The following is a 138,399-nucleotide window of genomic DNA, read 5'->3' as shown; positions in this document are numbered from 1 at the left end:
TAAAATATATGTTAGATTTGTTGCAACATACTGTACATCTGGTCTAAAATATAGTCTATATGGTGATAAAAGTTTGAGGTTATGAAGATCTATTCAGAGTAACAAAACCTAACATGACGATTTACACATAAGTTATTATATCTTTGCCAAATATTCAATACCAAATTTCTAGAGAATTTAAATAAGTGGTAACATTAGTTTGATAAAAAGGTATTTGATAAATAAGATATATATTCTATACTGAAATGACTGATCCCTAAGAGGGTCCTTTTCCCAGAGTTGGGTACTTGGGCAGAGGGCCCCAGGCCTGTCAAGGGCAGTACTGGCCTCTGTGCTCCCTCAGTCCCTGCTCATGGGCCACACCCCAACTCACAAGACCTCTTTTCTCCTGTTTCCTTTGACCCTGATAATCTCTCCCTTGTTGCTTTTCCTTACCTTCTCAGGAGAGAGTCTTAGTTTGGTACAAACTTGTTTTTACTGACAGAATGGCTATTTTGGCATCTTTTCTGAGTCCATTATCTGTGATTAAAAAGTTGAAGCTCTTTTAGTGTCAAAATAATGATACTAAAAGAGCTTCAATTCAAAATCATTATTTTTAAGGTTAACCTGACAGGAATGTGATGTATAGTCCTATATTATGGGGGTGCAGACCTATTATACTCTGTAAGGAATACAAGTTCATGGCCGTCTTATAAAAGAGCAAGTTGTTTAATTGCAGTCATTCTAAGTACTGATGAAATTAGTTACAGAGATAAAACCTACCTAGTCCCCTATATACTTTCAGAGTTAAGCTTAAAACAAGTTAATTAGAAACAAAGTTCATCTATTGAGATATACATAATAGATAGTATTCAAATGCTCAGAGGTCTGAGAACATAGCATTTAAAATGTTTAATTAAAAAGCTTTTCATAATAGAGAGATGTGTCAGCTCCTGGCAGGACCCTTATTTCAGCCAAAGAAAATAGATGGAAAGAGAAGAGCCTTCACCCAGAACTTGCTTCACAAGTGGCAGCACTAACCACTGACCAAAAACCACCTTTCACCTCAATTGCTGCTAAGACCTCTTCAGACCGTGGACAAAACAGGACACTGGGGAATCGCATACCTCGAGTTGCCTAGACAAACGTAGGCTAGTCTTCCCACGAGTTCCTCCTCCACTGGATCTTTTGAGGCCTGGCAGTCCTACACCTTCCAGTCAAAGGCTTGCCCTGAGACCTCTGCCCTCATGATCGTGGATGACCCTGGGGAGTAGCTTTATTTTTTTTTAAGATTTATTTATTTATTGTGTATACAGTATTCTGCCTACATGCATGCCTGCAGGGCAGAAGAAGGTACCAGATCTCATTACAGATTGTTGTGAGCCACCACGTGGTTGCTGGGAATTAATTGAACTCAGGACCTTTAGACGAGCAGACGGTGCTCTTAACCACTGAGCCATCTCTCCAGCCTGTCTCTGTCATTTTTAATCACTAACTCAGGTAAAATTTGTCCTTCTCAGAACTCTGATGCTGTTTGATGGCTAGGCTAGAGGTAGCTTTATGAATTTAATAGCGACAACCAAGGCTCCAGCTGCCTTCTCAGTTCTCTGTACAAAATTAAAGTCACAGGCCTCATGCTCCTAAAGCTAATACTAAGACTAAGCACAATTTACCTCGTTACCAGACTCAGAAGGGAGATAAACTCACAAAACAGATTTCGGTATAATTTCTTACCATTCCTTTGTTTAAAGGAACTAACTTTACAGTGACCGCTCTTAGTGGTCAGCCACCTGGCGAATTAGATATAAAGATGGAAATATTCAAGTGATAATAAAGAGAAAGTGATCTGAGCTGCATAAAAGAATAAAATGTTTCAGATTTCTTTCCCTTGCTATGCTACTATTGTATTCAGACTCCACAAGATCACAGTCTCAACAGTAATCAATGAAATTCTGATAAATTATTAGTTTATCTCTGGCAAAGTACTAAACACCATGCTATCACTATATGATCTTAGTTCCCTCTGGTTGTTTTCTAAATATAGACTTAAAAGGTGTTTCTCGTTGTGCTAAAAACATCTGCCACAGTTTTCCTGACAGAAAAAAAAAGAATATTATTGCTTTCAATCATAATCATTTTTTGGTCCCCCAATGACTCAACGGCATGAGTTTCGACAATGTGGATTTCGGTACAGATCATAAACAGTGGAAATGCTAATGTGTTTAAAACTTAACTTTTCACAAACTCAAAGAATTCTTGTAAGCTCCAGGGAGCTGACTTGGACTCCCCTCAAACAGGTCAGATGTACCCCCTCAATAAAGTACAGTCGATGTCCCTGGTCTTGACACTCCCCATTCTCAATTACCAGGACCTAAAACTTTTTTCCTTAAACTTAACTTTGTCCTCTGCTCTGCCAGCATCATGTCAGGTACAAGGGGCACCAGATGGCCCCACAGAGCCTGGATAACAGTAAAACAGCCAGATATTCCTGGACATGGCCAGCACCCCAGCAATCTCAGGTCCAACCAAGATATTAATGCCCCAAATCAGCAGGAAGCAGTCTCGAGAACTCAGCGGCACCCTCACTCCCCTAACTTGCCACCCCTAACTCCTCACCTTGTGATAATAAATGAAAGGGAGTAACGGTAGCATTCAGGCATTATGCTGGCCTGCCCCCCATCACCTGGCAGGATGTGCTTGCGAGTAATCAGGCAGTACTCTGAGCTGCTCAGGGTCCTGAGAGTATCATCAGCTACACTGGTACAGAAACACCCTCCTTTAAAAAATGGAGCTCTGCTGTCTGCCTTCTCTCCTTCTCTCTGCTTCTCTATCTCTCTGTCTGTATCTCTGCCTCTCTATCTCAGCATTTCTGTATATATCTCTCTCTTCCCATGAGGCTGGTCTGTGTTCCCTTTTTCTCTCTCCCCTCTCTCCTCCCACCCCCAATTAAACTCTCCACATGAGTGCTGTCTGTATAGATGTCTCTCTCGCCCACTGTGGAACACCTTGGCTCCAACCAACCAAGGTCTCCTGCGTGCACTTTATAACACCTATTCCTCCAGCAGTACAATGCTCAGAGAGCCCACCCTCCCCTCTGCCCTTCTGTGTAAATGATCTGCCACACTTCTGCTTTGGACTTTCTATACTGTCCTTCCTGTTCAATTACCTTCCTAAATAAAACTTAACGTTTGCAATGTACATCACAAGGGTGAATTGTCAGGTGCTGAGGGAGCCCACTGAGAAGGTGACTTAGGAAACAAGATTGTACCCTTCCCCCATTGTAAACTCAAGTACATTTGTCTCCAAATGTCCCCCAAAGCATCTTTTCTAAGGATGATTTTGCCCCTTGAACCCAGTGACTAGGCAGATATTACCACAAAACAGACCGGGAGTCATCACACCGTCCTTGGGAACAGCTAGAAGATGAACCATGTCTAACATAAACTAAAATTGTTCATCTTATAATGTAAAATGGGAACAAGAAGTCAGAAGTTCAACCCTGGGAGCTCAGTCATGGAAAGAAAACTCAAATAGGAGCTATGGCCAACTGCTGGACTTCCACAGACAGTTTCTGCTGACTGCCGTGAGCATCCAATTTGATGATGTTGTCTCTCTGTTGCTGTTTATTCTTCAACCTGGAAGCCTCACCAAATGCTAACTCTGGTCTGCCCTGGACTCCACTGGGAACTCCAGACCCCACCCCCACCACCTCTACAGACATCCCCAGTCAGTTCCCCCTGGATATTCCAAGTACATGATGAGCAATGTTCTGTTGTTTTTCTCTTTACTCTTTTACTTTGGCTTATTACATACTTAATAAACTCATTCAAAACTCAAAGTATGGCGATCATTGTTGTTTCTCAGGATTGAGCAGAACATGATGAGGTGGGTCAACAGTCTCCACAAGATGCTATTTCTATGTAAAAGTCGTGACTCCCATAAAAAGTGAAAGAGAATAGGAGCAGACAATGGATGGACTGAGGATTCCTCCCACAGGCACCTGGCCTCTGGTCGGGATGGTAGAATAAGGGATCAAATGTCATCTATGTCTAAAACTGCGGTTCACAGGGGGAGCATGTCAGGAATGGAGCACTCCAGGTACTTTCTACTTTCTCCTCTGCTTTTTCTTTACAAAGAGTGCTCACTGCTCAAAGTCATTGATAGCTGCTAGTGTGTGTATATAGATATTTGTATACATATACATATATGTGTGTGTATATATATCTACAACTATACATAGTTGTATATATGTATGATATATGTGTATATAATATACACTGTTCGTATATATAATTGTAGATGTATACATATTTATATATATGTATGTATTATGTCTATATGTATTACACATCTATCTATATACACACATACATACATACATACATATATATATATATATATATATATATATATATATATATATATAGTTGTAGATCCAAGGGTCCAAAACAACCTAAGCAGACACAAGAGGTCACACAAAGCAAGATTTTATTAATGGGAACCACAGCAGAAGACAAGAAGCCTAGTCAGGGACAACAGTAGAGACTGGAAAGCTGACTGTATCCCCAAACATTCATGTCATCAAGTGTTTAAGCACAAAACCCACAAACATCTGTATTAGGTTACAGTTATATTTTCCCACCAACCAGGCTTCAAAGATTAGGGACTATCCTAGGAGCATTCAAAGAAAGGTTCTCATTGGCTGGTTCACTCAAGTGTGACAGGGCAGCTTGCCCACCATTCATGCCTCAGCTTGTCAACCAGGGTGTCAGTTACCCAGGGAGGTTTGGGAACCTAAACTTTGTTTCTGAATAAAACCCAATTCTACTTTATTATCTGTTTATACTTCTTTGATTCTTTGAACAACATGCATGGAAACACCTGAACCTGACAGAGATTCCCAGCAATATCACTTTGTAGCCCAGGATAGCCTTCTGCCTCATCCTCATAGTATTCACAAATACATTCAGCTAAGGAACATTCAGGACATTCCAAGAACTCCATACAAAGAATGGGGATAAAGGTCAAACATACTTTTATTATGCTTTGGATAGGTATGGTTATGTGAAAGGGAAAAATCAAAATAAAACTTGTAAGTACCCCATTTTGACTCTGAAGTCAGCCCATGAGGATGGAAACCCAGGTTGAGCACTGGGAAAGTGGCTGGTAAGTGAGCACTCTTTATTTGGTCTCTCATTGTTTTTCCTGTCACTGTTCTTTTCCATGTGTTCCTATCTCTGGGAAGGTCTAGATAACAACCTGGAGGCCCTAGTGTGCCATGTGGATGACACTCATGCCACGTGGGTTGAGAGGTATTTCTGTTCCTTTTCAAGCCCGATCGGGTTTTACGTGGCGTTAGTTAACCACGCTGGGCTACCAATCCTGATGGCATTAACAGCTGAGCTACTGTCGGTGTAGCAGCAACAGACAACCAGATTCCCCCCCAAGGTTGCAGTTACCTTGTTAGTTCATTGATCGATACATTAATTAATTAAAGCTACTATGTCTCTTGATAAGAAAAGGCAAACAGATCTGCCTTACTCACAAACTGAATATTAAGGGGTAAACAGGTTTCAAATGTGATTTAAAATGACTAGTCCCAATAATAACTGTTTATGTCTCTGAGAATGATTAGGTAAGAAAAAATATAAAAGTCTAAATAAGTTTTGAGTATCTAAAAAAATGTTCTAAACTATGAAAATTTAAATAAGTCATGAGGGTTTAAATAAATGATTTATAGGTCTGAGAATGTAATTTAACACATAAAGTCTATGTAAAGCCCGAGAACATTAGAGTCTCTGAAATATATAAAGTTCTGAGGATATAAAAATATAAATAAGTTCTGAGTTTCTCTGAAAATGATTTAAGATATACATAGATGATTTAAGCTATGAAAAATGCTTCAAATTTCTTTCTCTTCCTATAATATTGTTATACAAGGGTTTCAAAAGTTCAGAATTTAACATTAATAGGATTCTGATAACGTGATAGAGCAAAAACTACTAACTGTTTAAGTCACAAGCTCAAGATTTTATATTTCTTTTGATTGTCTTCTAAATATAGATTGAAAGATTTTTCGCATCAGGCTAAAGACATTTCTTTCCAACCTATATCTGCCTTTATGGACAGAGGAAAATGTATGTGCTTTTGAACCCAAATCTATAACTTTTGCTAGGACTCAAAACTATGAGTCTCCTCCTGCTGTTATGCAGACACCTGTTACCTGTTTTTCTGCAATAGATATTTCAGTTCAGATTGATAATACTAATGTATCTAAAACTTTTATGTCTTTTTTATAAAAATGAAAAATCATATAAACTTCAGAGAATGGATAGTATCATAAAATTTGGGTCCATTTCTCATGGGTCAAAGGACTCCAGATCAATACAGCCTGAGTTTCCCCACCTGACTATTCCTGAGGATGGTATTTCTTCTCTCTCCTGGTCTTGGGTCTTCTCTCCCCCCCCAATTGCTTAGGACTATGGGCCTAAAAGTTCCAAATGCAATATTTTTCTTTAAGTTCATAAATTTTAACTTCTGTTCCTAGTCCACATTTGTCTCGACAGGCTTCCACATGGCTGGCAGATACATCCAAACTTGAATTGCTGACTACAACATGCTCCAAATGACTGTGAGCCCTGGACTTGCTAAAGACTGGTATGGACCAATCCAGCTGATGTAAATGCTGTCTCTTCAGCTGGCCAATGAACCAGATGCTTCTAATTTCCCTCCTTGCCTTTGACTAACATTCTAGCCTTCCAGGGCCCTAACAACAACATCCTACTTTCAGCAGGAAGTAATTACAGAAGAGAATGCATTGTCCCTTGTCTCCTCCTGGAATGTTAGATCAAATGGAATTTCTTGTCTTACAGGACCTGAGGTAAAATAATGACTGCTCCCCATTCTCATTTCCAAATCCTTTCTGTAGAAGGAGCAGCGGGCAGGCCTGCTTTTCGTCCTGCCCAGCTCCACATGGCTAGCTTAGCCCCGGAAATAATAACACAGTAACTGTATTCTTTTAAACACTGCCTAGTCCATTATCTCCAGCCTCTTACTGGCTAACTCTCACATCTTGACTAACCCATTTCTAATAATCTGTGTAACACCACAAAGTGGTGGCTTACCGGGAAAGATTCAGCATGTCTGACCTGGCAGCTGGTTCCATGGTGGCTGCTTCACTGCCTTCTACCCAGCATCCTGTTCTGCCTACTCCACCTACCTAATTTTCTGTCCTATAAAAGGGCCAAAGCAGTTTCTTTATTAACCAATGAAAGTAACACATAGACAGATGACCCTCCTCCATCATCTTCTAGATAAGAAACTTTGTCGACCATCACAGGACTTTTGGACCCTCTGCTTCTGCTGAATGCTACTGGCTCTTGCATCATTGAAGCCTCAAATAAATGATATTTCCTGAGGATAAGCAAGTTTGGGACTGGCAAAAGTCTTACTGGCAGATAAGAGCTGGGGGCCTGATGGGCAGAGGGAATACAGACTATCCCAAATAGTCAACGGGCACTACTCCTTAAGAAGGGATTATTGTGCTTATTGCAAAGAAAGGGGTCATTGGAAAATGGAATGCCCACAAAGGAAGAGGGGACAAAGAGTCCTGGGATTAGTGAAACCAGATGATTAAAAAGGACAGGGTTCGAAGCCTCTGCTTGAACCTTGGGTAATCCTAAAAGTTGAGGAGCAACCTGTTGATTTCCTAGTGGACACTGGTGCACACCATTCAGTGTTAAAGACTCCACTGTGGCCTCTGTCAGACAAACAAATGTGGGTTCAAGGGGATACAAGGACAACTCTGCAACCATGGACCACAAAACAGACTGTGAGATTGGGAAGAAAAAAAGTTATGCATTCTTTCATAGTAATCCTTGAATGTCTTACTCCCTCCTGGAAAGAGACTTATTGGCTAAGATAAAAGCCCAAATATATTTCACTGGGAAGGGGTGACGATCTCCCCATGGCCTAAAGTCTATGCCTTATGCCTACATCTGAAAGAATACAGGCTTTTCTAAGAGACTCTCACTTTAGAGGCATCTCCTCTAATAGCGGAACTCCAGCGCTCCATCCCAGGAGTGTGAGCAGAAACTAATCCACCAGGATTAGCGATTCAGGAGCCCCCAGTTGTAGTTACCTTAAAAGCCAATGCCCAGCAGGTGAAGGTGAGGCACCCATGACCTCAGAGGTCAAGTTGGGCATTACTAAATATATGAATCAGTTCCTAAAACACGGAATCTTGATGCCTTGCCAGTCTCTGTAGGACACCCTGCTTCTACCAGTTAAAAAGCCAGGGACCAACGACTTTCCACCTGTGCAAAAGCTTAGGGAGATTAACAAACGGGTTGAAGACATTCATGCTACAGTCCCCAACCCTATAATCTTCTAAGCTCCCTGTCCCTGGAGCTTCAAGTGTACTCAGTTCTAGATCTTAAGGACACCTTCTTCAGCCTAACTCTTAAAGTCAAGAGTTAGCTGCTTTTTGCTTTCAAATGGCACAACCAAGATCGGGGCTTTGGTGGTCAGCTCACCTGAATTTGCCTGCCACAAGAATTCAAAAATTTCCCAGCTCTCTTAGACAAAGCCCTATAGTGAGACTTAAAGGATTATCAGTCCTTATACCTGGAGGTTCCTCTGAGCCTCAGACCCTTTCAGATCCTGTTCTCTCACTTCCAGGATTTCAGAAATCTAACAGTAGAATCTTTCCAGCCTTCCCTGCCCCTTTCTGCCCCAGGAGTCCAAGCTTCAGCAGGCTCCTTCCTGTCTGTGCTAGCACTGCTGACAACCAGGGAGAGGATCGCCCCTCCCCCACAGGTACTGCCGTCTCAGACTCGAATGCCGAGGAGGAGCCAGGAGGACAGAGGGAAGCAGAGACAACTACAAGGCCAGGTCCCAAGGATGGCCACTGTCAGATGCTTCTCCTGAACGATAATTGGTTTTGGTCTCACAAAATGACTCCTGCTCCAAAGCCACACAGTGAAAACACCAGAGCAGAGTGGGCCCATCAGGAAGTACAAATGGCCTGCAGCCCCTCCCCCGCCTAAAAATTCAGCTGGAAAAAGTAAGAAAAGTTCTGTCTGGTTTAAATGCATAAACATGGCCACTAACTGCTCATTTCTAATGTATGAGTTAACTCTGTTCAATGTGTACTGGCTGTAGCCCTTACTGACTGCCCAAGCTTAAAATTTACCTCTAAATGTTCTGGTTATTGTCTGATATAATCGCTTTTCCTTGCCATCTTAGGAGACAGTCTCAATGTGATATAAACTTGTTCTGCTCTTACCCAAAAATGGTTATCCCAATTTCTTTACTAAACTCATCATCTATGATTAAAAGGTTTAATTTTGATACTAAAAGAGTTTCAATTCAAAATCAATATTCTTGACTATATCTGACAAAAATGTAATGTAAAGTAATAGTCTTATAAAAGCTGCTAACATTTTATATAGACTGTTAAGAAATAAAAGTCAAGAGTCAACTTATAAATGACAAGCTGTTGGTCATAGTCATGCTAAGTACTGATATAATTAATTACTGAGATAAGCCTTACCTAGTCCCCTGTGTGTTTAGGGCAAATAGCTGATGGCAAGGGTTGTTTGCTCAGATATAGCTAATAAACAGACAGTCCTCAAATGCTCAGAGATCTGCAGAAAATGGCATCTAAATGTTTTACTAAAAAGTTTTCTATAATAGAGAGGCATGCCAGCTCCAGACAGCTCCTCTATCTCCTCCAAAGAAGACAGATGGACACAGAAGAAGATCTACTCAAAACTGGCTCAAAGTTGGCAGCACTAGCCACTGGGAAAACCTGCCTTTCACCTCAACTACTGCAAAGACTCTCTTCAGATGGTGGAGAAAACAGGACACTGGGAAATTGACAGCTTCCAGTTGCCTAAGGCAAAAGGTAGTCTGGTCCTCCCATGAGTCCTTACTCCACAGAAGCCAATGGGATGTTCTGGGACTTTGCCAGCCTGAAGAGGGATGTTACCCTCTCATCTGCCCTGAATGACCATGGAGGACCCCGGGGTAGCTGTCTAGGCAGCCAGCAAGAAAGTCTCTGTCATTTTTTAAAAATCAATACCTCAGGTATAATTTATTCCTCTCAGAACTCAGATGCTGTTTGATGACTAATAGCTTTGCCAGCTTAAAAGCAACAACCAAGGCTTCAGCTGCCTTCTCAGCTCTCTATAAGATTCAGGTCACAGATCTCACTCTCTTTGAACCAATATAAAGTCTAGACACAGTTCACCTTGCTACCAGACTCAAAGAGTCAGAGGGAAAGACAGAGAGATAGAGAGAGAGAGACAGAGAGATAGAGACAGAAAGAGAAAAAGACAGAGAGATGGAGAGAGAGACAGGGGAAAAGACAAAAAGAGAAACAAAGAGATAGAGAGAGAGAAAGAGAAAAAGACAGAGAGATAGAGAGAAACAGAGGGAAAGACAGATAGAAAAAGGCAAAGAGACACAGAGAGAGACAAAAACAAGACAGAGAGAGAGAGGGAGAGAGAAAGAGGGAAAGACAAAGAGATAGGAAGAGAGAGACGGGGGAAAGACAGAGAGAGACAAAGAGATAGAGAGAGAAAGAGAAAAAGACAGAGAGATAGAGAGAGACAGAGGGAAGGACAGAGAGATAGAGAGACAGAGAAAAAGACACACAGAGAGACACAGAGAGAGAGAGACAAAAAAGACAGAGAGAAAGACAGAGAGAGAGTAACTCACAAACAGATTTTAGTATAACTTCTTATCATTCCTTTGTTTAAAAGAACTTTACAATGACTGATCTCAGTGGTCAGCGACCTGCATCTACTGGAAAGTAAATAAAAATGTTTCAGAGTACAAAAAAGGGACTTTAAATGTGTGTAAATGCAAGTTATAAAGGTCTGAGAATAAAAGGGCTTAAATGTTAATAAAAAAACATTTAGAGATGGTTAAAAATAACATGTTTCAGATTTCTCTCATTATGCTGCTATTATATTTAGGACTCCAAAATTTTGTAGTCTTAATATTAATTGACAAAAATTCTAATAAGCTATTAATCGAGCTCTACAAAAAATCTGTCACAGATTTCTGGATAAAAAATATTAACGTTTTCAACCAGATTAATTTCTGACATGAGTAGACTGCCATTCTGCAATGTAAATATTAGTACAGATCATAAACAAGGAGATGTTAATATGTCTAAGACTTCATCAACTAGCAGGTATAGACCCAGCAGAGATTATAGTGCCTTTTACTATTGATGAAATGGAAAACTTATGGGAAGACAGTGAACCCTGGCAAAGAGGTTGTGCTAATTTTGGGGAGAGATTAATAGAAATTATCCTAAAAGTGATAGAATTAACCTTATAAAGAGAACTACTTGGATCCTTCCCCCCATTGTACATGACACATCAATAACTGAAGCCCATATATTCTATACTGATGCAAATAAATCAGGAAAGCCAGGTTACAAATCAGAAGATCTAAGTAAGGTGGAACAAAACCCTTATAAGTCTGTCCAAAAGGCAGAGTTATATGCTATTTTCATGATACTAAGGAATTTTAAAGAACCTCTCAATATAGTTACAGATTCGTAATGTGCAGAAAGAGTTGCCTTACATATTGAAACCACTGAATTTATACCAGATGATACAAAGTTGACTTCATTATTCATTCATCTTCAAGATATAATCAGGAATAGACTTTGTCCCATATACATAAGACACATTTGATCCATTCTGGTCTGCCAGGTCCTCTATCACAAGGTAATTTAGAAATTGATCATTATTGATTGGAAGTGTGCTGAAGGTCTCAGAATTTCGTGAAAGGCATCATGCCAATTGCAAAGGTTTAAAGAAAGAGTTTTATTTTACATGGCAACAAGCTAAGGAGATTATAAGGAGATGTCCTATTTGCTCTTTCTATAACCAAATACTGCTACCTGCAGGCAATAATGCAAAGGGTACTCAAAGGAATGAAATCTGGCAGATGGATGTGTTCCACTTTACAGAATTTAGAAAATTAAAATATGTCATCACACCACTCACACTCAGGTTTTCAATAGGCAACTGTCTTGAGCACAGAAAAGGCTGATTCAGTAATCACACATTTATTAGCAATTGTGGCCATCATGGGTATACCTGCACAAATAAGGACAGATAATGGCCTAGCATATATCTCTAAAAGAAGAAACAGTTTTTGTTTATTATAATATAAAGCATATTACATGTATCACAAACAATCCTATAGGCCAGGTAGTTATAGAAAGACCAAGTTGAACTACAAATGATATATTAAACAAGCAGAAATTGATAGAAAATAATGCAAGAAATAGACTGTATAAAGCTTTATTAACCTTGAATTTTCTTAATGCTAATGAAAAAGAAACAATAGCAGAGAGATACTGGATAATAGAAAAAGCTTCTGAATTAAATTAGTCACTGAATTAAATCAGTTCAAGGATGTGTTGACCTCAGAATGGAAAACAGAAGATGTGCTATGTTGGGGAAGGGGTTTTTGCTCTTGTTTCCACAGGAGAAGTAAAGCTATGGATACCATCAAAATTAATAAAGATTTAATTTGAAAAGGAGAAATCTCTTGAGAAATAGAAATGATAGCTTATCCACAGAGGTGCCAATCGTAGAGATGGTAAGAAAGCCTCATAAGGGTTGGTGTAAGGTCTAGTTCTTGTCTTTGCAGGAAAATACACCTTCAAAAAGTCAAGCGATCATGGACATTTGAATGTCTAAAAAGGAAGGATCACCGAACAAAGAGGAATATGGTTTATGAGGACAGGACATCTGCAGAGCAAAATTTCATTCCCTGTGCATATATATTTATGTCTACAAACCAGTAGAATAATAGAGTCACTTAAAAATCAAAGTTGGCTTTGGAGTTGCACAATGTCTTTTTCTAAATCCAAGCATGTTGTTAAAAGAAAATTTCAGAGTTTCTGTCTCATGTCAGGAACCATCTGGAATGGGATAGAAAGAATAAAAACATTAGGAAAATTTTACTTTTCTCCATACCTATTTTTATCTATATTATACCTTTTGTTGAATATGTGCCTATATAAATAATGTTTACGTTTTCCACAATGAACAATAGATTTTTCTGTAGTAATCTTTGAAGTTTCTAGGAAGAAGATGGGGCCCCACAACAACGACTCCACCTGGTTGATATGACATCATGATGCTGATAGAATTATTTTAAGACCAGTTTTGAATACCAGCTGCTTAAGATAGTTCCAACTTGGTTAGCTGGAATGGTGCACATTCTTAATATGTTCTGGCCAGAATACAAATAAAAACTTCAGAAAGACCCTATAGACTACTCAGAGACTATTTGCATGCAATTATACCAGACAATAACCTTGAAACATAACCATCATTTTACTTCTGTAGAATCCCATAGAAAGAACAGTGCCCCCATGACAGCTGGAAGTAATGTTAGAAGACGATGGCCCTTCTCCCAACAAAGTTTGTCCTCAGATTTAAGGACATTGATTAGGGGTTAAATATAACTGGTATAGGGTTGGGGGTTGGAGTGGAAATTTTGTAGGCTCAGGGTTCTCTCTAAAAAATGAAATTGAATACGATAATAGGTAGATTAGTGTTAGCTTACACTAATAATAATATAGTGAGCAATAGAGTGAATACTTGTGAGTTATTATTTATAGACCATTACATTGGTATAGATTCTTGTATATTGATCTCAATCAAATTATATTTCTTATATTGAATCTGCTCCTATTTCTGTCTACAATATTTGTATACACATAGGCAAAGTTATTTTGTCATATTGTATGCATGCATGTTTCTACCTCTGTTTAAGACATTTTGTATATTGATACAATTTTAGAATGTATCTATCATATTGCATTATACATTTCTACCTCTGATCAAGATACTTACACATTGTTTATAGTTTGAGGTCATTGTCTTCATTTGCTGCACAGTTGTTTAAAGATTGTTTAATATTATAATAGGAAGTCTTAGTCTGTAAGTTATATAAGTATTTAGTATTATAGGTCAATAGTTATCCATGTTTATTATGTTAGACTAGTCAGGTTCTTTAGATGCATAGAGATTGTATACAACACAGATAGGTAATCTTCAACTGCTTCAAAAAACTGTAGAAAATACATTTAAATAACTTAGGGTTCTGTGGATGTGAGACATGATTGCTCTTGGTAGCACCCATCTATTCCCGAGAGAAAGTTGAGCACTGAAGACACACCACTTGGAGCTTGATTTCTTCTTGGCACAACTGGTCTTTGGGCAAGGAACTTCACATGCCTTGACCACTGACAAAATCCATGGTGTCTGGACAGGACAAGCAGGATACAGGAAAAAATACTGCCAAATCTTGCCAATACAGGGTAAGATGATTTTGAAAACTATCCTACCTCTGAAAATGGTCTGTCAGTTACTCTAGGTCTTAGCTAAAATTGGTTGCTCCAACGTTGCAAAGGAAACTTTGGGTAATTGCCCAGGTAGTTAGTTGTCTGTGTCATTTACTGCACATTTTAGCAGCTGCTTGATTGTACTTCCTGCCTGTTCAAGTAATATTATCTCCCTTCTCAGGCCTTTGATGGGGTTGAAGATGAGATAGTTGTAGTTACTTTCCTCTTATGACTTAGCCAATTCATTTCTAATACAAAACTTAGACTTTTTAGGGTAAAATAATTATTGAAACACTTAGCATATGTTTCTTTCTTAATATTGTTTATGCTGATTGTAATTCTAAGTTTTATAATGATATCTGTTATGTTATATATACCATATATTGGGTTTGGAATTTTCTTATTTAGGCAAAAGGGGGAGGTTGATGGGGAACCTCCTTCAGCCAATGGCCTTTGAGAGGCTGGACCAGGTTGCCCATGCACTTGGGTACCAAAAATATGCAGAACCTGCCTGCTCTCTCTCTTTCTCCTGCTCAGTACACCTTGATTTTGGATTCCGTTCCTGTTCCCCATTGTGATCTGTGAGTTCCCCTTTAATGAAGAACTCCTTATTATGCCATATTCAGACCTAGATGGTATTGCGTTATTTGTGTTCCCCACCAACAAGCATATTCCCTTTCAAAGGATGGTATGAACTCCCATTTAACTGGTCACCATAGTTAACTACACTTCCATCAACCTTAGCTGCATCCTTAGTCTTCTTACTGTTGACTCTAACCCGTAGACCATGTCGGGTTTATCAAAGAATATCCATGGTGAAACTGATTGTTTTAAGATAACAATATAAGCCTGTAAACCAAGAAGAAGCATCTCCAGGATTTGAGATGATGCACTAGTCAAGGGGAGAATGAGAAGCCAGATAAATACCATGGTAGGCTCCTAATAACTCAGTTAAGAACTAGGCCTCAGTCCCTGCCATTTGAAACTGAAGTAGTTTCTGAAGAAGTCATGAACAAAAGGCAATCAATCACCATTGCCCTTGCCAACAAGGGTGAGGAAGATAGCATGTACCAGGCCTGAACCAGCCCCCACTATGTCAAGGCAATAGCCAAATGTGGACAGAACCTGGGACTTATCCAGGCTAGACCCCAAATGGAAAAACTGTAGCCCTAGCCAGCCCCTGCTAGCCCTAACCAATTAGCTAAAATGGTTGCCACTCACATAAGCCTGTCCTAGACAGGATGATCTAACTGCTTCTGGAATTCCTTCAGCTGTGTATGAAAGGAGCCTGTGAGCTTCTCTCAGGGTCACCATTTAGTTTTTGTGACAGATGGGTGGCCGGCCCCAGCATGTTGGAACTCTTACTCTCCAGATAATAAATGCTCTTGCTAATTGTTTACACAGATTTGGGTTTTTTTTTTTTGTGTGGGACTTCTTTAGAACCCTAACAATGGCTGTAACCTGAATCCCTTGGAAAGTGAAGCCTGCTTAGTAAGTGTCTACAAGGACCAGACTGATGCTATCACTCCATCTCCTTCAGCAAAGAGAAGGAATTCTCAGGCTTTGCAGAACATCTATTTCAATTTTGTAAAGATGACCTATACTCACTCCAACTGAAAGTCTAGAACCCTTTATGAGTATTCCACAGGCATGTTATTTACTTTCCTGAAAGTGGCTCAATTCTGTGAACATGTAAGCAGAAAGGCGTGTGGTTCTAAACTGAGTCCTCTTTAAGGAACGCTTCATGTCTGCTGCTGCAGGACAGGGTACATATGTCCCCTGAGTGAGTAAGGGAGCTCAGAGAACTTTGTCTGGTCCAGGTATGCCCCCAGAACCAGTCTGGGTATCAGTATGATTCATAACTCTCATGCTGTAATTCAGTGAGGAACAAGGAAGTTTGGTTTCTTGTTCCTGAAGAAGCACTTGAGACTGGGCTGTTACTTGGGTAGTGATTTTGGATGCTATGCAAAGACCCACACAGCCTGAGGTCTCAGCAGAGGGAAGAACTCAGACTGGATTTGGGAGAGCAGACTGCACTTGTGACACACTGCTGGATCAGAATCAACCCCTTGCTTCCTATAGCCTGACCTTAAGTGAAGCCACAGTCTTGTCCAGGGAGACTAAACAGCTAGGAGACTTCCTGGTGGGTAAAGTCATGGAAAAACAGAAAGCATAAAACAAACAAACAAAACCCAGAACAACCAGGATTTCTGGAGAGTGAAGAGGAAATTTCAGAAAGAGAAAGTCAAGTGCCTGGCTGATAGCCAGGTAAACAGAACTCTGTCCAAACTGAGAACTCAACAAGCCTTGTCCTTCATGCCCAGGCTGCTTGACCTTTGAGCCAATATAATCACTTACACCCTCTGCTGTAACAAAAGCCTTCTAGTTCTGGCTTGAACAGGAGTTGGTAGGTACCTGCCAAATCAATCAGTCTTGACCCGGAATGGGCCCTCAGAGCCCTTTTATCTACCCAGTACATGCCAGGTCTTACCATGGTTCTTCTATTGAGATCTCCTGATTGGCAGTGTCCCACCTGACATGAGTCCTCTTCCAGGATTGCCGTAACTTGGAGGTTCCTCTCCTAAAACCTTTACCCCAAATTCTCTCTAAGAACCACTGCATGTTGAAAGAGGTGATCACTGGTTTGGTCAAGTGTGAGAGACAAGTTTATGTTTTCAGCTTTAATTTAGTGTGCCAAAGAGATCCATGGAACAAAAAGGCCTCTAACCCTTGCCCAAGGCCAGATACTTCCTGAAATGCCAGAGGGTATTGTGTATGGGAGGTAACAAACTATGTGGTATCAATTCCCACACAAGTTGTTTGACCCAGCAGCACCCGATGTGCTTTATCATGTGTGGGCTGGAGGTATGTAGGCAACACATCAGGATGTATGCTTGTCCATGATCAGATGTGATGGGAAATATGGTGACCTCATGGGGTGGTCTTTTTAAAACCCTGTAATACATGACTCATTGCCATTTTCTGGGAAAAGGAATGGACCTGCCCAGAGCCCGTTATCCTGGCCCATATTAAGTTAAAGCTTGCTTCAAATTTTGCTCAAAATTATGGTGGTGTCTTATTCTTTCCTGGGTGGACTAACACAATGCCAGCGTATCCTAGATTCCTGGACCAACAATCCTGCACATAGCTCAGACAGAAACTGGGGTATGAAGTATTCAAGGAAGGGGGTGACCCTTTCATGGCATCCATCCAGAGCTACCTGGTGGGGCATGGGCTCAGGCTGCTGCCTGTCAGACCCATTCCAGCCCCATACCTGCCTATCCTGATTAATTAGCTCCTATTTAAGCTAAGAGATGAGAATCAAGCCCTGTCTGCACAGGCAAGAAATCTGCTGGGAGACCTGACAGGACACAGGCTCACCCAGTCCACTAGTTCCTCAGAGAAAGTCTTCTCAGAAGGAGTAAGAGAAGAACCTAATACATCCTGATGATCCCTGAGGGGCTTCCGAGAAGAACTCCCTGGAGGTGTCTGCCCATCTCTCTCCAGGTTCACATCTCAGAAGGGTGGACAAGTTCTTCATCCTTATGCCCTGGTGGTCACTGTGGCAGCTTCCTCCCATCCCTGAGCTCTGGGTTGGGATGACAACTTCTCAGAGATAATGCTCTGACCCAAAGTGACTATCGAGCTGCGGGATCTCTCCACCCTCCACCCCTACTTCCCTTAACGTCTGAGGGAAAGCTTCTCTTGGTCAGGATGCATCTCTGAGTTCTCCTGCTAGCCTGAGAGACAACTTCAAAGTGTTTGTTCTTCCTTCCCTGTCTCTCTCCCCCTCAAGCTACTAGAGTCCAAGAATAAGAATATAAAAGTGTCTCAGAAGCCTAAGGATTAAGTATGAACAATGGGTTACTTTGCAAACTGAGGGTCAGCTTTTGATAGATCTCTGGCCACTCAAGACCAGCAAGTGATGTGAATTGCATTAACTTTAAATGATGGGATGTATGTGACATCTTGGTTGTGCATTGTTCCTTACCCTTCCTTGCTATGCAAAACTGGCAGTGTCAGGGAAGAGCAGAGCTTCAGTAAACACCGCCAGAAAGTGCCAGAGAGAAACAATGGGCTAAATACAAACAAGAGTTTAACTGGGAAACTCTGTTAATGAAAATTGTTAAAAAAAAAAAAAAAGTTATTTGTATCTGATTTTTACCTCGAGATTGTAAAACTTTCTTTACTTATGCTTGTTTATTGCTATAGAAAGGGGAGTTTGGAGACCACGCATTGCCACAGCTACAAAAGTCCAATCCCTGCTGTGGACACAGTTAGAGCTGAGAAGCTTTGTGTGCCCCAATGGAGATTTTTGTTCATTTTCTGGAATAAAGTTTGCTTCTGGTATAGAAGACTTTGGTGATCTATTCCCCCTCCCCCCAATTATAATACAACTGCAACTCTGGAACCCAACATTTTTGGTGCTGAATCCATGGAATTCACACAATCCTGGTACTGGTGGGGTTGGAGGGGGGGGCACCTCAGTTTCTGGCAGCTTTTATTCTACTGGTTTTGGCCAACTGGTAAGCGTTCTCTGTTTGGTTTCTGGTGCCTGGAAAATGGAAGATTCACACATCAAAGTCCTCTGAGCTGGAAGAGACCAAGGATGCTTTGACCCCTCCTCTGGCCATTGGATTGCTCTTCTGCCGCCTTTCAGGACTGTTTCGGGATTCCTGGCTCCCTGCATGTAGCGTGTGCCTCATCAATTGTGTTTAACAGTTGTGTTGTCTACTGACAGTCTCTTTGTGGTGATTGTTAGTAAACTAATGTCTACCCTGGGCTAAGGTTCCTCTGAGCCTCAAGCCTTTTCAGAACCTATTCTCACACTTCCAGGATTTCAGGAATGGAACAGCAGACTTTTCCAGCCTTCCCTGTCCCTCTCGGCCTCAGGACTCCAGGCTTCAGTGGGCTCCTCTCTGTGCAAGCAGTACTGGCAGCCAAGGAGAGGACTGCCCCTCCCCTGCAGATACTGCAGGCCCAGGACCAAATGCCAATGGTGAGCCAGGGGGACAGAGGCAAGCAGAGGCGACTGCAAGGCCAGGCACTGAGGATGGCCATCATCAGCCACTTCTAGATGATAATTTTGTAGATCTCACAAAGTAACACATGCTCCAAAGCTGCATAGTAAGGAACACCAGGGCCCATTAACAGTGGGAGCAGCCCCATCAGGAAAGTACAAATGGCCTTAGCCCTCTTCCAACCCCAAAATTCAGCTGGAAAAAAAAGTTTTGTCTGGTTTAAATACATAAACATAGCCACTAAATGTTTATTTGAAAATGTATAAGTTGATTTGTTCAATGTGTCCTGGCTGCAACCCTTACTGACTGCCCAACCTTAAAATTTACCTCTGTGTGTTCTGGTTATTGAGTCTGATATCATAAGGATAAAACAGTAACAATAATAATATCTTTAAATAGTACTATAAGTTCTTATCTCAAGACTTACAGATCGTTCATGAGGTATGTGTTAAAATCTATATGATTTGTAACAAAATTTGGTATATAAAAAGGGCTGATAATTAAAACTTCAATATATAGGTGCATATATATGGTTCAACACCCATTTAGGATATATATATATACACATATATGATTTAATTTAACCCAAGTATGAGCTGAATTTAATGTATATATGTGCTTATAATTTACATCCAACTATTATTTTAAAATTAAAGTTATATGTTATGTAATATTTCATAGTCTTAATGAGCTCTCTGTTGTAGTAGGAGCTGTGGGCTGCATTCCCGCCCAGCTCCCTCACGGCTAGCTTAGCCCCAGAAATAACAACACACAAATTGTATTCTTTTAAACACTGCTTGGTCAATTAGCTCTAGCCTTTTACTGGGTAATTCTCACATCTTGATTAACCCATTTCTAATAATCTGTGTAGCACCACGAGGTGGTGGCTTACCGGGAAGGATCTTAACCTGCGTCCATCTTGGAGAGGAGAGCTATAGCGTCTGCCTCACTGCCTTCTTCCTCCCAGCATTCTGTTCTGTCTTCCCCACCTACCCATGTTCTAACCTATCAGGCTAAGCAGTTTTCTTTATTAATTAACCAATGAAAGCAACAGATGGATAGTAGACCCACCAGCATAACTCTGTGAGAGTGATAGCTTATGAGCTATCTCCTTCTATGCTAAGGAAGCAACAAGTCTCAAGTGTTTTAGATTGATATGGACTTTTACATGATGATAAAAATTTAAGATTATAAAGATCTATTCAGAGTAACAAAGGCTAACTTACAGATTTACACCTAAGGACTTATGTCTTTACCAAGTATTTAACTTCAAGTCTTTAGAAAATTTAAATCAATGACAGCATATGTTTGATAAATAAGGTATTTGGTAAATAAGATATATATTCTTAATAAAATACTAGGGAATGCTGGCCTCTGTGTTTCCTCAGTTTCTGCTCAGGGCCCACACCCCAACTCACAATCCTCTTTCTCCTGCTCCTCTTTGTCACTGGGATCTTTCCCTTATTACTTTATCTTCCCCCTCATGAGACAGTCTTAGTTTGGTACAAACTTATTCTGCTTTTACCCATAGAATGGCTCTCTTGGTTTCTTTACTGAACTCATCTACTATTAAAGAGTTTTATTTTGATACTAAAAGATCTTTAATTAAAATCATTATTTTAAGACTAAACCTGGCAGGAATGTAATATAAAGTCCTAGTTATGAAAGCTGCTAACACATTGTAGATTGCTAAGAAATACAAGAGTCATCTTATAAATTACCAAGCTCTTTGGTTATAGTCATGCTAAGCACTGATGTGGTTATTGCAGGGAGAAGCCCTACCTATTGCTCTATGTGCTTAGGGGAAATAACTGGTGGCAAGAGTTGTCTGCTGAGATCTCCCTAATGGACAGATGGTCCTCCCATGCTCAGAGATCTGCAGAAGATAGCAATTAAATGTTTTATTTAAAAGCTTTGTGTAATAGAGAGCCAGGCCAGTTCCAGACAGCTCCCCTATTTCCTGAAAGAAGATAAATGGGAGCAGAAGAATCTCTACCCAAAACTGGCCTCAAAATTGGCAGAACTAGCCACTGAGCGAACCTGCCTTTCACCTCAAGCTGCAAAGACCCATTTTAGATGGTGGATAAAACAGGACATGGAGAATAATTTACTATGTTGAATTGCCTAAGGCAAAAGGTAGACTGGTCCTCTAATGAATCCTCACTCCAGGGAAGCTCGTGGGATCTTCAGGGAACTTGCAAGCTGACCTCTTCCAGCCGGAAGACAGATGTTGCCCTATGACCTGCCCTTAACGACCATGGAGGACCTTGGGGTAGCTGTCTGGGCAGCCAACAAGTAATTCTCTGTCAATTTTTAATCAATAATTCAGGTAAAGTTTATTCCTTTCAGAACTCTGACACAGTTTGACAACTAATACCTTTGCCAACTTAAAAGCAGCAACCAGGGCTTCAGCCGCCTTCCCAGTTCTTCATAAGATTCAAGTCACAGGCCTCACACTCTTAGACACAATACTAAGTTCAGACACAGCTCACCTCGTTACCAGACTCAAAAAACCATAAACTCACAAAAGAGATTTCAGTATAACTTCTTACCATTCCTTTTTTTACAGGAACTTACTTTACAGTGACTGCACTCAGTGGTCAGCTACTTGGACCTAATGGCAAATTAGATAAAAGTTCTTTTAAAATACAAAACTTAAGATGTAAGGGCCTAAGAATGTTTGAGGGTCTAAGAAAGTGTTTTAAGATGAGTAATACAAGTTATGAAGGCCTGAGGATAAGAATGTTTCAGGGTACAAAAAAAGTTACAAAAGTCTGAGAAAAAAAAAAGGCTTAAGTGCTGAATAAGCGAAAAAGATTTGGGATGTTTAAAAGAATAAAATGTGTTCCAGATTTCTCTTTAATTACGCTACTGTTATGTTAAGACTCCAAAATTTCGTAGTCTTAGCATGAATTGACAAAATTTTGATAAGCTATTAATCTAGCTCTGGCAGAATACTACCACAGTCACCATAGCCACAAGCTCAAGATTTCAACTTCCCTTTGCTTGTTTCCTAATTATAGATCTCAAAGATGCTTTGTATTGTACAGAAAACACCTGTCACAGTTTTCTGGATAAATAAACAATGTTTATACTTTCAACCAGACCATACATGGTACAAGTATATTGCCATTTCTACAGTATAAACTTCAGGACAGATTATAAACAGTTAATATGTCTAAAACTTACATGTTTTCACAAACTTAAAAAAAAAAATCATGTAACCTTCAGAGAACCGAGGAAATCCCAAGACTTAGATCCACTTCTCACAGATCAAAAGGACTACAGATAAGTACAACCTAAAATAGCCTACCTGTCTATTCCAAAGGATGATGTCTCTCTCCCTCTTCTGTCTCTGAGTTTTACCTCAGTATTGTAAAAATTCTTTTGTTCATGCCTAATGCTTGCTTCTTGCTGTAAAAAAAAAGTTCAGAAAGCACCATTGAAATAGCTACAGAAATCTGATCTCTGGCTGTGGTCATGTTATAGCTAATAAACTTTGCATGCCCCATGGTGGCTTTTTTCTTCCTTTTCTAGAGTAAAGTTCACTTCGGGTTTAATAGGCTTTGGTGGACTATCCCCCATCATTGTCTGACCCCTGGACCCAACACTACTTCAGTCAGGGACAAGATGAAAAAGGGATTGCAATCAACCCCAGGGAAACTCTATTCCTTAGACACAGGTGTAACTGAGAACAATTTGGGTTTTTGGAGAGATTTTTTGTTGTTGTTGTTGCTTTGGGTTGTTGTTTTTTCCATATTTGCATAAATAAGGCACTTCCTTGGTACTGGCCCTGCTTGTCACTAATGTGCCCCTTTGCAATCTAGGTCCTCCTTTCTCCTCCTCCCTGCCACCAGATTTCAGGAAAAAATGAAGGGACAGTATCTTGTAGCAGCACATTTGAGATTAGAGAATTATTTTCCTTTATCTTGGTTATGACCCTAATTTTTAGCTTTTTAAGTCCAAATATTAACAATATGAAACATTTTATAAGCACAAATGTCACACAGCCTTACAAATTTAAATATTTTAAAAACTATTCTTAAAAAAATGAGTATGATTTAAAATCTGTAACAAGCAGACAATGAGGGCTGCTGAGAACTCAAAAACAGTGGCACTGGGTTTTGATCCTACTGCACGTACTGGCTTTGTGGGAGCCTAGGCTGTTTGGATGCTCACCTTACTAGACCTGGAAGGAGGTGGGAGATCCTTGGACTTCCCACAAGACAGGGAACCCTGACTGCTCTTCAGGCTGATGAGGGAGGGGGAGTTGGTTGGGGGAGGGGGAGGGAAATGGGAGGCAGTGGCGGGGAGGAGGCAGAAATCTTAAATAAATAAATAATAAATAAATAAATAAATAAATAGGACAGAAAAAAGTATTAGAATTGAGATCAATAAATAAATAAATAAATAAAATCTGTAATAAAGTTATCTTAAAACTGGAAACTCCAGCTGGGTGGGCGTGGCTCACGCCATTCAAGGCCAGTCCAGAAAGAGCTAATTCCAGTACAAGCTCCAAAGCAGTTTCAAACACCAAAACCAAGCAAACAAACAAACTGGTAACTCCAGATTAAAACTGCTCCGGAAAACACCGTGTGGTTTGCCATCATCGTACAGCACCTCACATGGGCAGTCACCGTCATGGCTAAGGTTGAAGAGAGAGGTCATAGGACTTCACTGCCGTCTTAGATGGAGGTGACCATGTGGAGATGGGTCCATCAGGAGACAGCAGGTCACCAGGTTACTGTGGATACGGATAGATTTCTGTGTGATCATTCCTGTCCTGTCCTGAAACCAAGGTTTATAGAAGATAGAATTTAAAACAAGGCCAGTTTAATGAGGTATTAAAGCTGCACATCCATGCGTTCATGTACAGGCGTGTACATTACTCAAAACCAGACTTTATGGCATAAGAATATTCCCTTATTATTGATTGAAAAACACTGAATTGTTTACAATGTTAACTTGCCTTTGCATTATGTTTATAACTTAGGACCACAGCTGAAAACTAGAGACCTGTAGGGCCCAGCCATGACAGACTCAATAGAGACCAGCAAGCACTAGCACCCAAGGGGAAAGTACCTAATGGTCCAAAGAAAATGCCTAACATTCCAACCATTGCAGATAGAATCCCCTGATGTCACTAAACCAGGACCCAAAACAAATGTCAGCCAATCAGGAGTCCTGAACCTTAAAAATCCCTCACCCCAATCTCTGCTATGATAAAAAAACAAAACAAAAACAAAAAAAAAAAAACGTTCTAGCTGCACTCAAGGCTCTCTGCTGTGTTCCTGTGTTTTGAACACAGTCCTCTGGAAGAGTAGTTATTGTTCCTAACCACTGAGCCCTCGTCACTATCAGAGAGCAGTAGCCACTTTCTGGGCAGAGTAGATTCTAGCTAGATCTACACCACTTCCTAGGGGTTATTGCAAGTAGTAGTCTCCTTAGACCTGGATACTACTGCCATTGGAGGGAACCAAAAATCCTTTTCAAGAGCTGGGGAAACACTTGGGACTGCCAGTAGAAGCTTCGAGTAATAACATAACCATAATATTTGACAATCCATGAGCATAAATGAGTTTTTGACCTATGCAGAAATACTTGGCTCAAATTGTCAGGGAGATACTGTGGATCTAGCTCATCCACACCTTCTGGAAAAGCCCATCTTTCTTTCCAAAGAGCTACATTTGGTTTGTGAGCACCAGGGAGACCCTATTTCACTGGAGGTCAAGATAGGTGAGACCCTATGTCACCCTGAAGTCTTATGGGGTGACATGGAGTTTACTCCAATCACATAGTCCTCACTGAATGATGATTTAAAACACTTCAGAGGATTTAACAGTTTCAGAAATAGATATGGTGACATTTGAAGAGAAGAAATTAGGTTGAAAGAATTGTTTCATGTGAGATCATCAGAAAATCCCCTGAAACTCTTACTGAATTCACCCAAGTCTCCCTTAGGGTCATCTTTACCAACTTCTATATTTGTGTTCCCTTGAGTCCACACAATTTTCTCCAAAGAGAATGGAAATCCCCTGGGTTCCCTAGACATTTTATCTCTAGCCTATGATTCCCTCATCCATGAACCTCCTAAAGGATGCTCACACCATGAAGTGTGAAACCATGCTGAATGAAGGGCCCTGGGTACCCATGGTAGCTTCCAGGCCAAGCTATAGTGACAACTGCAGTATCTTTTAACCTGGCCTGCAAGAATCAAGAACTGGAAGTTTGGTCCTTACCAGTTGAGGTTATTTGTTAGGCATAGGCTGAATTCACCACATGTCACTCAGATAATGGTATAGGGTGAGAGTCTAGGAATAATTTTTATATTTCCCCAATAAACACAAAAGAAAATCAGAGACTTTAAGATAATCACAATGAGTCTAAGGTTTGGTTCTGGTTATACCTCAGGAGGGTATAAAGAGTCCAAGAATAAGAATATGTATATTTTTGTATTCTTCTTATATTCATTGTATGTTCTTATATATATGCTATATTTATTCATATTCTCATTACATATACATGAATATAATAAGAGTGTAAAACTGTAGGTTCCAGAAAAAGGAATGTGGAAATAAAGAAATATAAAGTTGTAAGCCTAGGGAAATGAGAACATTGTCAGCAGTTTTCTCAGCATCTTAAGGATTGACTGTTAACAGCGGTTACTTTGCATTAAAATCCATCTGCAAGTCTGAAGCAGCTCTCTACAAAAAGCATCACATTTTAGATGACCCCCAGGTCGCTCATGACCAGCAAGTGATGTGAGCTGAGTTAACCTTTAAGTGAAGGGATGTATGTGACTTTTTTGGTTTTGCATTGTCCTCTACCTTTCCCTGCTGAAGAAAACTGGCAGTATCAGGAAAGTGCAGAGCTTCCGGAAACACCATCAGAATGTGCCAGAGAGAAACAATGAACTAAACACAAACACTGGTTTAACTGAAAAAGAAAAATCACAAAAAAATGATGTGAATGAAAGTAGTTAAAAAAGCTGTTGTGTCTGAGTTTTATCTCGAGATTGTAAAAATTCTTTTGTTAATGCCTAATGCTTGCTTCTTACTATAAAAAAAAAGGAGGGGTGATTGTTCACAACCCCTGAACAAAATCTCCTTCAGCCCCAGGGACAAGACCAAAAAAGGATTACAGTCAGCCCCAGGTAAATTCTACTCCCTAGACACAGGGGTAACTGAAAACAGTTTGAGTTTGAGGAGAGTTTTGTTTTTGTTATTGCTTTGGGTTTCTTTTTCCCCATCATTGCATAAGGAAGGCACTACTGGGAACTGGCACTGCTTGACGCATATGTGCCCCTTTGCAACCCACTAGTTCCCCTTTCTCTTCCTACATGCCACCAGATTTCAGGAAAGAAGGAAGAGAGAGTATCTCACGGCCACAAATTTGAGAGTAGAGAAGTATTTTGCTACCGAATTCAAGAACACATTAGGAAAATTATTCATTATGATCAAGTAGGCTTCATCCCAGAGATGCAGGGCTGGTTCAACATACGCAAATCTATCAGTGTAATCCATCATATAAATAAACTGAAAGAAAAAAACCATATGATCATTTCATTAGATGCTGAAAAAGCATTTGACAAAATTCAACACCCCCTTTATGATAAAGGTCTTGGAGAGATTAGGGATACAAGGGTCATACCTAAATATAATAAAAGCTGTTTACAGCAAGCCGACAGCTATCATCAAATTAAATGGAGAGAAACTCAAAGCCATCCCACTAAAATCAGGAAAACGACAAGGCTGTCAACTCTCTCCATAACTCTTCAATATAGTGCTTGAAGTTCTAGCAATAGCAATAAGACAACATAAGGGGATCAAGGGGATTCGAATTGGAAAGGAAGAATTTAAACTTTCGTTATTTGCAGATGATATGATAGTATACATAAATGACCCCCAAAACCCAAAGAACTCCTACAGTTGATAAACACCTTTAGTAATGTGGCAGGATACAAGATCAACTCCAAAAAATCAGTTGCCCTCCTATACACCAAGGATAAGGATGCAGAGAGGGAAATCAGAGAAGCATCACCTTTCACGATAGCCACAAATAGCATAAAATATCTTGGGGTAACTCTGACCAAGGAAGTGAAAGATCTATTTGACAAGAACTTTAAGTCTTTGAAGAAAGAAACTGAAGAGGATACCAGAAAAATGGAAGGATCTCCCTTGCTCTTGGATTGGGAGGATCAACATAGTAAAAATGGCAATTCTCCCAAAAGCAATCTATAGATTCAATTCAATCCCCATCAAGGTCCCATCAAAATTCTTCACAGATCTTGAGAGGACAATAATCAACTTTATATGGAAAAACAAAAAACCCAGGATAGCCAAAACAATCTTATACAATAAAGGATTGTCTGGGGGCATTGCCATCCCTGACTTCAAACTCTATTACAGAGCTACAGTATTGAAAATGGCTTGGTATTGGCATAAAAACAGAGAAGTAGATCAATGGAATCGAGTAGAAGACCCGGATTTTAACCCACAAACCTATGAACACCTGATTTTTAATAAAGGAGCTAAAAGTATACAATGGAAGAAAGAGAGCATCTTTAACAAATGGTGCTGGCAGAACCGGTTGTCAACCTGTAGAAGAATGAAAATAGATCCATATCTACAACCATGTACAAAATTCAAGTCAAATGGATTAAAAACCTCAATATCAGTCTGAACACACTGAACCTGATAGAAGAGAAAGTGGGAAGTACTCTACAACATATGGGCACAGGAGACCACTTCCTACATATAACCCCAGTAGCACAGACATTAAGGGCAACATTGAATAAATGGGACCTCCTGAAACTGAGTAGCTTCTGTAAAGCAAAGGACACTGTCACTAAGACAAAAAGGCAACCCACTGACTGGGAGAAGATCTTGACCAACCCCGCAACTGACAAAGATCTGATCTCCAAAGTATATAAATAACTCAAGAAACTAGACCGTAAAAGGCTAATTAACCAAATAAAAAAATGGGGCACTGAACTGAACAGAGAATTCTCAACAGAAGAAGTTCAAATGGCCAAAAGACACTTAAGGTCATGCTCAATCTCCTTAGCGATCAGGAAAATGCAAATCAAAACAACTTTGAGATACCATCTTATACCTGTCAGAATAGCTAAAATCAAAAACACCAATGATAGCCTTTGCTGGAGAGGATGTGGAGTAAGGGGAACACTCATCCATTGCTGATGGGAATGCAAACTTGTGCAACCGCTATGGAAAGCAGTGTGGTGGTTTCTCAGGTATTTGGGGATCAACCTACCCCAGGATCCAGCAATACCACTCTTAGAATTATACCCAAGAGATGCTCACTCATACTACAAAAGTATTTGTTCAACTATGTTTATAGAAGCATTATTTGTAATAACCAGAACCTGGAAACAACCTAGATGCCCTTCCATGGAAGAATGGATGAAGAAAGTATGGAATATATACATATTAGAGAACTACTCAGCAGTAAAAAACAATGACTTCTTGAATTTTGCATGCAAATGGATGGAAATAGAAAACACTATCCTGAGTGAGGTAACCCAGACCCAAAAAGATGAACATGGGATGTACTCACTCATAATTGGTTTTTAGCCATAAATAATGGACATTGAGTCTATAATTCGCGATCCTAGAGAAGCTAAATAAGAAGGTGAACCCAAAGAAAAATGTAGTTATCCTTCTGGATATTGGAAGTAGACAAGATTGCTGGGCAAAAATTGGGAACTGGGGGGTGGGGTGAGAGGGGGGAAAGGGGAGATGGGGAGAGACAAGTGAGAAGGGGAGGATAGGGAGAGCTTGGGGGAATGGAATGGTTGGGATAAGGGAAGGATGGATATGGGAGCAGGGAAGTATATATCTTAATTAAGGGAGCCATTTTAGGGTTTTCAGGCGTCCAGAAAGATGTCCCCAACTAGGTCCTTGGGTAGCTGAGGAGAGAGAACCTGAAATGACCCAATCCTATAGCCATACTAATGAATATCTTGCATATCACCATAGAACCTTCATCTAGCGATGGATGGAGATAGAGACAGAGACCCACATTGGAGCAATGGACTGAGCTCCCAAGGTCCAAATGAGAAACAGGAGGGAGAACATGAGCAAGGAAGTCAAGACTGTGAGGGGGGCACCCACCCACTGAGATGGTGGGACTGATCTATTGGGAGCTCACCAAGGCCAGCTGGACTGGGATTGAAAAAGCATGGGATAAAACCAGACTCTCTGAATATGGTTGACAATGAGGGCTGATGAGAAGCCAAGGACAATGGCACTGGGTTTTGATCCTACTGCATGTACTGGCTTTGTGGGAGCCTAGCCTGTTTGGATGCTCACCTTCCTAGTCCTGGATGGAGGGGGGGAGGACCGTGGACTGCCCAGAGGGCAGGGAACCCTGACTGCTCTTTGGACTGGAGAGGGAGGGGGAGGGGAGTAGAAGGAGGGGGAGGGGAGGGGGGAGAGGGGAAGGGAAAAGGGAGGCGGGGAGGAGGCAGAAATTTTAATAATAAAATAAAATAAAAAGAAGTATTTTGCTTTCTCTTTCCCCACTTTTGCGTTTCATTTCCCCATTAGGGCGGAGCCCTCCCTGGAGAGTTAGATATAAGGTTGACTTCAGCACTCAGCTGTGGGCCACAACACACAGTCTGGAAGCCTGTGAGGAGATCAATGGATCAGAGCTCACCCTCCGAGGCCCCTGGCACGAGTTGGGAGATGGAAGGTAGTAGCTTCAACAACAGGTGCGTCTTTCTTCTTCTATAGTTTTGCCCTCTGACAACATCGATGATTTCATGTCTTGATTAAGTGGCTACAGCTTCAATCAGTCCACACTCCTGAATGTGAAGAAGTTCCGCATTGTAGTTAGAGAGAAGAGAAAGAGAGAGGTAGGACAGAGAGAGAGAGAGAGAGAGAGAGAGAGTCAAAGAGTGACAAAGATAGATAGAGACACAGAGAGATACAGAGAGACGGAGAGAGAACACCACTGGCAAGGCCAGATTGGTACAATGCGCACAGTCATAACGTTCTCACTTGCAGCACTGTCAGCTGTCAGGAGGCTATGGTCACAGCTGTGAGGCACTCCTGGTGACCTCTGTGACATGATTCTGTTGTTATCTCATGAAATCTGAGTGTTCTCAGTCCCTCTGCCTCTCTCTGCTTTCACTAAGTCACCCAGGGAAGAAATTCAAATAGCAGAGTCTCAGGGTCAGCAGCTGGGTCCCCTCTGTCCTGGTCTCCTACCTGTCTGGCAGGACTTGTCACCTAGGAAGCTGTCCCAGGCTCACTCCCGGTTTGAGCTCTCACTGTCAGATTTTGATCCAAGGAAGAAAAAAAGGCAAGAAAGGCCCTGGCTAGCAGCGGCCACGGCAAGCTGCATGTTTTTATTTCCACTTCAGTGTCCTGTCCTAGGAGGGTGATTCCTCTGACAAGGAAATGGCTGACCTCTGTCTGCTCCACAGTGGTGATCAGATGTGCTCCTCAGAAACAGTGCCAGTCAGGGTGTTTGCTACTGCACAGGAAGTGAAACATTTCCAGTACTGCTGTTGAACCCAGGGCCTGGAGTATGCTTGACTACATATATAAATGTCTTCAGCTGTGATATCCAGAAGATCTGACAGATTTTCCCAGGGGGTAGGAATTTGGGAAGATTGACCCACCTTAATGTGGCAACAGGGGACAACTGATCCCCTAGTGTACTATTGTGCAGTCTGGGCAGGATCTTGGCACTGGTTTGAAGTGCAAAGCAGCTCCTTCTTTGTGGCAGGCTTTGCCACATTCAATGGAAGCTTCCAGGTGCAAGTTCTTTCCCATTCCTTGAGGAGGTAGAGTATGCTGCTAGGAGCTGGCATGTCTCTACTATGAGGAACTATTTTATTAAATGACCATATTCTCAGATCCCTGAAGCATTGACAATCAGGGCATAGTTGTCTGTTAGATATATCTGAATTAGACAAATGTTGTTTAAGTAATGAGGTAAATCTGCATGTATGGTTTTAAACTAGTTACAGCTAACCAACGTTGGAAAAAGGAAGAAGATTATGTCTTGTTACGCCCAGATCATGAAGTCTCCCCAAAACCAACAAGGAAACCAATTCCATATGTAAAAGCAAAGGGCTTTTATTCAAGTTTGAACTTGGACTCTCTGTGTCCAGCTCATTGGCACAATCAGAGAACCTTGAGCTCGGTTGTGGTGGGGTTTTATCATAGCAGAGGTTAGGGTGAGGGCCTTTATGGTTCAGGACCCCTGACTGGCTGATCTTTGTCTAGGGTCCTAGTGAAAGGGATGGGTATGCTGGGCGAAGGGATATCAGATGATCCTATCTACAATGATTGGAATATTAGGTATTTCCAATGAAATGTTAAGTACTTTCCTCTTGAATGGTCCATTCCTAGGTGTGCCTGGGTGGTCTCTGCTGATCCTGCTATGACCTAACCCTACATTCCCCCTTTATAAGTACCAATGACAGGACCTGATCATGGGTCGTGCTTTCCCAGGGATTTAAGAGAATGGCATTAGGACCTAAGAACCATTAGCTAACTGATTTTTCTAGGGCAGTGACCATCCTCTGCTACCAGGCCCTGTAGCTCTGATCCTTGAGCACAACCAAATTATAATCCTGATGTCCTCTTTCGTTCTGTGGTCCTGCATAAAGAACCAAAGTGTCTTATCTTATTGTAGAACTACTGTAGCTAATACGTTCATTAACTGACAACTCTGGATCAATTTTCCTTGTATGTCAAAGGGCATTATAGGTAGTCATTTGTCCCCCATGCCAGGGAGTCCCCTTGTCTCAGCATTTCAACTTATTTTGGGCAGGGAATAGAGGAAGACATTTTCTTTTCTGTAACTACTTTGAGCTGACATTTGGGCATTGTGTTCAGGGCCCAAGAAGTCTGAAAAGCTAGTCAAATGTAAGGAGGGAATACAAGCAATGGACACTTATCAGAAGCATCTGATTCACTGACTGAACTGAAGAGACAGGGAGCATTCACACAGGCTGGACTGGTCCATATCATCTTTCAGCAAGTCCAGGACTTGCAGTCATTTTGAGTGGGTTGCAGTCAGCAACTGATGCTTGGGTGTGTCTGCCAGCCAAGTAGAAACCTGTTGAGACAAGTTTGAACTAGAATAGATGTTAAAATTTATGAACATAAAGGAAAATATTGCATTTGAAACTTTCAGTTTCAGAGTCTTAGTAAGTGGGAAGGAGAAGAGTTCGAAGACCATGGGAATGAAAAATATCATCCTCAGGAATGTGATGGGGAAAACTTAGGCTGTACTTATCTTGAATCCCTTTGACCTGTGAGAAGTGAATCCAGGCTTTTCCTGAAGCCTATATCAATTTTTATTTTACAAATGGACGTAAATTCTTTTTACATATTAGTATCATTAATCTACACTGAAATCCATATTGTAGAAATATCAGGTAATGGGTATTTGTAAAATAGCAGTTTAGACTCATACATTTGAGTCCTAGAAACACTACAAATTTGGGTCAGAACCGTGTACATTTTTTTCTCTTGTCCTGAGAACCAGGTATAGATTGAACAGAGATATCCTTGGCCTGATGAGAAGTACTTTCAATTTTATCTTTAGATGACAACCAAAATAAATCCAAAATCTTGAACTTGTGACTGAGCAGTAAGTAGTCACTGCTTACCAGCTTATTAGACCTTTATTAAATATTTAACTTTGAACTTTTATACCATAGAAGGGGGAAAATCTGAAAAAATTTATATCTTAAATTATCTATTTATATTTTTATAACTTCTGCTTACATCTCAAATCATTTTCTTAGACCCTTAAAGCTTATAAGTTTTATAATCTCTTTTTAAGACCCACACCAAGGCTTGATTTTTATATATAAAATCAACTAACAAGTAGGCTATATCCTTGAGGGAGAACCTGGTTGCCTGTTGCTAAACTGACAAGGTACTAGCTGCCCAACCATCAATACAATCAGAGATTCAAGAAAAATAAATTATAACTAAGTGTAGACCAAGCAGCTTCTGAATCTATTCAGCTTCTGAATCCATACCTAGTTAGCCATACCCAGGTCTCCATAGCAATGGAGGCAGAAGTATCAGAGCAGCAGTCTTCACCAAACCCATAAGGTGAGAGTCTTTTCTCTGGAGGAACATGGGTAAAAATGACCTTATTTTTGTCTAGGCAAAAGGAGTACAATCTAGTCTTCAGTGTGCTACTGCTTTCCACAGTCTGGGCCAGGTTCCGGTAACAGTTGTTGTATTGGTCAACTTGCCCAGTGGTCAGCACTGTGAAATTCAAGTGGAGGCATCATGGTACCCCATATTCTTCTTGGAAGACCTTGGGCCATTGTCAGTATCTGGGAGACTCTTTCTGATAAAATAAGTTTTTTAATCAACATTTTAAATGTCATATTCTGCAGACCTCTGAAGTAGTTGAGGGCTGCCCTGGTATTATATCTAAATAGGTAACTTTGTTTCTAGTTACTTCTTTTAGCTTAACTTTTGGGGGGACTAAGTAAGATTTATCCCTGTAATTAATTATATTGATAGTACTTAACATGGCTAAAATTAATGAAGTTGATCATTTATTTATAAGGATGGCTATTAACTTGTATTTCTTAATATTCTAAGTAGGTTAGCAGCTTTCATAAGACTAAGACTGTCAGGTTATTTTAAAAATAATGATTTTTGAATTGAAGTTCTTTTTAGTGAAACATAAAACTTTTCTATGACTCAATTTATTAAGATATTTGACTTAAGCTTAGCAAATTTAGCAAAGATAAGGAGTCTAGACATACATTTTTAAGCCTGAATAGACCTTGTGTAAGGAGAGACAGTTTCTAAGCCAAGGGTTCTGAGCTCTCACAATGTTTTGACTTTTTAAATACAGTTCCCCCATGTTGTGGTGACCCTCCCATCACAAAATTTTTCCTGTTACTATTTCTTAACTGCAGTTGGTCATTGTTAGGAGTCTAAATGCAAACATCTGAGAGGCAGGTAGTCCTAGGCAACCCTGTAAAAACTTTTTGTTTTGTTTTGTTTTATTTTGTTTTGCTTTTTTAACCCTAAAGGTTTAGACTCAATGAGCTGAGAAACTGTTCCAAGCCCTTTGTCAGACTGCTTAGGTCATTGTCTTGCTGCATCACAAGAAATGAACATCTCGGTTTCTGGCTAGCATTTGATGATTATGACTGTGACCCTAATTTTTAGCCTTTAAGTCCAAGTATTAACAATATAAAATATTTTATAAGCACAAATGTCCCATAGTCTTACGAATTTAAGTATTGTAAAAACTATTCTCAAAATTTTTTTAAATCTTTCAAATGCCTTCCTGCAAGATCAAAATTAAGTTCCTCCTTTTTTTAAGAAGCCTAGATTATCTCTTTGGCCCCACCCTCGACACCTATACATAACCTGCATTTTAGATCTCAGCCTGCCCCATTTCACGGTAGCTGCTGCTTCTGTGATGATCACCTGGCACTGGTAATTCTAAAACTGCTACTGTTTATCCTTGTAACTGACTCTCTTTGGGACTCCAGTCCTGCCATACATTTGCAGATGTGTTCCCTCCTTTCCACAACCTCTCCAGCATAAGTTATCATCAGTTCTTACAGGTGTAGAGTTTGAAGTCAGGGATTGTGAGGCCTCCAGAAGTTCTGCTTTTGTACAGGATTGTTTTGGCTATCCTGGGTTTTTTTTTTTTTTTTTTTTTTTTTTGCTTTTCCATATGAAGTTGAGTATGGTCCTTTCAAGGTCTGTGAAGAATTTTGCTGAGATTTTGATGGGATTGCATTGAATCTGTAGATTGCTTTTGCTAAGATTGCCATTTTTACTGTTAATTCTGCCTACCCAAGAGCATGAGAGATCTTTTTACTTTCTGGTGTCTTCTTCAATTTTTTTCTTCAAAGATTTAAAGTTTTTGTCATACAAGTATTCCACTTGTTTGGTTAGTGTTACTCTGAGATATTTTATGTTATTTGTAACTATTGTGAAGGGTGTTGTTTCTCTGATTTCTTCCCCAGCCTTTTTATCATCTGTGTACAGGAGAGCTACTGATTTTTTTTTGAGTTAATCTTGTATCCTGCTACATTACTGAAAGTGTTTATGAGTAATAGAAGTTCCTTGGTAGAATTTTTGGGATCACTTATGTAAACTATCATATCATCAGCAGTGATAGTTTGACTTCTTTTCCCATTAGTTTCCCATTGATCTCCTTTTGGTGTCTTATTGCTCTAGCTAAGATCTCAAGAATTATATTGAAAAGATATGGAAAGCATGGACAATCTTCTCTTGTTTCTGATTTCAGTGGAATAGCTGGGAGTTTCTCTCCATTTAGTTTGATTTTGGCTGTTGGCTTGTTGTATATTGCCTTTGTTATGTTTAGGTATGTTCCTTGTATCCCTGCTTTCTCCAAGGCCTTTATCATGAAGGGATGTTGTACTTTGTCAAAAGCTATTTTGGCATCCAATGAGATGATCGTGTTTTTCTATTTTTCAGTTTGTTTATATGGTAGATTATGTTGACAGATTTTTGTATGTTGAACCATCCCTGCATCTCTGGGATGAAGCCAAGTTAATCATGGTGGATGATGGTTCTGATGTGTTTTTAGATTCTATTTGCCAGTATTTTTATTTAGTATTTTTGCATCAATGTTCATGAGTGAGATTGGGTCTGTAATTATTTTTCTGTGGTTTGGGTATCAGGGTAATTGTAGCCTCATAAAAATAATTTGGCATTGTTCCTTCTGTTTCTACTGTGTGGAATAATTTGAGGAGTATTGGTATTAGTTCTTCTTTGAAAGTCTTGTAGAATTCTGGTCCTGGGCTTTTTTTTTGGGGGGGGGGGGGGGGCGAACTTTGATGACTGTTTCTATTTCTTCAGATGTTATAGGTCTATTTAATTTGGTCTTGATTTAATTTTGGTATGTTATATTTATCCAGGAAGATATCCATTTCCTTTAAGTTTTCCAATTTTGTGGAGTACAGGTTTTCAAACTATGACCTGATGATCTTCTGTATTTCTTCTGTGTCTGTTGTTATGTCCCCCTTTTCATTTCTGATTTTGTTAATTTGGGGCTGGGAGAAGCCACTCTGCACTGGAACCCATGTGAGAAACTGCGAGAACCCACTGCCGCTTAGTTCACGGCAGCTGGCAGCTGTCTCTGTCTCTTGGGCAGCTGTTGAATGACACGTCTCTGCATTGCAGCTGGCCAGAGACTATGTGACTAGAAAGCTGCATCTGGTTCCATTTTTGTGCGTTTAGAACATTTTTTGTTCAAGCCTTTTTAGGTCTTATGAGGATCTATGTACCATATGGGCACCATTTGATGGCAGAGATTTTTATCTGGCAACTGTACTCAAATAATTACTTAGAGGTTTAATATTAATTACAACTGCTTGGCCAATGTCTCAGGCTTATTACTACCTAATTGTTACATTTAAATTGACTCATATTTCTTACCTATGCTTTGCCATGTGACTCATGGCTTGTTAGTTCCTTTTCTATATATCCTGCTATCTCTGTGGTTCACTGGCATCTCTTGTAACTCCACCTTTCTTCTTCCCATAATTCTCTTAGGTTGATTGTCCCCCTCCCCTATAATTCCTGCCTGATTACAAGACACTTAACATTTTTTAAACCAATCCAAGCGACAAATCTTGACAGCGTACAAAAGAATTGTTTCACAAGTCAGTAGTTACCTGTTTCTCCATCTCTGTGTGTGTCTCTCTCACATATACAAACTTTTCTCTTTCATGAAAAAGGAATTCTTTTCATTTCTTTTCCATATGTATTATTTTATATGTTGACTTTTGAACTGTAACTTTACTAAATTTATTAATTAGTACTAATCTGTGTCTATAATCTATATAGTTACTTTCAAACAGTTTTACTTATTTCCATCCTTCCTCCTTTCCTCTTTTCCTTCATTCCTTCCCTCTAGTACAGTATAAAGAGAGAATGCTAAGAGTGAACACACTTTCATTGTCCCTGACCTCAAAGGGAAAAGCTCTAAACTTGTTCTTCTTGAGAATAATATTATGGCTTTCTCCTATGTGATCATTATTATACTAAAGTATAGTTCTTCTAGGCTAAATTTTGAGAGGTTATTTTTATCACGAAAGCATGCTGAGTTTGTGCAATACCTTTTCTGCCCCTGTTGGTGAGACATGATTTACATTTTCCCTTCTATTAATGTGATGCAGCCGATTTACCTATCTGCCAATATTGAAGCATTTTGTTTGCTTCATCAACGTGGGGTGACATGAAATGCCTGACATTTGTGGAAAGGTTGGCTTCCTCTCCATGAATTGTATGACCTCGGCTCAGAGACCAGACTAGTCAGCAGTTTAGGTTCCTTAGCCATGACTACAAAAAGCTAAACTCTACGGGTAGGAAAGTGTTGGTTTCGTTACCCATTTTGTGTGGGATCCTTGGTCTGTCAGTACTAGAGGGTATATACTCTAAAGTTAGGCAGGCTGCCAGCTTGGCTGTTGGCCTAGGTGAAGCCATAGGCTAGGCTTTGACCCAGATGGGGTGACTTGCTGTTTGTCTCCTTGGATGGGTGGAGCCAATTCTCTAATCTATTGTGATGCAGAATCAGCAAATTCTTCTGGGTAGTAGGCTGACTCTGTGACCAGACTGGAATGCTGTCTAGGAAGGGCTGGTCAGCCGGGCAGCGGTGGTGGCGCACGCCTTTAATCCCAGCACTCGGGAGGCAGAGGCAGGCGGATCTCTGTGAGTTTGAGACCAGCCTGGTCTACAAGAGCTAGTTCCAGGACAGGCTCCAAAACCACAGAGAAACCCTGTCTCGAAAAACCAAAAAAAAAAAAAAAAAAGGAAGGGCTGGTCATCACTGCCCCATTCTTTGTTTCTTAGTGGTCTGCTGCTGAGTCATTCAATGTTCTTCATTGGGCAAAACAGATGGAGGCCTCCCAGAGGCACCTGAGAGTTCTGTGGAGCTGTATGTTCTCATCTGGTTCTGATTAAACCTTAGGTCCAAGGTCTTCACCTGATTAAACCTTAGGTCCAAGGTCTTCACCCTAGTAAGGCCTGTTCCAGCCTGAGCAAGGGGCAATGCAGTCAAAGTGAGACTGCTTCTCTTGTCCTTTTGATGTGAGTTTGTGGTCCACGGGTAAGGACCTCATCCTCCAGTTATTGTGTGTGTGGGATAGTTAGTTGCTGGCTGATTGTCCTGTGCTGGGGATTAAACACAGCAAGATGTTTTTAACCTAAGTGCTGTCTGTCACCTCCTGACATCCCTGTTTAGACTGTGGAAACATCCAGTCATACAGTGTTGAAGTTAGAGTTTCTACTGCGGTAATGAACACCAACACCAACTTGGGGAGGAAAGGGATTTTTGTCTTATACATCCATATCACAGTCCTCAACAAAGGAAGTCAGGGCAGGAACCTGGAGGCAGAAATTGAAGCAGAAACTATGGAGTAACACTGCTTTCTGGCTTGATCAGTTTGCTTTCTTATATATACCAGGTCCAACTGTCCAGGTGACAATGCCCTCAGGGAACTGGGCCCTCACACATCAATCGCCAATCAAGAAAATTCCCCAGAGACTTACTTACAGGCAATACAGAGGTAAGCCTTCCTTTTTTAAATTAAGGTTCCTCTTTTCAAATAACTTTAGCTTTGTCTAGTTGACAAAAAATACAAAACAAACAAAATTTTAAAACCCAAACCGGTTAGAACACAATGTGTGTTTGTTATTCAAACTATCCACCTTTGCCTGTACTAGGAAGAAAAAATATTCAGCCTGTCACCTTTATTGATCTGCTCATCTTTTTAAATTTACACTTTCATATTTTGACAGCTTTTTGAGTTTAATTTACTTGCTATAAAATTTACCCATTTTAATATACAATCCAGTGACATTTTACAGAGCCATGCAACCAGCAGCACAGTCCAAGTTTGGAACTTTGGATTTACCATCCTCAGAAGAATCCTCCACAGCTGTGGACAGTCTGTTCTTGGTCCCCTTAGTCCACGCAACCACACATACATCTGTCTCTATAAATTGCATTTCTGGGCATTTATAGTTATGGATTTATACATTATGTTTCCTTCTGTCTTGGCTTCCTTTATTAAGAAAAAGATTTTTTGCGATTCATTCACTCATAGAATATATTAGCATTTTGTTTCTTTTATTGAGGAATAGTGTTTCATTGTATTAATTGTCCAGTTTCATTTTTCTACCCTCGAACTAATGGCCATTTCAAATGTTCCTAACTTTTGGCTATCAATAATGCTACCAGAAATATTTGCATATAAATTAGTGAGAATATTCCTTTTCTCCTGTATAAGAACACCTAGTAGTGGAATTTTTGAATCATACTCAACATTATATTTCACTTTATTTTTCATCTGTGTGTTAATATGCAGTATACATACATGCATACAAAAACATTCACGTGCATGAGGGCTTACATGTGCAGATGCACATGTATGTCTGTGCACACATGTATGGAAGTCAGAAGTTGATTCTGGGTGTGGCAAGTCAGGGTTTCTCTCACTTGAACCCCGAACTTGCCAAATTATTGGACTTGACTCATTGTATTTATTGGGGTTAACTCAAGACCACCTATCTTATGTGTGCTAGTCCTTTACAGTCTTTCTTTCATGAATAAAACCTTACATTTTGCAAGCATATAGACTGATGGACCTGATTATCATTTCCTCATGGTATTTCCCCCTCCAGGATGTCCACAGAAGACGAGGACACAGAGACGATTCCCTTAGAACCTATATTCCTGTGCTTCAAAAAAAATAAAGTGATGATTTCAAATGCAATAAAAAAGCCATTTCCTTTTCTTGAGGTACTTCGTGACAACAATCTCATCACTGAAAAAATGTACACAGTAAGTGAGGTTTATTATACTCTATTCTGGTAAACAAGCTCCAAATTAAGTTATACTTTGATATCTTGGAGCCAAACTGGATGACTGGCAGGTTTTTAAAGTTGAACTTAACTTAAAAAGTAAGATTTTATTTCTCATGTGCATGCATGTTTGTGTGCTTTTGCATGCTCATGCACGTGTTTGTGTGTGTGTCCACATTTGTGCTGATGCCTACGGAGTCCAGAAAAGAGCTCTAGATTCCCTGGAACAGGAGATACATGTAGTTGTGTGTCATCTGCTGTGGGTGCTGGGAATCACCCTGGTCCTCTATTACAGTAACACATCTTCTTAACCACAAGCCAACTCTCCAGCACCAGAACCTAATTTTTGAAAAGAATTATTGACAAAGTTTTCATAGCACTTTGTAGAGATATTAGTTACAATAATACATTCATCAATTATAAATTAGAATTCTGGACTCAGGTTTAAAACCTGCATATTCTGGAAGTGATATGTATCATGTAAATATTTTGAGAAGTCTTCTCTCCATGTATTAAGGGGAGGAGAAGCAGAGACCTCATGAGATGGTGCTGCTTCTATCTGAGGAGAAGGTGTTCCATGGTCCCTTCTGGATGAGTATTGCTGAAGAAAAGCCAGAGCAGAACAAGGGTTCTCTGTAGATGTGCAATGTCTCATGCATTTTAAACCATAGAGTTCATGCAAATCAAAGTCAACTAAACTAAAATAATAAACTAAAAATTAAAAGTGATTTTAATTTACTGTTGAATTATTTTATTGAACTGACTTAGTGAAATTTCCATGAGGACATTCTATTTTAATTAATATCTATTTAAAAAACCTAGATCAGAGAATATTACAAACTATAGAGATTTTTATTTGGACAAATTTTAAAAAACTTTTTATTATTTTATATGTATGAGTGTTTTGTCTACGTGTATGTCTATGCACCACGTTGTCCCTGGTGCCTCTGGAAGTCAGAAGAGAGGGCACCAGATCCTCTGTGACTGGAGTTACAGATGGTTGTGAACATCATCAGGGTGCTAGCCATCCTGTCTGGGAACTCTGCAAGAGCAGCAAGTGTGCTTAACAACCGGGCCCTCTCTACAGCCCCTCCAGTTTTGTTTTGTTTTGTTTTTTGCCTTATGAATATGCCTCCCTCCAGCAGAGTTCACTGTCAGAGGTAATGAACGCCTGATTTCCTATAGGAGGACAGGAGGTGTCTGGGTAATAGGTCAGCACTGGGCACCTACCCTGTTAGTTAACCTTTAAAAAAAAAAAAAAAAAAAAAAGAATGCTTCTGTTTTTATTTTTATGTGTACAAGTGTTTTTCCTGACTCTATGTGTGCACAAAACTTGTGGGCCTAGTGCCCATATTTTACAGAAATCAGAATCAAATCCCTAGGAACTGGAGTTCCAGGTGTTCTTGCATTGCCGTGTGGGTGCTGGGAACTGAAAGAGGGTTTTCTGCAAGAGCAGCAAGTATTCTCAACCATGAGTCATCTTTTCAGCACCTCTACTCTAAAAAATATTATTGCATATACTACTTATTTATTATAAGCATGCGTATGTTTCTATTGAGTGTGCACATGTGTATGAGCCTGTGCACACGTGGAAGTCAGAGGACAGCCTGTGGCTAGTTGGTTCTCCCCTTTCACCATCTGAATCCCAGTGACTGAACTCAGACCATCAGGATTGGTGACAAGGGCCTATAATGCACTGAACCATCTCACCAGCCCCGTTGTTAACCCTTAACCCAAGTTTCCCTTTCTTACAAAAAGTGGCCCTTCTTACATGTCATAGAAATGAGGGTGGAAGTCACTAGTGAGTATTTTGAGAGAGAAAATACTTACTTGTTTCATGAAGTAGCCATGCAAATATAAAACTTTGCCTTAGAAGATATGTCTGTTGGGTATTGAGGTACACTAGCTATTATTGCTTCCTAGAGCTTTTCTGTGACCTGGATGCCTGCACTTACACCTTCTCCTTTAAAATTTTTAAGGATTTTAAAGATTCCTGTACAAACCTGGTTCCTGTACAAAACGTGGTCTACAGAGCACTAGAAGAACTGGAGAAGAAATTTGACCCGAATGTTCTATGGGTATTGTTCAGTCCTGAAAATCTGAGTAAATACCCTGATTTGGAACCCATTTCCAAAGACTTTGAAAATGGTAATTTGGTTTAATATTCCCCTATGAGATCCCAGTCATTAATATATCAAGCGTATATTAAATGTCTACCACGTGTCATATAATGCAGCATGATTGGGAATATACTAGTTAACAAAATTAATGCCCGTCCATAATCGTAACACCTATATCTAATGGCTAGAGTTGACACGCTCCCGAGGTCTGCTAGGCTGGGCATTTAGACTGAGAAGACAATGAGAGACCCACCAGCATCAGGCTATGGAGAAGAGGACAGGAAGAACTCAGTCCCAGTAGGGTAGCACTGCTGTGTCTCTTCAGTGGAGCCCTTATAATCAGGTTCACTACCCCCCACCTTGAGTGACAGCTCAGCTGTGGGTTGCAAGATCCATCTTAGCTTAGCACCACATGCCCATAGAAATCAACAATGTGTGAGACAGTTCTTCAATCCCATCTTGCCTGTCTTTAAAGCCTGCCCATCATGAAGCTTCCCTTTGGTATGTGCCAGATCCTAGACCAAGAAAGCCCCTCTTTCTTCTTACAATTGTGACAGCCTGGAAGCCATGTTCAGTTTTTATTTTATTTTATTTTTCTGTTTTGATGTCCAACTTACCTGCCCTCTGAACACTGGAATAGGAACACAGCACAAGTGTGTCTTCTACCTTTTTATTTCTGACCTTGAGTGTCCCCTTTCTGTATGGGAAGCATAAAGTCTCCCCTGTGGAGTCTTCTCTGTCCCAGGACATGATGGGTGAACTTTGTCATGTGGGATCCATTGAACTTGATCAGAAGACTTGAGATTCCTAAATGTGTAGTGCAGAAATGTTGCCTTTTGTCCCTGTTAAAGATCTCTAATGGCTTCCTCCTCTTCTTTCCTCCCCCTTCCATTTCAGCCTTAGCACAGAACCAATTGTGTTTTGAAGAAAATGATAGAGGGGACCCAAACTTGCAGCTCAGTCTTGAACAAGGTAATTACACCTGGAGAGAGTTTCTTATTGCTGCAGAGAATAGAAAATAAAGGAGATCCTTAGCAGAGTGTGACTGGGGGAAAAACAGAGAAGGCAGTGAGGGGAGTGGGTATAAGTCTGGTGTTAGCTTCATGTACCATGACATATTACCCAAGAGAAGCTGGATATTCTAAACTCTGGGGCAGGGGGATTATGAGCTAGAGACCAGTCAATTGTACATAGCAAAACTCACTCAAAAACAAAATGGATACCTAGGAAGTCAATTTATTTGGGTTCATGATGTTAGGGACTTCAGCCCAAATGGTTTGAGCTCATTTCTTAAGATAGGGCATAACATCAAAGCAAGGGCATGGTGACCTGGAAGCAAGGGAAGAGAGGATGTGCCTGTGTCCTTCAAGGTTACACCTCTGGTGATCTAAGTTAGTTCAGCTCGGTTCTGCCTATTAAAGGTACCACCAAGATCTACTAGTGCCATTCTGAGGGGCAGACCTCTAATACATGAGTCTTGAAAGGAGGGGATGCTTTAGATCTAAACTGACCAGCCTCTAGGAGGATGTAGGATCCTGCCAGAGTAACCATGACATCAAACAGTCAGCCTGCTACCCATGATGAAGGAACCTAACCCAATATCAGGAGCCAGATTTAAAAAGACTGACTACTCAGAAATAACTGTGACTTAGAGAAGCCTCTGAAGGAGATGACCAATATGGGACTGTGAATGGTGAAGCAGTGTGGTCCATGGTGGCATCAAAGAGGAAATGCTCTGTAAGAGAGATGTTCCTGTTTTGTCCTGCTCTTATATGCACTGGTCTCTGACACCAGATGTGTGGTGAGTGGCGATTTCCTACACCAACCAACTCTCTAGACATCATCAAGGTGTCTTATGATGTAATTAAATTCAGATAAAGGGTTCAGTGCCACAAGACAGCAGTCTACTACAGATGCTGGTTACAAAATCTGGGGTATGACCCATGCTTCTGGTCAACTGAACATAAATCAGAGGTTGCCGTGGTGCCTTGGGCTATAGAACTTGTTAGCTCATGAACCTTAAGGAAACTGTAGCTTACAATTGATTAGAAAAGTTATAGCTCAAAAACAGCTACGGTAAGGGGAATTGCAGAGATGACTCCCTTGTCAAAGTGCATACAAGCACAGGACTTGAGTTTGATCCCCTCATCTCGTGTAAATAAAAAACAGTTTAAGACACAGGGGCAGGTGCTATAATCCTAGTACCAAGGAGCCAAAGACAGGCAGCTTCCTTGAGATCACTGATTATGAAAATTGATGAGGTCTAGTTCAGTGAGAGACTCCATCTCTATAAAAAGAGGTCAATGTCACCTGAGGAATGACACCCAAGGTCGTCCTTTGTTCTCCACACACATATGCACACAAACAATAACCACATGGGAGAGAGACACTCCAAGGAATAAGGGGGAGAGAACACAGCACTCTCTTGTCATCCCTGGGCATGCCAGCCTTCCTTCACTATGGAGTTTGTCAACCCAAATCTCTCTGAACAGAGACGCTTATGATTTTTAATAAAATTTTCATCATACAGCCATGATGGATGGTATGAATAGCCATGCAATCAAGTCAATTTCTAGATCTTCTCACCTTGGAGGTCAGCACTCCAATTCTGTCACGATATATTGTTCCCCTGGCAACCAGCCTCCATTCCTAAGGGCTTTCCAAACTTTACTTCTTTAATGTGCACTGTGGTGTGTTACTGAGGAAGGCTGGTTATGCACAAGGGTAGATTGACTCTCTTTTTGCCTTAATCACTCAGAACTCAATTGGGATTTCAGGAGCTCTGGCCAGGAACAGGGGCTGAAGACCAAAACTACCATTTCCCAGTATGTCACAGTTTTACACTTGATGTTAGAAGAAATGGATTCAATATGAGAAACGTTTTTTTGAGAGCAAAAATATTTCAGAAAATATATAGGTAGAAGATACACAGCAACAAAGTGGTAGAGGTATGGGGAAGGGCACAGGGATTCTTTGAGACAGAGAAAGGAAGAGGGAAGAAAATGAGAGCAGAAAGAAGAACATAAAATGGCAGAAGGAATCTTATTGCTAATTTCTTGCTTTGGTTGCATCTACATTTGATTACTGTCAACCCCAGCTGGTATTAAGGATTGGTATCATTTAGATGCCCAGTTTATAGGTGAAGAAGCTAAACTTGAAGGAGACTGTGTGTGGAGTGTTCACAGGGTCAAATGAAAAGCAAGAATCCAGGCACTCAGGAGGCAGAGTCTGTGTTCTTGACCATGTACTGCTAATCTGATGGAACACATGAAAAAAGTGGGGAAAATAGAGAGATAAAATACAGGAAGGAATTCAAAAATAGGAGGAAATGGAGGCAGGCTGCTACTGAGTCCTCACGAAAAGGACAGCGGGGACGAGCTATCAGATATATACAGAGAGGCCATTTTGTAAAAGAAAATGTGGTCCAGAGTCAGCTAGAAACTCAGGTAAGGCCAGTGGGCCAGGAAGTTCTGGGGACACATGCAGGCATCCTTTATGTATTGATATGAATACAAGTCTCCATCCAGTGCTAGAGTGGCCCAGGCAGGACTTTACTAAGCCAGAGCTGACCCTCAAAACCTATTCTCATGGCCCAAGTCTGATCTCAGGGATCACGGGGAGCTTGTCAACTCCAGAGCACTTTATCTCTTGCATTTTAAAGTCAAAAGAGACTAACTCACTTCAACTCCTGAAATAAACATCTAATTTTTGTTCCTTAGGACCTGCTCAAGAAAGCCTGATCTGGTCACCCTCAGGTCCCTCCTCATCTGATGGTCTGTTCTCATTGATACTATTAACATTTCTGTCTCCTCCCATGAGTTCTAGTTTCCTTTCTGTTGCTGTGATGAAACTCTATGGCCAAAAGCAATTTGGGGAGGAAAAGGTTTGGTTTATTTTACAGTTTATAGTCCACCATGAAGGGACATCAGGATAGGAACCTGAGGCAGGAACTGAAGCAGAGGTCATGGAGAAACGCTACTTACTGACTTCCTCAGCCTGCTTCTTATATATCTGAGAACTACCTATACTGGAGTGACACTCCCCATGGTGGGCTGGGCTCTCACATGACAATCATGAATCAAGAAAATGCCCCCACAAACCTGACTACAAGCCAATGAGGAATTTTTCTCAATTGAGAGTCCTTCTTACTAGATGATTCTATCTTATTTTGTTGGCAAAACAAAACCACACCACACAGCACACATGTGGGGTGCTCTTTCCTTGTGTTTCTGATGTCCACAGCATTATCTACCTCTGTAGTTTCTCCAAATTCAAGATTTAAATATCAGGTTGGGTGTTGGTTCTTGGGGTTGACTAGTCCCTTTAACAATTGATAAATTCAGAGAAAACACTCTTTATGTATCCTATTTTGTTGAGTCCAAAGTGTTGAACCTAATTCACTTTCTAACCTAATTTGCATTATCAAAATAATCTTTTAATGTCTCTCAACCGTATATACTTTGTGCCTCTTAGTGGAATTCTTTTCTGAATCTGTTAACAAGGAAATCCATAACTATATCTATTTATATTTTGAACTCGTACAGAGTCCAGAGAAGGAAATAATATTAACAGAGTAAGCAGGAAGTACAAGTAAGTGGTTTCCAAAATATTTGAGAAATGACAGAAACAGCTGGCTACCTGAATAGTCATCGAATGTTCCTCTGTATTGTTGGGGCATCCATCTTTGGCCTACAGGTCCAGAAAGTATGACAAACTTACCTGTGAAACAGGTTATTCTGACGGACTGTGTTTCCTTGTTTTTACAAAGTTTAGCAATTTTGTCTTTGTTTCCTACTTCTCCAATTGGGACAGCATTCTGTCATCAGTCCAGGCAAGGGCACTTTCTTGTCCAATGACTAACTTTTATGACAAGGAAAGTAAACTCCATATGGAGTTTCTTCAATTCCCATCATCATCTCTGAAGTGAATGGTGCTGCCAGGAGCAGAAATGATTCATTGTCACAAAAAGAGAACCTATGTTATTAAAACATCTTAAATGCCATATTCTGTAAATCTCTAAAATGTTTGAGATGACTTGTCTATCTGAAATATATCTCTGCTTGACCTTGAAACATACCCAATATGACTACAAGTTTGATTTTAATAGATGACTAACTACTACCCAACATTTCTTTATTATCCTAAATAATTTGTAATAATAACTTCCAAGAACTAGAAATTTGCATTACATTGTTAAATAAGTTGTATAGGTACAATACCATGAACAAGATTAGAAGCATATGTATAGTATGTTCTAACAGAAAATATTAAAATTGTATCAATATACAATAATCTATATCAATGCAAACTATTTAAGACTATTAGTTTCTTTTTGCTTTAAAAGTAGATTCAATAATCTATCCTTATCCTATTATATTTATATCCCATTTTTTTCTTTTCAAAGCAAGAACTCTGAATCTAATCTCCTTAGTTCAACTTTTTTCCTGACCCTTACCAATAATAACTTGTAATCAACCACACTAAATGATGACAAATATCCATAACCCAATGAAAGACTAAGAAACCACCTACCCCTACCCCATGAGAGCATTATGTTCTTAAGTTTACTTCCTGTTGTCTGATGACAATGGCATCTTTAGGGGCTCCTGAAAAGGAAAATTTGAATTGTCAAGTCCTGGGAAAGGAAGCTCTATCATTTGTTATTCAGTCTCTGTATAATGAGAAAGTACAGGGCTTGTTTCAAGTCCTGGCTATAGCAGTCTGTTATGCTGGATCATCTCAGCTATCTAACTTGAAATTGTTCTGAGCAGTTTGTAGTCCAAAGCTGATCTTTAGGTGATGTTTTCAGCTTAGTGGTGTTATCATAGTCCTGGTGGAATCGTCATTGTGGCACCTATCCTCCTTTTGGAGACTCCAAAGGTGGCTGCTCGGCATGGTCTTAGGTCTCTGCAGAAAATTTAAACATTTTAAATGTCATATGCAGCAGATCTCAAATAGTTTAAAGGACCATACTTTGTTATGTACATCCTGAGTACAAAAACATAATCCCTAGTTAACTGATAGAGACTCAAAACCAAAATCATGTACAGGAGCCTAGATGAAGCATGTTTCTAGAATTAGTTAGTACTCTAATTGACCATTAATAACTTCATAAAAAAGTTATATATATAATCTTATAAATTTTGATATAATACTTATACCTTAAGAAAAGCTGTAGCTGGGTTATGGTGGCACATACCATTAATCCCAGAACTTGGGAAGCAGAGGCAGATGGATCTCTGTGTGTTCAAGGCCAGCCTGGTCTACAAGAGCTAGTTCCAGGACAAACTCTAAAGCTGAAGAGAAACCTTGTCTCAAAAAAGCAACAAAAGAGAAGAAAGAAGAAGAAGAAGAAGAAGAAGAAGAAGAAGAAGAAGAAGAAGAAGAAGAAGAAGAAGAAGAAGAAGAAGAAGAAGAAGAAGAAGAAGATCAAGAACAAGAACAAGAAGAACAAGAAGAACAAGAAGAAGAACAAGAACAAGAAGAACAAGAAGAACAAGAACAAGAACAAGAAGAACAAGAAGAAGAACAAGAACAAGAAGAACAAGAAGAAGAAGAACAAGAACAAGAAGAACAAGAAGAACAAGAACAAGAAGAAGAACAACAAGAAGAACAAGAAGAAGAAAAGCTATTAAAAAGTCAAAAAAAAAAACCCCAAAGGGTTAAGAGATTAGTGGTGATAAAATAATTCCAAAATTTTGGATTTCCTTCTGTCCCAAATCAGTTAGCTCTTCTGATGTGAGACAGAGATTTTGGATTTTACTTTAACAAGCATGCTTAGGTTTAGAGAAAGAGACAAAAGCCAGGTTTAATTTTCAATTGAACTAGGATTATAAAAAATACCATTTGAATTATGTGTCTGTAGAGAACAGCAGAAACAAGCATTTGAGAAAATTTATGAAATTTTATCCTGTTGGAGATATAATATACCAATAGACCAATTACTCTTTTTCTTGGGACAGTATCTTTTGATGGTTCTTCACATGTCTCATTTGTTCAGTGGTCTTCAGATTCCTTAGTTGGAAGCCTTCATTCTCTGTAAGACAAAAGTAAAACCACTCTCCAACCTTAATTTTGGGTAGGTTCCCTTTTGGCAAGTTATGTAGGATCAAATGAGAAGCATTTCTTAGTCATATAAGTTAGTTAGATTGACTGTCATGCTGCTTGATGAACTATCACATTTTCTAATCAAGAGGTCTCTTTTGATTGAATATAATCTTTATAATATTTACTTTATTGCTTTTCCTGGAATTTTTGTCTTATCTCTTCTACAGCTGTTCTATAATCAATATTTTTTCTTTACAATAGGCATTAGATACTTTAATTGCTCTGGGAAGGAGTTTCCTTCGATTACAAGAAATGACTGAACCAAATATGGCATGGCAGCCTGCGAGCATCCCCTCAAGGCATTTCCTGACTTCAAAGGGTTACTTTGACTGTGCCTTGTTGATTTATATTCACTAGTCCAATGCCTGCCTATGCCACCTTACGCCATCAATAAGTATGACAAGCAAGGATAACTATTGACCTGTAATTCTAAATACCTACGTATCTTAAAGACTTAGACTTCATATTAAAAAAAAAATTAAACAATCTTTAAACAAATGTGCAGCAAATAAGGACAGTTACTTCAAAATGTAAGCAATATATAGATAAGTATCTTGATCAGAGGTCGAAATATATAGTGCAATATGATAAATATATTCTAAAGTTGCATCAATATACAAATAACTTAAGCAGATGTAAAAACATGCATGCATTAAATATGGCAGAATAACTGTTTAGATGTAATACTGTGGATTGTCCAGCAGGTGTCACAGTTGTGGCAGTAAGGCAGGTCTAGATCAGGGACCTATGAGACTCAGCAAAAATTTTTAAAAGCGGCACACCTTCATATGGAGACAATTGAGTCAAAGGACTCAGAGCTTGCAAGCAATTGCCAGCTGTGAAGTTACGGGTGGATTTTGGGACAGTGGTTCTCATGAATCCAATCTGGGAATGCAAGCCTGTGTTCTAGGTGCAGGTATAGAGCTCAGCCTGATCAGAGCAGGCCAAACAGCAGCTGTATAAGAAGCAGATTTTAGCTTGGGTAGTAACAATGAGCCACAGGGGTAAGAGAAGCCACGGAGGTGTTGCCGCAGGAATCTGCAGGCATCAGTTACTCAGCTACTTAGCTGGCAGGACTGAGCCACACAGGGGTAGGAGGGCTAGAAATTACCAAGTCCCTACTGTGGATCAGCCAACCCAATCCTTGCTCAGCTGCAGAGGGTTAGTTCAGCTCCATGGGGTGGGAGGATGCCCTAGCGGGTCTGAGCAAGGACAGGCAATGTCATGGGTTCAGGCCACATGGTCGCCAAACTGTACTAGTACCAAAGAGTTCCACAATAGCCCAGAAAGGAGTATTAACAAAGGTTTATTTATTTGGGGATAAACTCACAGTAAGGGTAGTGATCCACAGTCATCTGTGAGCACTGGGAACTGGAACCGAATCCAGCAGAAAAAAGGGTCACATATGCTTTCATGCAGTTAAAGTACATGAGACCATGCCCAGAGTGGGCCAGTATCTTAAAGTCTATTGGCTGAAGGAGTTCCCACAACACAGGGGCTGCTGGAACCAACAAGTGAGAGCTGGGATTCTGGCAACAAGGCTCCAGCCACTATGCAGTTCAGAGGTTGGGAACAGAGCAGGTTGTTAGCTATAAGAATCTAATCATTTATAACAGAAATATCTTTGTGTATAACTAATTCATGGGAAAACCCAGTGCATTTTAGTTGCAGAAACAAGATACCAAAGTGGGTGGAGAAAAAGCCATGCACTGTTCTAGAATAAAGTGAAATGTGTCTGTGCAGGTCCAAGACATCCCATATTGAACATTGAGGTTTTTAGACGTCCTGAGCTTCCGGTGACCTGTGGTACTGCTAAGGGGACTCTGTATGTGGAGAAATTTGTGCAAGGTGAGTTTCAGATCTTCTGTGCTCTTCATCTAGACAATAGCACCTTGTAGGGGGTGGGCACCTGTGTTGGGGGTGTCTCATCCCAGAGTCAGCTTGTGGAACTCGGGATATTGGCAATGTCACCTCCATTACCGAAGTGAGGGTTTGAGGTCAAGTAACCTAGGAGAAGAGGGCGTGAGAGGCCAAGTCCAGAGAAGCCAGAAACTCTTGACGTTGCTCTCCTTTTGGGGAAACACAGGGTGCAATCAACCACCCCAGCAATGAAAGTGTGAAAGACTTTCTTCCAAGGAGCTGCCCAAGCCCAGGACCAGGGTTATGAGTTATGCAGGAACCTATCTGCATAGCGCACACCAAATCCAGATACCCACAAGTATAGCAGGTCTCAAGTGTGAAATGAACTCTTTGTAAATGGTTGGTGCATAGAGATTCATTCTGTGTTTCTGTGAGTGACAGAAGCACTCTACAAAGCCTCATTTGCAGACTCCACCCAAAGTTCCACTGTGCCAGGCAGCATTTCTCAGGAGAGTCGTAGGCTGCTGTGTTCATTCTTTTCTGCACTAAACACAAGAGAGGAGCAGGAATGGGGACATTTTTCATATTTTCTCTTTTTTTCTCCTTCTTGTAGTACTGAGATTAAACTCAGGGCCTTGTGCATGTGAGGCAAACGCTCTCTCACTAAGCTGTACCCTAAGGTGCAATTTTGCAAGTTTAAATGTCATACGTCCCTGGCCTATCAGGATACTTCCCCTTCCCCCTGTGAAAAAGGCCAATAAGAAACCTGTTTAGCCTCTCAGACCAGAGTAAGCCCTAACACACCAGGATGGGAAGTATATGTGTCTGAGAAAGTCAGCATCAACTTTTGTGGGTCCATTAGCTGTAACCTCTGTCTAACTTTAAGCTGAGTAAGAAAAAACAGAGGATTTGGATTGGAATTTGGATACACTCAAACCTCAGCTCTCTTGGAGTATTAGTCCAGTGTTCTTTGTTCTACTGAAATATTCAGTCAAGCTGCTCTATTTAACTTACAGATTTAGAGGCTAAAAGGCCAAGATCAGATAGCCTCATATGTTGGCCTTCTACAAGAGCAGCAGTGCCCTTCACCACTGAACCGTTTCCCTAGCGCCAAAGTAGTTCTTTGTTAGCAACAAATAACTTGGAAGTATAATGTCACAGAAGTAGCTGTGATGACAGCTTCCTCATGGCTGGATTCACGAGAGTCCAGCAGGGAAATTTCTGCCCTCACTCACCTTTCTGAAATGCAAGTTGGACCTACACTGGGTCACAGTAAAAGAAAGAGTAAGAATCCTGGTCACGTATTAGAGTCATTCCTTTTGACAATCTTTTAACATTACAGTAGAATGCTTTTAAAGGTAATGCCAAAGCTGGAGAGAGCACTTTGTGGTTAAGCACACTGACTGTTCTTCCAGAGGACACCAGGTTCAATTCCCAGCAACTACACTTGGCTCACAACCACCTATTACTACAGTTCCAGGAGATTCAATGCCATTTTCTGGCTTCTGTGGACAATAAGAACAGATGATGTACCCAGACACCCTTACAGACAAAACACAAATACACATAAAATAGATGGATTCTTTTTAGGAAAAGCATAAAGGATAACATCAGTGGTAGTCATTCTCTGTGCTTGCCTATCAGGATGGGTGTGGGGCCCCTGATGACTGAGAAGGAAATGCACATTCTCCTGAGACTAAACCTCAGCTCCAGATCCAGGATATTATGAACAAGAGCAGGTGTTTTCATAGCTGGCTGCTCAGTTGGTCTTGGTCTTACAGGCATCTATGAGAAGAGTATCCAGACTGAGAATGGAGAGTGGCTCACTCTCAGGGAGTTTGAAATCAGAGGAAACCGTGAAAGATCCAAGAACTGGAGGCAAAGCATACATTGTGAAGGATGGAACCTGGGATGCTTAATAAAGGTATTCTGGTGGTAGATAGCTTCCATGGCTCCTGGGTAAAATGGTGAATTAAAAGCTTCTATGTGACAGACAGCTTCAATTATTCTGGGGTGAGACAACAGGTTAGAAGCTCTTTGGTATGACTGGTAACTTCAATCAAGGTGTAACTGACGTGTCCAGATGTTAGCAGAATGACTGCGTAAACAATACCATAATGATTTTTCTTAGACAGGTTCCATGGCATGGGTTGTTGTCAACTTGCCAGACATGGGTGTTACCTCAGCTGTCTTGTGTTATAGCTTAATCCCCTTTAATGTATTAACTTCCATTTTTTGGATGGTAGGAGAAAAGCCTTTAACCTTTATCATTAACTAGTTGCAGAAAATTTGGTAGCATGGATATAATTAAATTTAAATTAAAATATAATTGAAATTAAATATAATTGAAATTAAATTTAAATACAATTGAGTGCCAGTGATGAAAACAATATATGGTTGCATAGCTGAAAATAATGCACACATGTGGGTGCCTGCTTTACAGTTACAGAATGTTCCAGCAGTTCTTCTTCCAGGTCGGCGTCTCATGCTTGTGCTTGACAGCTGAGTATTGTGGGTCAGACCTGTAATCCTAGCACTTGGGGATGCTGAGGCAGGGAGAATGCTCAGAGATCAAGGATGGCTTACATTCTGTAGTGAGTTCCAGGACAGGTTACAGAGTAAGGCCTGCCTCAACTCCATCTACCCAAAAATAAAAGTAAAAGAAGGGAAATAATTTTGAAATAAGTTCTTTGCTCTTCATTTTTATCAACGCTGTAAATTGGGATAACTGGGAGATTTCCTTGAAAGCTGGACCAATTTCCTTCTATGTAGGGTACACAGATGTTTCTGGCACATATCTCAGATGTCCTTTCCCTGTGTCATCCTCACAATAAAGCACAAAAGTTTGCTCATCAAGTATTGGCTGAGCTGCATCTGAAGCCATGGGGAGTACAGGTGTGAGCCCCTGGCCAGGGCAAGGCTGCAACTTCATATCCTACCTGCAGTTACTGCTGTCCCGGAGAGGAGTCTGCAGGAAATGGTGCTGGAGATAAGGGGGCATGGCTATTTCAAGGTTTAGGACAAAAACCGTGTCATGGATCAGTCTTCCCTGAGGTCATAGAGGAAGACAGTTCGGGACAAGTGTAGAATTCAGCTTTCTATGCAGGGAAAGAAGAGTGTGAGAAACCAGCCCTCAGTGTGTCTAAAATCTGTTGACGATCAGGTGGCATCCCTTGTCTGAGCTCACTGTGAAAATCACCAGGACAGGAAAACTGGATCTAAATGTTTCCTTGACTCACTGTGGGGCACATGAGAAGTAATTTCCATGAAGACAGTTTGTATTTAACAAGGTTACATACAGACAGAAATATCTAGAAGATGGTGAGAAATCCCTCACTCACAAACTAAAAGCAAAGACCCTCCCATCATTAACTCTCTGTCTTTCAGGGAAAAATTCTACCAGACTCACCTAGGACAAAGGGACAGGTAATTATCCCAAGATCTCCTGCTCTGATGTCTCAAACTATTGTCTAAAAATTATTTGTTTTCCATCTCTGTGCCCTTGTAAGTTTCAGAATTGACCGATTTGTATTTGATCAAATTTGATTTATTCTGTGGTGCTTATATAGTTGTGATTTCACAAGCATAAGAGGCCAGGGCTGCTTTGAGCTTCAAAATACTTGAGATAGAGATGGGAACAATCCTTGGGAGCCATCAAATAAATGATCTCTTCTGCTTTCAGAGGGAAAACCGAAGAAGCCCAGAGTGAACAAAGAAAAACGTAACTGCCCCGTAATCTTTTGCCATGATGTCAGAGGCCATTAACTACAAATTATTAGTTGTTCATCTCTGCCATGTTATAGTTGTTAGATTCACTGATGAAAATAAAAATTGATTTTATAATATGGTATTGTTGTGGTTGGTATTTTAAAATATTGTACAGTATAAAAGACCAGTTCTCCAGTTAACATTTGAGACTGAGGTAGGAATGACTCATAACAACAGTAAAACAATGGACTGACAATATGGCTCAGGAACTAACTGTACTTGCTGCCAAACCTGATGACCTGAGTTCAATCACCAACAACCATATGATGGAAGAAGAAAACAGGTTTCAAAATTTGTCCTTTTCTCTCTACCTGAGTGTCACATGAGTGTCTATACACATGCATAAATAAAATGTAATTTTTAAAACTCTAAGGGCTGGAAAGATGGCTGTTCCAAAAGAACTGGTTTATTCCCAGCATTCACATTGTAGCTCCCATCCATCTGTAATTCCAGTTCCAGGACTTCCCATGCCTTCTTCTGACCCTGAAGGCACCAGATTTAGATACAACCACACTTCTTTTGTTCCTCTGCTATAGATAAGACATTGAGTTCTCATCTCTGGAATCTGGATAGCTCATTGGATGACTGAGGCAGATGCTGAGGTTTCTGGTCCATGAACCACTACTTAGGAGGCAGAGATCTCACAAAATGACTGTCGATTAGAACCTCTCACAATGTTTAAGCATTTAGCCCTCGGATCCAGTCTAGACTTAGTGAATTGAAATTGATGTTATTAGGGTCCTAGTTATTTGTTGTTTTCTCCATTAGTGTTAAGGATCAAAACTATGACCTCATTTATGCTAGGTTGAACATTCTACCATTGAATTTGAATTACACTCTAAAGTCTGGAATTATGTTTAATTCCATGAGTAATTTTAATCTATAACATGTTGATGATTACTGCTAAATAAGAGAACAAATTTCTTGTTTAAAACAAGTGGGTAGTTTCAAAGCCTGCCATGCCAGGAGACAGCATCAATACCCACCATGGCCCATGGTGACAACAGAGGCTTCCAGAAGCTATGCAATGACCAGAGCCTTAGCTTCAGCCCCAATGACACCAAGAGAAGCAATCAGCAGAGACAGGATACCATGTGCACTTGGCGGAGTGACCACCAGAACCGTGGGACCAGTTGCATCAAGAGGAGATATCAACTGAACCTTGGGTCCATCTGAATCTGGAGGAGTGATCACTAGAGGATCAGCCCTGCCTGTACCTGAATGAGTATTCAAGGGAGCCATAGTCGCAACATCACCAATTGAAGCACCGACTCCACACATACTGATTAGAGAATGAAATGGGTAGACAACAAGGGGAAAATACACTAAACAACAGAAAGAGCCATACAGCATCACTAGAAACTGGTGGTTCTACAGTAAGAAAACCAGAACATCCCAACTCAGATGCAGCAGAAGAAAATGACACTAAAAATAACTTTATGGAGATGACTGAGGTACTGAAAGAGGAAATGAAAAAGTCCCTTACAGAAATGGAAGCAAAGATGAACTAAAAATTGGAAGAGATTAATAAATCCCTTAAAATAAACCCCCAAAAAAGCAGTCAAACAGGTGAAGCCAACAGTCCAAGACCTAAAAATTGAATAAAAGGCAATAAAAGAAAACCCAAACCAAGAGAACTCTGGAAATGAAAAATCTGGGTAAATGATAAGGAACTATAGATGCAGACATAAACAACAGAATACAAGAAATAGAAGAGAGAAACTCAGGAGTTGAAGCTATCATAGAGCAAATAGATTCATCATTAAAAAAAATGTTAAGTTCCAACTAATTCTTAACACAAAACATCCATGAAATCTCTGACACCATGAAAAGACCAAACTTAAGGAAAATAGGGAAGAGGAAAAATAAGTCCAGTTCAAGAACACAGAAAATAAATTCAACAAAATCATAGAGGAAAATTTTCTCAACCTAAAAAATACTTACCTATAAAAATACAAGAAGCATACATAACACCAAATAGATTGGACCCAAAAAAAGTTTCCTCAACACATAAAATTATAACTCTAAACATACAGAATAAAGAAAGACTTTTAATAGCTGCAAAGGAAAAGGCCAAGTAACATATAAATGCAGACCTATCAAAATTTAGCCCGACTTCTCAATAGAAACAATGAGAAACAATGGTCAGGTGTTATGCAGACACAAAGAGACCACAGATGCCAACCAACCAAGACTATCATATCCAGCAAAGCTTTCAATAACCATTGACAGAGAAAACAAGATATTCCATGACAAAACCAGATTTAAGCGATGCCTATTCTCAAATCCAGCCCTATAGAAAGTACTAGAAGAAAAACTCCAACCCAAGGAAGTTAGATACATCAACAAAAACATAGGCAATAGATAATCCCACATGACATATCCCTAAAATGAGAAACACACACACACAATACCACCAACAATAAAAAAACAAAAATAACAGGAACTAGCAATCACAGGACATTATTATCCCTTAATATCAATGGACTCAGTTTGCCTACAGAAAGATACAGGCTAAGAGATTGGATATGAAAACAGAATCCATGTTTTTGCTGTATACGAGAAGCACACCTCAACATCAAAGACAGACATTAACTCAGAGTAAAGGGTTGGGAAAAGATTTTTATAATCAAATGGTCTGGGGGAAAAAAAGCTGGTGTAGTTATTCTAATATATGACAAAATAGACTTTAAACTAAAAGTAATCAAAAGAGATGAAGAAGGTCATTTCATATTCATCAAAGAAAAATCCATCAAGATAAAATCTCAATTCTGAACATGTATGCCCTAAATACAAGGGTACCCTCATTTGTATAAAGAACTATTGCTAAAGCTTAAATCACACAGCAAGCTCCACACATTAATAGTGGGAGACTTCAGTATCCCCACTCTCGCCACTGGACAGGTCTGCCAGACAGAAGGTTAACAGAGAAATAAAAGAATTAAGAGATGTTGTGACTCAAATGGGCCTAACACACATCTATAGAACATTCAACCCAAACACAAAAGCACATTCCTTCTTCTCAGCACTCCATGGAACCTTCTCTGTTGACAGTGATTTCTGTCTCACCTGGTCCCACACCTGTTCGATTCCAAATAACACATAGAGGTTTACACATTTGTTGACAGAGGTTTCTGTCCTGCCCAGTCTTGCAGCTATTCAGCCCACCCCCACAAAAAAATTCACAGAGGTCTATACTAATTATAAACTGGTTGGGCTATTAGCTTAGGCTTCTTATTAACTAATTCTTACATCTTATAGTAACCCATAATTCTTGTCTGTGTTAGCCACGTGGCTTGGTACCTTTATTAGTGAGGCATTCTCATTTTGCTTCCTTCATGTCTGACTTCCCCTGTGACACTGCAGATTTACTCTTTCCTCTTCCCAGAATTCTCCTGTTCTCATTGCCCTGCCTCCATTTCCTGCCTGTTTGCCCCACCTGTATTTCCTGCCTGACTACTGGACAATCAGGATTTTAATAAAATACAAGTGACAAATCTTTACAAAGCACAAGACCATTGCCCCACAGCCCTTCTCTAAAATTGACCACATACTCAGAAACAAAGCAAACCTCAACAGATAAAATAAAATTGGAATAACTTCCTGTATCTTATTGGATCACCATGGTTTAGGTTAGAATTTCACAACACTAATTGCAGAAAGCCCATAAAATCATGGAAATTGAACAATACTTAACTAAATAACTTCTAGATAAAAAAAAAGAAAGGAAGAAATTAAAGACTTCCTAAAATTCAATGAAAATGACAGCACAACACTCCCAAACTTAGGGGAAAAAATGAAATGAAAACTGTGATAAGAACAAAGTTCATAGCACTAAAGACCTACATGAAGAAACTAGGGAAATCCCACAGTAGTATATTAGCAGAACTACTGAACAGTCTAGAACAAAAGAAGCAAGCACATCCAGGAGGAGTAGACAGCTGAAAATAATCAAGTTTAGGGGTGAAAGCAATAAAATAGAAACAAAGAAAACAATACAAAATATCAATGAGACAAAGAGTTGATTCTTAGAGTAAATCAATAAGATATAGAAACCTTTATCCAAACTAACCAAAAGGCAGAGAGAGAATATCTAAATTAATAAAATCAGGAATGAAAAGAGGGACATAACAACTACATGGAGGAAATCCAGAGAATCATCAGGTCATATTTTAAAAACATGTACTTCACAAAATTGGAAAATGTAAAGGAAATGAACAAAATTCTGGATAAGTAACACATACCAAAATTAAATCAAGTCCAGATAAACCAATTGCGTAGACTTATTACAACTGATCATCTGGCGTCTCCTCCTGATGTTATACAGACACCTGCTACCTTTTATTCTGCAATAGGGATTTCAGTACAGATTGATAACACTATGTATCTAAAACTTTTATGTCTTTTTATAAAATGAAAAATCATATAAACTTCAGAGAATAGAGAGTATCATGAAAACTGGATTCATTTCTCATGGGTCAAAGGACTCCAGAGCAATACAGTCTGAGTTCCCTCACCTTTCTATTCCTGAGGATGGTATTTCTTCTCTCTCCAGGTCTTGGGCCTTCTCTCCTCCCCAATTTCTAGGAATATGGGCCTAAAAGTTCTAATGTAGTATTTTCCTTTAAGTTCATAAATTTTAACTTCTGTCCCTAGTCCACATTTGTCTCAACAGGTTTTCACATGGCTGACAGACACATCCAAATGTCAAGTAGTTACTATGACCTGTTACAAATGACTGTGAACCCTGACTTGCTGAACATTGGTATGGACCAATCCAGCTGATGTAAATGCTGTCTCTTCAGCTGGTCAGTGAATCAAATGCTTCTAAATTCCCTCCTTGCCCTTGACAAACATTCTAGCCTTCCAGAGTCCTGACAACAACATCCTAGGATCAACAGGATGCAATCACAGAAGAGAATGCATAGTCCCTTGTCCCATGTTGGAACTTTAGACAAAAAGAGAATTTCTTATTATAGGGTACCTGAGATATACTTTTCCCCATTCCAATTTCCTTCTAGATAAGAAATTCTGTCAGCCATCACAGGGCTGTTGGCCCTTCTGCTTCTGCTGATTACTTTTGGCTTTTGCATCACTGAAGCCTTAAATAAATGATATTTTCTGTCTGGGTACCACTAAGCTGATGATACTAAAATCCCAGTATCAGATCCTTAAGAGGGATGCTAAAAAGAAATCCCACACTAGCTCAGAATTGACTATAATCGAAGGTTATTTATTTAGTGATAGACTCACAGAACACAGTCCTCTGCTTGAGCAGGGAATCCAGCAACCAAAAGAGAAAGGGAGCACATACTTTACATCAGCATTTATAGTATACAAGGCCACGTCCAAGTGGGCAGGTAACTTAAAGGCTACTGACTGAAGGATTTTCCTACAGCACCTCCCCTTTTGTTTAAATAAGAGAGTTCTAAGCCTAATACAAAACTATATACAATAAGAACAAATATCAAGTATAAAAATTAGAACTACAACTAGCATAAACAATATTAAGCAAGAAACGTGATGTTTCAGTAATTATCCTATCCAAAGGAATATACGTCTTGTATTATAAATAACTTTGTCAAGTCATGAGAAGAAAGTAACTATGACTATTTAGTCTTCAATCCTATTAAAGACCCGAGAAGGAAAATAATATTACTTGAGTAAACAGGAAGTGCAATCAAACAACTTCTAAAATGTACAACAAATGACAGAGACAACTGATTACCTGGACAATCATCCAAAGTCTCATTTGCAACATTGGAGCAACCAACTTTGGTTAAGGCCTAGAGTAACTGACAGACCATTTTCAGAGGCAGGAAATTTTTCAAAACTGTCTTACCCTGTCTGGGAAGGATTTGACAGTCTTTTATTTTCTATCCTGCTTGTCATGTCCAGACATGCATTTTATCAATGGTTGATGCATGGTCAGTTCCTTGCCCAAAGGCCAGTTTTGCCAAGAAGAAAACAAGCTCCAAGTGGAGTGTCTTTGGTACCTAACATTCTCTCAGGAAACAGATCAGTGCTGCCAGGAGAAATCATGTCACATGTCAACAGAACCCTGAGTTATTTAGATGCCATCTTCTACAACTCTTTGAAGTGGTTGAAGATTACCTATCTATGCAAATACAATCTCTATGTATCTAAAGAACCTGATTAGTCTAACTATAACTGTGACAAATATTGATGGCTATTGACCTATAATTCTTAATGCCTATATAACTTAAAGACTAAGACTTCACATTAGAATATTAAAAAATTTTTAAACAACTGTGCATCAAATGAGGACAATGACCTCAAATGTAAACAATGTATAAGTACCTTGATCAGAGGTAGAAATGTATTTTACAATATGATAAATACATCCTAAAATTGTATCAATATACAAAATGTCTTAAGCAGAGTTAGAAGCATGTATGCATACAATATGACAAAATAACTTTGCCTAGATATACAAACATTGTAGACTAAAATTGGAACATATTCAATATAATTTAAGTTTGTATCAATATACAGGAATCTACACAAATGAAAATTGCCTATAAATAATAGTTCACAAGTATGCACTCTATTACTCACTATCATTATTACTGTGATTAAGCTCACACTAATCTATTATCCCATCCAGTTTCCCTTTTTTTCCAAAAGGCTACATAATTTCCCCCAACCCCAAAACCTACACCAATTATAATCAACCCCTAATTGATGTCCCTAACCCTGAGGACAAACTCTGTTGGGAGAGGGGGCATTGTCTTCTAGAATTACTTGGAGCTGTCATGGGGGTGATGTTCTTTCTATGGTATCCTGTGAAAGTAAAATGATGGTTAAGTTTCAAGATTACTGTCTGGTATAAAAGCAAATAGTGTCTGAGTATTCGGTAGGGTTTTTCTGAGGTTCCTATTTAGAGCTCTGGCCAGAAACTTGTAAAAAGGTGCACCATTTCAGCTAACCAAGTTGGAACCATCTTGAGCACTTGGTACCCAAAACAGGTCTTATAGTAGTGCTATCAGCATCATGACATCATGTCAAGCATGTCTGCTTCAGTGGTTAAATTCTCTGTGACTATTCAAATCATGTCACCATATAATGTTTGACTTATATGAACTATTAGATCAGGTGTTATCCCAACACCTCGTCTTAGACTGAAAATGTCTCCTAACAATATTTGAAAGTCATTTAGAGTCCACAATCAGTCTCTCCTAATTTATGCCTTTGTGTTCTAATCTTCTGTAAACCTATTTTATAACCTAGGTAATGGCAGAATCTCCTCTCTATATTTTTTCAGAGGCAATTTATAATCCTTATTTTGACAAAACTTTCTTCAAACATTCTTTCTAAAGTATCTGCGTTTGAATCAGATAGCAAAATGTCATCCATGTAATGGTAAATTATAAGATTTAGAAAATTTTTTACATATTATTTCCAATGGCTGGCTTACAAAGTATTGGCATAGGGTGGGGCTATTGAGTATTCTCTGTGGGAGGATGGTCCACTTGTATCTCCTAGTAGGCTGAGAATTATTATAAGTAAGAACTGTGAAGGCAAATTTTTCTCTGCCTTTTTCTGGCAAGTATATATTGAAGAAACAATCTTTTAAATCAATAACTATAAGAGGCCATCCTTTTGGTAATAGAGAAGGCAGAGGAATTCCAGATTGTAGAGGGCCCATAGGTTGAATAACCTTGTTGACAGCTCTTAGATCTGTCACCATTCTCCATTTACCAGATTTCTTTTTAACAACAATACAAGGGAATTCTAAGGACTACTTGATTCTTCAATATGGTGAGCATCTAGTTGTTCCTGTATAGCTGTTCTAAAGCCTGCAGTTTGTCTTCTGTTAAAGGCAACTGTTTTTTTTAATTATTAATGATGCAAGTGCACTTAGACATTGCTTATTATCGAGACACACACACAACTTTATTGACACATGGCAATCACACACACACATTGTACTTACTGTGACAGCTAAAGGCAACTGTTTAACCCATATTGGTTTCTCAGTTAATCATTTTAAAGGTAGGGGCATTAGTACCTCTAAAGGTTTGCTAGTTGCTTTGTATTCTTGTACAGCCTGAATGGCTCATGACCTTTGTGTATAGTACCTTATACTATTCTTCCCAGAAGTATGTTGTACAGCCTGAATGGCTCATGACCTTTGTGTATAGTACCTTATACTATTCTTCCCAGAAGTATGAGTTTCTGGGACTGCAGGAATGTTGATCTTGGTATTCCATTGCTGCAGCAGGGCATGACCCCATAAATTCACTGCAATATTAGCCACATGTGACCTTAGCCTTCCTCTCTGTCCTTCTAGTCCTATGTATTCAACCCACCTCATGCTTTTTTTCTTCAAAGATAGGGTTCCAATTTCTAGGACTTGAACATCTGCCTCTTGAAGAGGTCAATTTGGATGCCAAAATTCTGGAGTAATGATACTCACATCTGCACCCTTGTCTATCAAACCCACAATTACAACACCATTTATATGCACTTTTAGCTTTGGTCTTTGATAATTTATAGAAGTCTGCTAGAATATACATTTCCTATTTTTTATTGGAATTTTTTATTTATCCTCCATGTTTATTTCACCATTCAGAACAGTATGTTTTTTTACAGAAAGCTCTGGATTTTTTTTTAATTTTCCTGGTGATACATGTCCTCCACAGTGACTGGGAATGACTGGACAACTTTTGACTTGGGGGCTTGTGAGAGACCCCCCCCCCCCCGAGGAGTTTCCCATTGGTATCAGATTGCCTGTCTGCCTTTTGTTGATCTGCATTTATTGGTCCAATGTGTCAGCCTTTGCCACACCGTCTATGTAATCCAGAAAGTCAATGCCATTTATTTTTGCCATTCTGAGAGGAGACATTATTTCTAGGAATTCCTTGTCTGAAATCCCTTCTCAGATGTTCTATTCTACCACAATTAAAATATTTGGCATTTTGACATCTCCTCATGTTGCAAGGAGGGAGACTTGTTTGTTCCTGGCCCGCCTGGCTATCTTACACCAGAAATAACCACACAGAAACTGTATTAATCAAATCACTGGTTGGCCCATTAGCTCTAGTTTCTTATTGACTAATTTATATTAATTTAACCCATCTCATTTAATTTGTGTTTTATCACATGGTAGTGACTTACTGGATAAAATTCCCAGCATCTGTCTCCGGTAGATCCATGGCATCTCTCTGACTCTGCTTTCTTTCTCCCAGAATTCAGTTCTGTCTTCTCTGCCTACCTAAGTTCTGTCCTATCAAGCCAAGACAGTTTTTCTATTTATTAACCAATACAAGCAACACACAGAGATGATTCCCACATCATCCTCATACCTTTGCAAATTACTTCTACACAAGAGTCAGTATCATAGTCAAATATCTCAATGTTCATTGTATACAGGATCCATTCATCCATTGGTGCTGATCTAACCTCTAAAGGCCCAAGTATCTTTTTGCATTCTAAGTTGGCATTTTCAAAATCCAGAGGTTCAATAAGTACTTATCTAGCATCTGGGACTGTTACTCCTATTTGCACAGCCTTAGTTAATCTTTGTAAAAAAGTCACTAAAGGATTCTCTCTAGCCCTGTTTAACCCTGGCATATAATTCAATTCATTTTCTTAGTTCTTGAATCCTGTCCCATGCATTTAAGGCTGCCTTGTGGCATAGGGACAAGATTTGTTCATCATAAAAAACTTGAGCCTGTGGGTCAGCATAGTGCCCTCACCTAGAATTTGATCTTGGGAAGTCTCAAGTTCTTTTGCTTTTCCCTGTTGTTCTAAAATTTTTGCCTCTTCTCTCAAATAACATTTCCACAGTAATTGCGGCCCAACATCCAGGACTGCTAAAACTAACTGAAGCTAGTTGTGCAAGGTAGCCTTCTTGCTAGAAGCCCTTGCAAATGCTGAATGCAAGCTGTAAGTTGACATTGCTTGTTTAATTTCTTTCGGATCATTCATTCCTATAGGTATCCATCTACCTTCTTTGCATCCTTCTGGGCATTTAGAACTTGATGCTTTTTCAAAGTAGATTACAGGATAAGAAGCTAAAACCCTGGGTAAATCATCTCTGATGGGTACTTGCCATGTTAAATGCTGTCCTTGTACCTTCTTTCCCTGCTCATCAGCTCCAATAATTTCCTCAATCATTTCAAATCTTTTTATTACTGTCTTTTGTAAAGCCTGAATCTCCTGGCTTCTCTATATTTCTAGTGATTTCATTGAGGCACCTAACCTTTGGTCCTCATCTGCACATGTGATTCCAAGGTCTGAAGTTTTTCCTTTAAAGATAACATCTGATCCTTGGACATTATTTGAATAGCATGCAGATTTCCTTCTTGGAGAGATACTGTATATACTAAACTATCATAACTTTTTAACCATTTCTGATTGTCAAATTCTGTTGGGATGTGAGTTATTCTGTCATAACTATGCTTCAGCTGCTGTGCCGCGCATCCAGACACAATCCATTGCAACTTCTGAACATTTGGTTTGGAACATTTGTTCGATGAATATTCAGTTAAACATTTGGATGCAAGTTCTTGTCAGAAGGTCAATACATGATCATTTATCTTGGAATGTTTCTGAATACTTTCAATTCCCTCTGTTAAATCTATATATTTTAGTGCTTGAACCCCTCTTTTGCTTCCAGCTCCCATTCTGGCTGCTAGACTCTCTGTTTCCTGTTTGTGATGAGACAACTGTTGTTTGGGATGGTGATCTGTAAGTTTTTTTCCCCTCAAATAATTAACCTTTTTATTATCCATAATTCTTAACTGGTGTGGGATTGTTTGGCAGATTCAAAATTCAACAGTATTAATTCTTTCAGATAATTTCTCAGTGCCCTTTGACATGGATTGAATTTTGTCTGTAAAATTATGGTTATCCTTTTCAATAGCATTAATTATTTCAGGTAACTTTTGATTTTCAATGGTATTAATCCTGTCAGCTAGCGGTTCATTATTAGTCTGTATAAACTGTATCATTTCTAAAAATGTCTCATTTTTGGTTTTGTTATAAAAATCATCTCTTTAAGGATATAATATGAAGAAAAAACTGAGTCCAATATCCAACAAATAGATTTACCACAATAACCATATAAGCCTTGCAAAATACAATCCATAGTATCAACAAAATGTTATTAAAATTTTGCATGATAGTGTTGTCTGTTATCTGTGTTATAAGAGCCAGTAAATTGTTTTAGGTGTAATAATCTTTATTGTCCAGCAGGTGTCTCGATTTCAGAATCACGACCAGTGGTGGCACAAACAGTCCTGTAATGCATTGCTTTTCTGCCTTGGTACTGGTTAAATACTGACAAATATGCTCTGCTTGGCAAATTGAAAGCAATTAAATCAATTCCAATGAACCAAGAAGTCCAAAACTCATGATCAGGGAGCACAAATCAGAAGCTGCACAATTCGCTGCATCAGAGGGAACGCGGCAGTAGGGGGAAAATGTGGGCTCGCTTGGGAAATTTCCAAGTCACAGTGCACTTAACTCTGTTGTGGTGAGGGTTTTACAAAAAGCTGCTTAGTAGGTAAAAGCAAGCCAGGTGGATGGGGGTGGGAGATCTTCTGGGTCATTCACCATTTGGTTTTAGACTGGTCCACCCAGTAGGTGTGGAGTTGGGATCCACATAGGGTGCTAGATGAAGAGGGACACTAAAAAGAAATCCCACACTAGCTCCAAGTTGAGTATAATAAAGGGTTATTTATTTAGGGGTAGACTCACAGATCACAGTCCTCTGCTCGAACAGGAAATCCAGAGGGAGTGTAGGCTTTACTTCGGCATTTATGGTAGAAGAGGCCATCCACAAGTGGGCGGGTAATTTAAAGGCTACTGGCTGAAGGATTTTCCTACAGCAAGACCCTGAACCAAACCCATGACACATAAACTTGCAGATGGCACCTACTGAATAAGGGGAGGCTAACTTTGCTATTAGTAATGGGAATTGGTCTCTGTTTAGGCCAACCTCTGCACGATTATTCCCATCTTTGTAATCTCACTCAGAATCCAATGGCTGCTGGCTTTCTGAACCCACCAGATGACACCTGTTAGCAATGTGCCTCTGGTTTGACTCTTAGTGTTAATACTCGGGTTTTAAGTCAGACTAAAGATTTCTGAGTCCTGGTGCAGTCAGAATATTCTACTACCCTGATGATAAAATCTTTTGCCAATTAAAAACATGACTAGAAGAGAAAAAAATGAGAAGTTATCACAACTGTCTTGTACCCACCCTCCTAGGCATCTGCATAGCTGGAGCCATAGGTACCAGAATTTCAGCTTTGGTATTAGAAGAAACAAAATTACACGGCCTTGAGAATGGCAGTAGATAGAGAGGTTGCTGCCCTAGAAAAATCTGTTGTACATTTGGAAGAATCACTCTCCTCTCTGGCTGAAGTACCTATTGTACCTTCAACAAGTGGGCCTATGCAAGTCCTTAGGAGACTAATGCTGTTTTTATGTTAACCATTCTGGAGTTATTAAGGACCCAATGGTATTACTTAGAAGTGACTGCAAGACAGACAATGAGAAAGCCAACAAAATAAAGGATGTTATGAATCCCCATTTAGCAGTTCATCATGGTTAACTACCCTCCTACCAACCCTAGCTGGGCCCTTAATCTTCTTACTGTTGGCTCTAACTGGTGGACAATATATAATAATGCCTTGGTCAGGTTTATCAAAGAATGTATCTCTATGATCTCACTGATGGTTTTAAAATAACAATACAAGTCTGTAAGCAAACATCTTCAGGATTTGAGGTGATGCACTACTCAAGGTGAGAATGAGAAGGCCAAGGAAATAACCTGACAGACTCCTAATAAATCAGTTTAGAACTAGAGCTCAGTTCCTGCCTCTTGAAACTGGACAGACAGTTTCTGAGCAAGCCATGAACAAAGGGCAATCAATAGCCAATGCCCCCAACAAGAAGGACAAGGAGATAGACCATACCAGGTTTGACCCAGCCCCCCCCCCAGTATCTCAAGGCAATAACCACATAAGGACAGAGCCTGGGACTTGTCCAGATTTGCCCAAAAATGGAAAAATAAAGCCCTAGCCAGCCCCTGCTAGTTCTTACCAATTAGCAATGTACTAATATGATTGTCATGCACATAGGCCAATCCCAGACAGGATCATCTAATTGCTTTAGAATTCCTTTAGCTGCATATAAAAGGAGCCTGTGAGCTACTCCTGAGGTCTTCAATTAGTTTTTGTGTCAGATATGTGGCCCCAGACATGCTAGAACTCTTACTCTAGAGATAATAAATGCTCTTGCTGATTGCTTACGTGGATGATGGGACTTCTCTAGGACCCTAACAATGACTGTAACCTGAATCCCTTGGAAAGTAAAGACTACTTAGTATGTGTCTCAAACAAGGACCAGACTGATGCTATCACCCCATCTCCTTCAGCAAAGAAGAGGAATTCTCAGACTTTGCAGAACATCACATCAGTTTTGTAAAGATGGCCTGTACTAACTCCAGTTCAAAGTCTAGAGCCATCTGTGACTTTTCCAGAGGTGTTTTCCCTACTTTACTGAAACTGACTCATTCCTGTGAGTGTGCAAGCACAAGAGTGTGTGGTTCTGAGCTGGGTCTCACCTCCTAAAGGCACGCTTCATGTCTGCTGCTGCTGGGTAGGGGCACTTGTGTTTCCTGAGTGGGTAAAGCAGCTCAGAGGACTTTGTCTGATCTCCAGAACCGGGCTGAGTGTGGGAATAACCAGGATTCCTATGCTGTGTTCAGTGAGGAATAAGGAAGCTTGGTTTCTTGTTCCTGAAGAAGCACTTGAGACTAGTCTGTTACTTGGGTAGTGATTTTGGATGCTATGTGAAAACCCAAACAGTCTGAGACCTCTGCAGACGGAAGAACTCAGACTGGATTGGGGAGAGAGGTCAGAACTTGTGAGTCGGCTGACCAACAATCAACCTCCTGCTTCCTATTACCTGATTTTGAGAACAGTCACAGTCTTGTTCGGGACAGTCTGAACTTCAGTAGGAGACTTTCTAGCGTGTAGAATCTAGAAAAACAAAAAGCATAAAACAAACAAACAAAACCCAGAACAAACAGAATCTCATGAGAATGAAGAAGCTTCAAAAAGAGAAAGTCAAGGGCCTGGCTGATGTCCAGGTGTTCTGTTTAGAAGTCCATCTGAACTGTTGTCACTACAGCTTGGCATGGAAGCTACCATGGATACCCAAGGTCCTTCATTCAGCACAGCTCCACACTTCACGGGGTGGATACCCTCTAGGAGGATTCATGGATGAGGGAGCCAAAGACTATCAATAAAATGTCTTCATTCTCTTTGCGTTTCTATTCTCTTTGGAGAGAGCTGTGTGGACTCAAGGGGAAAGAGGATAGTAAAGATCACCCAAAGGGAGGCAGGAGTGTATTGAAGTAGGGATTCAGAGTACTTTCTGATGGTCTCACATGAAACACTTCTTTACGTCTAATTATTCACTTCAAATGTCACCATATCTATTGTTAAAACTGTTTGATACTCTAAAGTGTTTTAAATTATGATCCAGTGAGAACTATGTGCTTAGAGAAGACTCCAGGTCACCACCATAAGACTTCAGGGTGAGGGACAAAATGACTTGACTTCTAGTGTGATAGGGCCTCCCTGGTGCTCACAAGTTGAATGTAGCTCTCTGGGAAGGAAGATGGGATTTTCCAGGAGGTGTGGATGAGCCAGTTTCACTGTAACTCCCTGACAATTTGAACCAAGAGTTTCTGTATAGGCAAAAATCTCATTTATGCTCATGAATTGTCAAATATTAAGATTATGCGATAGCTCAGAACATCTATCAAGAGTCCCAAGTGTTTCCATAGCTTGTGAAAAGGATTTTTGGTTCCCATTATTGACAGTAGAATCAAAGTCTAAGGAGCCTACTACTTGTAACAACCACTAGGAGGGTGGTGTAGAGCTTGCTGGAGCCCACTCTATCTAGAAAGTGGCTACTGCCCTTTGATAGTGATGATGGCTCAGTGGTTAGGATAGTGATGATGGCTAAGTGGTTAGGACAGTGATGATGGCTCAGTGGTCAGGTCAGTGATGATGGCTCAGTGGTTAGGATAGTGATGATGGCTCAGTGGTCAGGACAGTGATGATGGCTCAGTGCTTAGGATAGTGGTGATGAATCACTTGGTAGGAACACTGTGTGATCTTCGAGAGGACCGGGGTTCAATACCCAGTACCCACATGGCAGCTCACAACTGACTGTAACTCCAGTTCCAATGGATCTGACACTTTCATACAGACATAAGTGCTGGCAAAACACCAATGCACAGAAATGAAAAAGGTAAATAAAATAATAATTTTTAAAAAAGAGGAAGGGGAGGAGGGAGTTCGCCAGCTCTTTCCTTGCTGTGTGCTGTGCACATGACCAGCCTCTGTGGCACGGGATGTAAAGGAAAGGCAGCTGTGACGTCAACGGGCTGCAGAGTCTCTGGGTCTCCCATCTGTACCCAGGACACAGGGAATCTCTGTCCTTGTCCACTTGATGACACAGAAACTGAACTGAAAGGCTATGGGAGATGATGCAGACTAGAGGTAGGGACTCCCCGGACATGAGAACCTGGACCAGCATCCTACCTCCTCCTGAGCGTTATCAGGACCCTTGGTTTCTTCAAACGTGTTTCTCATGGATGGTCCTCAGGTTTCAGAAGATGGCAGGTGGACCTCATGTGTGCCCCTGTCCTTGATTTTCTCCTTCACTGCCTTGGGATCTCTTCCCCTTCACACTTCCACCTAGAACTATTCATGTTTCCTCCTTTATCTCCCCAGCATCTCACACAGTTCAAAGCCTGTGACATCCAAAGCTTCACATTCCTTACCTTACTCTGGGAGGTTCTAAGCAGAGGTCAGGCTGTTAAGTGAATTGGCTCAGTCTCAACACAGTCTCTAAGAGCTTAGATGTTTCTACCCAATGACCACCGGGCCCTGAGAATAATTGCATATGATGATGGAATTGCCCAGGACTTCCTTTTGGGGAATATTCTTTTTAAGTGTGTGACTTTTGTTTATGCTGCATTTGTTTAACTCTGTGAAGTTGTGTTACTGTGCCTGTCTAAAGCACCTGAACGTCCTAATAAAGAGCTGAACGGCCAATAGCAAGACAGGAGCAAGAATAGGAAGGGCTGGCAGACAGAGGCTATAAATAGGAGGAGAAAGAAGAGAAAAGGAAGGGGAAAGAGAGGGAGGGGAGAACAGCAGGGGCTAAACACCCAGCCCATAGGCAGCCACGGAGTAAGAAGAAAAGTAAGATAAAAAGAAGGGAACAGGAAAAACCCAGAGACAAAAGGTGGATGGGACAAATTAAGTTAAAACTGACAAGTAACAAACCAAGCCAAGGACGAGCATCTATAACTAAGAATAAGCCTCCAAGTGTGATTGATTCGGGAGCCAAAAGAGTAAAAGAGCATCACAGTACAGCTTCCAGCCTCTCCTCACCTGCTTCTCAGGTAGAAGTGAACTTGAGGAAAGAGGCAGGCTAAGGCTTAAACAAGTTTAGAGCCTCATAGCCCCAAGTTTATCATTTTCTCCAACCTTGATCCTAGACCATCTGACAGATGGGCAACATGAAGAGACAGGATGAGGATCAAAATACTGTCTGGGGCTAGAGATGGCTCAGCTGTTAAGAGCTTTCTACTTTTACAGAGGACCAGGGTCTGGTCCCTAGCACCTACATCTGGTGACACAGCTGCCTCTGAATCCAGGTCCAGGGATCCCACATGGTCTTCTCACATCATTAGCCACATGCACTCATGTATGCATATCCCATATGGAAACACACATGCATGATTTATAATCAAGTAAAGTCATTTTCAAAAGTTTTATTCCTGATATAAGCAGAATTGGAGACCTGACTAAAATGTGAGACAGTGAAAGGAGCCCTGAAATCTGACCTCAGGCCTGGCCTCAGGCTGCTGCTGTCAATCAGCCCCACACCTGCCTGTCCCTGTGCATTTGAGCTAAGGGTGAGAACAGAGCCCTGGTCTGAGCAGGCAAGAAGACTGCTGGAGACCTAACAGGACACAGGCTCACCCAGTCCCCTGGTTCCTCAGAGAGAGCAACAGAGAGGAACCTGGTGTATCCTGATGATCCCTCAGGGGCTTCGTGGAAGGACTCCCTGGAGGTGTCTGCCCATCTCTCTCTAGGTTCACATCTCAGAAGGGTGGACAAGTTTTTGCCTTTAAGACCTGGTGGCCACAGTGGCACCTTCCTTCCACCCTTGATTTTTAGGCTGGGATGACAACGCCTCAGTCAGTGCTCTGACCCAGAGTATCTATAAAGTTGGGGGTCTCCCCCTACAGCTCCACTTCCGTTGAGGTATGAGGGAAAGCTTCTCTTGCTCAGGATCCAGCTCTGGGTTCTCCTGCTAGCCTGAGAGATTACCTGAAAGTATTTGACCCTCCTCCCCCATCTCACCCACCCAAGCTAGTTAGTCATGGACAAGACAAAAAAGCGGAGGATTATACAGCCAACCCTGGTAAAACTGCTCCCTAGACACAGAGGTGACTGATGATTGTTTGGATTTGAAGGGAGTTTTGTTGTTGCTTTTGGGTTGCTGATTTTTTTTTCTATCTCTGCATAAATAAGGCACTCCTGGGAACTAGCCCTGCATGTCCCTAGTGTGCCCCTTCGTAATCTTCTGGTTCCCTCTTTCTGCTCCCCACTGCTTCCACATTTCAGGAAAGAAGAAAGGACAGTATCTCAGAGCACATTTGACATAGGAGAAATACTTTCGGTTCTCTTTTCCTCATTTGGGCGGAGCCCTCTCTGCTGAGTTAGAGTTCAGGCTGACTTCCTGCTCTCAGCTGTGGGCCACAACTCAGGGTCTGGAAGCCTGTGAGGAGACCAAGGATCAGAGCTCACCCTCCCGTGACCCTGGCAGGAGTTGAGAGACAGAAGGTGGCAGCTTCAGCAACAGGTGAGTCTTTCTCCCTCTGTAACTTTGCCCTCTGACATCTTGGGTGATTTCGTGTCTTGATTAAGTGGCTGCAGCTTCAGTCAGTCCAAAGCCCTGGACGTGAAGACGTTCTGCACTGCAGTTAGAGAGGAGAGACAAGAGAGAGTAGGGAGAGGGAGAAACAGAGACAGAGAGACAGTCAGAGAGAACACTCGGAGTTTTTAAAACTGAGTAATATATCTGCTAACAAGGCCAGCTTGCCATAACCCACAGTCATAACGTTCTTGTGTGCAACACTGTGAGCTGTCAGAAGGAGACTCTGGTCACACCTGTCAGGGACTCCTGGCGACCTCTATGACATGATTCTGTTGTTATCTCATGAAATCTGAGTGTTCTCAGTCCCTCTGCCTCTCTCTGCTTTCGCTAACTCACCTCAGGGAAGAAATTCAAAGAACAGATTCTCAGGGTCAGCAGCTGGGTCCCCTCTGTCCTGGTCTCCTACCTGTCTGGCAGGACTTGTCACCTAGGAAGCTGTCCCAGGCTCACTCGTGGTCTGAGCTCTCCCTGTCAGATTTTGATCCAAGGAAGAAAAAAAGGCAAGAAAGGCCCTGGCTAGCAGCGGCCACGGCAAGCTGCATGTTTTTATTTTCACTTCAGCGTCCTGTCCTAGGAGGGTGATTCCTCTGACAAGGAAATGGTCGACCTCTGTCTGCTCCACAGTGGTGATCAGACAGAAACAGTGTCAGTCGGGGTGTTTGCTACTGCACAGGAAGTGATACATTTCCAGTACTGCTGTTGAACCTCGGACCTCGACTGTGCTTGACTATGTGTCTCTGTCTGTTTTAAAAACTTTAGAATTGAGGTTTTGCTGTGTCTCCTGTGTCTCTCAGGCTGGCTTTGAACTCATTCTACAGCCCACTCTGGCCTTGAACTTGTGATCCTGTCTGTTGTTTGGGTCTTTTCAGTGACTGGGGTTTCAGGACTGCACCACCAGGCCTATTTCATAATCGAATGTGGTTTATAAACTTTCAAACCTTGTGGAAATATAAAAAGGATAAAACCACTTTAGCTGGCCCTCCTACACACTCCCCACAGTTCCTAGTCTAGGGTTTAGCCTTCATATACATATTAGAAAATTTCACTTTGTCTTTTTATCATGCCATGTAGGCTGTTGTGAAAATTGTTATGTAGCCCAGGCTGGCCTGGGACTCCCAACAGAGATCCACCTGTTTCTGCCTCACAAGTACTGGGACTAAAAGTGCAATCATTGTGCCTGGTTCTTCTTTATCTTCTAAAACATATATACTCTGTGTGTCAGTATGTGTATGTGTGCATACTTCTAGGAGAGAGAAGCAGAGTGACAGAGAAACATACAGACAGACAAAAACACACACACATGAGAGAGAGAGAGAGCCATTAGGTCAGGTGTCTTTGGAGGCCAGAAGAGGGTATCAGATCACTGTGCTTGCAGTACAGATGGTTCTGAGCTGCCAGACATGGGTGCTGGGAACTGAGCTCCCACCCTTGGGATGAGCAGCCAGCGTTCTTAACTGCTGACCTCTCCAGCCTCTTTATCTTTTCCTTTGCTTTTCTGTGCATAACTTATTTTCATAAATATTCAATGTGTATTTTCATTTTGTACTATTGTTCTGCATTTAGAGCCTTAGGTTATTTAAAAAGTAGAAACCGTATCTAAGTCCTCACCAGAACGTTTGCACATTTATTTCATTCTTCTTTTTTCCAGCTACCTGCTATTCAGGGTGTGTGTGTATGGACCAAGAGATTCATAATCTTAATTATGTTTATTTATGTATGCATGTGTGTGCATGTGTCATGGAGTCAGGGACAATGTAGAGGAGTTGGTTCTTTCCTTCTACCTTGTGGTTTCTTGGGTACAACCAAAGTCATCTGCCTTGGTTGCTGGCTCCTTCCTTAACCAAGCCATCTTGCCAGTCCTCACCATGAGTTTTACACCTGTTGCTTTTGATGGACATTTAGGTCACTACCACAGTTCACTGTTGCTAGCAAGCTGTAAGCACAGGGGCTATGTAATTCATTTTCCTTACTTTCATCATACTTCGTTCAACTTGTGTCTAAATGAAACAAAAGTGGAGTTCCTGAGTCAAAGGGCAGCAGTGACCCCTTGCTCTTAGATGCTCTTAGGAGGCAGCATCAATGCTCTTCCTGCCAATAGCAGATGAGATGAGGAGTCTCCCCTCTCTCAGCCCGAGACTGCAGAGGCCACAGACATGTGTGCTCATTTGTATTCTCCCTATTAAGTGGTGTATTAGTTAGGATATTTTATTGCTGTGAAGAGACTCCATGACACAGGCAACTCTTCTAAAGAAAACCCTTCCACTGTGGTGGCTCGCTTACACGTTCAGAGGTTCAGTGCATTGTCATCAGGATGGGGACCAGGGCACCAGGTAGAGAGATGCGGTGCCGGAACTGAGAGCCCTATATTTTGACTCCGAGGCAACAGGAAGTCAGCTGATTGCCACACTGAGTGAATCTTGAGAAAAAGACCTCAAAGCCCGCCCCCACAGTGACACAGTCCCTCCAACAAATCCACACCTCCTAATAATGCCAGTTCCTTTGCAGGCCATTTTCTTTCAAAACTCCTCAAGTAGGAAATATGTTTCTTTCCCTGTGCACTGACTGGGAAATTCCCTCCCCTAGGACTGGTTTACTTTTCACTAGCCTTAATCAGATTCTGTGTGTTTGCTAAATATGCTGGAACTGTGGGTATGACCCACCTGTGTGACTACATTGCACTTTGTGTTGGTGAGTTCTGTCCTCTACAAAGCTAAAATTGAAATTTAGTATCAGTCATGTAAGGAAGAAGCATCCACAAATAAATCGATTCTGGAAGGCACTGACAAAATCAAGCATTGTAGCGGTTTTGTGTCTCTGATTTCAAAACCTGGGTTGGAATCCAGAGTTTCTGTTTACCAGGCAAGTTCTCAACCACTGAGCTATATCCTCAGCCCTTTTTTTACTTTTTAATTTTGAGACAAAGGATCAATCAGTTGCCCAGGCTGAACTTGAAACTGTAATTCCTCTGCTGCCGCTTTCTGAGTAGCTATGCCTACAGGCCTGCACCGTCAGGCCTGACATGAGTGTTTGTTTGGTTTATTCTGACCACAGTTCTATGGTCTTGGAGTAACAGATATTAGTCTAACTTTTTCAGAGAAAGTTTCTTTTCTTCTTTCTGTCTCCATTTTAGGCAAAAGTATTCTACACGGTAGCCACATTAGGCTCCCCAGTTCTCACTGCTCCCGATGCTTTCCTCTTTCTGATTTTTAGCTTTCCATTCATAAGGGCTGTCTCCATCTCTTACTACATGACAAGGACTTAAATTTTGAGTAAGGTTTGTTATTTGTCATTTCTAAGTTTAAAAGTCGTGTGTGTAAGAGTGTGCGTGTGTATGTATGTGTCTGTCATGGCACATATGCGTAGATCAGAGAACAACGTCGGGTGTTGGTCTTCATTTCCCATCCCGTGTGAGACAGGTTCTCTCCTTTGCCTCTGTGTCCACTATGCTGATTGGATGGTGAAGTTTGCTGGGATTCTCCTGTCCCCATCTCCTATTGAGCTGCAGACGTTGTTGGAACTGCAGACATGCCTGTGGTATCTGACTTTTTTTTTTTTATAGCTAAATTTATAACCTTCTTTTTTTTTTTTTTTGGTATCTGACTTCTATATGAGTTATGGGGATTTGAACTCACGTCTTTATATGGGTGGGTCAAGCCACTGAGTCACCTCCTTAGTCCTGATTTAGTTTTTTAAATTATATTATTAATTCATGTGTATGTGTGATTTGCCTGCATGTACGTCTGTGCATCACGCCATGCCTGGTGCCCTGGAAAGGTATACTATGGTTAGGCTCCCGGGAGTTACAGACACTTGTGAGTCATCGTGTGCGTGCTGGGAACTGAACCTGGGTCCTCTGGAAAAGCAGCCAGTTCTTTTAACCACTGAGCCATCTCTCTACCCCATAATTTCTAGGTTTTAAAGAAACAGATTGTGTGAGGGGTAAAATGGTTCTTGCAACGAGTCTTAGGTTGTCAACAAGATTGTGTAAGATCTTCTGTAGGCTACGTTTGTTAACTTCCTGCCCATCTTCTCCCCCGTTTATATAAGTTTTGAGATGCTTTGAGGAGAATTTCCTAATGTCTTCTGGTCATTCTTCCAGGTGAGGTCCTCCTGCGTCTTCCAGTCTGCTGTCCTTTCTTCACTGTCTTCTTGCTGTGGTTTTCAGCCCATCTCACTGATGGTTGGACCTGGGCCGCTCACAGCACGTTTAGCTTTCCACAAGATGTAATGCAGGATCTAAACACGTTCTTCTAATGTCCGTGCCACTTATGCCAGATTTTTCTCAACAATGAGAGGAAATAGAGGTTGCTCGAATCTGCCCTCAGTACAGTTCTGGTGGCCATCAATTGTCTGAAGCCCATTTTCACAGTTTATGGCCTAAGTTCTGGAAGCAACCTATGAGGGTTTTTTTTTCTCCCTAAGTTTTTCTTACATCTTTATTGTAATCTGTCTTTATTTTTATTGTTGCTTTTTTATTGATCCTATTTAAATTTTCCTGGGTTTGTAGGTTGATGTCATTTATCCATTCAGGAAATCCCCAGTCACTATTTCTCCATGTATTACTTTCTTATTCTCTCCATTTCTGTATCTTTCCTCCCTTCCCCTTTCCTCCCTCTTTCCTTTATCTCATTGTCTTAGAGTATTGGGCTTCTTTTCTTTTGAAAAATGATTTATTATTTATGTGTATGAGTGTTTTACCTGTATGTATGTAAGTGCACCACATGTGTGCTTGATGTCCACGGATGGCACAGAGGGTATTAGATCCCTTAACACTTTAGTTATGAATGACTGTGAGCCACTATGTGGATGCTAGGGATTGAACTCAGATCCTCTGACCACCGACCTATAACTCCATCCCAGAGAGGAACAGGTTTCATTCTGACATTTTCATGCAAGTGCACCAGTGTTTCTCTCTCTAGGACTAAAGGGATGAGGCAGGTTCCATGTCCAGATCATCTCTGATGCTCTTTCAAGATGTATTTTCATTTACGTCTTTATTATATGTTAGCTGGATGTTTTCTATCGTTCTGTCTTCTGGATCGTCCCTTCACCAATAGTGTGTTGTTTTGTTTTTCTAGTCTTCTCTTAAAACTTTTCATCAAGTTTGAGAAATCAGAGAGCTGGAGAGATGGCTCAGTAGTTACGAGCACTGGCTTCTCTTCCAGAGGAGTAGGCATGCATATCAAATATTGCTCTCCCAAGCCGTCTAGTTTTGGTTTTTGATTTTTCAAGATAGTGTTTCCTTGTGTAGTCTTGGCTGTTCTCAAACTTGCTCTATAGACCAGGCTGGACTTGAACTCACAGAGATTCATCTGCATCTCTTCCAAGTGCTGGGATTAAAGGTATGAGCTTACTCTGTCTCTTGAGGTGCTTTTAATATTTTTTTTAAAAATGTAGTATTATTGTTGCTACAGTTTTTATTATACTTAGTGAGTGTGTGTGCATGTTGGGTGATTCTCTGTGTGTGTCTGTGTGTGTGTGTACACCCATGATATACGAGTGGGCATGATGCTCATGTGTATGCATGTGTTCATGATGCATGTGTTTGTGGTGTGTGTGTATGTTTGTGTGCCTGTTCGAATATATGGAGGTCAGAGGTCAACTTTATGTATCATCTGGGTGCCTTTACTTCCTGAGACAGCTCTCTTACATGCTTATTCCCAATGCTTGCAAAATTATGTGTATTTACTTTGGAAGTATAAATTTTTAGTTAAAATTATTAAAATAAAATAACAAAACCCCACTTTTGTCATCCTCTGGAAGTCATCTACACAAATGAACATCTCACAACACTCTAGGAACGCAGAACATGATGTGAATTGCCTGAATTTAAAAGAGGTGGTTCCTGCCTGGAATCTCAGCACTTGAGAGATTAACAGGAGAATTTCTGTTAGTCTGAAGCAATACTGGTCTATAGAGTAAATGCTAGGCAAGTATGGGCTACATAGTGAGTCAGTGTAGGCAGAACTTTCCTCTCCGGACTACCTGCTCCCAAATAATCAGCAGCCACATCCAAAGTAACTAACTCACAGACTTAATATAAATTACAAATACTTAGCTAATAGCTCAGGCTCATTGATACCTAACTCTTATATTTAAATTAACCCATATTTCTTATCAATGCTTTGCCACATGGCTCATGACTTTTTCCTCATTTTTGACACATCCTTTCCTTGGATGCTGGCTAGCATCTGTTTTGACTCTCCCTTCTTCTTTCCATCATTCTCCTATTTTGGCTGTCCCATCTATAATGCATGCCTGCCTACTGGCCAATCAGGTTTTATTAAACCAATCTGAATGACAAATCTTCAGTTTGTGAAAGGATTCTTTCACAAGATTTCTCCCTTTTTGTCCAACTAAAAAAGGTTTTAATTTTAATATAGTAAAGTTTTATATAACAAAAGCACTTACTAAGTAAAAATTACAGTTCAAAAAAGACTCCAGAAAGATGAAGTGTTACCTAATGACAGGGACATCAGGCTGTCTGGACAGTCACCCAAAGTTCCTCTGTACCATTGCAGCATCCAAATCTGACCTACAGGGCTAGCATGTCTGAGAAACATTTCTGTGATGCAGGAAATTCTAAAAGTCTGTCCTACCTGTCTTAGCAAAGTTCAGCAGTCACCATTTTTTGTACTATTGGTCCAGTTTGGACTGTCAGAAATTGAGGCAAGGGTAGTTTCTGTTCACATGGCTAGCCTTTGTCATAAAAAAGGAAAACTCATATGAGTTTTTTAATACCTATCATCTTCTTTGAAGTAGATTGGTGCTGCCAGGAATAGACATGTCTCACTGTCATGAAAAACCTTTGGTTGTTAAACACATTAAATACCATATTCTTTAGGTCTTTCAAGTGTTTAAAGACAACCTATCTATCTAAATATATCTGCTTATGACTTTAAAAACATATCTAACATGAGTATAAGTTTGACTATTATAGATGACTATTAATTTATATTTTTTAATTATATGTTAGATTTTAAATGAATTACATGAGCACAAAAACCCAAACAAGAGTAGAAACATAAATACTGTGCAGGAAAATGAACTTTAAATGTGCATCAAAATACAAAAATTCATACATATGTAAACTATTTAAGACTAGTAGCTGTTGTGAAAGTAGATTCAATAATCTACACTTCTATCCTATCCTTTCTATATACCCCTTATTTTTCAGAAGGAGATTCATGAATCTAATCTCTTTTGTCCAACTTTTTTTTCTGACCATTACTAAATGCAACTGGTAACCAACCCCCTTAAATAATAATAAATATCCATAACCAAATAACTCATTTTTTGGACCATGGGCATAGATTTCTAGACTACTTCCTGTTGCTTGGGGGCATTGGTAATCTTTGGGGGAACTGAGAAAATTTAGAATAATTATTATGTCTTAACTGTAGTATTTTGTGAGGCTAGATCATCATAGTCAGCAGCCTGGAAGCTGTTCTGGATGCTGGATCACCTGGACCATCATTTTCATTGGTGTTTAGTTTCCTTGCTCTGAAAATACATGACTTTTAAAGGTAACATACATATTTGTATTGATACAAGTATAGATTGTACACTGTACACAAGTCAGTTAAAGATATTTTTGCTATGTGTTTGAGCAGGTAAAATACATATCACATATCTTATAGTTCTTTTAGGTTTATTTTTTGTTTGTTTGTAGCCTGGATCTTTCAGGGTAGGGGTTTCCTTGAGCAAACCTGATTTTTTTTAACCCAGAATGAATCCACAGCCTCTCATTTTCTGTGGAAATAAAAGCATAACCTTTCCCCCAAAGTAACATATTTTTGACTTAACTTTTGAAGTCAAGATATTTATAAAATATATAGGTTGGTTGAATCTAGCAGTTATTATAATCTAGTGTCTCTTAGCAGCCAAAAATTCGAGGACACCATATTAACATACAGGGTCCAGACTCTGTGTATTTCCCATCTTGATGGAGGAGTTACTTTTATTTAATAAAGAAACTGTCTTGGCCCATTTATAGGCCAGCCCTTAGGTGGGTGGAGTAAACAGACAGAATGCTGGGAGAAAGGAACAGAGTCAGTGAGTCGCCATGATTCTCCCACTCCAGACAGATACAGGTTAAGATCTTTCCTGGTAAGCCAGCTCATGGTGCTACACAGAATATTAAAAATGGGTTAGATCAATATATAAGAGCTAGCCAATAAGAGGCTGAAACTAATGGGCTAGACAGTGTTCAAAAGAATACAGCTTCCGTGTAATTATTTTGGTGCATAAGCTCGCCATGTGGGCGGCTGGGTGCTGGGGACACAGCCTTGCCGCTCTTATTACAACACCATCTTTACATGGCTAATTATATTTTTATTACTCTATACCTTTTTAAAGGACCTTTTCTACCTTTTTTCTTTTCTCTCTCAAACCTACATATATTTTTTTAACATACTGTAATCCATTCAGAGTTTTTTCTGTCTGAATCTGTCTTTACTGTCTATCTATAAACTTTTCTGTCTGAATGAGCCAAACCCCTTAAGCTGCCATGCAGCATGTTGGCAGAGCTCTCAAGCCTGCTGGCAATGGCGGGGAGAGTCTCTGTACTGTGGGCTGTAGGGGAGACCGCGAGAACCTGTCACATGACTTAGCTCACAGCAGTTGGCTTCTGGGTCCATCTCACAGGCAGCTGTTGAGAGAAGTGACTGGCAGGAGACTGTGAGACTGGATCTCTGTGTTTAGAAACTTTTTTATGCTTTTTTATGTGGATCGATGGCCACAGAAGGTGCCATTTGTTGGCTGAGTTTTCCTGTCCCTGAGATGCTCTCAAATAATCACCTAGAGGACTAATGTTAATTACGAATGGTTAGCCAGTACCTCAGGCTTTTTATTATCTAACTCTTAGATTTAAATTACCCCATGTTTCTTATCTATTGTTTGCTCTGTGACTCATGACTTGCTACCTCATTCTCTACACATCCTGCTTCCTTGGCTGGCATCTCCTTGGACTCTACCGTTATTCTTCCCTTTGTTTTCCTAGTTTGGTGGTCCCAAGGATAATTCTTGCCTGGCTACCAGCCAATCAACTTTTTATTAAACTAATATGAGCAACAAATATTGACACTATACAAAAGGATTATTTCACAGCAAGTCTCTCTCTCTCTCTCTCTCTCTCTCACCCATTCTATTCTTTTTAAAGGAAATTTTTTTTAATTTCTTTTCCAGGTATATCATTATGAATGTTGATTTTTGTACCCTATAACTTTACTGAATCTATTAATTGGTACTAATATGTGTGTATAATCTTTGGGATTTTGTACATATAAAGTAATGTTACTTTCAGTTTTACTTACTCTACCTTCCTCCCTCCTTCCCTTCCTTCCTTCTTTTCTTCCTTTCAGCACAGTATAAGGGAGACTGCTGAGAGTGAACGTCCTTTCCTTGTCCCTGACAACAAAGGTAAACGCTCTAAGCTTTGTGCTTTTGAAAATAACATCATGGCTTCCCCATATATGATACTTATTATACTGAGGTACAGTTCTTCTCGGCTGAATTTTGAGAGGTTTATTTCTATCATGAACGCATGTTGAGTTTGGCTAATATCTTTTCAGCATCTGCTGGCGGGACATGGTAAATGTTTGCATTGTATTAATGCGATGATTCCCATTTACCCTTTTGCAAATGTTGAAGCTTTCTTGCTTTGCAACATCCTGTTGAGATGAGAAGAAATGCCTGACATTTGTAGAAGGATTTCTGCATTAGTTTCCTGTTCATGAGTTTTATAAACAAGGCTAAGAGGCTCCTTAGTCACAAGTACCAGAACATTCCTCTTAAGTTAGGAAAGTGTCAATTTGGTTAAATATTGTGTCTGTGACACAGGATGGCTTCTTCTGAGCCTGGACCTAGCGCTGTTTAGGATTCTTGGTCTGTCCAGGTTAGAAGCTATGCTCTGGAGTTAGGCAGATGGCCAGTTTTACTGTTGGCCTAGGTGAGGCCATAGGTTAGGCTCTGACCAGATGTGTGCCTTGCTATTGGGCTGCTTGGATGGGTAGAGCCAAGATTATGCTTTGCTGTGAGGCAGAGCCAGCACATTGTCCTAAGGAGTGAGCTGTCTCTGTATCCAGACTGGAACGCTGGCTAGGAAGACCTGGTCAGTGTGGTCGCAGGACAGATGGAGGCACAGCCTGGCTTTGCAGATCACAGCAGTTGACTGGGTTCTCCCATAGGATGTCACTGATAGTGAGGGCACAGCTCCATCCCCAGTCGGCCATCCCTGCCCCATTCTTTGTTTCTCCTTGGTCTGCTGGTGAGTCATCCAGTGTTCTTCATTGAGCAGAACAGGTGGAGCCCTCCCATGGGCATCTTAGACTTCTGGGGAGCTGTATGCTCTCATTTGGTTCTGTTTCCCCACTATAAAGAAACTTTATATCCAGGGTCACCACCTTGGTAACCTGTTCCAGTCTGAGCAAGGGGCAATGCAGTCAAAGTGAAACTGCTTCTCTTGTCTTTCTGATGTGAGTTTTGCAGCCCATGTCTAAGGTTTAGTCTCCTCCTCCAGTTCCTGGGGGGCGTGGGATAGTTCCTGCTTGGTTATTCTGTGCTGAGAGTTAAATTCATGGACTTCCTGACATCAGCAAGATATCTTTCTAACCTAAGTATTGTCTATCACCTCCTGACATTCCTGTTCAGACCATGGGAACATCCAATTATACAGTGTTAGTTGAGGTTTCTATTGCAGTAATAAATCAACATGACAAAAAAAAAAAAAACTGGGAAGGAAATGGTTCTTTTGGCTACACATTCACATCACAGTCCATCACCAAAGGAAGTCAGGACAGGATCCTGGAGGCAGGAATCTGAGCAGAAACTATGGATTAGCACTGCTTACTGGCTGGATCCATTTGCTTTCTTATATACCGGAGGACCAGCTGTTCAGGGCTGACAATGCCCACAGTAAACTGAGCCCTCCCACCTCCATCATCAATCAAGAAAATTCTTCCCAGACTTGCCTACAGGCAGTCCAGAAGGAGGCATTCTCTTTTTCAATTGAGGTTCCTCTTTTCAGATAATTAGCTTGTGTTAAGTTGACAAAAAAACAAAACCAAAATTTTAAAACCCAAACCAGCTAGGATACAATGTGTGTTTGTTCTTCACAATATCTGCCTTTTCCCATGCTCCAGAGGGGAGAAAATGCAGCCTGTCACCTTTAATGATCTGCTCATCTTTTTGGATATCCACTCTCACATTTTTTGACAGTTTTATGAGTATAATTTACTTGCAATATAATTTCCTATTTTAATGTACATTCCAATGACTTTTACAGAGCCATGCAACCAGCAGCACAATCCAAGTTTGGATCTTAGGCCTTACCCATCCCATGAAGAACCCCTCAGAGCTGTGGACAGTCCATTCTTGGTCCCATTAGTCCATGCAACCACACATACATCTGTCTCTCTAGAGAATTTCAGGGCATTTTATAGATATAGAATTATCCATTATGTGACCTCCTGTGTTTGGCTTCCTTTATTAAGAAAAACTATTTTTGAGATCCATTCACTCACAGAATGTATTAGCTTTTTTTCCTTTTATTGAGGAATAGTATTTCATTGTATAGCTTGTTCAGGTTTATTTTTCCACCCTCCAATGAAAGTACATTTCCACTGTTCCTAAGTTTTGCTCTCAATAATGCTACTAGAAATATTAGCATATAAGCTGCTTAGAATATTCCTTCTCACATGTACAGGAACATGTAGTAGTGGAATTTTTGAATCATAATTAATATTATGTTTCACTTTATTTTTGTATGTGTGTGGATGTGCAGTATACAAGCATGTATGTAAAAACATTCATATGTGTGAGGGCTTATGTCTACAGATGCACATGTATGACTGTGCACATGTGTGTAGAAGTCAGACGTTGATGCTGGGAGTCTTGTCCATCTCTCTCCATCTTATATAGCAAGGCAGGTTCTCTCTCACTTGAACCCAGAATGTGGATACTTATTGGGCTTAACTCATTTTATTTATTGGGGTTAACTCAAGACCACCTATCTAATGTGTGTTAGTTCTTTATAGTCTTTCTTTCATTTCCACACGCATGTAGTCCAAGTCCTGATAACCATTTCTCCATTGTATTTCCCTCCAGGATGTCCACAGCACACGAGAACACAGAATCTATATTCCGGATTTTCAGAGTATTTAAATTGGACATTTCAGGTGCAATAAAAGATTTATTTCCTTTCCTAGAGGTCCTCCGTGACAACAATGTCATCAGCAATAAACAGTATGAAGTAAGTAAAGTTTCTTACATCCTGACCCAGAAAAAAAAAAATCCAAATTAAGTTACACTTTGATATCTTGAACCAAACTGGATGACTGACGGTTTAATTTAAGATTGGACTTTAAAAAAAAATAAAAAATGATGGATTTAATTTTTAAACAAAGTTTTCACCTCTCTGCGTGTGTGTGTGTGTGTGTATTCACATAGGTGCTGGTGCCTACAGAGTTGAGTCAAGATCTCCAGATTCCCTGGAACAGGAGATACAGGCAGTTGTGAGACACCTGATGTGGGTGCTGGGAATCACCCTGGGTCCTCTGTAAGAGCAGCACGTGCTCTTAACCACGAGCCAGCTCTCCAGCCCTGGACCCAATTTTTGACAAAGGATTATTGACAAAGTTTTCATAGCACTTTGTACAGATATTAGTTACAATAATAAATTCATGAATTGTGCATCAGAATTCTGAACTCAGGTTTAAAATCTGTCTTTCCGGGGAATGTCATGTATCAGGTAAATATTTCTGCAAGTGTTCTCTCATTGTATCAGCTCCTTTATTTCTTTTTATTTTTGCTTTATGAATATTTGGCCCTCCAGTAGAGTTCACGGTCAGAGGAAATGGACATCTAGTTTCCTACAGGAGGAAAGGTGGTGTCAGATTAACAGGACAGCATTGGCCACCTGCCATGTTAGCTAACTGGTTTTTGTTGTTATTTTTTGAGAATGCGCCTATTTTATTTTTATTTTTATGTGTACAAGTATTTTGCTTGTGTATATGTGTGCATACCATTTGTGTCCCACAAAAGAGCACCAAATCCCTTGTTTTTTAGTTACAGGTGTTTGTGAGGTGTTGTGTGGACTCTGGGAACCAAACTAGGGTTCTCTGCAAGAGCAGCAAGTACTCTCAAAATGAACCATATCTTTAGTCTCTCCATTCTAAAAAACGCATTTATTACTTATTTATCTATAAGTATGTGTATATTTGTATTGTGTGCACATGTGTGTATGAGCCTGCTGCTCTGCATGTGTAGAAGTCAGAGGACGGCCTGTGGCTAATTGGCTCTCCTCTTTCACCATCTGAACCCCACTGACTGAACTCAGACCATCAGGATTGGTGACAAGTGCCTGTAATCCACTGAACCATCTCACCAGCCCCATTGTAAACCCTTAGCCCTAGTGTTCCTTTGTTACAGAAAGTGGCCCTTCTTATATGTCATAGAAATGATGCTTGGAGCTCAAAGTCACTAGCTAGTATTTTCACAGAGAAAATATGCACTTGTTTCATGAAGTAGCCATGCAAATATAAAACTTTTCACTAGAAGATATGTCTGTTGCGGACTGAGGTGCACTAACTACAATTGTTTCCTAGGGTTCTTCTGTGACCTGGAAGTCTGCATTTACATTTTCTCCATTAAATATCTTTAAAGGATTTTCAAGAATCCCATGGAAACCTGATCCCTTTACGAAAAGTGGTCTACAGAGTCTTGGAAGAACTGGAAAAGAAACATGACCTGAAGGCTCTAGGGTTATTGTTCTGTAAGCAAAATATGGAGGCATACCCTGATTTGGAACACATTTTTGAAAGATTTAAAAATGGTAATTGGGCTTAGTATCACCCTTGGAGATCACAGTCCTTATTTCCCCTCAATAACCATATATTAAACATCTATCATGTGTCTTATACAGTGTAGCACAATCTGAGCTATAGCAGTTTTAAAACTAACATGTTATGTATCATCACAACTCTTATATCTAGTAGCTACAGCTCACATCCTCCCGAGGTCTGGTAGGCTGGGTATTTAGGTATGAGAGCCCCATGAGCATCAGGCTATGGAGAAAAGGACAGGAAGAACTGAGTCCCAGTAGGGTAGCCCTGCTGTGTCTCTTATAATATTATACATAGGAGTCCATCAGGTTCACTACCCCCACCTTGAGTGACAGCTCTACTCTCGGTTGCAGGATCCATCTTAGCTTAGCACCACATGCTCATAGAAATCAACAACGTATGAGCCAGTTCTTCAACCCCATCTTGTCCATCTTTAAAGCCTGCCCATCATCAAGTTCCCTTTGGTATGTGCCAGATCCTAGACCTTCCATCCAAGAAAGATCCCCTTTCTTCTTACAGTTGTGACAGACTGGAAGCCATATTCAGCTTCTTTTTTTTTTTTTTTTTTTCTGTTTTGACATCCCCCTACCCTGCCCTGTGAATACTGGAATAGGAACACAGCAGAAAATGTGTCTTCTACTTTTTTTTAATCTTGACCTTGAGTGTCTCCTTTTTGTTTGGGAAGCATAAAGTCTCCCCTGTGGGAGTCTTCTCTGTCCCAGGACATGCTGGGTGAACTTTGTCATGTTGGACACACTGAAGTTGGAGTGATGGCAAGACTGGAAACTCCTAAATGTGTAATGCAGAAATGCTGCCCCTTGTCCCTGCTAGAGATCTCTAATGGCTCCTCCTCTTCTTCCATCTCCCTCTCATTTCAGTCTTACCACAGAACCAATTGTGGTCCGAAGAAATCGATAGAAGGTATCCGAACTCACAGCTCAGTGTTGAACAAGGTAACTATACCTGGAGAGAGGTTATTATTGCCACAGAGACCAGCAAGTAAAGGTGATCCTTAGCGGAATGTGACTTGGGGAAAAACAGAAAGCAGTAATGGGAGTGGGTATGAACCTGGTGTTACCTTTCCTGTACCGGGACAAATTACCCAGGAGAAGCTGCGCACTCGAATTCTGAGGCTGAAGGAATGAGTTTGAGAACAACCAATTGTACGTAACAAAACTCCCTCAAAAACAAAACAGATACCTGAGAAGTCAATTAATTTCAGTTCATGATGTTAGGAACTTCAGCCCAGATGGTTTGACCTCATTTGTTATGGTGGGCATGACACCAAAGGAAGGGATTGGGAGAAGCAAGGCTGTTTGCTTCATGGTGACCTGGAAGCAATAAGGAGTGGATGTTCCTGTGTCCTTCAAGGATACACCTCAGTGATCTAAGTTTCTTCAGCTCAGCTCTGCCTATTAAAGGTAAAAGCAACACCCAGTAGTGCCATTCTGAGGGGCAAACCTCTAGAACATGAGTTGTGGAAGGAGGAGGCGCTTGAGATCCAAGCTGACCAGCCTCTAGTGGGATGGAGGATACTGGCAGAGCAACCATGGCAGCAGACAGGCAGCCTGATACCCATGATGAAGGAACCTGAACCCAATGTTATTAGACAGATTGAAAGAGACTGACTACTCAGAAATAATTGTGACTTAGAGAAGCTTCTGAAGGAGGTGACCAGTATGGAACTGTGAAAGATGAAGCAGTGTGGTCCACGGTGACATCAAAGAGGAAAAGCTCTGTAAGAGAGATGTCGTGATTTGTCCTGCCCTTACATGCACTGGTCTCTGACACCAGATGCATGGTGATTGAAGTTTTTCCACACCAACCAACTCTCCAGACACCAGTATTTAATTAAATTCAGATAAAATGTTCAGGGCCTCCCTACTTCAGAGACTGGTTACAAATGCTGGGATGTGATCTGTGCTTCTGCTCAAGTGAACATAGATCAGAGGTTGCCATGGCCCCTCAGGCTACAGAACTGTTAGCATAGCTCATGAACTTCAGGAGAATGTTAACTTACAATCCATTAGAAAAGTCATACCTCAAAAATAGTCAGCTAGGGTGAGAGGAGTTGGGGAGATGACTCAGGTGTCAAAGTGCATACAAGCACAGGGCTTGAGTTTGATCCCCTAAACTCGTGTAAAAAGAATAGCTCAAGACACAGGGGCAGGAGCTATAATCCTAGTACCAGGGAGGCAGAGACAGGCTGCTCCCTTGAGATCAATGCCCAGGAAAACTGATAAGGTTTAGTCCAGTGAGAGACTCCATCTCTATAAAAGGAGGTTGATGCCACCTGAAAAATGATACCCAAGGTCATCCTCTGTTCTCTGCACACATACGCACATGAACAATAACCACATGGGAGAGGGACACCCCAAGGAATAGTGGGGAGAGAACACAACACTCTATTGTCTTCCTGGGGCACACCACCCTTCCTGCACTATGGAGTTTGCCAACCCCAAATCTCTCTGAACATAGTCTCATAGGATATTTAATAAAAGTTCCATCATACAGGCATGGTGAATAAAATCAGTAGCCATATTATCAAGTCAACTTCTAGGTCTTCTCACCTTGGAGGTCAGGGTTCCCACGCTGTCATCATGTTTTGTTCCCCTGGCAGCCAGCACTCCATTCCTAAGGACTTTCCAAACTTTACCTCTGTAATGTGCACTGCGGTGTTACTGAGGAAGGCCAGCTATGCTCAAGGGTAGACTGACTCTCTTTTCACCTTAATCACTTGGAACTCACCCAGAATTTGAGGAGCTCTGGCCAGAAACAGGGAATGAAGACCAAAACTACCATTTCTTCTTATGTCACATTGTCACACTTAATGATAGAAGAGATGGATTCAAACACGAGAAATGTTGTTTGAGAGCAACAATATTGCAGAAGAAAGATAGATAGAGGAAGACACACAGCAAGAGAGTGGTAGAGGTGTGGGAAGGACACACAGATTCTTTGAGACAGAGAAAGGAAGAGGGAAGGAGATGAATGAGAGCGGAAAGAATAACAGACAATGGGAGAAGGATCCATGTTGCTATTTTCTTGCTTTGGTTAGCATCAAACACATGTTGCCCTCTACCCCAGCTGGTATAAAATATTGGTATCATTCAGATGCCCAGTTTATAGAAGAGGAAGCTAGTCTTGAGAGAGACTGTGTGTGGAGTGTTCACAGGGGCATATGAAAAGCAAGAATCCAGGCACTCAGGAGGCAGAGTCTGTGTTCTTGACTGTGTGCTGCTAATGTCATGGAAAACATGAAACAGAAGTAGGGGAAATAGAGAAGGAAAATACAGGAAGGAATAGCAGGATTGGGAGGGAATGGAGACAGGCTGTTCCTGAGTCCTCGTGAGAAGACCAGCAGGGACGAGCCATCAGATATATATGGGGAGACCGTTGTATGAAGAGAGGTGGTCCAGAGACTGCTAGAAACTCAGGTAAGGTCTCTGGGCAGGGAAGCTCCGGGGACACGTGCAGGCATGCTATAAACATGGATATGAAGACATGTCACCATCAGGTGCTAGGGTGACCCAGGCAGTGCTTTCTCAGTCAGAGCTGACCCTTACAACCTATGAGAATAGACCTGAGTCTGACCTCAAAAATCATGGCGAGCTTCTCAGCTCCAGATGGGCTTCAAGGGCTCCTTCAGCCTTTGTATCACAACAAACATCTGATTTTTGTTCCTTAGGACCCGGTGACAGCTGCTCTCAAGAAAGCCTGACCTGGTCACCCTCAGGTCCCTCCTCATCTGATGGTCTGTTCTCGTTGACTCTGTTAACATTGCTGTCTCCTCCCATGTGAACTCGTTTGCTTTCTGTTGCTGTGATGAAACCCCATGACCTAAAGCACTGTGGGGAGGAAAAGGTTTACTTCATCTTACAGTTTATAGTCCACCAGGAAGGGACATCAGGATAGGAACTTGAGGCAGGGACTGAAGCAGAGGTCATGGAGGAACGCTGCTTACTGGCTTGCTCCCATGGCTTGCATTCTTATATCTGAGGACCACCCATACAGGGGTGACACCTTCCCATGGTGTAATGTCAATCATCAGTCAAGAAAATATCCCTGCAGATTTGTCTACAGGCCAATCCAATGGAGAAATTTGTCTCAATTTTGAGTTCTTCTTCCTACATGATCCTATCTTGTTTCACTGACAAAACAAAACCAGCCCACACACCTCACACGGGGTGTTCTTTCCTCGTGTTTCTGATGTCCACGACATTTTCTGCATCTGTATCTTTTCCAGTTCAGGGTTTAAATATCAGTGTCTTGGTCCTCAGGTTTGACTAGGAAAGTTTTGTCTCCTGAATATGTCACTCATATTCTGGAATTCACACCTGTCTGTCTGTGGCTTGCTTGACTGACTAGACATGGCCTACATGTTCAGATCCTCTGTCCAGTGGGGCTTAGAGAAGGATGATGAACATGAACATCAGGGAGGCAGTGAATTTTCCCCTCTGCGTTCAGCTCATACGATCATGACACAACTGGACCTCCCAAATGATACCTCCACTTGTTACCAGGGTAACAGCTTGAGAGCCCCTCTCCAGGGAAGATAGACCACTGGGGGAGAAAGCTTTGATGTATTGACGTAATGATTGCTTGCTTGATTGATTGATTTAATTTGATTTTCCGAGAGAGGGTTTCTCCCTGTAGCCCTTGGCTGTCCTGGAATGTGTTCTGTAGAAAAGGCTGGCTTAGAACTCAGAGATCCACCTGCCTCTACCTTCTGTTTGCTGGGATTAAAGGTCTGCAGTACCATGGCCTGGATCCCTTTGATATTTTAATTAGACCATTGTCCTTCCTTAATATAATAGATATTTAAACTATTGCTTATTTAGAATATTCTAAATTCAAGGCATTGATTATAATATTATAATATCATGCTTATAAACAGAACTTTTAATTAAATTACAATTATAAACAACTATCACTATAATAATGATTATGAGTAAGAATATTATAGCCTTTTCTAATATATTAATACAGGTATTCTTGCAATTATCTTCTGAATGACTTTAAAATGATAATGTATTACTACATTTTCAAAAGGTAAAAAGTTCATTTCATGGGATCTAATCTTTTACCCAACTAAGTGTTAAGATTCAATTATGCATTAAGGTCCTGGCAGATTAGAAATGTCTGGGTTCAAATTCTGCCTCTGTGATCCCAGACAGGTTATCTATCCTCTCTGGGCCCTGGAGTCATCTCCTATAAAAGGGATGTAACTGTGGTCCAGGCTCCAGATGGACGTCGTGATGTCATGGAAGAGTGTCAATACTCGTGTTTGGTACTTCATCTCTGTTGTATGTCACTTGTTTCTTGTTGTTGTTACTGATTCAATCATCAGTGTCAATTGTACCTGCTTCCAGAATCTAAGCTTCTCACACTGCATAAATTGGATTTCTTCTCTCAGGATGTCTAACATGGATACTCACTATGAAATCCATTATTCCTCAGGCTGGAGAAGTACCCAGGGAACCCAAACTGAGAATTGCCAATTCTCCAACCCTCAGATTCCCAGTGGTATGTATGCAATAGTATTTATTTTTTTTATTCCATGATTCATCTTTGCAAACACCTCTCTGGCACTTTGAAGGGTTACTGTGAGGATTTCAGGTGGGATATGTCATTTAAGAAGAGATTTCTTAAGATTAACACTTCATTTTAAAATGCTTACAAAGATTTACTTATTTTTGTTTTATCTCTGTGGGTGATACACACACATACACACACACACACACACACACACACACACACATATATATATATATACACACCATGTATGTCCCTGGTGCCCTCAGAGGCAGCCAGAGGGTGTCAGATTGCCTGAAACCGATTTTACAAACAGTTGTAAGCCATCATGTGGGTTCTGATAACCATACCCAGGTCCTTCATATGACCAGCAAGTGCTCTTGACCACTGTGACATCTCTTTCCAGGGTTACCTCTGAAATAATTGTTATATATCTTAAAATCTTTCATTCAAAATTTTTAACATTTGAGACTATAGCAATATATGAGTCTGTATTGTTTATTGTTCTTCTGCAAATGCACAGTATGGGAATAAGAAACACTGAGAGGGTGGGATTGTGGTTAGGGATGAGTAGAGGGACCAGATGCAGGGGGAGAAAGGATGCAAGAGAAACAAGTGAATTCTTGGTGAGTCTGTGTGGTCTGGAGCAACCCTCCCTGGTAATGGCATCCTAACAATGTCATTGACAGGGATTGATGAAGACACAGAAATATCAACCCACCACCCAGATGAACCACAGGGTGAACAATTAGACACCAATGTATGTGTCCAATAGTCTGACCCAGCAGAGACAATGGCTGTGATGGACACAAATGGGGCTAGGACTGTACTCACGCCCACGGCCCTAAAAAAGCATGGGGTCTAACCACTATGGATTGTGACAGAAAGTGTGCACCCAGGTCCACATTGCATGTTAAGTCTTCTATAATTAACTTTTCAATTCAATTATTTTCTCTAATTTAACTTTGTGGAGAAAATATTAAATGAAAACCATGAAACTGTACTGTATATTGTATTATTTGTTCACATCATACCATTGAGGTTGGTGGGGCAGGACAGACAGAATCCACCATGGGCAAGGGAGGTTTTCTGTAAGAGAAGAGAGGACATCAGCCCTGAATTTGTTTGCTCTGGAACTCTTTCCCTACCCAGACCATTACCTCTGGCCTCAGGTCTCTGCTTTCTTTCTTGACAAGTTCCTTTTCTAGCCAGCTTCCTGCAGAATTTCTGACAGGAGAGGCACTTGCAAAAGCATTTAGAGAATAGAGACAGCAAAGCCCAGGCTTCCTCCATCCCTATCTTGGTTCTCAGTTTGGCAGCAGATGCAGCAGCACCACCCTCCATGGCTCCACATCCCTCCTGCAGCCCAACCCTGCTGCAACCCTAATCACCCTGTCATTACCTGCTAGGCTCCTTCAGTCCCTCCCCTGTTCTCAATCCTCTCTGTCTCTGTGTCTCTCAGTCTTCGGGGCTTAGAGAGATCTCTCTCTTTCTATTGGATCCTAATATGATGGGCAAATAAAATACTTACAAAACAAAATCTGTTTCAGTTGTAAGTTTATCTGAAAATGGACTCTCAGAAGACCTCTATGAAATAGTAGACGTGAAAGAAGATACCACCGGCGACAACATTGATGGACTGCAAAGGCCCCAAGCAGCCAGACCGCCAGGCCCAGGTTCTGAGCCAGAGGGTAAGATGGACTGAATATGAGCATGAAGGGCCAAGCTCTGGGAGGGAGCAGAGGAAGGCACTGGTGTCTGATACAAGAAGAAAACTGCTTAGGCACAAAGAAGCAAAGAGAACTCTTGATGCACTGTTGAGACCTGGAGGGGACTGTTAGAAAAATAAACCCTAGAGGGAAAGAGTTGGAAAAGTCTTACCAGGGAAAAGAAAAGTTAAGAAACAAGAGTCAGAGGGGTTGGCTAGGGAGTCACAAAGCACAAACACCTTCCAGGGTGGGGTGGCCACATGTGCCGATGGGGCAGAAGTAGGAACGAGAGATGAGATCAGGGTGAGGGATGAAGGCGGACACTGGGAAAGAGCAAGGCTCTTGGGATCTCACCTGTGGCCTTTCCATCTTCAGAGTCCTGTGAACTAAAAGTCCAACTGAGTGACAGAGATGCAGGCCTGGAGCCTCACATCCCACTGCCCTGCAGCAACGAAAGTAACTATTGTTTACCTTCCTGGATTTGTCTGTCAGGTGGTCTGTAGGTGCTTGGTAGAGCTTTGTTTGGTTTGTTTAAAAAATCTTAATCATTTTCAAACTTGACTATTGAAAAAAGTGTCATGTATTTTTGGAGTTGGGAGTGTAGCTCAGTGGTGGAATGCTTGTCTAGCATGTGTGAGGTCGTTGGTCCAATTCTAGCGCTACACACACACACACACACACGCACGCACCCACACACAAGCACTTCATCTCAGAGGCAGCATGCTGTTTTACACATGCACTGTGAAGTGGCTGCATCAAGGTATGTCTATTACCTCAGAAAATTTTCATGGGAAGAATATTTAAAATGTATGACCTCAGCAATTTCTTGAGAACTCAATATATTGTTAGTCTTACTGTGTTGTATAAGGGACGTCTTGAACTTATTCTTCCTGACTGAACTTTTATGTCCACTATGGCCTCGGCCCCCTCCACAGTCTTACTTTGCTCCTTCTGCGTCGGACCCCTTCCCGTGCCACCTAACATGAAATCGTGTAGCTCTAGGTCTTCTGGGCCTGGCTTGCTTCATGCTGTGTTCTTGCTCATCCATGTTGTCTCCGCTGATGCGGTCTCCTTCATTTTAAGACTGTCTGGGAGTCTCTCCCGTGTGAACACCACAGTCTCTCCAGATGCTGGCAGCTGTTCACGCTGACTCCATACGTGGAGTTTGTCCAGCTGTAACAGGTGCAGGTGTCTCGTTAACAGACTGATTTTAATCCCCGAGTTCTGTGAGCAGGTGAGAGGACTGTCTAATCACATGATGGGTCTATTTTCAGTTGTTTTTGAGGAAACTCCGTGCTGTTTTATCCTAATGGCTGTAGGCACTTACACCCCACTCACACATACAGGGTCTCCGTTTCTCCACGACAACACCAACACTTCCTCTCGCTTGTCTTTTTGGTGATGGCCATTCTAACCAGTGTGAGGTGACATCTCAGTGGAGTTTTTTGTTCCCTAACCATGGTGCTGGGCAATCTTGCGGTCCCATGGTTATCCATAGTCCTATTGAATAGGAACATTGAGGTTGGGCATCCTTTTGTAAAGAATGGGAAAGTTTTTCACTATGGAATATGGATGCTGGCTAAGTTCCTGCCTACGGTGTTTAGTTATAATTGCAATATAAATTCTGACTTTTAGTTTAGCAAGACATCTTATCTGGGTCCTTTTCCATAAACATATGATTTTTAATTATGAATTCAACCTCATTTGTTGTGACTTGTCTTAAGTCAAACTGGATACCTTCTGTCTTCTACCTGGACATTTACAACTTTCTACACATTTGGAAAGCTTTCTGTTTTATCTTCAAGGCTCTTCTTTCCCTATTCCTTTACAAAGGAAATAGGTCTAGATTTTGAGGCAAGCCATTGTTCAAGAGCCTAGGATTATATGGCGTAGCAGGCTTGGAGACTCACGTCACAGGTACTGGCTTGGACCTCATAGGGGCCTGCTTAGTATTAAGTTTACTGAGGCAGCACCAGCATTGAGGTCCAAAGTCAAACTTGGTTCTTGGTTTTTCTTTGCTGCCTTTACCTGGAAGGCATCTCTCTCCATGCTGTATTGCTTGGGGTTAGAGACTGTTTAAAGTTGCCCTCTGCCAACCTCAATGTATCTTTTCTTATTTTCTTGCCTCATCTAGGTGGCTGGGGTCACCACTCACCTGGTTCCCTTAGACATTAGGTATTTTCATGCATACAGATGTTCAGTCTGATGAGGGGGAGGGCTGGGTTGGGGGATAATTACTGAATTACTTTCAAACCAGTTTTCTCCATTTTTACATTTATTCTCTGCTTTTCTAGAATAGTAAACATTTTTTTCTGTTTCCTTTCATGCTTTCCACCCCAACCCTTCCAAAGACCCAAAGGAGGTCTCTATGTACAGGTTGTTTAGGCATCTTCTGTTCAGTAATGTAGCAGATGCCCCTCACCCGACCCCCTAGTGACTTAGAGCTTCTCTCGCCTTATTTGGCACTTATTTAATTACAACTTTCCCAACGTTTATTATAGAATTCCTGGCCCTTACAGCACGGGCACCCATCTTCCTTTAGCCCAGATCAGCTGTGGCCTGTACTCAGAGACAGCAGTTCACTTGGATATAAAATTCTCATGCAGCGGCCTTTTTAGTGTTGAAATAACCAGTCTAGCTAAGGCTAAAACAGTTATATTTTTATTTATTATAAGGGGAAAACTCATGAAACAGGAAACGAGAAATCCAAGCACAGCAGTGCATCTTGGGAAAGGGCACAGAGAGAGCACACCTGGAAGGTGCACATGTCCCCCACCCCCACCCCCCATCCCAGAAAACCATGCCTTAACTGGGCTCCACCTCTTAAAGATAACTGAACAAGGTTTTCCTCATCATCTCCCCCTTTTGTCTAAATAAGAGCAATCCAAACCCAATACAAAACTATATACAATAGGAACAGATATCAAGTATAAAATTACAAACTACATAAGCAATATTAAGCAAGGAATACATGACAAATGTTTTAATAAACATTCTATTTCAAGGAGTCTAAATCTTGCATCGGAAATAAGCTTGGCTAAATCATAAGAGGAAGGTAACTACAATTACTAATTTTCAACCCCATCGAAGGCCTGAGAAGGGAGATAATAATACTTGAGTAGGCAGGAATTGCAATCAAACAGCTTCCAAAGCGAGCAGAATATAATAAAGACAATTAGCTACCTGAGCAGTCACCCAAAGTCTCATTTGAAGCAACCAACTTTGGCTAAGGCCTAGCGTAACTGACAGATCATTTTTAGAGGCAGGAAATTTTTTTTTAAGCCAATAGAAAATCTTTATTAGCCAACCGGCAACTACATCGTATGTTCAGGTTCCTTGTGTAGCCCAGAGACTTTCTCAGGGTGAATTCTAAAGCACAAAAGCCATATCCTGGGTTGACATGCTTCAGTTAACAAGAAGAGTTATCCAGAAGTAGAACCACAGAAGCCAAAAACTAAGTTTAGTACATTTATAAGTTTCCCCAGAATGAAAAACTGTAATGGATTAGGTTTTTGTTTTGGCAGGTGGTGCTGTCTATGTGCTGAGTTTTAAAGCCTGATTGGGACTTCCACCATGGAGTCAGTTGTGCTGAGGTCTGGGGCCCTGTTTGTGTGCATGTGTGTGTGCACACCATGTGCATGCCTGGTGTCCCGGAGACAGAAGAAGGCATCGGATCCTTTGGGATTGGAGTTAGAGTGGTTTGGGAAATGCCATGAGAATACTGGGAAATGAACCTTCATTCTTCAGCATATGCCCTAAGTCATTGAACAGTCTCTCTAGCCTCTAGGACAGAGGTTCTCAACCTCCCTAACACCATGACCCCTTAATCCAATTCCTTATGTTGTGATGACCCCCAACCATATCATTATTTTCGTTGCTACTTCATAACTGTAATTTTTCTACCTTTATGAATTGTAATGCAAATGTCGTTGGAGACAGAGGTTTGCTGAAGGGGCCGTGGCCTACATGCTGAGAACGGCTGCTCTAGGTAGTGATGTTAAGGCAGCATAAAAAAGAAGAGAAATTCAGGGGACATGGGAAGAAAAGGAGACCTTTCCCCTGGATCTAGTTTGAGTTTCTCCATGGCGGAGAATCAAGAACTTCAACATAACTGATGAAAAGTGAAGACTGCCTCCTGTCACAGTTTGCTTCATGCATCAACTTGACCCACTCGGAAGAGAGAATCTTAGTGGAAGGACTGCTTCTATCAGAATGGTCAATGGCCGTGTCTGTAGGACATTTTTTTGACTGCTAGTTGATGTGGGAGTGGGCCCCATCAGTGGGCAGTGCTGTCCCTAGGAAGGTGGGTCTGGGCTATAAGAAAGGAAACTAAACTGGGCAGTAGTGGCCTAGACCTTTAATTCAAGCACTGGAGAGGCAGAGGCAGGCAGATCTCTGTAAGTTTGAGGTCAGCCTGGTCTACAAGAGCTAGTTCCAGGACGAGGCAGGAAATTTTTTAGAGCCTTCTTATCCTGTCTTGGCAAGATTTGACAGTCTTTTTCTTGTTTTGTTTTGTTTTGTTTTTTCCTGCTTATCCATTTTTGGATACCATGTACTTTGTCAGTGCTTGAGGTATTGTCAGTTTCTTGCCCAAAAGTCAATTGTGCCAAGAAGAAAACAAACTCATAGTGGAGTGTCTTTGGTGCTCAACATTCTCTCGAGAATAGACTGCTGCTGTCAAGAGCAAACATGTCTCATGTCAACAGAATCCTAAGCTATTTAAATGCCATATTCTACAGCTCTTTGAAGTGGTTGAAGATTACCTATGTAGGCAGAATGCAATCTCTATGTATCTAAAGAACCTAATTAATCTGACTGTATGTATATATCACAAACATAAACAACTATTAACCTATAATATTTAATACCTGTATATCTTAAAAATTAAGACTTTATGTCAGAATATTAAATAATCTGCAAACAAATGTGCAGCAAATGAGGACAATTACCTCAAAATGTAAACAGTGTATAAGTATCTTGTTTAAAGGTAAGAATAATATATAATGAAATATGAAATTATATCCTAAAAGTATCAATATACAAAATGTCCTAAACAGAGGTAGAAACATGTGTATATACAATCTGACAAAATAACTTTGCATAGGTGTACAAATATTATAAACAGAAATAACAAATATAATTTGAACTTGTATCAATATACAAAAAAACTATACCAATGCAAATTATCCATAAATAATAGCTCACAAGTATTCACTCTATTACCCACTATTATTAACCCCTTTTTTTTTAACAAACGTAGTTTCGACCCCAACCCTCTACCTGATACAAGTAATAATCAGCAACCCCTAAACAGTGTTCCCAGCCCTGAGGACAAACTTTTTTGGAAGAGGGGGCATCATTTTTTAGAAATGCTTTTCGCTGTCATGGGGGTGATGTTTTCTTTACGGTATCCTGCAAAAGTAAAGTGATGGTTAACTTTTCAGATTATTGTCTAGGATAGTTGTAAATGACTTTTTAGCAGTCGATGGGGTTTTAAAAAAAAAAAAAAATTCTGGAGTTTTGACCAGAACAACATGAGAAGGTGCACCATTTTAGCAGCTGGTACCCAAAAAAAAACACCCTTTTCCAACCTCTTCAGAAACTGCATATACAAACTACCACACAGGAAAAACACTCACCTACATTACACAAAAATAAAATAGGTGCAAACCAGTTCATGTGGCTTTTAGAGCCCAGTGCCTTCTGCAGCTCTCAGCACTCCGCACCATCAGAGTGACAATGGAGGTTGGCATCCACGCTCCTGTCCCCATCACTTGTCTTACCCTAGCACCACATCCCACCACACCTACTCTCTGTAGGCTCCTGCGTTTGCTATGCCCTGTGTCTGTGGCTCTGCTGGTTCTGGAAACCATGCGATATGGGGAAACAGTTGGATGTAATCTCTTAAGATTGAAAACAAATATCTCAGAGCTGAACAATTATCCTCTCAGCAGAGGAGAGGATAGACACAGGAAAGGCTGGGTGTAATACACAAACCTCAGTCCCAGCACTCAGGAGGAGGAAAAGGAATAGCAGATCAAGTGTTTTAGGTCATCCTTGGCTAAGTAGTTTGAGGCAAGCCTGGGCTACAATGCAATCCTGTCTGAAAGCAAATGACCAAAATCCAAATAAGAACCAATGCTTCCAGGACTGTTTATTTTAAAAGCCAAATAATTAAAACAGAGAAAATCAGTATATTTCTTTTTTCCTTTTTTTTTCTGTTTTTTTGAGACAGGGTTTCTTTGTGTAGCCATGGCTGTCCTGGAACTCTCTCTGTAGGCTAAGCTGACCTTGAACTCAGAGAACAACCTGCCTTTGCCTCCCAAGCGCAGGGATTAAAGGTCTGTGCCATTACTGCCCATATTAGTCAGGATATTTCTATAACAACAAAAATAATTATACAAAAGACTCTCACAAACACATGTATTACTTAGATATACACACATACATTCATATATAAATCTGGGAGTATTTGACTTCCTTGGGAAAAAAAGATAACATGGTTATGATTTATTTTATGCTGGTTACATAAGTAGTAAAATAAACAAGATCTTGAAACTGGAGATGATAGTTAACTTTAGGAATGACATTCGGGCAGTGGTGGTGCACACTTTTAATCCCAGTGCTCGGGAGGCAGAGGCAGGCCTATCTCTGTGAGTTCAAGGCCAACCTGGTCTACAAGAATAAGTTCTAGGACAGGCTCCAAAGCTACAGAGAAATCCTGTCTCAAAAAAACAACAACAACAAAAAAGAATGATGTTCAGTACGGTGGAATGAGTGACCCAGAGGCCTCTGGGGTGTTGGTCATCTGCTTTTTTTTAATCTAAGTGATAGCTTCTCTTCGCAATCATTTAAATGCCACTTTTATATATGAATGTTAATCTGCAGTTAAAATTTTATTTTTTTTTCTTTATTTTTTTGAAAGAGAGTCTTGCTATGTAGCCTAGGTTGCCCTTGTACTTACCATTCCTCCCGTCTTAGCATTCAAAGTGCCGGGACCACAAGTGTGTCCAGCCTTGCCTAGTTAATTTTTATTTTTACAATATCAAAACCAACTACCTCTCCAAGGATTCATTGGGTAGAAGGGAAGGGAAGAGCACAGTGGGAGGGAGATTGGGGGGATAGGGTTAATCATGTATTCAAAATGATCTTCTAGGGAGTCAAATGAAAATTCTTTGAGTGTATATGTGTATGTTTGTGTGCATACGTGTGTACTGGTCTGCATGTGCACGTGTGCATGTGTGTGCTGAGGCCAGAGGTCAGCCTCTGGTTGTGTTGTACTTTGCAGTTATCATGCACTTTTTATTTTTGTCCTGGACCTCGCTGACTAGTCTAGACTATCTGTCTGGCCGGTGATGCTCTGGGATCCACCTGTCTCCATCTCCAGAGTGCTGGGATTGCAAATGGATGCCACTTTAGGGGTCATTTTTACGTGGATCCTGGGAATCAAACTTATGCTTGCACAGCACTTTACAGCCTGAACTGACTCCTCAGTCCCTGAAAATAACTTATTCACTGTAATTTGGACCAGGAAAAGCGATACCCAGCCTTGGGATCCACACTAGCCCCTCTTCTGTGCCTATGGAAAATATAAAGCAAGAAAATTCTTCATATTTTTTGGAGGATGAACAACAGACCCATGCAAGGACCGACCACAATCAGGCCTCTGAGATAATAGGTAAGGAGGACTGCTGTAACTGCTACAGATTTCCAAGCAAGAGGCTTAGACAAGTCATCAGGGTCCTTTGGGGCAGTGCAGGTAGCCAGGTGGAGGCAGGAAGGGAAAGAGGCCCACCAAAGCTAACATCCACCTTAGCAGAAGGAGGTGGGGAAATTAAAGGCAGAAATGAGTAAAGGAGGCTAATAAATGGTGAGGCCAGGCTTTCTTTTCTAAATTAAGAGAAGGCAGGTGTATGTGGTAGGGGGAGGGTCGGTAGAGTTAAGAAGATAGAAAGAATATCAGGGAACCAAAATATGTGTGAGAAGAGATGGGCAGGGAAGCACACCAAGGACCAAGAGGTCTATCGCTGGGTACAGATGAAGAACAGGAGGATGAACAGAGCCAAGAAGAAAGCTAAGGAGCAAAGGAGTGAAAAAGAGGAAGGTGAGGGTGTGGGGAAGTGAGAACCAGAATGAGGGTACAGACAAGATGTTTGTCAGTTGCTAGGAGAGACCATCTCTATGACAGTTCGGTCAGTTGTTGGTTCAGCCTTGAACTAATAGCCTTGCAAAGAACAGTGTGCAGCATTGAGTTAACTGCTTGGGTCTTCCTAATCAATGTTCAAACTCTGGTGTTCCCTGCTGTGTGAGCCTGCTGTCACCCCTAAGATGATGTGGTGTATTTGATCACACTGGGTGAAGATGTGTCTCTCTTTTACCTCACCTGACTCAGGCACGTTTTGATTGGTTTAATAAGAGCTGAATGGCCAATAGCTAGGCAGGAGAGGATAGGCAGGACTTTAGATGGGCTCTCAGGGAAGAATCTGAGAGGTGGGGATTTGCCAGCCAGATAAAGAGGAAGTAAAATGTACTGTACTGGGGAGAGGCAATGAGCCATGTGGCAGAGCGTAGATTTATATAAACAGGTTAGTTTAAGTTTTAAGAGCTAGTTGGGAACAAGCCTAAGCTAAGGCCAAGTTTTTATAATTAATAAGAAGTCTCTGTGTCATTATTTGGGAGCTGGAGGTCCAAAGAAAGTTCTACTACACTAAGATGCTTAAGGGGACTTTTCTTTCTTTCCTTCGTGCAGACCTTACCAGAGATAATTCTGATGATGGACCCAGATGCTCAGAGGAATCCACCTCAGTCACCTGCCAGTCAAGTAAGGAAGCCCAGGGAGCAAGATAGGCTATGGGCATCTGATTTCAAACTATTCATTTTTAATGGGTTTCGCTCTGAATCTGTTCTGTATGATGGATCCCTGAGACCTGTTCTGTGCATTGAATTTTACTTGATTCTTTTGACAAGTGCAGGAAAATCGTTGCATAAAGTTTTGAGGATTAGTCTTGTCAATCAATGGATCTTATTAATAGATATACTCATCCATTTGTTAACATGACAGAAACAGGGGTGAGGAGTGTGTGTGTGGGAGAGAGAGAGAGAGAGAGAGAGAGAGAGAGAGAGAGAGAGAGAGAGAGAGAGAGAGAGAGAGAGAAAGAGAAGACAATCTCAGGTGCTCATCCTATCCTCACCTTCCACTTTGTTTGAGACCTAACCTCTTATTGATTGACATGTATGCCAGGCTAGCTGGACCACAGTCTTCCGCAGATGCTGTTTCGGCCTCCTATCCTGCTGTATGAACCCTAGGGTTACAGTTTTTACCCAAGTAAAGAAGATGAAGTTGATCCTGGGTGGAGAGGTCACTTCATTTCACATTTCTAGGGCCCTGAGACCTTAAAGACTGGCTTTGTCACCCACCATGCCCAAGACTCCATAGGAAACAGAAATGGAAGCAGATGGTGCACAAATAACCTCAGAAAGGGTATGAGGTCTAAGATATGATCTCAGAAGAGAATGGCCACCAGGGCAAAGTTGGCCCCAGCCCCAGCCTCAGTCCCAGCCCCAGTGTTGAGGACAGTTTCTGGAGCAAGTTTGACCAACAGCTAAGATAAAGGCAAGGTTGGCCTGCTGACAGCATTGTCTCTATGCCTCCCAAATAAACTGCAGGTCTCTCCTACCCTTCTCACACAGGCTGCAGGATTACCCAACCCTACCTGTCCTCTCCCTCACAGGCTGGCAGGACTATCCCTCCCCAGTTACCCTTCAATTTGGCAGGATTGAGCCTTCCTACACACTCATACATGTTTCTATTTGTGCATATGTGTAGATGCCGGGAGTTGATGTTAAATATCTTCTATCTCTCTGCCTCATTTTGAGACAAAGGTATCACACTGAACCTGGAACTCACTGATACAGTGAGGGTGGCTGGTGAGTGGGCTTCAGGGACCTTCCTGTCTATATCTCCTCAGCTTTGGGATCATAGATGCTCACTGCTGCACCCAGACTTTTACACAGTACTGGGGATCTGAACTCAGGTCCTTATGCTTTGTGGCAAACACAGACTAGAACTGTTTGGGACTTTCCTTCTTCCTACAGGAATACACAGTAGCTCCTCTTCTGAACTGAGTTTTGGGGAGGAATCTTGGGAATACCTAAGACGTGAATCAGGTGTAGATTATGATGCCCAGCCTTGGCCCTCAGGATGTCAGCAATCTGATGACTGAAGGCCACTGTGGCTAGATACATTTCATTCTCAGTGTTATGGCTGGTATATATCCAGTTATCCTGGGAGCTCCTTTTTAATTTTAGAAAGTGTAGGAAGCAGGAAGTGACAATGAACTCATGTTTAGCAGGCTGAAATCCATCAACTAAATTTACATGCTTATATATTGCTGATGTGGGAGAAATAAATAGCAAAGTAATGGTATTTTTTACACACACTGACACACCTACTGTGGTGATTTGAATATGAATTGCCCCCAAAGGCTCAAATATCTGAATGTTTGGTTATTGCCTACTTGACACAGATTAGAAGGTGTGGCCTTGTTGGAGGAAGTATGTCACTAGGGGGTGAACTTTGGTGTTTCACATGCTCAAGCAAGGCTCAGTATCTCTTTCTGTTGCCTGCTGATCCGAATGAGGAACTCTCAGATACTTCTCCAGCACCCTGTCTTCCTGCATGCTGCCATTGGTCCATGATGATAATGGACTAAACCTCTGAAACTGTAAGCCAGCTCCAATTAAATGTTTTTCATTGTAAATGTTGCCATGGTCATGGTGTCTCTTAACAGCAATAGAACACTGACTGAGATACCTAGTAACACAAAGATTCTATATTCCTAGGGTTATTTGTAATTGTGAAAGACTCAAAATACAACTAACCTAGCATTGTAATTATAGACACAAATAAAAATCTCTGATCAACCTTTGTCAAATTTAGCATAGTTTTTGATAGATGTCCTTTACCGCCTAGTTAGATTATATTATACTATCTCAATGTATTTTTAGCAAGATCTTAACAGCCTTGAAATTAAGGTCGGCTAACTCTTGCTATTCCTGTTACTAGAGGAAAGTAATGTATAAATTGTAAGAGTTTTTAAAAAAAGGTAATACTGAGATCTAGCAACCCATGTGTTTCACAGTTAGTGACCATTGTGTATAACAGGAAAAAGAAAGCTGTGTTTCCATGGTCAGAATCCAAAGAGGTAGTCAGGAGTCCAGAACATTCAGATGAATGTATCAAAACCTTATATAACTAAGAATGATGGTCCTGGGTTCATTAGGAAACCAAGCTAAGCAATTCATGAGAAGCAGGATAGTAAACAGCACTCCTCCACGGCTTCTGCATATCCGTTCTCCTGCTCCAGGTTCCCTGTTTGACTTTCTGTCTTGACTTCCTTCCATGATGAACAATGATGTGGAAGTGTAAGCCAAATACCTGTATGTCTCCAAGTTCCTTTTGGTTATGGCGTTTCATCATAGCAACAGTAACCCTATCAAGACAGAGATGGAAGTAGAAACAAAGTCACCTCAACAATAAAAGATCCAGAATTATGAGCATAGAGAAGCAGACAGAATAAGATATGCGCAGGAGATGATAAAGAGCAACATGAGAAATGTGGGCCATACAAGCTAGAGAACACGCTGTGAGACAGGTGTGGGGTGGGGTGGTGTCCACAGCAAAGGGGAGAGAAAGAAGCAATGAGGGAGGCAATATGGAAGTGACACAAAGCCATCTGGGGACAAAGGTGTGGCTTGCAGTTGCCCCAGAGTTTCAGAGTAAAGATCTATGGTACCATTGTAGCTCCTATGACTCACCCAGATGACAATAAGCATCATCCAGGCATTTCATCCACCCCTGGGCTTAAGTCACCAGCCACAACCTAGCTGTCTTTAAATACAAGGTGTGATTTCTGAATTCATTGCCTGGGCTTTTTGGCCAAGGCACTGACTTCTTTCCTTGAATGGTTCTTATGAACTTCCAACTACAAATTCAGCACTTCCAAAGTCAAGCACATCATCTGGGCCTAGCATTATTTCTTTATTACTATTATTAATTACATCTGTAAGTTAGAGATTCTCACAATCATCTAGGAGTGACATATATCCAGTGAGGACAACAAAAGAGAAATGTGACATAGACAGGTCGAGAGCCACTAATGTTGGGGTAAGGTCTTTGGAGGAGGCGAGAACCAGAAACAGAACTAGAAATGATACGTGTTTGTGGCACGTGTTTCCCAAAGGGTGTGCTGAGAGCCTAGGAAGCAAGAATGGAAAGTTGCAAGCATCTAACATGGTCAACAAGCCTGCCCTGGGGTCTTAGAATGGAGGTGGCTTAGAAAAAACAGACACTGTGGAATGTGACCGTAGTTCACAGAGAACATCAGACTGGCTCATCCACAAAAAGTGAGATGACAGTCATCCAGCTTCAGGGTATTAGGGACCCAAAATCTATTCCCACTCCCTGTTTCATTTGGCTATGAGCAGGTTATATCAAGAACCAGGTCCTGTGTAGTAGGAGCTACAGGCTGCGTTCCTGCCACCCAGCTCCCAGCCGCCTGGCTAGCTTATGCCCCAAAATAACAACACACAAACTGTATTCATATAAACACTGCTTGGCCCATTTCTATCAATGTGTGTAGCACCACAAGGTGGTGACTTACCCGAGAGATTCTAGCCTACGTCCATCTTGGGTCTGAGCTTCATCGCATCTGCCTCAGAGAGGAGAGCTATATCGTCTGAGCTCACTTCCTCTTCCTCCCAGCATTCTTTTCTGTTTATTCCACCCACCTATGTTCTTAACCTATCAGGCCAAGCAGTTTCTTTATTAATTAACCAATGTCCTTCCTCCATCAGTCCCGTGATTCGGATCCCGAGATCAAGGTTAAAAGCTGAGAATGATGGCATCCACCTGTGATCCCAGCGATGGGAAAGCAGGCACAGCAAGTCCCTGGGGCTGCTCACCAGTCGATGCAGTTGCAGGCTCCAAGTTCAGCTGAGAGACCTTGATGCAGAAAATAAATAACATTAAAAGCAATGGAGGAAGGCACCAGATACAGGCCTCAGGTGTCTACACGCACACATATGAGCATGTACACATAGGCTCTCTGTCTCTCTTTAACTCTATCTCTGTCTCTCTCTCTCTGTCTCTCTCTGTCTCTGTCTCTCTCTCTCTCTCTCACACACACACACACACACACACCAGGCTTCCCAAGCAATGATGCAAACTGTCATAATGCTTGTGACTTTTATCAGAGTTTAAAGTTCTCTGACCACCACCTTTGCTTTGTAGATACCACATATGCTAAGAACAACTCTACCTCAGGAAAGGATGGTCAAAAAATAAGTAAACACAAGTGGAATTTTCTTATCTTCATGTAACAAATAAATTCATTTGATGCTAAATGATTTATTATTTGCTATACCTTTAGTAAGACAAAATGAATGTCTTTTAAAATGACAATTTAATTTTTTCAAAGTATTATATTTTTGTAATTTTTATTCTGCTTGTAAATTTTTCTTAAAGACTGGTCTGTACTTTCAAGAACATATCAATGTGTATATTAACATAGCTTGGAATGACATTTTTTTGCATAAGTTTAATAATCTATAATTTCATTTCCTCACTTTGTAGGGTAAAAGATCTAGTCAGCAAACATGTTTAATGCCTTTGCATACTCTTTGTTTTAATATAATAATGCTGACTGAACACCTTTTGCTACTGTGCACTGATTTACAGCACAACAGGTTCCTTTATGACCTTTTCACGCATGTAGGTAAAGTATGTTGATCGTGTTCACCCTAAGTTGAGCCGCCTTAAGGAGCTCTATGTGAGGACCCTATCAGTACTCACTGCTTTCATTTTAGTGGAGCAGAAAGCTTTCACTCGCTGGTGCGCACATGCTGCCCTTCTCCCAGGAATGCAGTGCTTCTGCACTGCCCCTCTTCCTCACATTGCTGCACAGCGATGGGGACCCCTCCACTGTCACGTGGTGTTAAGTCTAGAGCACAGGTATCACTAGGAGCTTTGTCCCGGTTCTTGGTTTTCTGGTGAGTTTGTTAACAGAATTACTTGTCTTCTAGAAGTCTAAACTTCTATTACTTAAATCTACTGCCAGCCCATGCCCCCTCCATTGGGTCCTAGGTTTCATATTGTAGTTGTAGCCATTTCCACCAGAAGATTTAAAAAATTGTTCCATGTTTGATAGTAGAGTGTTTGTAAAGAACCTTACCATTTTTCTTTAAATTTTTATCAAGACCAGGTTTCTCTGTATAGAAGTCCTAGCTGACCTGGAACTCACTTTGTAGACCAGGCTGGCCTCAAAAACTCAGAGATTCACCTGCCTCTGCCTTCCAAGTGCTGGGATTAAAAGTGTGTCCTACAGTGTCTGGCGGGACCTGATCATGTTTAATGTTTATATCTTTAGTTCCCATGGAATTTACCTCTTTGTATGAATGTGAAATAAGAATCTGGAAACCATCCTGGCATGTGGCGCACGCCTTTAATCCCAGTACTCAGGTGGCAGAAGCAAGCGGATCTATATGAGTTCAAGGCAAGCCTAGTCTCCAGATTGATGACCAGGACAGCAGGAATAGAGAGAGAAACCCTGTCTCAAAAAACAAAACAACAACATAAAGAATCTGAAGACCATTCCCTACGCTATTTTGCAGTAGCTGGAGATGTTGCCTTAGCCCCCCACTCCTTCCACCTTTGACGCCTGACAGAGACACAGAAAAGAAAGGAGAGCTCAGAGCCTGATGACCTGATGACCTTCTGGGGGCGGATTTTAAAATAAATTCAATACTCTTTCCCCCTGCCCACTTAGTCCATTGGAGCCTCTAATTAGAGCTGCATTCATCTTGCAGATTCATTTGAGAAGAATATAGACTTACCCATTTACTAATGTTTTACCTCGTGTTCTTCTATAATGAACTTTCTTTATATGATTTCTATACATTAAAAAGGATACGTTGAATAGCTGTGTTTCTATTAATATTTTTCCAGTAACCTGATAACTGGGATGAATTCGCATCAGAGAATTTGCATAGGAAATATGAACTCATTTTATTACCTGCCTGCATGACAGAGAATTACACTGCTGCTGATGTAGTTAGAATCTTACAGGTGTTTATATGGGTTAGAGACCTGAGAGTAACTTAATATGTCATGGCCAAAAATTATCAAGAAAGATAAAATCTTCCAGAATTATGGATCTCTCTGGAAATTAGCTTCATGAGAAGTAGCATTAATTTCTATTTGCAAGACCCTTTCAAACAACTCTTTCAGTGACAAATTCATATTGGTGGACAGAACTAATTGATATGTTTATGAGTAGATGAGACCCCATGTTTTACTAGAGATTAAGACCTAAACCCTCACTGAGTCTGCTTGAACATTTCATCAGATCAGGTCTCTACAGTAGGAGCAGGGTGTTCTCTCCTTCAACATTCATTGGAAACTTTCCCTTCAACTCTTTCTGTAATTACTTTGCTGTAGGAAGACTTGAATTTTAAAATTTTAATTTGTGGAATTACATTACATAGCCTTACAAAAAAACTAAATTTTATTGACAGAAATAGAAAAGGGTCTGTAAAGGATATTACCTAAAAGTAATGAAATGGGAGATGATAGATAGGTAGTTAGGTAAGTGGGTAGGTAGATAGATACATAGGTAGGTCAGTAGGTGGAAAGAAAGAAAGAAAGAAAGAAAGAAAGAAAGAAAGAAAGAAAAAAAGAAAGAAAGGAAGGAAGGAAGGAAGGAAGGAAGGAAGGAAGGAAGGAAGGAAGGAAGAAAGAAAGGTAGATAGATAGGGACAGGCGGATAGACAGACAGACAGACAGACAGACAGACAGACAGATAGATAGATAGATAGATAGATAGATAGATGATAGATAGATAGATAGATAGATAGATAGATAGATAGATAGATAGACGGATAGACGGATAGACAGGTAGAGACAGACAGACAGACAGACAGACAGACAGACAGACAGATAGATAGACGGATAGACAGGTAGAGACAGACAGATAGATAGATAGATAGATAGATAGATAGATAGATAGATAGATAGATAGATAGATGATTGATAGTTAGAGATAGATAATAAATAGGTTGGTTTTTCTATGACAGCCTTTAATCTATGCTGTATAAGCCCAAGATTTCTCACCTTTTTTATATCTTAAGCTAATTAGAAAGCATGAGCAATTCTCTCAATAGTTAAGTGAGAATTCTTTTTTATTGATTTTATTGAACTCTACATTTTTCTCTGCTCCCCTATCTTCCTCTCCCCTCCCCTTCAACCCTCTCCCATGGTCCCCATGCTCATAATTTACTCAGGAGATCTTGTCTTTTTCTACTTTCCGTATAGATTAGATCCATGTATGTCTCTCTTAGGGTCCTTATTGTTGTCTAGGTTCTCTGGGATTGTAATTTGTGGGCTGGTTTTCTTTGCTTTATATTTAAAAACCACTTATGAGTGAGTACATATGATAATTGTCTTTCTGGGTCTGGGTTATCTCACTCAATATGATGTTTTCTAGATCCATCTATTTGCCTGCAAATTTCAATATGTCATTATTTTTTTTTTCTGCTGTGTAAATGTACCACATTTTCCTTATCCATTCTTAGGTCGAGAGGCATTTAGGTTGTTTTCAGGTTCTGGCTATGACAAACAACGCTGCTATGAACATAGTTCAGTGCTAAGTGAGAATTCCTATGTTATTCTTTGTTCCCTTTCAGACAAGCCTGCTCATGTAGCCCAGGCTGGCCTCGAACTTGTGATCCTCCTTTCACGTGTATCTTCACCTACTCGATCACAGTTCCAAGGAGTAGACCTCATCTTTGTATGGTCTGTGTGTATTGCCCTTATGGGTTTGCTTTTCAGACTGCTTTAAGAAGCCATGGGCTAATCTGAGACTGCGGGGACCGTTTTACACAAAGAGAGACGATGAAGCCCATAAAGATGAGGACTGGTAAATAGGCATAGAAAGAAGGTTTCTAATTCCTGCAGAAAAAAAAATGATTTTAATGGTGGTAGGAGTGGTAATTATCCTATAAGCAAAATTAATGCTTATCAGAATAAGAGTTATATTTCCTAAAACATGTCAGGCTGGGTGTGATGGGGCATACACACTGTCTTAGTCGGGGTTTCTGTTCTGTGAAGACACCATGACCACAGCAACTCTTATAAAGGAAAACATTTAATTGTGTGACTTACATTTCAGAGGTTTAATTCACTAAGATCATGGTGGGACATTGCGGTGTGCAGGCAGACATGGTGCTGGAGAGGAGCTGAGATTCCTACATATTGACCCACAAGCAACAATAACTGATCTGAACTAGGTGTAGTTTGAACATAGAGACCTCAAAGCACCACAAGCCTTTGGAGATATTTAAAATCCAAACCATACAGTCTCACACCGATGCCTTGCACTCAGCAAGCACTAAAGTGTTAATTCTCATTATTATTATTTTCACAGTGTCCCTTGGGATACAAACAAAACTGCCCTAAGTTATTTTCTGTGTTAATGTGCGAGTAGATTAAGTGAATCAAGGTCAAGGCCATAAAAATGGCATCAGGGTAAACCCAGGTGCCCTAGTTTGGGTGACTGTGGCTGAGATGAATCACTAAGGCCAAAGCAGCTTGGAGAGGAAAGGTTTATTACACTCACACTTCCAGGTCACAGCTCATCAAGGCAGTGAGGGCAGAACCTGGAGGGAGGAGCTGAAGCAGAGGGCGCTGCTTGCTGACTTGTTCATCATAGCTTGATTTGTCTGTGTTCTTATAGAACCCGGGGTCACCAGCCCAGGGATGTCACTACCCATAATGGGCTGGACCCTCCCCATCAATCGCTAATTAAGAAAATGCCCTGCAGGCTTGTGTGTGGCCTGATCTTATGGAGGCATTTCCTCAACTGAGGCACTCTCCTCTCTGATGATTCTAGCTTTTGTCAAAGTGACATAATGCCAGAACAGCAGGTTAAATAACAAAGACTTGGTAACTACAAACCTATGGGCTACATGTTTCTTATGATGTACTAGACTTTTTACAAGTTACATGGGAAGCCTAAAAAGCACTACTACATATATTGCAACCTTTTAGAAGTATCTGGTTTTGTTTTTGCTTTCTATTTTCTCAGAGAAAAAGGCAGACAGAATTGGACAATACATAATTCGATACTTCAAAATGCCAATGGACACAAGCTGGAAAAAAGGTTAAAAACAAAACATTTTCAATAGTAAATTTTTATTCTTTTTATTACATACTTCCAATAACAAATCTACTTCTCTGACTGCTTATTGTAGCCATGGTAACTATTGAGAATTATACCCAATTTAGTCAGTTCCCAAAGTATATTGGGGAAAGGGACAAAAGATGACAGCCCCACTAACAAGTGACTTGATCCATCTGTGTTAGACAAGGTCACTATAGTCTCTGCTGAACTTCTGATGGCAGAATTAGCTGTGATGGTAGAATGAACATCTGTGAGTGACAAATTACTGAATCACTGTTCTAAAATAAGTGTTCATTCTCCCTTCCTCCTTCCCTCCTTCTTTTCTCCCTCCTTCCTGCAGCTCCCTTGATATCCTTTACTTTCCCCCTCTTCCTCCATGCAACCTGCTGTCTCACTATATGTCTATATGTGCATATGTATGTATGTGTACAGCCATAAATTTTCTACTTAGTTCAGCAGAAGCAGTGCCCAAGGTTGACAGTGACTGACTTACTTTGTAATTAGGACATCAAATGTCCTTCTAGAAGATTAACAGCCTGGTGCTGTCACCGTGGGCTGTATATCTCTCAAATACACCCATCAAGTTCCCTTCTCCAGAGTTCCTTCCAGGCTACACGAATCATGCTTCTTCATAAGTTCCCGTGCCGATTCTCAGCCCAGCATCCAGAAACCACTGACCCCCTCTAGACATAAGCATCATCTGTACACATCCCGTGAATGAGTCTGATAGACTCGAGTTCCCTGCCTAATCCAGAGACAGGATTCATGTGTTGGCCACGCCAAACCTTTGGTTTGACTTAAGGGAAAAGTCTGACAACTATGTTCAGGAAAATATACTCTCTCTCCTGGGCTACATACTGAGCCCTAAGCAAGTAGGGTATAGAGTGAGACCCTATCTCTGCAAATAAATAAATAAATAGTAACATTAAAAAGAGGACAGAAAAAGAAAAGTAGCCTCTCTCAGGAGGCCTGGAGTAGGGAAGGTTGACACAGGCAGGATCACACTCCCTGTCCCCTTCTGTGCTCTGTGCAGCATGCTTAGACAAGAGCCCTGACCCAGAGTTTGGGTTCCTGGTACACTGTTCACAGTCATCCCGACACCTGATGATACTCTGAGAAAGCCCAAGATCACACCCTGACAACCTCTCTCTCTTAGGAAGATTAGCATTATCAACAAAATAGTTTAAAATAGTATGTGGTAGTTGTGGCTGCATTATTTATGTTAAATGATCCATTATAGTTCTATTAATATTAGGTGGCCATTAAGACTAGAAGACCTGGGCTAGACAGATGGCTCAGCAGTTATGAGTACTCTGTTCTTCCAGAGGACCTGGGTTCAATTCTCAGCACCCAAATGGCAGCTTTCAGCTGCCTGTAACTCTCCCTCCAGGGTATCTGACACCCGCACACAGACATACATGCAGGCAAAATACCAACGCACAGAAAATAAAAATAAACAACTCGTTTTAAAAGTGGATATTTAAAGTTTAAACAAAATGACTAGAAGAGCCAAGACTAGTTGAATCCTACTTCACCAGGGCATTTTACCTCCCATCTACACTGTAGCAGCAGGAAGCCAGAGCCAGACCACCAGCTCTTTAACACATGTGATCTGGGAGAGAGTAAAGCACATGTTTGTTTCTTTGGCTTCAGTTGGTTTTGATAGAAATGGAGGACTAGGTCATAAGTCCAAGAAGGTCTAAACAGAGAGGAACTGAGAGCAGAACCCACACAGCTCAAGGGGGCAGTTGTGGAACACACTGAGGCTACAGCCAAGGCTGGGCTCCAGTTTGGTCATGTGGAAAGAGCAGACAGAGCTCAGGTGGCTTCTTATGTGACCATGGGGTGGAGGGAAAGAGGAGTGGGGAGTTTGCCCTGGGCATATCTAGAACTTCAGCATCATGAATGACAGTGTCTTACACTGAGCACCACCCCCCAGTGCGGGTAGCCTACCACCCCCACCACACACCTATCACCAAACTTGGTCCAATCACATTCTTGGACACTGCTCAATTAAGAGCAATTTGTACTGGGGGACAAACAAGAGGTGATGACAAAATTTTACATATGTCCTTGGCATGTCCATTTCTTCCTGTTTTACCTGCTTCTTGAAGCCTGGCTAAAAACCAAGGTGATTCTTCCTGTATGCAAGGCAAGGAAGCTCTGGTTCCTTGTTTCTCCATGGTATCTCAGCTCACTAAGGGTAACTTGAGGCATAACACTCCAGCTCTTGAAATGTTACTCATCTGTACATGCCTCCTGGGCTGGGCTGCGGCTCACACCTGCAGATCTTAGGACCGAGGAGACAAGTGGCAGAGGCAGGAGGATTGCAAGTTTGAAGCCAACCTGGGTTACATAGTGAAACCTTGTAGTAATCAATCAATAGATGTTTCATGGGGCCATTTATATCCCAATAGGGTTGGTGGTTTTGTTGTTGTTGTAGATGTTGTTGTTGCTGCTGTTGATGTGTATATGTGTGGGGGGGGTTGTTGTTTGTTTGTTTGTTTGTTTTTGAGACAAGGTTTCTTTGTAGCTTTGGAGCCTGTCCTGGAACTAGTTCATGTAGACCAAGCTGGGCTCAAACTCAGAGATTCACCTGCCTCTGCCTCCAGAGTGTAGGGTTGGGGTTTTTTTGTTTGTTTGTTTGTTTGTTTTTAAGGTTCTGGGTAACTGTTATGACCAAGACCCAGAAAATGAAGTATTAGTTATCTCAAGAATTCCTAGCCGGGCGGTGGTGGCGCACGCCTTTAATCCCAGCACTCGGGAGGCAGAGGCAGGCGGATCTCTGTGAGTTTGAGACCAGCCTGGTCTACAAGAGCTAGTTCCAGGACAGGCTCCAAAACCACAGAGAAACCCTGTCTCGAAAAACCAAAAAAAAAAGAATTCCTTACATCTCACTAAGGCAAGATTCCTTTGCAACCCAATCTACACATGCCCTGCTCAAAGGAAGGAGTACTTATGACTGTATATATGGAGGAGGCTTTATTTCAGGGTCTGCACTTCCTAAAGAATATCCTTGTGATGCCAGCTGTGGGCACAGACTGAGAAGGAACAAACAGACCTCTAAATCCCCAACTTTATCATTCAAACTGATTTGGCCATTATTGTCTTAATCATGCTTATGAAGTGACTTGTTCTTTTTGTGTGTGTCACATCTAGTCAACACATAAACCCTGATGATTACCACCTTTATAATTAAATCTAGATCAGAAGTCAGCAACCTATAGCCAAGAGGAAAAATCTGACTTGTCAATTATTTATTAATAAAGTTTTATTAGAAAATGCCCTTTTATTTACATGTCTTCTGTGGATGCTTCATAATATGAGTGAAAAGCTAAGTAATCATAAAGCAAATCAGGGGCCATAAGACCTTGGATGTTTACTGTCCAGGCCTTTACTGGAAATGCTCCTGACTTCTGGTCTGGATTTTATCTTTATTTTTCAGAAAGTACTAAACAGGATTCAGGAAAGTTAGCTTTAAACAGTGTTTCTGTAAAGTGTTGCTTGCAATGTGATGTTATCAATAAGAGACTTGTGTGATGTTTTCTCAGCTTACACGAGGAGATGTATCAACAGTTCTTCAAGAAGACACAGAAAACGAGGTAAAGAAAAATGTGATTTATCAAGTTTTAATGAATAATAATATTTAAAAATGTTTATGAGGCAGGATCTCACTCACTATGCAGTCCTGGCTGTCCTGGAACACGCTATGTAAACCAGTCTTATCTTGAACTCATAGAGATCCACCTGCCTCTGCTTTCTCAGTGCCAGGATTAAAGGCATATGCTACCAAGCCTGGACTTAATTTTTTTTCTTTTTATACTATATTATACTAGGTCTCATAGATAATTTCCGTGCAAGTAAATAAATATTCTTTGAGAAAATTCCACCAGAAATCATGGCTCTCCACTCCCCATTTCTGTTGATCCCCCTTTGTCTCCCAGACAAATTTGCTCCTACTTTCTTATCATCTGTACATATAGTTTTGTGTCTCTCTGCAAATACTCAAGAGCCACAGATGAGAGCAAACACGCCTTTGTCTTCCTGAGCCTCACTAAGTGTGCCTATCATGATGATCTCCAGTTGTATCCATCTTCCTGCAACGGCAATAATTTTGATTTTCTTTTCATGGCTGAGAGAAATTCCACTGTGTACATAAATCAGTTTCTTTACCTATTCCTCTGCTGGTGGGCACCTAGGGTGGGGTCCACAGCTTGTCAGAAGCGCCATAACAAACGTTGACGAAGTAACTAAGCTCTTACTGTGTATTCTGCACGGTGAATGACAAGCTGGCTTTCTTGATTGGCTGTTAAAATCAGTACCAAGTTATTAGATCATCGTCAGTGTTGGTCAGTGTCAACAGAACCAGACAGAGTGCTAGTAACTCCCATTATTCCTCCGACTACTTAGTAGATTTGGGAGGGACTCGGGGCTGCATGTGTCTTCATGTACTGAACATTCTTGAGGTAAGAGATAAAGTATGTGACCCACATGATATTTAGCATAACTTTTCCTTACCCATGTAGAAAGCCATGGAAACAGAGAGATCTTGATGGTAATATGAGACCTGTGTTCTAATTCCTCAACTCCTGAATGCCTTTGGTCTGTCATTTGCCCTTTCCTAACTCAAATTATTTATCTGTAAGAAGAGACATAGTAGGGGCTGGAGAGATGGCTCAGCATTTAAGAGCACTGACTGCTCTTCCAGAGGACCTGGGTTTAATTCCTAGCACCCACATGGCAGCTCATAACTGCCTACAACTCATATCTGACACCCTCATGCTGACATACATGTAAGTAAAATGCCAATGCACATTTTAAAAAAATGTGGCATTCAGTTTCAGGTGAGTTAAGCTGATTATCCAGCCAGTTTTGAGAGACTGTTCAGAAGCAGTTGTGGGATGCTCCTCCCACCCCATCTCAGCCCCACAGTGTCGTTGATGTGTAGTGATGAGGCGAGCAGGCCTGCTTTTTGTCCCGCCCGGCTACCGCATGTTTAGCTTTATAGACAAAATAACAAAACACAAATAGTATTCATTTAAACACTGCCTGGCCCATTAGTTCCAGCCTCTTATTGGCTAACTCTCACATCTTGATTAACCCATTTCTAATAATCTGTGTAGCACCACAAAGAGGAGGCTTACTGGGAAAGATTCTAGCCTACATCTGTCTAGGGTCGAAGAATCATGGCATCTGCCTCACTTCCCTTCTTCCCAGCATTCTGTTCTGTCTACTCTGCCCACCTAATTTTCTGCCCTATCAAGAGGCCAAGGCAGTCTCTTTATTAACCAATGAAAGTAACACATAGACAGATGGCCCACCTACATCATTGATGGAACCTTTAACTGGCTGGAAAAGCGGGAGCCACTAATACGGAAGCTCATTTTAAGGCCTTCAATATCTGGTTCATTGAAATTGGATTGCACACAAATGAGACATACACACAGACTGCCAGACACAGGCATCACCAGCAGGCACCAGGCATGTGCTGGGACATAGACAGGCAGGCTGAGTGGAGGTGGCACACAAGCCTGCAGATAGACACATACAGGCAGGTAAGCTGGTAAAGGTGGTCTCAAGGCCATATTTATACAGAACCACGCAAAGGCGGCACTCCAGAACTGATTATCTAAAACATGACATCACTATTTACTTTGGGGTCTCCAGATACTTGGTGTCAGCTAACTCAATGTGCTATCTCATTGTCATCCCCCCTTGCCACCATATACAGTGTCAGCCATGTTTGAGCTGACATATCAGATAGCCATATCAACACCATGTTGTTTAAATTTAAACACCCTCACGGCTTTCTGTGTCTAAACAAACACCCGTCAAGTGGTATGCAGGGCTCCTCTAGAATTGCAGAATCTTCTAGAGTCACTGCCTGAGGCCTCAGGCAAGCTCAGGAAAGGAGAAAGACAGCAAATCAGATGAAAGGAGAGTGATGACATCACCTCATTGGGTGCCCCCTTCCATCCCCCTCTACCGGAGATGCCTCCAACAGCAGAACAAAATTTGAGAGTTATTATTCCCATCTGCAGAACTCCAAAGCCATTGCACAATGAGAACGATCTATTCAAAATATTCATAGGAAAGTCACTGTACAGTGGCTGCTGTGACCAACCAACCTGTTTGAGAGCTGGGATTCTGACACACAAGGCTTCAGCCACTATGCAGGAGTTCAGAGTTTGGGAGCAGAGCAGGTTTTTATCTATAAGAACCTAATCATTCATAAAAGAAATCCCTTCAAGTGTAACTAATTCCTGGAGAAAATTGATGTGTTTTAAGTTGCAGAAAGAAGATACCAAAGTGGGTAGAGGGAAGGGCGTGCACAGTTCTATAATAAAGCAAATTATGTCCCTGCAGGTCCAAGAATTCTCAAACAAAACAATGTGGATTTTAACCTTCCTGAGCTTCCAGTGACCTGTGGTACTGCTAAGGGGACTCTGTATAAGGAGAAATTTAAGAAAGGTGAGTTTCAGATCTTCTGTGCCCTTCACCTGGACAACGGCACCATGTATGGGGTGGGAACTTGTGTTGGGGGTGTCTCACCCTAAAGTCAGTTTACGGGACTCAGGATATCGGCAATGTCACACCCATTACTGAAGTGAGAGTTTGAGATCAAGTTACCAATGAGAAGACCTGAGAGGCCAAGTCCAGAGGAGCCAGAAGCTTTTGAAGATGCTCTCCTAGTGGGGACACACAGGGTGCAATCAACCACCCCATCAATGAAAGTGTGAAAGGCTTTCTTCCGAGGGGCTGCCGGAGCCCAGGGGCAGGGCTTCTAACAGCATGGAGTTATTCAGGTACCTATCTGCATAGCGCACACCAAATCCAGATACCCACAAGTGGAGCGGGTCTTGTTTGTGAAATAAACTGTAAATGGTTTCGGCATTTTGAGAGTTACTCTGTGTTTCTGAAAGTGACAGAAGCTCTCCCCAAAGTCACATTTGCAGACTCCAAGCCGAAGTTCGACTGTGCCAGGCGGCGTTTCTTCAGAGTCTCAGGCTGCTGGGTTCATTCTTTTCTGCTACCAAGAGAAGTAGCAATGAGAACATTTTTTGAATTTTTTTCTTTTTCTTTTTCTTGTACTATTGGGATTAAACCCAGGGCCTTGTGTTTGTGAGCCAAAAGCTCTCTCACTGAGCTGTAACCTAAGCTGCAGTTTTGCGAATTTAAATATCAAACGTCACCTCCCTTCCCCCCTGTGAAAAGGGGCAATAAGATGCCTGTTCAGCATCTCAGACCAGAGTAAGCCCTAACACACCAGGATGGGAAGTATATGTGTCTGAGAAAGTCAGCATCAACCTTAGTGGGTTCGTTAGCTGTAACCTCTGTCAAACTTTAAGCTAAGTAAGAAAAAACAGAGGATTTTGATTGGAATTTGGATACACTCAAACCTCAGCTCTCTTGGAGTATTAGTCCAGGGTTCTTTGCTCTACCGAAATATTCAGTCAGGCTGCTCCATGTAACTTACAGATTTAGAGGCTAAAAGGCCAAGATCAGGCAGCCTCATATGTTGGCCTTTGAAGAGGGACTGAGGGCAGATGGCATTATGCCAGGGACATGACATGGAGGAGGAAGAGATCACACCATAAGACAGTGACTGGGGTCCCATGAGAACTATGTTAATCCCTCTCAAGGGCAGCACCCTCCATGATCTAGTGCTACCTCACATACCGCTTTCTTTTTTTGTTTGTTTTTTTATTATCTTTTTTTTCTTCAAGGCAGGGTTGCTCTGTGTAGCTATTGGAGCCTGTCCTGGCACACACTCTGTAGACCATGCTGGCCTCATATAGATCTGCTTACCTCTGCTTCCCAAGTGCTGAAATTAAAGGTGTGCACCACCGCTGCCCAACTAAGGACCAGATTTTCAATATATTAACCCTGAGGGGATACACTCAAACCATAGCTCAACCACAAGTCAGTTTCTCTGTCATCTGCATCAGGTTCTCTAATACTAAACCTCCTCTATTTTGAAATGAGAATAAAACTTCTCTCACCATATTGCTGTGATAAAAAAAGATAATGGAAATGAAATACTGTGGGAATAGTAGTTGTTAGAGTACAGTGCCACTGGTCCTCTATCATGGTTGATCTTCCTTTCCACAGCACAGTTCTTTCTTTAAGATTTACTTTTATTTTCTGACTATGGGTGTTGGGCTGCATGTGTCTATGCACTGAGTGTGCCTGGTGGCCATGGAAAACAGAAGTGGACATCAGATCTGGAGTCGTGGATGTGAGCCCCCATGTGGGTTCTGAGAACTGAACCTGGGTCTTCTGCAAGAACAGCAGTGCCCTTCACCACTGAACCATTTCCCTAGCGCCAAAGTAGTTCTTTTGTTCTCAACAAATAGGTGTTTTCCCTGTGGTTCTACTGTCTACATGGAATTTAGCTGTTCCATGTAGACAACATTTCCTAAATCACTTTTAATATCAACTAGTCATGAGTCTAAAATACTGAGGGATAACTAACTGTCGTGACCTGGAAGTGTAATGTTACAGAAGTAGCCGTGGTGACAGCTTCCTCATGGCTGGATTCACAAGAGTCCAGCATGGAATTTTCTGCCCTCACTCACCTTTCTGAAATGCAAGTTGGCCCTCCACTGGGTCTCAGTAAAACAAGGATAAATAACCCATTTTAGGGCCATTCCTTTTTCTATCTTTTATTATTACAGTAGAATGCTTTTAAAGGAAATGTCAAAGGATGAAGGGATGGCTTTGTGGTTAAGCACACTGACTGCTCTCCCAGAGGACCCAGGTTCAATTCCCAGCAACCACACTTGGCTCACAACCATCGAGAACTACAGTTTCCAAAAATCCAGTGCCCTTTTCTGGCTTCTGTAGTCAGTAAACACAGATGGTGTATGCAGACATACTTTAAGACAAATACCAATACACAAGAATAGATGAATTACTTGTATGCCAGGCAGTAATGGCACTCACCTTTAATCCCAGCAGCCAGGAGGCAGAGACAGCCTGGTCTACCAGGGCTGCTAAATCCTGTCTCGGGAAAAAAAGCTTTTTGGGAAAAGTATAAAGGATAACATCAGTGGTAGTCATTCTCTGTCCTTGCCTATCAGGATGGGTGTGGGGCCCCTGATGACTGAGAGGGAAATGCACATCCTCTTGAGACTAAACCTCAGCCCCAGACCCAGGATGATGATGGGCCAAGGGCAGGTGTTTTTGTAGCTGACTGTTCAGTTTGTCTTGGTCTCACAGGCATCAATGAGAAGAGTATACGGAGTGAGACTGGGCGTTGGTTGACTCCCAAGGAGTTTGAAATCAAAGGAGGTCGCCAAGACTCCAAGAACTGGAGGCAAAGCCTGCGTTGCTGTGGATGGACCCTGGGAGAGTTGATAAAGGTATTCTCAGGGCAGATAGCTTCCCTGGTTCCTGGGTAAGACAGTAGATTAAAAGCTTCTATGTGACAGGCAGCTTCAATTATTCTGGGGTAAGACAGGAGATTAAAAGCTCTCTCCAGGGCTGGAGAGATGGCTCAGAGGTTAAGAGCACTGATTGTTCTTCCAGAGGTCCTGAGTTCAATTCCCAGCAACCACATGGTGGCTCACAACCATCTGCAATGAAATCTGATGCCCTCTTCTGGCCTGCAGGCACACATGCAGAAAGAACACTGTAAACAAAATAAATAAATAAATCTTAAAAAAAGGCTCTCTCCATGTGACTGATAAGTTATTTCACTATTGTATTTCATTGACACCAGACGGTAGCAGAATGTCTGTTTACAAGACACCATTATGATTCTTCCAAGCCAGGGTCCATGGCATGGGTTGTTGCCAGTATGCCACTCAAGTGTTACCTTGACTGGCTTGCATTATGGCTTAATCATTTAAATGATTTAATAGATGCATCCTTTACCATTAACTAGCTGCATAAAATTTGGTAGCATGAATATAATTTAAGTTAAATTTGAATGTAATTTAAACGTGGGATGCCAGTGTGAAAATAATACATGATTACGTATCCAACGATAATGCACCCGTGTGGATGCCTGCGTTACAGGATTGTCCAGCAGTTCTTCTTCCAGGTCCTCGTCTCACACTTGTTCTTCAACAGCTGAGTGTGGTTGCCACACCTGTAATCCCAGCACTTGGGAGACTGAGGCAGGGAGATTGCTCCAAGCTCAAGGATGGCTTAGACATTGTAGTAAATGCCAGAACAGGTTACAGAGTGAGACCAACCTCAACTCTATCTACCCAAAAATAAGAGTAAATAAAGGAAAAGTAATTTGAAATTGCTTTTTGAAATAAGTTCTTTGCTCTTCATTTATATCAATCCCTGAATTGGGGAAATCAAGAGGTTCCCTTAATAGTAGAACCTATTTCTTTTGACATAGGGTACACAGATCTTTCTGTCACATATCTCAGATGGCCTATCCTTGTGTCATCCTCACAATAAAGAACAAAAGTTTGCTTATTGAGTATTGGCTGAGCTGCATCTAAAGCATGGGGAGTACAGGTGTGAGCCCCTGGCCAGGGCAAGGCTGCACCTCCATACCCTACCTGCAGTTACTACTGTGGAGGAGAGGAGTCTGTAGGAAATGATGCCGCAGCTAAGGGGTGGGATGGCTATTTCTGGGTTTAGGACTAAAAGCCTTGTTATGGAACAGTCTTCCCTGAGGTGGGTCACAGAGGGCAGTTCTGATAAAGTGTAGGGTGGGGTTTTCTGCATGGGGAAAGAAGGGCATTAGAAACCAGCCCTCAATGTGTCTGGAAACTGTGGGAGATCAAGCAGCATCTCTTGTCTGAGCTCACTGTGAAAATCACTAGGCCAGAAAAAGGGGTTTAAATGTGTCCTTGACTCAGCATTAGGGCACAAGGGGAGCAATTTCCATGACAACTTGTATTTAATAATGGTGCATCCAGACAGAGTAACTAGAAAGCAGTTAGAAATACAAAATAAAAGCAAAGACTTACCCCATCATTAACATCTCTATCTTTCAGAAAGAATTGCTACCGAACCCACCAAAGAAAAAGAGAAAGGTAATTATTCCAAGATCTCCTTCCATGATGTCTGAGGCTATCATCTACAAATTGGTAGTTGTGATTTCTGTCACATTACAGTTGTTAAATTCACTGATTATAGTAAAAATGGATTTTATAATATGGTATTGTTGTGGTTAATACTTTAAAATATTATACAATATAAAAGGCCAGTGCTCCATTTAACATTAAAACATTTGAGATTGAGGTGGGAACAATTCTTAAAAACAAAACAATGGACTGGCAATATGACCCAGGAACTAAACCTGATGACCTGAGTTCAATCCTCAGGAGCCATATGATGGAAAGATAAAACAGGCTCCCTAAATATGTCCTTTGCTCTCTACCTCATTGTCACATGAGTGTGTATACACGTACATATATAAAATGCAATTTTTAAAGACCTAAATCCTAGAAAGATGGCTCAGTGGTTAAGAAAACTAACTGCTCTTCTAAAAGATCCAAGTTTATTCGCTGGAAACAAGGCATTGAGCTCTCATCTCTGGAGTCTGGATAGCTCATTGGATGACTGAGGCAGGGCCCTGAGGCTATTGGTCCATAGATCACGGCTTGGAGGCAGAGATCTCACCTGATGACTGTGCATTAGAACCCCTCAGAATGTTTAAGCACCCAGTGCTTGGCTCCAGCTCAGGCTCAGCAAATTGAAATTCATTTTAATTGGATCTTAGATATGTGTTTTGTTTTTTTCCTTCAGTGTTAAGGATCAAACCTAGGGTCCCTTTCATGTGAGGTTGAACATTCTCCCATTGGACTACACTCTCAAGCCTGGAAATTTTTTAATTCCATGAATGATTTTAGTCTATAACATGTTGATGATTACTGTGAAATAAAAGAACAAATTTCTTGTTTAAAAAGAGGGAGGTTGGATGGTATAGGAGGTCTTTCTGTTTATGTATTGCTTTCATTGGTTACAGGGAGCCAGGCCCTTTGTTCATCCTGGCCGCCCAGCTAGCTTATACCCGAAATAACCACACAGAAATTATATTAATTAAATCACTGCCTGACCCATTATGTCTAGCCTCTTATTGGCTATCTCTCGCATCTTGATTTAACACATTTTTAATAATCTGTGTATCACCATGAGCTCGTGGCTTACTGAGAAAGATTCAGCATGTCTGACCTGGCGACTCCATGGCGGCTCTCTCACTCTGCTCTCTTTCTCCCAGAATTCAGTTCTGTTTTCCCCACCTACATAAATTCTGCCCTATCAGACCAAGCAGTTTCTTTATTGATTAACTAATGAAAACAATACATAAACAGAAGGACCTCCTACAGTTGGAGAAAAGCTCAGTGGTTAAGAGCACTTGCTCTTTCCAAGGACCTGGGTTCAAAACCTAACGTCCACTTGAAGGTTGGAACCATCAGTAATTCTAATTCCAGTGAATCTGACGCCTTCTGTCCTTTGTGGGCCCCAAGCTCACAAGTAAGACATAGACATACATGAAAGCAAAACATCCATGCACATAGAATTAAAGTAAAAACAAAAAATCAAAGGGGCAAGGGCATGGCTAAGTGGTGAAGTGTTTACCTAGTGGAAGATGCTTGTCTATCACACTTCAGGTCCCCTGCATTCAAACTCCAGCACCATGGAGGGAGCACCACTTAAAGAGAGCTGAATGTGTATGGGGATGTACCTTAATAGTGCAGTGATTGCCTAGATTTGGGTTCTATGCCCACATTAAAAAAAGATAAACCGCCGGGCGATGGTGGCGCACGCCTTTAATCCCAGCACTCGGGAGGCAGAGGCAGGTGGATCTCTGTGAGTTCGAGACCAGCCTGGTCTACAGAGCTGGTTCCAGGACAGGCTCCAAAGCCACAGAGAAACCCTGTCTCAAAAAACCAAAAAAAAAAAAAAAAAAAAGATAAACCTCAGGACCCATCCAGGCTTCTAGACAATGGACCACTATGTAGATTTGCCTGTGTCCTGCTCTTTCTCAGGACTCACTTGCAGTGTTTTTTGTTTGTTTTGTTTTTGTTTTTGTTTTTGTTTGTGGGTCTTTTTGTTTGTTTGTTTGTTTGTTTTTGATTTTCGAGACAGGGTTCCTCTGTAGCTTTTTTTGGTTCCTGTCCTGGAAATAGCTCTTCTAGACCAGGCTGGCCTCGAACTCACAGAGATCCGCCTGCCTCTGCCACCCGAGTCCTGGGATTAAAGGCCTGCGCCACCACCGCCCGGCTCTTGCACCACCATGGCCCAGCTACTTGCAGTGTTTTTAATGATCAGAAATCTTGGCCCAGCAACTTGATAATAGTGTTCAGCAAACATAGTCTCACCTGCTTTTATAAAAAGCAAAGACTGAGGCCGGGCGGTGGTAGCGCACGCCTTTAATCCCAGCACTCAGGAGGCAGAGACAGGTGGATCTCTGTGAGTTCGAGGCCAGCCTAGTCTACAAGAGCTAGTCCCAGGACAGGAACCAAAAGCTACGGAGAAACCCTGTCTCGAAAATAAAAATAAAAAAATAAAAAAAAAAAAAGCAAAGACTGTTGCAAGATTCCCTGCCCATGGGCCCTGTTGGAATAGATACCTCCAAACATGTCCCTCAAGGGCCTTTCAAGGTGCCTATAAAAGAGATCCCATGACCAGATTCATGTTTGCAGCCTAGAATATGAGCATTGTGTGTTCTTATGTCATAGTAAATGACTGGGTGAAGAGAGAAATCAAAAATTACAATTTTATTCACTTCAGCTCTGACTTGTTAGATATTTTCCTTTACTGGTGATGTCATGGGTAAGGAATTCTGCACCCCAATAGCATCAGGCCCTATACAAGCATGAGGTGAGACTTAAAAGTTAGGGTGAGCATGATCAGTGTAGGATGATCAGTGTAGGACTAGGTGTCTGAGACAGGGAGGGGCAGGGATGAGTCAGGGTTCACATGATGGGAGGTTAGAGGCTCATTGTAACAGGGGAAGAGGGACAGTGTTACAGACAATAAAGACCTCACTAGCGAAGCACAGAGTGAGTGCTGGAGGCTCAAAACAAGACCAGAATGCAGACCTGAAAGACCAGAGAAAGAGTGCTCATGGGAGGAACTGTGAATATTGTGGCAAATGAAATGAGTTGAGGGGACAGGACAGACCCCAAGGAGCCCCACATTTTACTAGTAGAACAAGCTCTACAACCCTAGGTGGTTCTCCTGATTACATTCATTTAATGTTAGAAATGTCACCTTGGAAACTGATTCAATAGAAACAGAACCCAAGATAGTCCTGGCTACATGAGCCCCCTCTCAAAACAATGATGATGAAATTAATTGATTAATTAAGCCACATTAAGACATTATATTTTGGAGTTAGGCTGTCCTAAATAATAAATACGTTAGGTTATCTTTAATTCAACCTTTTTATTACTCTTGGTTTTTTTCCTTTTTTTAATTATTTTTATTGAGCTCTACATTTTTCTCTGCTCCCCTCTCTACTTCTCCCCCTCCCCTTCAACCCTCTCCCAAGGTCCCCATGCTCCCAATTTACTCAAGAGATCTTGTCTTTTTCTACTTCCCATGTAGATTAGATCTATGTATGTCTGTCTTAGGGTCCTCATTGTTGTCTAGTTTCTCTGGGATTGTGATTTGTGGGCTGATTTTCTTTGCTTCATGTTTAAAGACCACTTATGAGTGAGTACATGTGATAATTGTCTTTCTGTATCTGGGTTACCTCACTCAAAATGATGTTGTCTAGCTTCATCCATTTGCCTGCAAAATTCAAGATGTCATTATTTTTTTCTGCTGTGTAATACTCCATTGTGTAAATGTACCACATCTTCCTTATCCGTCCTTTGGTTGAAGGGCATTTAGGTGGTTGTTGCAAAAGTGTTTCTATTATTTTCATGTCAGAATTGCTGTTTTCACAATGTAAATTTTTCTAGTCTGACAAATCCCAACAATTCTCTGAACTTCATTTCATATCAGAATGCCATTTTCTAACAACTCTGTTCAATACTAGTCCTTAATATTTTGAGGAGAGGGCCTGGTGAGACAGAGAGAGAGTTAAGAGCACTGATTGTTCTCCCAGAGGACCCAGGTTTGGTTCCCAGCACCCAATGGCAGCTGACAACCACCTGCAAATCCAAGGCCAGGGGATAAGATTCCAACTTCTGGCCTCTGCAGTCAACTGCACATATGTGGTACATGTATATACACTCAGGAACACACACTTAAAGCAAATATTTGAAGTCTCCTTTAGAGTAAAGAAATTTCTGGGCCACCTTGGTTTAGGCAAAGGCCACCTGCTCTGATATTCCGGTGTCACACTGCTCTTGATGATTTCTGCAACATTTCTTCTTGTAGCTGGAAAATTCAAGACATTGTATGGTGTGTGGCGGACGACGGAAATTGTGCTCTTGTGTTAGTTGTGGAAGATTCTATCATAAGAATTGCCACATCCCACCTGTGGAAGACAAGAGGTTAGTAAGACAGCCCTGCCTCTACCAACCCCCCGGCCCTGCCTCCTCAGGACACACTTCCTCCCTACACACACACATACACACACACACACACACACACACACACACGCTGCTGGTTTGCTGTCTCCAGTTGGAGATATCTTGATACAATGAGAACAAGACTCTTAGTCTCAAGATCCAAATGTATCCAGAGCTGTTTCTCAGCACTCATAGCAGAAGATTAAAGGAAATAATTAATAAAAAGTGATTACCTGAAAGAAGCGTCCCTCCCTGTCACCTATGTGCTCCACTGGGGTGATAGCACTGTAGAGCAGTTGTTGGCTTTAACCATGCGTTCATCTTCTACACTACAGAATTACAAAGTTGATAAAGCTGGCTGTCAAGCCTTCAGAAATCCACCAAGCAATCTATCAGACTAGTTGATCCTGGGTCGCAGAGCACTGCATGAGAACTGGAAATTCTGCGTGTCCGCACCCCACCCCACCCCCACTAAAGCACCCCTTTGCTTTAGCTATATCTCTGGGCAGAGATAGAATGTGAGATTCCAAGAGGTTGAAGGGGAGTTGTATGGGTTCTGTGAACGGTGTGGATGAAACCACTGTGACCCAGGGACTGATGTCTCCTGGAAAGCCTCCAAGAGAACACTGCCCTCTGGTGACAGGAGGAGTCATAGCACCACCCACTGCACCCAGGGCCCCATCTCAGAGGATTATTGGAAACCACTTCTTCTAGCTAGTTAGACGAGATATCAAGGCACAGAAGGAATCAGTTCTTTCACTCTGCCCACATGCAGCTCCCCACTGGGCAATGTCAGAAGAAAGAACCCCTGTAGCTTTTGCTGTGCTTACTCAGCAAGGCTGAGAAGCAAGGGTTGTTTTCTGGTTTTCTGACTATAACTTCATCTATTTCGCTCATCAAGGTTCAAGACTCCTGTGCTTAAGTCACTAACTTCACTGCGATGACCAAACATGGCTTGTTGCCAAGCTTTCAAAACTCAGAAGGAAACTCCAAGTCTTGAGGTCAATAGGAATCCATTACTTCCTTGGGTACCACCTCATTCACGACACTCACTATTGATAGTAGGGGTTATATTTTCATATCAAGCCCACATGGAGAGCCAGTCCAGTGTTCTCCAAGAGTGAAGTTGAATGCTATGTGGAAACCATTCTTGAACAAAGGTCTTTGTCAACCACAGGAATGGGGGCTGGTCCACAGCCTCTGCCCTTGCTCACTTTATCTCTGATCTCTCAGTGGCCCATGGAGTTGTATCATCTGCAAGATAAAGGATCAGGCAAAGTGCCAAGAAAATCAAGCATGCCATAAGGAATCTGAGGTCCTGAAGAGGAAGATGTTGCCTGAGGAGCAGCTGGTGAGTCAGTGTGAAGTTGAAGGTCTCTCTTTTTGGTTGATAGAGGAACATGGTCTCACAGGGGGTAAAGAACAGAACCCCAAGGTAAATTGTATTGTGCTTTAATCACGTGACCCAGTGTGAAATTCATACTCCAGGCAGTATTTGTATTTGTAAATACCTTTCGTATTTGTCTCAAAGAGGTCAAAGGTCTGAGAGTCATTTGTTGAATCTTGGAATTTAAGCAGGTCTTTCTCCCTAAGTTGCCTTCCACTTAGATCACCTTTCATCTTTTGCAGAAATGTGAACTGCTTCTCTTGACTGTCTATTGCCATTCAAAAAGTGTCTTTTTTAAACTCAAACCAAAGCAAGTAAGTAAGAACAACAAAAACGACATCTTGTGAATGATTTTATTCCAATACAAGTTGGCTTTCTCTTGACTTCTTGTTGAGTGTCTTTGTGCAGGAAGCCATACCATAGACTGGGGCAGTATACACAATATAAGTTTGTTTCTTATGGTTCTGGACACTGAAGGTCTGAGGCCAAGGTGTAGATAAAGTCTGGCTTCTGGTGAGAGTTTTCTACTTCTTTGTTTGAGACAAGGTCTCACTGCATCTCTATCTGACCCGGAATTCACTCTGTAGACCAAGCAGGCCTTGAACTCATAGAGATTTCATTTGCCTCTGCCTCCTAAAAGATAGGGTTAAATGTGTGTGCCATCACAACTGGCTAAAACTCTTCTAGGAAGCAGGCAACTCACTTCTGACTGTTCCTTCAAATGGTGAAAAGAGACTGAGAGAATTTCCCAAAGTCTTAACAAGGGCACTAACCCAACTCCCAGAGGCTGCTCCTTCATAACCTAATTTCAAAGCCTTTACTTCTTACTTCCAGTGTGCCACGGTTAGGATTTCACCCTATGAGTTAGAGGGATGGAGATGCAAGCATTCAGAATCCACAACCATGGGAATGTGCGGTAGTCTGACTAAGGACTATGCTGACAGCAATCCCTCCCCCTCCCCTTCTGTGCTTTCCACAACAGAGGAAAGAAGACTTTCCAGCCCTCCAGGAACACATGTGGTTAGACAAAATCAAGAACAAGCTGAACAAGAAGGCATACCACTTGGTACAACATTTTGTTGCGGACATGCGCCTCATCTTTCATAACCACAGCATATTTTATAAAGTAAGTGCCTCTGCTTTGCTTTCCTTTTTCTCTGAGGTGAGTCACTTTTCCTCATGTCAGGTAGATGCTACAATTCCCCTCATCATGGGGCATGCCCATACAAGTCAAAGTGGAGGGAGGATTCAAAAAGTCCCATGATGCTGGTGGGGAAAGCAGCAGTGACTCAAATTGGACCTCCGGAAGTTCACTTTGGGACAGTCAGTTTTCTCCCATGGAGAGCAACAGGTTACAGATTTGCTCACGGTTGCCTGGAGCAGAAGTGTGTGTTAAAGACAGCCAGCATTTGTTAACTATAAAGAGAGAAAAGTCGGGGTTTTCACATGGCAAAACCCCAAATTTCTTAGTATCTAAAAGTCCTAGAGCTGTAGCAAAAAGTTCTTGTCACAGCACTGGAGAGATGGCTCAGGGGTTAAGAGACCTTGCTGCTCTGGGAAGGAGAGGAGCATGGCTCCCAGCACTCATATCAGGGGCTCACATGCACTCCAACTCCAGGGAATACAACACCCTCTTCTTAACTCCTCAGCACCTGCAAGCACATGCACACACGACACATAAGCACACATGCTTGAAAGTAATAAAAATGACAAAGGTAGAGGCAGGCAGATCTCTGTGAACTCAAGGCCAGCCTGGTCTATGGAGCAAGTTTTAGGACAGTCAGGGCCACACAAGGAGACCCTGTCTCAAACAAACAAACATTAATAACAACAATAATAGTAAATATGTTTTAATTAGTTTTCTATTTTAAAATTTTGCTTTTCTTACATTTTCATCATAATCTCCTTCCCCCAGTTCCTCCCAGGTCCTCCTCACCTCCCTATCTGTAATAAGGAGCAAGCAGGCCTGTTTTTCGTCCTGCCCGACTCCCATATGGTTAGCTTTACACCCAAAATAACAACACATAAATCGTATTCATTTAAACACTGTTGGCCCGTTATTTGTAGCCTCTTACTGGCTAACTCTCACATCTTGATTAACCCATTTCTATTAATGTGTGTAGCTTACCTGGTGTGGCTTACCTGGAAAGATCCTAGCCTACATCTGTCTCGAGTCGGAGAATCATGGCAACTGACCCACTTCCCTTCTTCCCAGCATTCTGTTCTGTTTACTCTGGCTACCTAATTTTTTGTCCTATCAAAGGGCCAAGGCAGTTTCTTTATTAACCAATGAAAGTAACATATAGGCAGATGACCCTCCTCCATCACCTATCCACTCAACGGCAGATTCTTTCCCTCTCAGAAAAATAAAATAAAAAATCCAAAAAATGAAAATCAAAACAAACTAAAAACCAGACAAACAAACCAAGACAAAAGAGAGAAAAATAACAAAAAAGATGCATACACACACAACAACAACAACAAACAAAGAACAAAAACCCACCAAGTCTGTTTTATGCTGACCAGTTACTCCTGGTCATGGCGCCTGTCCTGAAAGTCTGATATACCCAGTGACACTCTGTTGGAGAAAACTGACCTTCACGGTCCCAACGGGTACTAACTGAATAGTTTTTGATTAGGGGTGTGACCTGGTGTTTACTTCTTCTCAGGGCTGGGATTTTGTCTGGTTTGAACCTCTCCAGGTCTTAAGCATCCCGTCACAGTCTCTGTGAGTTATGTGAGTCTGAGCTCTCCAGTGTCTGGAAGATGCTATTTCCTGGACTCATCCACCATCTCGGGGTCTTACAGGCTTTGTGCCACCTCTTCCACTTAGATCCCTGAGCCTTGAAGAGAGGGGTTTGATAACAACTGCCCATTTGGATCTGAGTGCTACAGAGTCAGACTCTGGGCATTGTCCATTTGGGGGCCTCTGTGTTAATTCCCGTCTACTGCAAGAAGAGCTGCTCTGAGGAGTGCTGAGGGATGCTCTGACCTTCTATCTGATGGATACCAATACAAATAGTACTCTAACAATTATTATTATAATAAATGATGATAAATCTTCTAAAAATTGCCACAGAATTAGAAAACACCCTGAGTGACTGCATTAGGAGACCTAAGGATTTGGAATATGTGTTTAAAACACTTTCTCAAAAATCTGAGGGGAGACCAGAAGGAAATCTAAGCCAACTTTAGTGAAAAGAAAATAGAGCCAGAGTCTAAAACACCAGACAGATGTCAAGGTAGACAACTGAGAGGTGGGGAAGGAGGTTCAACGAAGTTGTCACATCGAGTCTTTGTCCACTGAGGCATGAAGTGGGTGTGAAAACTTCATCTTGTCCAGAGTGACGTGAGTTTGGGGTGTAGGAACTATGTTCTGCTGTCTCTGATCAACCTAGAAAGAGCCGTTAATGTCACTCCATTACTTTTTATTTTAACTCTATAGTCAGTCAAAGACGGCTCTTTGTGCCCCAAATTTAGGATGAGTGTATGAGAAAAAATACAGGTAACTGAATTCATTGTCATTGACTTTACCTCCTACCGGTTTGTTAGTGCTGGGCCCAAAATGAAGAAGTAACATTCTGCCAGGTTACCTTTTGTGGCTAGTTTGAGACCCTAATACCGTCTTTTAGTTTATTTTTAACTAAGTGTGGCAAGTGGCTTGCTGAAAGGATGCATTTAGAAGGGTTTTGCTACGTGGACCCGAGCAGTCTTGAACTCACAGAGCTCCACCCGCCTCCACTTCCCTAGGATGAGACAGAAGGGTGTGCCACCACTGCCCCGCTAGCATTTCAGTTTTAAGTTATTGCACTAAGATTCTGCCTCTTATTCAAATTTTGTAACTCCTTATCTAGCCTAATAAATTTCCAGGAAATTAAAAGTGTAGGGAAAGGCCGGGCGGTGGTGGCGCACGCCTTTAATCCCAGCACTCAGGAGGCAGAGGCAGGCGGATCTCTGTGAGTTCGAGGCCAGCCTGGTCTACAAGAGCTAGTTCCAGGATAGGAACCAAAAGCTACGGAGAAACCCTGTCTCAAAAAATCCAAAAAAAAAAAAAAAAAAAAAAGGTGTAGGGAAAGGAAGACTCTGCTCATTTCTGCTGTTGTATCTCACCTAGCACCAACATGGTAGAGTGGAAAATCTCATACCATGAAAACTTTGTTTCTTGCAACATATTTGAAATATATTGCATAAAATTGCTTCAGGTTATCTGTGAAATATTTATATAAACTGGATGAGTTTTTGAATTTTTTACTTCAATCCTATTCCTGTGGTATCTCATCATGTATAGACAAATATCCCAGCATCTGAAACCCAAACCACTGCTGATCTCAAGCATCTGGAGCAAGGGATATTCAGCCTGCAATACTAGTTTTATTTCTGTCTTCCCAAGAAAAGACATAACCAAACTCTCAGGGAATATAACCTCTTTCTTTTAAAAAAAAAATGGTTACACTTCTATTTATTTTACTTTGAGGGGAGACAGTGCCTCAGTGCAAGCCATGGAGCGGTGCACGTGGAGGTCTGGGAACAACTTGCTGGAGTGGGTTCCCTTTCTACCACGTGGATCCCAGGATTGAACTCAGGCTCCTTAGCAACAGGTGCCTTTACTCACTGAGCCATCTCACAGGCTCCATAACCTCCTCTTAGCTGGGTTAGACCTCCCCACTTGGAATAGTCTGAACAAGGTTCTGGGCTATCCAGAGGATTGGTTGGCCTAGCTTAGCAAGCTAGGGCGAGCACTAATTTCCTGCTTCCTTTTCAGAATCACAGGTTCAGCAACCTTGGAGTCAAAGTAGAAAGTCTATTTGAGGAGACTTTCAAAAGAACTTTTTCAATTCAAGGTACAAGCAAATAACATCAAACGTGTAAGCACACCAGTGGTTTTGTTCTCATAGTCCTTTGTATTCCGTCCATCACCCATCCCTCCAGCCGTCAACTGCACAGTGCTCTGAGAACCCACCCTCCCTTCTGCCCTTCTGTGTATATGCCCTGCCAACCTTCTACTTCTGACTTTCTGTATTGTCCTTCCTGTTTCTGTTTATTTACCTTCCTAAATAAAACTTAACGTTTGCAATGTACATCACAATGTTGAGCTGTCAGGTGCTGAGGGAGCCCACTGAGAAGCTGACTCTGGGAGCAGGATTGAACCCCTCCCCAATTTTAAACCCAAGTATGCTGCCCCAAATGTCTCCAAAGCATCTTTTCTAAGGATGACCTGGCCCTTTGAACCAGTGACTGAGTGGAGATACCAACAAAACAGACTAAATGTGAAAGCAGTGTCCTTGGGAAGAACTAGAAGGAGAACCATGACAAGCAGATATTACAGTTGTTTATCCTGTGGTGTAAAATGGGAAAGAGAAGCCAGAGAGAAAACTCAGCTAGGAACTGTGGTTTCCACAGACAGTTTCTGTTAACTGCTGTGAGCATCCAATTTGATGATGTTATCTCTGTGTTGCTGTTTATTCTTCAACCTGGAAGCCTCACCAAATGCTAACTCTGGTCTGCCCTGGACTCCACTGGGAACTCCAGACCCCACCCCCACCACCTCTACAGACATCCCTAGTCAGTTCCCCCTGGATATTCCAAGTAGATGATGAGCAATGTTCTGTTGTTTTTCTCTTTACTCTTTTACTTTGGCTTGTTACATACTTAATAAACTCATTCCAAACTCAAAGTATGGCGATCATTGTTGTTTCTCAGGATTGAGCAGAACATGACAGGGGTGGTTCAGCAGTCTCCACAAGATGCTATTTCTATTTGAAAGTCGTGACTCCCATAAAAAGTGAAAGAGAATAGGAGCAGACAATGGATGGACTGAGGATTCCTCCCACAGGCACCTGGCCTCTGCTCGGGATGGTAGAATAAGGGATCAAATGTCGTCTATGTCTAAAACTGCGGTTCACAGGGGGAGCATGTCCGGAATGGAGCACTCCAGGTACTTTCTACTTTCTCCTCTGCTTTTTCTTTAAAAAGAGTGCTCACTGCTCAAAGTCATTGATAGCTGGGCAGACTCATGATGATGAATGTAAAACTTTCTCAAACTCCCAGATTCTGTGAGATCACAGGGAAAAGAATATAAAAATCCAAGTTGAGAGGAGCTTTGTCTGAGATTTGTAACAACAGCAAAAGGCTTGGTGGTTGAACAGTATGTACAAACAGGAAACCTCAGTTTGGTACATTGTACAAGGTTTGTAATTTAAATTCAATTCCTGTATTGAAGGTTATTAAAAATCCCTGAAGAAATTGATTTGCTTAAAGCAACATTGATAATAACTAGCTTAAAAATCAAAATTGTGTGTCTAATCAAGATGGTTGCTTGTGTTTTTTCCAACTTTGTTAGGCTTTTAATCACTTCCAAAAGTAAGTCTCTTAGCAAAATTAGGACTTAGTTAAAAACTGCTTCGTGGTGGCTAGGGCTAGTTTTATGTGAACTTGGCACGAACCAGAGCTATTTGGAAAGAGAAAACAGCAGCAGAGAAAGTGCCAGCAGGAGAATGGCCCGCAGGGCATATTTTTTGACTGATGAGCAGTGTGGGAATCCTAGCTTATCATGGGTGCTGTCCCTGGGTGCTATAAGAAAGCAGACTAAGCAAGTCATGGAAGCAAACCAGTAAGCAGCCCTCCTCCGTGGGTCTCTTATCCGTTCCAGCTTCCAGGTTCCCGCCTTGAGTTCCTGCCCTGGTTTCCTTGAATAATAGACTCTAAGCTATAACCTGAAATAAACCTTTTCCTCTCCAAGTCGATTTTTTTTTTTTTTGGATCTTCGAGACAGGGTTTCTCCGTAGCTTTTGTTTCCTGTCCTAGAACTAGCACTTGTAGCCCAGGCTGGCCTCGAACTCACAGAGATCCGCCTGCCTCTGCCTCCCGAGTGCTGGGATTAAAGGCATGCGCCACCACCGCCCGGCTTCCAAGTCGATTTTGCTCATGGTGTTTAACACAGCAATAGAAACCCCAACCAAGACATGTTTTCTTTTTGTGAGTTTTTGTTTGCTTGTTTGTCTAAACTTTCTCTAAATGTTATACACGATTTAGCATCATGAAACTAGTAAGGCTGTCCCTCTGTGAGGATAAAGGGCTCAGAAAGAAAGTCATTTTTAACCCTTACACTCCAAAGCCAGCCAGTACCTCCTAGACAAAGAATCCTGCTAAGTTACCTGGCCTCTTGATCAGACAGGCCCTGGAGTCTCCAGCAATTGGATTCTGATCCATGGACATTCCACAGGGAGGAGAACCAATGGAGACAGACATGTTCCCTATGCTTCCAAAGGAAGGCACATGGTCAGCAGGGCCCTGACACTTCACTGCAGACCACACGGCTGATAGAGGAAAGCTACGGTAGCCAATGGGTCACTCCTAAACCCCTAAGTGAAACACATACAGAGTCTCAACAGACTTTACAAACAGGAAGGTTTATCTTTGGCCACCTACATGGTCTTAGATACCAAAAAGGAAAGTATAATCAAAACAACTGCCAATCAGATAGTCAGACTTTAGCCAGTTTTAAAAGGAACTCTGCTAAATGTCATAAAGTTGCTAACTGGATTCACCTGTTCAAGATTAAACCTTATTTTCCAGGAAGTATCTAAAATAAAAGACAAGGAAGACTAGAACAATAAACAAACTGGGGACATATACTTTGTCTTCAAAAGGGACCCCGAACCTCAGGTAAAAGCTGGATGTGGTGGTGGCACACGTCTTTAATCCCAGTACTCGGGAGGCAGAGGCAGACAGGTCTCTGTGAGTTAAAAACTAGCCTGCTCTACAGAGTGGGTTCCAGGGCAACCAGGGATGTTTAGAAAGACCTTGTCTCAAAACAAAACAGAACCTGGGCCCATTAGGCAAGTTTTTCCTTGAACATTCCCTGGCTCTATTGATGATGGCTAAGCAGGTTTGTTTCGTAATTCACCAAATTATTCCTGAGACATCATATCCTACACTGTTGCTCTCTGTTCTTTAGCTTGGAAGCTTCACCTGAAGAAATCCTGCCCTGCCCTAGACTCTATGTGGAACTCCAAACGACTTTCTCAGTGGGGCTTCTGTGGTCTATGTCTGCTGGCTATTTGAGCATTCAATTAGATATCGTTTTACTATCTATTATTTTACTTTGACTTGCTATATAGTTAATAAATTCACCCATTCAAAACCATTTTATTAAGTTCTCTTATTCAGTGTATTAATATTAGTCAAGGTTCTCTAGAGGAACAGAACTTACAGAATGGATATTTATAGTTGTAGATAAATACATATGTGCATATATGTACATATATGCATTATACATATATACATATACAAATATATATATACATATACATAAATATAGTTGTGGATCTGAGGCTCTGAAACAACCCAAGTAGACACAAGAAGTCACACAAAGCAAGGTTTTATTACTGGGGAGCATGACAGGAGTCCAATCAGGGACAACAGTATAGACTTGGAAGCTGACTGCATCCCCAAACGTTCATGTTAGCAAGCGTTTAAGCACAAAAACCACAATCATCTCTGCCAGGTTACAGTTATATTTTCCCACCAATCAGGCTTCAGAGATTAGGGACTTTCCTAGGAGCCTTGTTCTTTGGTGCACTTACCTTGTTCCCATTGGTTGGTTCACTCAAGTGTGACAGGGCAGCTTGCCCACCATTCATGCCTCAGCTTGTCAACCAGGGTGTCAGTTACCCAGGGAGGTCTTGGGAACCTAAACTTTATTTGTTTCTGAATAAAATTCCTTTATTCTTTAGTACTTGCTTATGCTTTTTCAGTTCTTTGAATAACATGCCTGGAAACGCCCAATCCAGACAGAGACTCCCAGCAACATGCAACATCACTTTGAGGCCCAGGCTAGCCTTCTGCCTCATCCTCATAGTATTCACAAATACAGCCAGCTAATGAACACTCAGGACATTCAAGAACTCTATGCAAGGAAATGGGGACAAAAGTCAAATCCATGTTTCATTATGCTTCAGATAGACATGGTTATGTGAAAGGGAAGAATAAATAAAATAAAACTTGTAAGTGCCCCATTTTCTTTTGACTCTACCATCACTATATCAACAAAGCCAGAGACTATTGTCTAACCTCTCTGCTGTGGGGTACCCACAAGAGAAGACTGCTTGGACACGTATTTAACCCAGTGAAAATCT

At 41.2% G+C, this 138,399-nt stretch overlaps 1 protein-coding gene across 1 annotated transcript; it reads left to right on the top strand.

Moving 5' to 3' along the window:
• The first annotated feature begins 30,005 nt into the window (after positions 1 to 30,005).
• LOC130869283 (nuclear autoantigen Sp-100-like) lies at positions 30,006 to 134,897 on the top strand. Its single transcript, XM_057761285.1, has 29 exons — positions 30,006 to 30,118; positions 38,855 to 38,956; positions 40,074 to 40,233; positions 42,233 to 42,401; positions 43,271 to 43,345; positions 46,093 to 46,146; positions 51,224 to 51,328; positions 53,122 to 53,264; positions 54,728 to 54,766; positions 55,023 to 55,045; positions 72,912 to 73,039; positions 85,321 to 85,364; positions 86,777 to 86,945; positions 87,834 to 87,908; positions 90,644 to 90,709; positions 92,416 to 92,481; positions 94,041 to 94,181; positions 94,575 to 94,655; positions 101,731 to 101,877; positions 102,949 to 103,020; positions 115,987 to 116,037; positions 118,802 to 118,906; positions 121,658 to 121,800; positions 123,400 to 123,438; positions 127,742 to 127,857; positions 129,109 to 129,226; positions 129,505 to 129,576; positions 130,245 to 130,388; positions 134,025 to 134,897. Exons 1-29 carry the CDS (start codon positions 30,048 to 30,050, stop codon positions 134,115 to 134,117), a joined length of 2,811 nt encoding a protein of 936 aa, XP_057617268.1. The 5' UTR covers positions 30,006 to 30,047; the 3' UTR covers positions 134,118 to 134,897.
• The last annotated feature ends 3,502 nt before the right edge of the window (positions 134,898 to 138,399 follow it).

The sequence above is a fragment of the Chionomys nivalis genome, chromosome 2 (genome assembly GCF_950005125.1).
Source record: "Chionomys nivalis chromosome 2, mChiNiv1.1, whole genome shotgun sequence".
In the NCBI taxonomy this organism is placed as follows: Eukaryota; Metazoa; Chordata; class Mammalia; order Rodentia; family Cricetidae; genus Chionomys; species Chionomys nivalis.
Note: the sequence above shows the minus strand (reverse complement) of the source record. Positions and strands in the feature narration are given on the sequence as shown.

Coding starts and splice junctions, on each gene's coding strand:
- LOC130869283 (XM_057761285.1), top strand. CDS start 30,048: ATGGATCAGAGCTCACCCTCCGAGGCCCCTGGCACGAGTTGGGAGATG. Junction 86,946..87,833: donor TTTTGAAAGATTTAAAAATG/GTAATTGGGCTT, acceptor CTCTCATTTCAG/TCTTACCACAGAACCAATTG. Junction 90,710..92,415: donor AGGTCCCTCCTCATCTGATG/GTCTGTTCTCGT, acceptor ATTATTCCTCAG/GCTGGAGAAGTACCCAGGGA.